General features: G+C 40.1%; 2 protein-coding genes across 7 annotated transcripts; one reads left to right on the top strand and one right to left on the bottom strand.

Moving 5' to 3' along the window:
* Positions 1-2,946: 2,946 nt before the first annotated feature.
* On the top strand, positions 2,947-30,444 carry setx (senataxin). Its single transcript, XM_064308083.1, has 26 exons — positions 2,947-3,100; positions 4,030-4,209; positions 4,692-4,899; positions 5,083-5,189; positions 5,401-5,620; positions 6,690-6,809; positions 7,045-7,216; positions 7,400-7,490; positions 8,280-11,918; positions 12,297-12,405; positions 13,118-13,285; positions 13,586-13,809; positions 14,125-14,277; positions 15,124-15,274; positions 15,476-15,577; positions 16,608-16,723; positions 16,924-16,995; positions 17,329-17,482; positions 17,980-18,083; positions 18,490-18,677; positions 18,979-19,071; positions 21,241-21,408; positions 22,380-22,475; positions 22,657-22,744; positions 22,846-23,468; positions 28,210-30,444. The coding sequence occupies exons 1-26, from the start codon at positions 3,098-3,100 to the stop codon at positions 28,262-28,264; spliced, it is 7,404 nt and encodes a 2,467-aa protein (XP_064164153.1). The 5' UTR covers positions 2,947-3,097; the 3' UTR covers positions 28,265-30,444.
* Positions 26,531-78,534, bottom strand: ntng2b (netrin g2b). 6 transcript variants are annotated; one of them, XM_064308084.1, is made up of 13 exons: positions 78,146-78,526; positions 76,036-76,840; positions 67,411-68,054; positions 49,712-49,884; positions 48,749-48,775; positions 47,474-47,587; positions 42,503-42,610; positions 40,664-40,999; positions 37,515-37,667; positions 36,292-36,366; positions 33,490-33,657; positions 31,008-31,142; positions 26,531-28,609 (listed from the first exon to the last, which is right to left on the bottom strand). In XM_064308084.1, exons 2-13 carry the CDS (start codon positions 76,270-76,272, stop codon positions 28,392-28,394), a joined length of 2,388 nt encoding a protein of 795 aa, XP_064164154.1. In that variant the 5' UTR covers positions 76,273-76,840; positions 78,146-78,526; the 3' UTR covers positions 26,531-28,391. The 6 variants fall into 6 exon arrangements, 5 of the variants coding, with proteins under 5 accessions (XP_064164154.1, XP_064164155.1, XP_064164156.1 ...); XM_064308085.1 differs by lacking the exon at positions 47,474-47,587 and having other exon boundaries at positions 78,146-78,525; XR_010325373.1 differs by lacking the exons at positions 26,531-28,609; positions 31,008-31,142 and having other exon boundaries at positions 33,521-33,657; positions 35,286-36,366; positions 78,146-78,534.
* Between the last annotated feature and the right edge of the window lie 65,645 nt (positions 78,535-144,179).

The raw sequence follows: 144,179 nt of genomic DNA on the forward strand, positions 1-144,179 counted from the left end.
CCACCAGAGGGCCCCCAAGAGTGCTTGAAATGTCCCATAAGAGAGCTTGAAATGTTTTTTTTGTTTGATATATTATGTCAGTGGTAATCATACAAAAATGCTAAATTATGTTAACGGGCTGTCTAGCTAATACTACTAGTTTAATCAATTCCTGCTGCCTCTGTCAAAGCTGGTGTCACGTTCATGTGCACTGTAACGGCCGTTAACTGCATTTTGATGCAAGCACAGACAGTTAGGCTAACGTTAGGTTACAGTCCTCTCCTCTGCATCAATGGAAAAAGCAGCAAAAAAGTAATGTAGCAAAAAAGTAATGTAGCAAAAAAGGACATATCCTTCTGGAGCAGAGAAAAGAAAGAAGAAGAAAACAGAAGATGAGAAAAAACAGCAAGATAAAGGCATGTTTGAATGACTAATTACAGTATTTTACCATAAACATTCCACTGGCTAGATCAGGGGTGCACAACTCCGGTCCTGGTCCACTTAGTTTGGAAAAATGTACTTTTGCATAATTTTGGGGAATTTTTATTGGGGAAATTATTCAATAACTTCAATAACTTATACAGTGTAGTACCATCAAATTCAGTTCAACCACCAGGGGTCTCCTGGTGTTTGACGTGAATTTGTTTCCACTACACTTTATCTTAAAAAACATTAAGACCATTAAAAAGGAAGACATTTTCCAAACTAAATGTTGTAGTATAACCAACATTAAATCTGTGTTTTGATTTATTACTTTAATACATAACATATTAAATTGCCCCAAATACTTTCAGGCTAACCATTTGCTTTCTAGCTATGTTAAATTGTAAAATTATTGTGGTTATATTCAGTTTAATTCATTCAAAATCAAAACACGACTTGCTAGAAAACATTGGTAGGTAGCTACAAGCCAGCCTTACAAGCAAGGTTATTTAATGCTTACAATCCTACTCAAGTTAGCTAGCAAGCACTGAAAAAAACAAGCATGTTCTAATGAAAAACGTTACAGAATCAGCATCTAAATGTTATAATGCATTTATTACTTTCTAGCCAGCTTGACAGGTTAAAACTAACTGTGGCAATTCCTTATGACATTTGAATTATTTTCCATCACGTAAGTAACTCAGTTAATGTAAACCTAACGTTGATACACACCTCTCTTGAGCGTCAAGCAGCGATTATAGCCAAACTATCGAGATTCCTGTGGGCAGGAAAAACCCGCCCCGGCCTGGGCCAGGAACGCCGAGGTCGCTCTCCTCCACACTGTTGAATGCTTCTCCAAAAGATGCACACTTCTCAGAGTCTGATGCAACTGGGTTTATTGTTAGTAAATCAAAGATTACATACAATAACCCGGGCTGATCTGCGCAGTTCAGTACAATTAACAGTCACTCATAACAGTCACCGATTCAAAGCCCTGACCCTTGCCTACACTGCCGCCAACAGGACAGCCCCCATCTACTTGCAGGACATGACTCAATTCTATGTGCCTGCTCGACCACTCCGCTCTGCGGCAGCAGGGCGTCTTGCAACCCCTCCCACCCGCCCAAAGGGATCACAGAGCTTCTCCACCCTAGCTCCCCAGTGGTGGAACGAACTCCCCGTCCCTCTCCGAACCTCCCCCTCACTCTCCATCTTCCGCCGTGGCCTGAAGACTCATCTCTTCAGACTATACCTAGAATAACCACCACCACGCTGTATATGTTAAAAAAAAAATAAATAAATAAAAAAAAAACATTTTCCTATCACTTGTTACATGTTGCCCCTTCCCTGCACTTCTTGGTAAATTGTATTCGTCCTAATACTGTAGCTTATTCTTCTGCCTAGTTTGGCTTTGCAGATGTCAGACCAGGATAGTGTTCTTTGTTCTCGGCTAGAAATAGCTTTACAAAATAAGTAATTGTACCTTACTGAACCCGTGTTCAGCAGTTGTCTACGATCATGAAAATGCACTTTTTGTACGTCGCTTTGGATAAAAGCGTCTGCTAAATGAATGTAATGTAATGTAATGTAAGTAAAGACAATACATCAGATCATTCTCCAAGCATTCCCAAAACACACTCTCCCTCTCTTCTGGCCAACTGCTTCTTATATCCATTTTTCTAACTCCTCCTGTTGTGTAGCTTAAATCTAGTAATTCCTACTTAATTTTTGTTAATTACGTAATGTTGTTGACATCGTTAATTTTATCTGACACCCAATTCTCGGACACCATTATTTATCAGCCCCTTCCTTCCTTATTTTAAAAATGATAGTGCTCGTCTCCCGCTTGAATCTCCCTCCCCCTTCTATCATAAATCACATATTCTGACAACACATTTTCCAGAAAAGGCAGAAGCTTCCGTTAGTTTCACAAATGCGCCTTTATACAGCTTAATTAGCAGGGCAGAAATTATGTGTGTATTATGTGTTTGTTCTTATCGCACCTATTTTAATATGAAGCGCTTCCCTGCTGCCGGTTGTTAATCTTACGGCCAAGGTCGACCTTGGTCCACCTGTATCCTTCCTCCTTTGCTAGCCGGATGATACGTTGGGGAGGAGACAGCTGGTGCTCATTAATACATTCCTTTCCCATATACACTGGGCCTGTGCTCTCTAACTACATATCTTTCCCCATACAATGGGCTTGTGTTTTTTGAGTACATCTATATTTATTTCCCACATTCCAAGTAAGCCTAACTATCGAGATTCTAAGCAAATGGAGATTAAACTTTTTTTGTACTCCACGTAGATCATAAACCCTTCAATACAAAAACGACTCATTTAAATCGTTTGAGAAATGTAAACGTCATAGTGCTTTTCATCCAGAAAAACCGCAGCTCCCCTGTTTACCTGTATTTGTTTTCAGGCCAGTCTTGCCTGGCCCAATATGGCGGCGACGTTGACGTACGATCCAAAGGCCAATGCGGCGTCTATGTATTTTTTTTGTTTTCACAGCGCAGACATGCGCAAAACTTCACAGCTGACGTCACTTCCTCCATGCCCTTACAGCCTGGATGCTGTTTTGCTGTGGAGTTTTGTGTAGTTTTGGAAAGAAAACAACGATCATTGTTGGGTGCGCACTGAAGAACGAATCTTCGATAATGTTAACCAACAGGACCATAATTGCGATTTGAAAATGGTAAGTTGCATTTCAAAGAATATAATGGAGCTTAAAAGTGTAGCATTAGTGGGCGCATAAAGTGATCGGAAGCAATAAAACTACGAGCCAGCTAACGTCAGTTTTCGTTTTTGAAGTTCTACATGAATACCAAGAACAACAAGTTAAAGTTCCAGTATCCAGCTGTATGTAAAGTTAACATTTATTCATTAACGGTATAACAGATATTAGCAACTTTGATGTAGTGGGAAAACAAAACAAAAAATTAGTTGCTGGCCTGCTGGCTTCAAAATGCATCTGAGCGCTGAAAGGTGGCTAGCGAGTTAGGTAGCTGGTTCCTCATTAGTTTTTCTCTGGCGATTGTCATAAAAGTTAGCTAGTCGGCATCCAGCTACAATATGAGCACAGTACATTTACTCAAATAGTGAAATTATTCGTGTCGCGCAAATAATGATTTGGTCAGGAGCAAAATATCTTAACATTCTTGGATACTTTCAGTTTTAGACAATGCAATCTTAGTCTAAATGCCTATCGGAGAACCGATTAATTTTAGGAATTCTAATAAGTATGAGCTAGGCAGGCAAAGTTAAACCTACTTAATTGCCTTTCATATAATGACTGTCTTACCAACAGTGAACTAGCCAGCTTCAGAAGAAAACATTTATTGCGGGGTTCACAGCAGTCATACTACAACTTAGTTGCCAACCTAGCATCAAGTCAGAGGTGTTTAACTATGTATGAAAACTGTTTCATCATGCAACAATTTTAGTGGATGTCATGACCACTCTAATTTGTGCAAAAATATAATTTGTGATTCTGGAATGTTTTGTGTTTCTTAGGATCACAATTAAAGCTGTCTGCTCCTGAGTTTCATGTGGTAGTATTACAACAAAAGTGTTGCATGTGACACAGCTCCAACCACCTTTGTTTGTCTTGTGCATGTCGCAAAGATGAGCACTTGCCGATGGTGTACGTCTGTTGGTCCGGGTGCATCGGACTTGCTTCAGAAGTATTGCTCTGGGTCACTCTCAGCTGAGGATGAGCAAGCTGCCAATGATGACCTTTGCTTCTGCCTGGAGTGTGTGGTGGAGTACCACAGAGCAAGGGACGAGCTACCATCTTTGCATAAGGTACTTTAACATTCCCTATGTGGGGTACTGTAGATAAATGAAATTCAATGGTTTTGTATCTTCATTTGTAGAAACAAATACTCAGAAAATATATTTTTAAGACGACTTGCCACATAATATTCAAAAATAACAAAACTGACCTTGTGGGATTAGATATATACTGTAGCTCACATGGTTTATTTTTAGACCATAGACCAGTTGATAGTCATGGCTAATAAACAGAGCCATTGTGTTTATCCTGTTCCTGTAGACTGTATTAGACTAAACAAGGCATATGGATTAAATAAGGGAAAACTACATTTGCTTCATTTTCTACAAGTAAGTCTTGCCAGATATTACCCTAGGCATTCAGGTATACCAAAGCTTTTTTATAATGGCACAGCATAACGGACTCTACTGGTTTACAGTCTGGCTGCATATTGTATCTAATTAAGGTCAGGGGAAAATAATATTTGTGCTTTGCCTTCTTTTGTCTTCTGAAGCGGCTGTGGGAGTTGGAGACATCCAGACTTTTGGCTCGCTTTACTCAGGCATCTGAAGAGGAGCTGGAGGAAGATGACCTCCTCATAGTTCAAGATGACCAGGAGATCCAGGTCCCCAAGTTTACAGCTGCAGAATACGAAAACTTCTTACGGGTCCCACTTACTGAGATACTGAAGTATCCCTACCTACTGGGGCACTCCACATTATGTAAGTGTGTTTTTATATCAGAAGTCTGAAGGACACCATAAAGCAACTATTACATATTCAGTTGTGTAGTTTTTTGAACACATACAGATTTGGATTATACGTGGTAGTCAAAGACAACGTGAGCCGAGGGGTCCAATTGTTGTTTAACTTGTGCTGTCTAAGTAAACCTTTTTGTTTTCTCAGGTGAAATGTGTGTGGAAGCTCTCTGCAAGATGGAAAATTCAAACTCCTTTCAGGTTTTTGACAAATATCAGGGCATATATCTCCTCCTTGTCCACCCCAATGAAACGGTAAGCAATTGGCTTTATATAAAAAAGGTCATCATGATGCTCATTTAATCAAATTGATTATACGTCATCCCTAATGTTGACTTTTTATTTTCACAATGCAACTTATTTTTTGTATAACCCGAAATTAATATTTCTGATGAGCTAGTTCAGGCTTTTATATGTGTGTGTGTGTATATATATATCCGGTGCTCAAACTTTTTTCTGTTTCTAGGTTAGACGCTGGGCTATTCGCGCAGCCAGATCACTGGGAAAGGTGGACCGGGATGATTTCTATGACCTTCAGGATATATTCACCAGCATGTTTTGCGTAATCCAGTGTGATATCTTCCAGGACTCTGATATAGACACCTCTTATGATCCTGAGAAGGGCGAGATGGCCCTTCTTCCACGTCACCTCTATGATTCGACAAACTACAAGAACTACTGGCTAGGTATACTGATGATCTTAAATGACGGCATCTCATTACATTACATTTATTTGGCAGACGCTTTTATCCAAAGTGACGTACAAAAAGTGCATTTAATGGTCATGGACAACTACTAAACACAGGTTCAATAAGATACAATACTTATTTTGTACAGCTATTTCTAGCCAAGAACACAGTTTAGTTCACACAGTGAACACTATTCAGACCTAACCTCTGCAAAGCCAACTAGGCAGAAGAATAAGCTGCAGTATTAGGACAAATACAAATTGCCAAAAAGTGCTGGGATGGGGCAACATGTAACAAGTGTCATGAAAAAGGGTGGGTGGGGGGGATTTAGAGTGAAATATACAGCGTGGTGGTAGTTAGTCCAGGTATAGTCTGAAGAGATGAGTCTTCAGGCCACGGCGGAAGATGGGTAGTGAGGGGGAGGTTCGGAGAGGGACGGGGAGTTCGTTCCACCACTGGGGAGCTAGGGTGGAGAAGCTCTGTGATCCCTTTGGTCGGGTGGGAGGGGGTACAAGGCGCCCTGCTGCTGCAGAGCGGAGTGGTCGAGCAAGCACATAGGATCGAATCATGTCCTGCAAGTAGATGGGGGCTGTCCTGTTGACTGCAGTGTAGGCAAGGGTCAGGGCTTTGAACTGGATCCTAGCAGCGACTGTAGCCAGTGGAGCGATCACAGCAGAGGAGTAACGTGGGAGAATTTAGGAAGGTTGTAGATGAGTCGGGCAGCAGCATTCTTGCAAGGAGAGAGTTGCAGTAATCGAGGCGAGAGGTCACTGTAGCCTGGATGAGCAGCTGGGTAGAGTGCGTCGTCAGGTATGGTCGAATCCATCTGATGTTGTACAGAAGGAATCTGCAGGACCATGATGTTGCCTTGATGTGCTCCTTGAGGTCCAGTTGGTCATCCAGGACCACCCCCAAGCTCTTGGCAGAGTGAGAGGCAGTCACTGTTGTGCCATCAACCGTCATTGTCCAGAGATGCTTGCTAGACCCAATAAAATGAGGATAAGAACAATGACCATGTGCCTGTATTGTGCTGCTGTTCTTCTCAAGACCCTTTCTTTGCCCTCAGGGATATGCATGCTCCTGACTGTACTTGATGCTCAGGCAATGGATTCTCTATTGCTTGGCCCAGATAAGCAAACTGACATTATACAGTGCATACTTAACACAATGGAGAAAGGAGAGGAAGGTAAGGATATCAATTTTATATACTGAGTTTAACCCTTATATATTGTATTTCAGTGCATGAAAAATATCAAATTACGGGATTAATGGGAGCTTTATGTTATTTTTAGACTTTTGACAGCATGGAAAATTTGAGAAGTTGATGCAGCAATCCATGAAAGTTTCACATGTACATGAATAGGTATGAAATTACAGTGTAATTTTTTCCAAATTAATTTACCATTTTGCATTGTTCCCAGATGAAAGCATGGACCCTTTTTGGCCATCTCTGCAATGTTTCATGGTCATCTTGGATCGTTTGGGCTCTAAGGTTTGGGGTCAACAGATTGAGCCAGCCTCTGCTTTTCAGGCAATAACAGGGAGCCCCAGCTACACCACAGAGATCGAGAACATCCGTTGTAAAACTATGATGTACGTAAGTTATGCTGCTGCATTTGTTTAACATGAATCATCACTATGTTACAGTTATTCCTGCAACTTAATTGTAATTTGCTGTTGGTTTTGGAACTCTCTAATCTTAAAATTTGGGCAAAATAAATACATATTTTCTTTGTTACAGTTATCTTGTATTTATTTTGTGTATTTCTTTGAAAGGTCAAAGGTCAAAGTTGAACGGTCGTGTGATGACGACATGGTGACATGCAGTCAAATTGTATATGAGTCCGACATCAAAGAAAAAAGAAAGGTAGTGTCACGTTTCACTTTCAGAATGGGACTCTAAAGTATTTCATAGTGCACCCTCAGTTTTAAAATATTAGAATTCTTAACACAGTGCATCCTCTGCACTATTTGTCATGTTTATTTATGCTGCTAACCACAGAGTTTGAATATTGATGGAATTCATTGTTTGAATTTTGCAGTCCAGTTTTGCTATTAAGTATCATCTAGTGTACAGCGGAGGTTGTAACAGACGACGTAAATATCAGAGAATTGTTGCTTTTCCTTTAGCCACACTTTGTTAAGAGCTGTGCACAGTTTAGCTGTTTGTCCTGGGTGGAAGCATTTGGAGTACATTGTAGATATGATATAGTTGGCTTTGCCCACCAAAGTGGCCAGGAGAAAACTGATATTCACTCTTGTTGCATGTCTACTACTAGAAAAAGAGATTTTAAGCAACCACACACTACGTGAACACAGGAAAATACAAATGCGGGATTCAACTCTTCACTTAAAGGGACTGTGCAAAGCATCCTGAGTGCACCTTTAACTGATTACCTGCAGTATTTGTGTTGTGTGCTGAATATATTTTCATTATTGAAGCCTGATTCAAATCCACTTTGTCTTATGTAGTGTTATCTGACTGTCTTTGTGTTTTTAAAATTGTTCCTGCAGTGTTACATGTGTTGCGTGTTTGTGATCACAGTTGAAATCACAACAAAAATATTTGCCAAGTAAATCTTGTGTGTAAGCGGTTGACATACAAAACAGTTCATTTTAACAATGAGAAAATAAGTGTTTTTCTTTGGTTTTGTAGGACTCCAGCATTAGGAGCTCAGCAAGTGCAGAAAGCAGCAGTGTGATATATGAAGAAATTCACTCCCTGGTCAATGTGCTACAGTCAGACATAGGCCAGGGCATGCGAGTCCACAACAGTACCTTCCTCTGGTTCTTCCCCTTTGTGGAATCTGTGATGGACCTAGATGACCTCAGCATTGTCTACACTGGGGAAATCATCCACTACCTGTGTGGAGGTATCAAGGACGTCATCAATGGACGGATACAGACTTGTGATAAAGTCACAGAGTTTTTCACTCTGATACTCGTTTTTATCATTGAGTTGCACCTCAGTAAGAGCCGCATGAATGTGCTTTATTACAGTGTATCCAACTGGGTTGAGGTGATAGTGAAGTGTGCCACTTTGCCATGTACGGCTTTCCCTAAGGGTTTGGACAGTGGGTCGAACCGTGTGTCCTCTACTTCTTCCCTGAAGTCATTTTACCGAAAACCGCAAGTGAGCACTGTAGTTCCCCAGGCTTGTATGCTGGTAATTCGGTCCCTTCTCAAAGAAGGTGGAAAATTGACATTACATAGCAAATCTATACAGTTTCTAGACATGCTTAACAAACAAATTCGAGAGGTTTCTTTAAAAGAATGGGGTCTTACAGTTGCAGAGGTTAAAGAACTACAGAATTGCTTAAAGCAGATTGTGAAGCTGATGAAAGACAAGAGTCACAAACAAGCCACTGACAGAAGTTTGGATGCCCTGACACCACCCCCAGCAAGTAACAATGCTGAGCCATCCTACGCAGAAAATTGCTGCCAAACTTTGAAATCTGAACAGAGGCTGATTTCTGGACAGTGTAGTTCAAATACCATCGAAAGCAGAGATTGTGTCGATATGAAAATGGGGGAGAGTCATGTTATCTCTGTAAAGAAAGAACCAAATGTTACAGAAGAAAATTTTGAGTCAGTTTCAGAATTGAGACCTTGCCTTCAGCTGACCAGAATGATACCAGACCCAGGAAAGCTGCAAGAACTAAAAACCAAACTGAGTCCATCTCTTTTCACCAAACTCCAAGACATTGCAAAAAAGCCACCAGACTCTAGAAATATAAAAGTGGAGAAATCATCTAATGGGGAACAGTGCACAGTTGAAACATTCACCAAAGAAGGGCCTCTCAGTTCTATCTCCGGTTGTCAGGAAGGACCAGAGAATTTGAGGCCCTCAACATCAGTTTCAGAGAGAAGGGCTACAGGGACACAAATGGCTCAATGTGTTTCAGAAGGCAGTGAATATGGAGATGATGTGCCACTCTCAACTGTAAAGGGTTTTTTGAAAAAGTCTCAGAAGTTCAAATCCTTAGAAACACCAACCGACAGAGGTCTTAATCACCTATCTATTGCTACCTGTGGTAAAGGACACAATGGTCCTTTTGATTCCAGCCCAGAAGTTTCTGGTGCAACCGAGAGGATGGAACAGAAAGGGAATAATAAAGAGAGAACTGCACAAGGAAATCATGGCTCACACCTCAAGACAGTGGAACCTGCTTTAGATGTCATTGTCATTTCTGATTCAGAATCCGGAAAGGAAGATGATGTCATTTGTGTTAGCAGAAAAAAAATTGATAGATGTGGGAGCGAGAAGTTTAAAATAAAAAGCGAACCTCTCGATGCTGCTGATTTACAAAAGAGCCCCATTCATGGTGATTTAAGCGACATTGACTCTCAGATGTTTGAATTTGAAACACAGGAGGATGTGTTCTCAGCCTGGAATGATCATAACATTAGTAGCAATGTGCCAGCTCAAGAAACCAAACAAGAACTTCTATCATGCAATGAACAGTTAGTGAGACCAGGTCCCAGTGACCCTAACAATACTTTAGGTTATGAAACTGAGCCCATTTCTGACGAGATCATTGAAAATGCCTTGCTAGAGGTAGAAGCACAGCTGAAGAAGCAAAAGCATTCTCCAGAACCTCAAGTAAGTAATGCAGAAAAAACTGAATATTTTGTCATACCCAAACGTTTGCCCAGTAAGGCTTCTGGAAAAGGAAGCCCTTCCAGAAAAAAGAAAGAAAAAGATAGTGTAAAAAATAAAGTTTTTAGAAGCAGCGAACAAAACAAAAAATCATACCAGGAAGCAACTTCAAGCAAATTTGCCTCCAAGCTTCCCACCTCTTCATTTGCCACCCCTGCTATAGTTCCTCCTAAAAAGGTCAGAAAGCCTGTGGAACCAACTTCTGCTGTGGAGAAACTGGGTCTCAAGAAGAAGGAAAGAAAAGCCTTTGATCTGTCCCAGAGATCCTTAGACTGTGTTGATCAACTTAGGAAGCATGGACAGGGCGTCCAAGTAGAGCAAAAGAAGCCGACAAGCAGGAATAGGAAGTCCAGGTTAATCTCACCTCAAAAGCTCATTGTCAAGGGTCATAAAAAGCTATTGGCTTCTCAGGAACTTCAGTTTTTCAGGCAAAGTAGAAAAAAACCACCGTCCTTACTGAGTGTAGCTGCATCTGAGCAAGCAATTGCAAAACAATGCCCTGATCAAATAAGGAAAACAAATTCTAAATGGAATGATATTCTGAACCCTGGTGTCATAGAGGAAGAACAGGACAAGGATGAGTTCGTTTTTTTACCCTCGCTGTTGCCCGACTCTGTAGTTAATTACAGCAAAAGAGAAAAGCAAGCTGATCAAACATTACAAGAGAGTCGAAGTACGATTGAAATAAGCTTGAGTGAGAGCAAACAAAGTTCTACAACTACAACAACAGTACACACTGATCCACTCTACTATGGCGAACAGAAACCCCACAATCATGGTATAGTAGATGATGCAAAAAAGCACAGTGCTAATGAAGTGGATGGGGATTCTGATCTTCGTGAAGATGCTGAGGGGGATGCTGACATGATGAACTTAACACAAATGGAGCCAGTAGATATGGAAATGTGTTCGCAGATGGAGGATGATGATTTCTTCCTCACACAGAGAGATCCAGTGGACATGGAAATAGAATCTGAAAGCCAGATAAACACAGAAAAATCGCCTTGGATGGATCGACTTGGGGAAGGGCAGGACAAGGCAGTCACACCACTGATGGGATCTGTTGTCCAGAAACCATCCACTTCTCAGCAGCAGGATGACAATGTATTCTTGAAACCTGGCATGTCACCATTATCTTGCAGAAAGGCCAAACCATCAACTACTAAGATATATGCACCCAGCTCAAGGAGTGCAACCTTGGTCCAGGAAATGGAGAAGACTGCCAAGCCACCACCACCTGTTGCAAAGAATAAGATGATTCGCCCTGTGTTACCTGTAAGGAAAAGTTTGCCACAGCCTGAGTTTAAACAGCCCCACCCAGTAAATCGTTCTGTTCCTATCCAAATCGGTACCATTGGTTCATCTCCACATGTTCCCTCATACAAGACATATGCAAGGCCAGAGACCCCTGTCAACAAGGTGACGCCAGTGGATTCTGGCTATAAATTTGATCAGTCTGTTTTAATTAACACAATCCTAAAATGGACCTACGACATGTTCTGTAGTTATTCCCAGTTTGGCGTTCCATCAGATTTGTGCAATCTTCCTCTGAAAGAAGTGGGCAACAGCTACAAGTCCTATGAGGAATACTTTGAAACATTCTATCCCTTGTTGCTGATAAACACTTTTGAAGAGGTAAGTAATAATACTAATTACTAATGCATCTATGATGGGTGTGCTAACACACTAGTTTTGTTGGATAATTGTTAGGTATTTCCAGTCTTGGAAATGATCAATACCTGATTAAAGATGTGTGGCAGTTCTGTGTTACTGACATGTATGTTCTTCTTATACAAACAAAAACTAATTTGTTGATGTGTGTAAATGGCATAACTTTGTATTCTGCAGTTCAGTAGATATTATAAAAGAAATAATGTATGTAATAGATGTTCAAAGGGAATCGTTTAGTAAAGCCTTGTTAACTGTTCTCCTGACACAGTATGAGTGCATTTTTCAGCTGTTTTTTTAATGCTCCCTACAGAATATGGTTTAACTCTTTCCTCCTTATCACAGCTTGCGAAAGACTGGGAAAAAAACACACATTCGGGGAAAATTATAACTCACCATTTGAAAGTAAACGGGATTGAATACACCAATCAAATAGCCAATGCCAGTTTCACTGGTAAGTTACATTTTTTTGAGCAAGAATATATCTGTCTTTTTTGTTTGTTTGTCCATGTCTGCGATTTAATGTGTTACTGAAAAAAAACTTTTGATTACTTGTTATACGATTACTGTAGACTCGAAGAAAGGTACTGTTTGTACACATGAACTAGGATTCATTGGAATTTGAATGCACGCTTTTAACATCATGGACCTAACCCAGAAATGACAGTGGATTGTAATTGCTGAACTAAAATTAAAGGAAAGTTTACTCATTGTGTTTCACCATGATCATTTAATCATTGTATTTTTAAGTAGTTTACACGCCACCTTCCACACGGACAAATGTTAATATAGGTGGTGGGGTCGTAAAACTGCTTGAAAAAAATTTGCGAGGAGGTATTCCGTAAATAAAAAATGTGTATGATATTGGGCTACTTTATGGCTCATTCTACCAAAACTCTGGTATTGAATCCTGACCATGCGATTGTTGACTGGCTGGGCTGTTGGATATGGTGCCACATAATTGCATTCTGGGATTTTCCTCATCAAATGGTTGAGACCCTATTGTGTGAACGGGGTATTAAACCACCTGTCCCCTAGAGGCTCCAGTCCATTGTCAGCCTGTTGCACAGCCGTGGCCCTGACCTGCTACTGTAGGGTCCCATATGTATTTTCTCTCAAAGTGGATTATATGCTTCTGTGTTTGTTATGACCTCCTTGTGGTCTAGCCTGCCTCAGTGAGCGAGATGTACAACATCAGCTGTATCCCAAGGAAGATGACTTGGTGATATTGTGGCTGCCTCAAAACAGAAGTATGTATACCTGCAATGAGCCCGAGCTGATGGAACCTCGTGCTTGCTTTGGCTGTGTATCCCGATCCTCTGTCAACCCTGCAGGTGCGAGACGTTACCTCATTTTTTTTCAGACGTAACTGCTGCTTGTAGTATTCCACTTGCATGCCACCTTTTTACCAGAAATTCTTTTTTTTGTTTCCAAATGTGTATTTTTCATGGGAAAAAAATGAATTAAGGTGAGGCATCACCATGGCTGTAATTTACTTTTTTATTTGAGGAGTAAAATAGCTAAATAAATTTGAATTTGAACTTGAAATTTATTATTTTAAGTCCTTCACTGGTTTGTCATGCTTAATATAACTTTCCATCTTTCATTTTGTTTTCTAATCTGTATATGTTCAGATGAGAGGCCAACACTGAACCTCAGCATTCAGACTAGAGGAAATGTCTCCTCGGTGAACAATCAAGCGGTGAAGTGCCAGCTGATGGGGTCTCTGGTCAGCGCAATCCGGGAGTTTAGAGCCCTGTATATGCTAAAGAATAATACCATGTTCCGGCCAATCCTTGCACCCCAAGTCACCTTCTTCCAGCCTAGCCAGGAAAACATTTTAGTCAAGAGTCTCCCTGTAAGTATGGCTCAATTTCAGTATTGATTTTCCATGTGTGAATATGAAGCTGAGAGCTTGTTTGTGTGTAGCTGTTCCTACTGACAGGCAGTTGTGAATATACCTGGGGCAGTCTTTGTAAATCCAAAGAAACCTTTTCTTAAATCCTCCAGGGCATTGTACAATGGGCATGTAATTAATATAGCACCAGGATGATATGGAATTTAGGTTATTTTTGTTGATTTAAAATGTTTATTTTTTTTAAATAAAAAAATAAATTTAAAAAATCATTGCTTACATGTATTATTGTCCATGGACACATCTTTTTCCATGCAGGAGTACAACCAAGAGCAAGTAAAAGCAATTAAATGGGGTGTGTCCATCGTGAAGAGGCAGCAGAGATCGCCAAAGATCTGCCTTATTCACGGCCCTCCAGGAACAGGGAAGAGCAAAACCATTGTGGGTCTACTGCAGAGCCTCTTCTCAGAGGTACATGGTGTCTTCTCGTTTTCCTCTGTGAATGCGGCATATGGTCATTTTTGCTGACCGACAAACATGGACAAATTTTAAACCGATCTCATACCATTCCTTCCAATAGGGTGGATGGTATTGTTGATAAAGGTATGAGGGTATTCTGAACTGACCTTGGTCTACTCGTGAAGGCATATGATTGAAGAGTTTGCTGCTTCTGGCATTTGTGAGCTAGCTAGATAAAAGGGAGCTTTTGGGTTTTCTCAATTGACAGTATAGCTGCTGGTGAGTATGCACAGGTAGCTCTATTACTGACTTAAAATAAGCCAAAAGTAAATTGGTATTTGTCCACCTTCTGCTGTCAGATATTTCTGGTTGAAACTGAGTAAATGTGAGGCATCTGTCTGGTTCTGTGCCGATCATCCTTTAAAGTTGGCTCAACATCCATACCTCTTGTATTAAAATTTTGTATCATTCATTGTATAGATTAATCTGTACAGCAAAGGATTGGCCAGGTATTTCCAAAAAAATCCGTACAATATGGGATACTGGAGTTGTTTATATAACTAGATATATATGCATTTTTTGTTTGTATATAATACATGCCTGTAGATGGCAATGCAGGCATGTTAACTTGATGGTTTTGAAATATAGCCTCCTGTTTATCCATAACCGCTGCTTTTGTTTGCCATGCTGTGGATTTGTTCCAGAAGATTTCGATGCAGTGATTAAGATCCTTTTGTGTCATCAATTAATGATTTAAAAAAATTGTTAAGATAACTAAACAAATAAAACCGCTGCCTTTTTTTCCCCATATCTATGTGGTGACGTTGCTTGTGCTTTGTGGTTCTTGTGTTTCTGCAGGAGAACTCGGCTGCCACAGTGAGCCGGTATTCCAAAGCCTGCAGGCGTCGGGTTCTGCTGTGTGCTCCGTCAAATGCTGCCGTAGACAACCTGATGAAGAAGATCATTCTGGCCTTCAAGGAAAACTGCAGGAACATCCAGAACCCACTTGGTAGGTAGTCATGAAGGATATCAGTTGAAAAATGAGTAATGTCTTTATGTCCTCATTTGTGTAATGTAATGTGGAATGTTTTTTTGTTGGGAAATTGTGAACTGTGTAAAGCTGGATTTCAGGAGATGATTTTTCTTTTGTAATGCTTAATGACGACAGTATGTCATTAAACTATTTTGACTACACTTAATGTCATTACAGGCAACTGTGGTGACATAAATTTAGTACGACTGGGAATGGAGAAGGCTATTTCACAAAACCTCAAACTGTTCAGCCTCGACAGCCAGACACGAATCAGAACACGTGAGTTGTTGGTTACCAGTGGAACCCTGCAGTCTCACATTGTTATAAGGTCACTTTCTCTGAGGGGAAAAAAATGTTGAGAGTGCTTTAAGTTTTTGATGGAAAGAAATGTCAACAGAAAACCCTTCACTGAGCTGTAAACATATTAAAACCGATGCTGATTTCAAAAAGAAGCTCTGGCCAGTAGGTAAAAAATCAGTATCAGAATTTGGATATCTTTTGGGTATTTAAAGCATATACTGTATTTGCAAAGCTGCATTTTTGTAGGGGAGGTCAGAGAGAGAGATTTATCATTGTATCATTATGAATACATGTATAAAATTTGAAAGTGGCGGATGGATTTCTATTTTTATATAGAATATAAAAAAACCTGTATTTAATCCAAGGCAGGTGAGACTCAACATTTTACATTGTGTTACCATTTCTAAAAGCATTAGTATCAAAAGCATAAGATTTGCATTTATATATATATTCTACTTAATCTCATGGTTGTGTGTTTTTGTTTTGCGAATTGGCACAAAATCCAATGATGTGATTATATCTGTATATATTTGTTGTTTTGGCTCTACTCCAACACATTTGAAATAAAATTGTGCGTATGAGGTTAAAGTTTAGACTCGTTTAGATTGTAAGCTTTAATTTGAGAGTATTTACATCCATATCAGGCGATCCATGTAGGAGTTACAGGAATTCTTTTTCCAAATATTCAGTCATATATTTGGAAAAACAGCCCAGGCAATAGTAGTGAACACGATTTGAAATGCAGTGTTTCATGTGAAATGTTTGCATGTTGAAATACGAAACCACAAGCTCAGTGCTTTACTACATGCAGCTGAACCATGCAGAAATCCATTTGTACCAGCAGCAGTCTCCAGAGTTTAAATTGGTTTATCAGCTATTTTTCTGTTTTAAATATTAGCCTAGGATTCTGAATTGTGATTGTGTGTGCAGACCTGATATGAATAAACCAGGATCCCTTTTTCAAGTATTTTCAAAAGGGCCTTATTGAAGTAATCTTCTGTCTTTGCAGAGAAAGCGCAGCAGGGACATGACCTGGACAGCGTCCGCCGCAAACAGCAGCTTGATCAGGACATTGATAACCTCTCAAACATGTGTGCCATGGTGAAGAAAAAAAACAGTGATGAGGTATTATGCAGCATCGAATTGCACTGTATCTACCCTGTTATGAAAAAGGAAGAGCTAACGTGTCTTTTTCTTATAAAACGTATCTGACACTAATTACCTGGACTGCTGTCCTGCTGTAAGTTAACTCCTGAACTGAGCTTTTTGGTGCAGTTCTAATATTCGTCCTTTTGTTCTCGTTCTCTTCACTGGCTTGCGTACAGTTCCGGAAGCTGACTGATCAGAAATGTAAACTGTTGAAAGAAAGAGAGAAACTTTGGCGACAGCTGAGAGAGGTAAGAATCTGTAAAATAAGAAAATGGAAGCCTGACGCAAAGGGATGATGGCCTTGGTGTGAAGATTACGCTATTGTCTGCATGTGTCTAACTGAAATAGTTTAAACTTCTGACATACTAGACCAATATTTACCTTTTAATAAAGTTTATTTGACCCCTTTGTATCATTCAAATGTAATGTTCTCATTTCATTGATGCTGTTCGTGGGCACTGTGTGGCATTGTTATCATAAATATTAGTTATTTCTACTGTAGGTAACTGGAAGAATTGTGTTGAGCTCAGTAAATGTTGTTTCTTGTTTAACTTGGTGGCCTTCGTTGGCCTTTATGGCAGACTCGGAGCAGGAAGCAGGAGACCCAGGCCAGGGTGCTTCAGGACGCCCACGTCATTTGCTGCACCTTGAGCACCAGCGGGAGCATGGTCCTGGAATCTGCCTTTCGGCGCCTGGGCCATGAGCCTTTCAGCTGTGTCATTGTGGATGAGGCAAGTTCCCTCCTGCTCATGTGACCTCGTAGCTGTTTAACTCCTCTGCTATGGTATCCAGTGTGCCTCATTTTTATGCCCCCGGCCTCCATAGGAGGCAGGAGGGGCATTATGTCAAGGCCCCGTCTGTCCGTCCGTCCGTCGTCCATCAACAATTTGGTTTCCGCTCATTTAACAGAAAACGCCTTTGTGGATCAGGCAGATTATTTGGTGGTGAATTGGACTTGACCACACGAAGGCTGGTTTCGATCGGTGACGCCACCACTCATTCAGTATGGCCGCCACGGTTGCCATCTTGAATTTGGTGTCTGTTCATTTAAAAGAAAAAGCCTTTGTCGATCAGGCAGATTTTTTTTTGGTGGTGATTTGGACTTGACCACACGAAGGCTGGTTTTGATCGGTGATGCCACTGCTCATCCAATATGGCTGCCAATATGGACTATATGTTTACTGCGAACATTTGGAGTAAACATTGTCTCTGCTATTTCTGCTTGAAGGCAGGACAGGCCACTGAGCCTGAAACTCTCATCCCCATGCTATTCCGTTGCCCTGCCCTGATCCTGGTGGGAGATCCAGAACAACTACCTCCCACTGTTGTCTCCCAGGTAACACACGCTTATCCAATGAGCAGGTGAAATAATGTCGTGTGCAGGTGTCTGTATATCTGTCCATTTACACTGCATTATGTTTGCATTGCATTGGGGATCAGTACATGGCAGCTTCAGCTTGTCATTGGACCACAGATAGAGGTGTTAAACATTTTTTTTTTTTAAATGGTCACGTGCTAAAGAATGAGTTAAAAATGTTTTAAATTACTATTAAAACTGTATATGTAAGGAGTCAAATTATAACACTCCATGTGTTATTAATCACAATTTAACTGCTTACAGTCTTCCTAGCTAGGTAGCGACATGAATATAGTGCTGGTTAATATAAATATGTAGAAAATGCTATATTGTGCTTTGGTGGTTATCCACTGGTGTGAAGCAGTTTTCCTGCCTCTGTGTTCAGACTGCAAAAGAGAAGAAGTATGACCAGTCCCTCATGGCACGTCTGTGGAAGTGTCTCCACCGCACAGCCAAGGAGAACACTCACATCACTGTCCCGGTTGTTTTACTCAACAAGCAGTACCGAATGCATCCTGACATCTGCCAGTTCCCCTCTGTGCACATCTACAACAGGACACTCGAAACTGACTGGTACGCTGGTGGGTTAAAGAGGGCCACAGAAGTATCACATCATGATACGGCGATTAAATGATAAATTCTATTTAGAAAAATTCATTTTAATCGCTAAGTACGCCAAATTAAAAGATACCCCACTCTGTTAACGCCCATGCTAAGTGTCAGTGCAACCTGCATTAAAGGCCGTCTAACAAAACCTGCGCTTCAGGATTGTTCAAATGAAAAAATCTGCTCCTTGCAGATCTGTGTGCGTGCCTGCGTGCGTTTGTGTGTAAAGTATGCAGTATCGGTCTATACTCTTTCTTTTTTTCTGCAGTGATACAGCGCAGAACAGGTGTGCAATCACCTGGCCCTTTCAGCCCTACAGACTTTTTGATGTGACGGACGGCTATGAGACCAAGGAGAGCGAGTAAGCTATCTGCTGCTCTTTCCTGATATTGATGGTTATTGTTGAAGGATTGTGGTCCAGTACAGGCATCTTACAAAAAAATGTACATTTTCAGTGAAGGTTATCATATCTTTGTGATTATACAAAAGTAGTGTATCTTAAGACTTCTTATGGCCCAGATTTGTATCACTGGGCATTGGTAGCACATTTTCATATTACAGCTGTTACTAATTCTGTAGGGTTATTTAGAATACACATTGGATTGCATCATCTCAATTTTCTACTTTGATGTTATATTTGGGCATAGTGCAAACCATGTATTACACAAATAAATAGACGAAAACAGACTTAAACGAACTAGAATAAAACTGTCCATTTAGGAAATATGTCCTTGGTTTTTGTGTTTCTCATAGGCTGAAACAGTTTTTTAAATCAGGTGTCAAGATAAAAGGCTAAAAAAAAAAAAAAACCTGATGAATTTATTCTGGCTCTATACAATCGTGACAAACACAACATGGATTTCTCCTAGCGCTGGCTGTCGGCTGGATGGACGACTACAGAGCTGTTTGGTTGGCTGCTTTTAGACATATTTTTGGTTTGCTAATTCATTTAGTAAAAAATCTAGCTGCAAGCAACAATGAAGGGGTCAATTCCTACAGCGCCTACATGTGACCAATTCTGTTGGTTGTCTTACTCATAGCTGTTACTGTAATGATCCCCCAAAAATTTGGTTTGAATTTCTGCTTTAGTTAAATTGCCATTTTAACTTTATTTTTGGTATAGCACCCCAAGGTGGCCAAATTGAATAATTTTGGTACTTGCCTCCCAGGCCTCATAGTAAGCATGTGTACGAACTTTGATATTAGTAGACAAAAGTGATTGCAGATATTATGGCCACTCTTTTAATGTACCTTCACCACTAAATTTGGAACAACTTTTAACAACTCTACAAGACAGCCATCCAAAGACATAATATCCAAAATTGCAGACAGATTTGGCAATAGCTCTAGGAGATTTCATGCTCCATTGCAGTTCCATTTTCTATATCGGTCTTTAGCTCTGTATTAGACATTTTAGCTTGTAGTAACAGCTCTCAAGTGATAATGTAGGCATCTGCTTGTGTGTGTGGTGAAAATCAAACTGACATTCCTCAATGCTTTGCAAAGAATAAAAGAGAAAGTGCCATTTGGTCTCTCTTTGAGCAGAAGTAAAGTAAAGTCAAATGTAAACTTTGCAACACTGAGCTAACATACTCCAACAGCTATGGAATGATGCTAAATCATGTAAGATATAAACACTTGACAGTGACTGTGAGTGACAAGCTGTGTAGTAGTTCATGTATCAGCAAACATCATTGAGGGCTTTTATTTTGAAAATCTGTGACAAAACTAGGAATTAAAACGTGACCAGTGGTGTTCTGTTTTAATTAAAGGAAAGCTTTTCTTGACTTTTTATTTGTTGTTACTGAAATAAAGCATATTAATTTAATATTTTACATTTTTTTATCAAATATATATTTTTCCTCTCAACGTATTTGAAGTTCTGTACTGCCCATCATTTGGCGCTTTTCTGTGATTTGCAGTTCACTCTGTGGCTGTTTTTGTATTTAAAAGCACATCTTGGCTATAGTTTAGGTAGCACACTGTTTTAAATTGAAATGCGGCAATTTTAGAACCCCTCCGCCCCCAACCTTGTGTAAACGTGTAAATGCATTTTTTCTCGCAATGTGTAATCCTTTAGCAATTTTCCAATTTTTACCCTTCCCTAATGGCTACTCAAAATTGAGGAAGCCCCTGCCGCGGGGCTACACATTGGACTCATGTTGTGGATATATATGTGTCCTTAGTGCATACAAAAATAGCCAATTGTTTTCCTAGAAAATCTACTGTCAGTTGCATGTATTATAGTGTGGAAACTATAATACGATTGTTTTCATCCTGCATGTTTTATATTCCTGCTACTTCTATTGCATTGTTGCCAATTCAGGAATCTTTACTTTCCAGTCAGCAAGTGAGACTAGCTATCTGATGTGTTTTGTGAGAAGTGAAAGCTATAAGTTTACCTTCTTGGATTTTAACAGTCAAGATGAATGATCACCTGTTTTGAGGCCCTGTTTTTACATGTAAAATCTGTGACTACATGCATTTTCATCTAAATCTAATCAATTTGAATATTTTACCTTTTTCTCAGATCTTTTTGCAACCATAAGGAGGTGAAACTGGTGCTGATTCTCATTAAGATGATCTTGGAAAAACAAAACATTAAAGTTGGTGTCATCACCCCCTACAATGCCCAGAAGTACAGGATCCAGGAGTCCATCAATCGAGAGATGGCCAAGGAGGAATTAAAACGCTCGCAGTAAGATCAGTGCTGCTGGTCCTCTCCTCAGTAACTTGAACAGAGATTAAGCTCATGGATGCCTAGTCTTGCCCAGCATTTATTTTATTTCATCCAAGCTCTAACATTAGTGTATTAGTGATTTATACAGAGGACTGCTTTCCTCTTAGACCAGAAAAAAATAGGCTGTTTTAAATGTGTGCCTGTAGACATTGTCGTCCTTTCTGTGGGAAACCTTTGAAAGTGAAAAAACTCTGTGCTGCATTGGCATACTACACTTGGCAGATGGTATACCTGCCATCCCAAACCATATTCTTCCCTACAGATTTTCTGTATGGAACTACAGTCCCTAGATAAGGTATACTGCCTATAGTTGCATAATTCCGATAAGACTTTCGTCCAGAAATTTGACCATTTAAAAAGGTGGAATGTTAGACTAATTATGCTTTATATATGCTTTTTCAAGTGTTCACCAGTGCAAAATTAGGGCATATTAAAACCCCACACAGCCAGTGCTGAATGCCTGGAGCTGTTGGATAGTTATGCCATTGTAACTTTTAAATGTTACATGGTGTAAAAATAACCACAGTATTTTAGCTAAGTTAGAGCAGCTTGTTCTTGCTGTTTTTTTTAATGCAAAACATTTGCCTTGACAAATGTGGACTGCAGTAACTGACCAGAATACATTTGCTGCAGATGTTATTGAGAGTTTACCTCTCATGGAAATGTCCATAATTAATAATCTCCAGTTTACTTTGCTTTAATATTAGTTCCAGTATTCACTTTCAAAATACAAGTAGAGGCCCATTAGAATGTATGTGTGAAAGCACTCTTAATCACAGTAGACTTGAACAGCTGAAAGTGGCCATTGCTGTCCAAACAGAAGATTGTCCAAATTCATTTCTTTTTAAAATGGTTGTAGTTATGTTTGGAGTGCATGCTCATCGCAGTAGTGTAGCTGATATGGTGTGTTCATCTCATGTGGTTTTTAGGGTTGTGGTGGACACAGTGGACGGGTTTCAGGGCAGAGAGATGGACTGCATCATTGTGTCTTGCGTCAGGGCGAGCAGCGATTCTCGCTCTATCGGGTGAGTATGGGTAAGCAGTGGCCTTGGCTTTCCTGAGGGAGGAGGGTGAATGGTGAAAACACCATTGGTTCTGAGCCAACTTGTGAAAACTTGCATCATTGTTTTGGCCCATCACAGTTAGCTTTGCTTATGTACTGAATAATGCTGAAGTGGCCAGTTCACACTTATTTTTCACCCATAGGTTTCTGGGGAATCGACAAAGGATGAATGTAACAATTACAAGAGCAAAATACAGCCTGTTTATTTTGGGCCATCTGAGGACACTCAGGGTATGTGCTGTTTAGTATTTATTTTATTTTTTTAGCAAGCTTCAATACCGTAGAAAACGTTTGAAGGATTTTAAGTGCCATTTATTTGTCTGTGCATACAGGAGCACAGAGATTGGGGTGCACTAATACAGGATGCAGTCAGGAGGGGAACTATAATAAAGACTCGCGAAAAGGACTTCAAGATGGATTCCAAGCAGATCTTTAAGCCTGAGTCTGGCTTTATGAGGAGCTTGTCCTACCCCCCCAAAGAGCTTGGCTTTCCCACGCTGGCCAAGTCGAATGCTGAAGCCCCTGCCTTTCTGAGCTCAGAAAAATACTGTGCAGGATCCAGCTCTGCCGCGTCTGCAGGAAGGGCTGCTCCCTTCAGGTCTCACCAGGGAATAGACCCTCCCCCAGTGGGAGTGGACACAAAGGGGAGGAGCTTGGCCCAGCTGCCTTCCAGACCCATGACAGCAGAGAGGCCCAGAGACCCTCGGCTGGCTGTCCAGCCGCCCCACCCTAGACAGGACAGTGGAGATCGGAAGGAGCGGCCGCACTCCTCCAGCTCGTCTTTGAGCAGAAGCATGAGCAGGGAGGAATGCCGTGCACCTCAGCACGCTTCTAGGGAATGGGACCGCAGGGACTCCCTTCCGAACCTGTCCTATATGTCCCACAATGCTAGGGGTCCACAGAAACGGCCTTCTGACGGCTGCTCCAGTTCCACATCTGGCAAGAAAGTAAAGAGGTGACTTTTTCAAAGTTTATCTTTCAGGTTTTCATGCAACTGTGCAGAATCTGAGAGATGATTGCAGCCTTTTTCACGTGTAGGTTGCAGCAGCCGTTAGCAGGTTACCTTACTTTGCCAAGGATTGCAGAGTGGTGAATTGGGTATTTATCTCAAATGGAAATGCAGGACATTACTAATTTCTTCGACCCCGCGTCTAACTCAGGTTATATGGCAAAGGTTTCCCTACTTTTGGGTGAGACTTGCACAGCATTGTTCGGTATTCCGTGGCATAATATGAAGGACAGAGTTAGAGTAAGTCTTCCACACTGGTTTGAAAAGGATTCTTGCACGTAGCTTGTAAAAGAACGTACTGACATATGGTTTCATTTTTAGAAGCTAGAATCTTGTAGCTAACTGGGGTATCATTAAATGTATTATTTTGTTACCCACTTTTTTTCTTGTATATTTTACATAAACCCAATACTGACACATGAGTATTTAAGTGGTTTTATTTTTGATAAATACTTCTATGTAGAAATTGGACAAAAACATCTCTCAAACCAAACCAAAAGTCATGCACGCAAAGCTATTAAAAATAACGCCCAGATTTGGTTGTAATTCTTTTTTTCCCCCTCATTCTTTAACCTACATACAAGAAGAGTTTTGTAAGGTTTTTTCCCCAAATGTTTATTTTTTCTACTGTGTATTTGTTTTTTTTACTGAAGGACTTTTTATTTTAGTCTTGTTTGTTTTATTTTAGTGCAGTTGTGGTATCTGCCACTAGTTCTGGAATGGAAATAAGCCTCAAGTGACTGGGATTGCACTGTTCCCAAATACTTCACTTTGTGTGAGAACAATGTCTCACCCATTAACCGTGGGAAAAGTGCATTGCACACCTCCAGAGCTTTGACTTCTTGTTTATGTGTGAATGTCTTCAGAACTTCACCGATAGGAGGGAGAATCATAGCACTGCCTTGGGGATGATGGCATGTCAGCAGGTGGTCATTAAAAGATTAGTATGTACTCTTTCTTGAATGTTTCATGTTGCCATTCAATTGCGTATTGCTTTGGTATTTTCATGTTCTATATAGTTTGATTTCAGAGCACTTTTATGTTGATTTCAAAAGGATACAGCTACGTAGTGATAAGCTGAAAAATATGTAAAGAACAGCGTCAGGAAAGGCATTGTAATCAATGTGTATTTTGTGTAACCCCTGATTTTACTTAGATATGTCCTTCTGTGAAGGAAATCTGCTTGGAATGGTATGTCTGCTTCAAAACATGGTCTATATCAGGGTTAGACAACCCCAGTCCTAGGGTGCCAGAGATGTTCCTGACTTCTGCTCCACTCAAACCCATAAATACATAACTGTATTATCAGGTTTAATGAACCCATGTGATTGTGTGCTGGAGGTACTCAGACTCAGACTATTCAGGCTCAGACTCTTAATAATCCTTAAAACTTCATGAGGCCAATTGAGACGAAACAGAAGCCAGAAATATCACTGGCACTCCAGGACCAGGGTTGCCTATAAATATAGACCAGGCTATTCTATTTCATTTCATACATTTCATTCTGTATAGTTGTACATATTCTCCTACCATTGTTATGATTAATAATTACATTCTTTATGTCCATTGGGATAACAAGAGGCTTTAAAAAAGGTGCTATTAGGAGTTTTACCATTTACTTTTTTAAACTTTCAACTAATAACAACTTTGTTGGTTAAGACAATACATATCTGTGTAAAATATTGTTTTATTTGTCTGCAACATCCATTGTAGATGCAGGCCAAATTACATTTTTCTCCCAGATCTTGGCTCCATATTGAAGTTTTAACCTAATAGCCTTATCAATATCATTTTTGGGGTGAGAGGTTGATTACCTTTTTTGCCTTTGTTTATACAATAACCTAACATGGCAACACTTTACCAACTGATCTCATATTTTTTTTACTGCTGGCAAACAATAAATAATGTTAAATAATATTTCCCACATCTTTTCTCCAATTTCCTGTTTATGGATACAGTGCAACTCTGTTGCGGTTTCAGTGATGTACATTTTGCAGTGCAGAATTACAGTTTTCTCTAAAGTTTAAAGACTTTAAACGCTGGGCTGGGCATGCCAAATTGGGACCAAAATTTAAAGGATAAATTTTTTTTTTTTAATGAAATAAATAAATTTACAAGTCGCATCACTTTATAAATCCATCCTTGGTATGACTATGTCTTATGTTGTGTCATGTAGGTACGTAAATTGGCTGAAATCTCACTTTGCATTCTTTTTCACATTTGAATTAAAATGCTCACTCGCATGGTTTGTGCCCTTGTTACATCCATTGTTCCATTCCTTTATTTCATTTATGATATCAGTAGTAAACATGTCTCTGCCAACAGGTTCATATGTGTTTTAGAATGGTTGTTGTGCTATTTAGTAGCCATAATGCATGGTTTAATTCATCAAGTTTCTTGTGTTGTCACCTAAATGTCTTAGAATTTTGAAATTTGACATTCCTTTAAGCAAATTAATGTATGCTATTCTATATGTTATTGGTTATAATGGCATGTGTGTGCGGGTGCGTGTTATTATGCAGGATATTATGCAGATTTTCATGAAATTCATCAAATGCATGTTGAGCTGTTACTTGCAAAACCCTTAACTTTAGCTGAGACCCATTCATACTTTCTGGACAAATGATGTTACAGCCTTGCTACAGCACATCATTCATAACTGTGTTTCCCTGCAATGGCCTTAAGAGGGTGCTGCATCCATCAAACCCCTCATCCTGGCACCCCCGTCATCACCACTTTCAGTTGTTTTTTTTGTCTGACCAAAAAGTACACAGTCAAAATATTGTTTATAACAATTATAATTATCATTAACCACTTCTCAGAAACTACCTTGGTCATGATATTAAGAGCATGGACCTGGTTTGCCCTGCATATATAGCTTACCTACTGATCCTTGGCGATTGCTTGAGGTCAGATGTTATGCAACAGTGTAGGTCTAATTATAGAATTAGAAGCAAACTTATGGGAGCCTACATTGTATTTATTAATCAAGACGACCGTTTGCCAACTTTAAGCAATTACAAACTTTTATTTGTTCCTGTCACTTTACAATCGCCTTTCCAATTTCTACGTGGATCATATGAGCGAAATGGGTGGAATATTCTATGGGCTAGCTGTGCAGTTTCATTTGGGCCAACAACAATGAGATCTACCCGTCATTTACCGAATTCCAGATGCTTTTGTTTGAAAAAAAATTAAATCATCCATCATTTTGACAGACAAGCAAATGAAATGTTTCTATAACAAGATCATGAATTGTGACCAATAGGCCTAATGCAAACAAAATGCTGCCTGCACGCTCACGCCTGCTTGTAAGGTAGACTAGTTGGTTATGTCATCACTGTAGTAAATGCAGCTAGTGGACCCACTACAGAAATGCCCTACTGTGCATGTTAATTATGTCATTGCAGGTCACCAGATCTCTCTTGCTGTGACTACATGAGCCATTTAAAATATGGTGACATCAATATTTAGAGCACATTCATATTAATGCATTACTTTTACACTATGACAGTTTTAAAAAATATTGATGAATATAGATTATTTCAGAATCTGTTTTGAATAATAAATACATCCTTTCTTTTTCAGCTGGTATAAGTCTTGGATTGAACAGAAGCTTTAAATATTTCTTCTTGTAATTAAGAAGTTTAAGAAACGAACTGAAGAGCACCCCTGAATCAAAATAACAAATGTCAGTGTTGGTTCCCACAGCATTTTAATTGCTATTGTTGCTCAATATAGTCAATATTTCTGATAACCAGATCTTCTGCAACAGAAAAAGTGCATCATTTTAAAAACAGCATGACATTGTTGCAACTACTTTGTGGTTCATTGGCGAAGTTTCAATGAGCAGGACAATATGTTTGAATCATAATATACAGTTTTGAGATCAATGTTAAAATGTCAAATGGTGGTAGTGGACATTATTGCTAGGTTTATTCCCAAGAACACATTTGTGTGGGTGTATGTGAGTCATAGTCTGGAGAAATTGGCAATCTTGACAGAGCATAATTTTTTGTTAACTTGTTTAAGGAAATGACTTAAGCAGAAACAAAGCATGGGCAGGTAACAATCACATTTACTGTAAGGTGTATGGAGTAATAAAATTCTCATCTTTATATATATATTTTTTATTTTCAATTAATGTTAACTTGGAACAAAAATAATTTCTACAAAAAATATTCAAACAATGTAATATATAAGAGTAATATTTCTTTAGATGTTTTTTTTATTTTTTTTTTAGATTTCATTTGGATACGTTATATTCTGTGTCTGCTTCCTGAATACCTTGTGAAATCTGAACCTCTAACAGTGGAGATACTCATTCTTGTTCCTGTTCTTGTTGCACAGGAAAACAGTGATTACATTTCTTTTTCAATTCAGTCAGTGGGCATTCATGAAACTATGGACAGGAGACAGAATTGCAGCAAAGAAAGGAAATGTGAAAAACAAATCCTGTTTCCAGGGAAAGTTAAACCTGGCTTAAAGTTTTAAATAGGCCTCAGCAGCGATTATAACCCATCTCCATTCAGAAATGACATGGTTAAGTGCAGAATTTAAGTGAGCGGTTTGGGGGGGGAGTAAACTCAGAACTACAACAAGAAGAAAGTCTCTTAAATATTCAACAGGTTCCTTCCTAGTCTTTTCTTACATTGTGGTTTTGTTTTTGGTATTTTTACTCCTTCAGCACTGGTGTTCAAGGAGAAGAAAGCGACGTTCCTCCAGCTTCTCGTCACCCCTGAAGCCCCCTGTACCTTGAAACAGGCCTGGGCCATCTGAGATAAAATGGCACCTACAAACCGGAGTTGGGAAGGGGACTCTGCTGCAGTGGCCTCACCCCTCCCTCGCCTGCGCGGGTCCAGGTGTGGCTCAGTTTGCAGTTAATTGGGCCAGTTGATTGGCCAAGAGGCAGAGGAGCAGGGTGGCAAAGCTGAGGTAGGAAGCCGAGGCACCATCGCAGTCCCCACCTTCGCAGCGAATTTGTTCACACAGCACCCCCTTGAACTCTGGTGTACACATGCACTTCTGGCTCTGGTAGCAGGTGCCACCATTCTGGCAGAGCAGCAGCTCATCGTCACAAACGTTGGCTGCAGGAGGGAGAGGAGGGGAAACAGAGCCTGATCACTGAGAGGGTTGGAAAAGTCAAGGCATTTGCTTTCAGATAAACCACTTTTGCAGTTTTTGGTACATTTGGTACTAATCCACAAAAAAACAAAAGAAAATGTAAATTACTGGCAAAATTTCAAATGGTATGCTTCATTAAGACATACTATCACTATTACATAAAAATTAGGTTCATAATTGTAATGACAAGCATTGTGGTGATGCTATAACTCATGCTATGAGGATCAATTCAAGTTTGCATAGTATTTATATTGTGCTTACATATAAACTGTAAGATTTATTTTCTACAGAGTATGTTTTGTCATCCAAGTAGTAACTGATTTCACTGAACTGCAAAATAATATGACAGTGTATAATTTGCAGAAGAATCACGATAACAACATGATCGCAGAAGGACATCATTAACATGACACCTAGTAGCTAGTTTGCATTATGAGTGAGTTAGTTACTCTTCTGACTTTGTGAGCAAGAACACATTTCTACTGCAACATTTTGGGGGATTATGAACATTTGTCTATCTCTTCACAGAGAATGGTGATATGTATTTGGTGACTTTGTGATATACTCACTTGTGAACATGTATATGGGCATGCAGAAGTCATTAAATGAGCTAATTGGGTATTAGAAACTTACGCAGGAAATCTGGTGAGCCAGATGATCCCAAAGTGTCAGTGGGTTTTAAGCAAAAAGTGCATGGTGTGAGCAATACCAATTTGTGGAGTTGCCTGCTATGGGTGAAATATTTTATTGCCCAGAAGGGGGTGAGCTCATGTCTTGTATAGACATTGCAGGTTTTCCTGCTCCCTGCAGACATCGGGATGCCAAAGCAATGTGTCGCTGTCATGCGTGCGGCTTGCTGCTGACAGCAGCTGCTTTGCAGGTCCTGCTTCCAGAGGGGAAGGGAGGGCAGGTTCTGCAGGATCAGGGCCATGGATTTCATCGGTGTCTGCACTGGTATGTTACTTTGTCTACAGTACATTTTTACTGGATACATTTAAAACCCCCCACACACAGCTTGCCAGCTTGGAATCAGAGCACATCAAGCAACCGCCAGTGTGCTGCTAAACAAATACCAGTCATGTGCTGAAGGTTAAAACCTGAATGCATTTGCTTTTACTGCAGCTAAGAGTGTGCCAAGGTGGTGAGGGTTAGTGGTATTACCCTCATCAGAAATCTGGTACATCCGGTCATTTCTTTGATAGTTACTGTTCTTTTGCTGTGCTCTGTTCAGAAATTATTAAATGGAGTTGTTCTTACATTGCTCTGTTCTGTTTTTAATCTACTGTTGTGTTACTTTGCAATGACACCACTGACGTAAATAACTTTGTGATTTATAAAATACATACAAAACTAAAATTCACAAGGTATATGCATTACATTTAAATGATTCTGTAATAGATATTTGGCTTCTTGATTGCTGGGTTTTGTCTTTAATTGTAATGATTTTATTTATTAAATTGTTCAAAGGATTATTATGCACTCTTTGATCTTTGTAAAAACAAAAGCAAGCCAAATACCACAGGAATGGATGTAAGTGAATGCTCTATCATATTTTGGTACATTGTACTCATTATCACTAAATGTCAGAGAAATTCTCGCTTAAACAAATTCCTGGTGATTACAGGAGTAAGTAAATTAATTTCTGCGGATGTAAATTGTACTATACCAAACTTCAATAAAACATCCTGTTGCACAGGATTTCCTTTCAAGTATACAACTAATTGCACTGTGGGGGGTGATTGGTGTATATCAGAGTATATTGCACATCTAATTAAACACTTCCTGGCATTCACCAACACTTAACTGGTTTTTACTTTTTACTTCATACAATTTACACAAATATGAGGCATTTTTTCAGCGTACAAGGAAGTGTGCTTCAGTTGGAAATACTCTTCTATGAAAGGAGTAAAAAAAAGTGTGCTCCATTACATATTTGATACATCTTTTCCCCCTTTAAGTTTACAGCAGCTGGAAAATGTAACCACTGACACACATGCACCACTGACACACGCTCATGCTCTTGACCCCATTTATAAATTCCCTTCAGGTCATTTCACTAATGAGTCATGTGGCCCACGGAGGGTCTAATTTCGGACTGACTGATACTCTTTTATCTCCCATGGTTCACACCCATACCACTCTGCTCACCTGTCTGATATTTCACAAACAGGCTTCACAATATTAATTGCGATGATTTTACAGCTGCAAAGAACAGGATTAAGCATAGACGGAACCTATATGTAGAAACAGCCCAGCACCATTAGCACAGGCTGCTTTTATTCCTCATCAGTCGTGCTGAAGATGCCTCGGCTTGTCTCTGGCCCTTTTCCACCATGGTTCTTGCCCTTCTGTGGTACTTACGGAAACAACCTTGCTTCCAGTAGTATCCAGGGAGGCAGTCTTCACACTTGGGCCCAGCAGAACCCTCCTTACACTGGCAGTAACCCGTCTCATTGCAGCGGTCGTGAATGGAGCCAATCTGGTTACAGTTACACTCTAAGGAGAGATTAAGATAGCCATTGGTCTCTGCATTGGCACAGACACAGCACCAAGTGCAGATACCAGCCACACATCCAGCTGTACTTTCACAAGCAATGAAATCAGCAAATGTGTCTACACATCAATACTGACATGCATTTTAACACACACATGCACGCATCATCAATATAAGACGGTGGATCAGGTTTTTTTGCTCTGCACCTGATGTGCAATTTCAATGACATTAGTAATTATAAAATAGTGTATTGCTCCATCAGTCTGAGGTCCTGGTGCGCAATTGACATGTAATAACTGAAGTGTCAATGAGGAATTGAATGAATAGGAATCCATTTTTAAGCACTCTGGTTTTAGAAGACTTATTAATTAATTGCAGCATCTGGCAGCAGTGTCCTGCACATTGGGTGCTCATCTTCATTTTGACATGATGCCAAGTTAATTTCAATATAGAAAAATGCTGATTTTTTCTACTGGGGAATGTGTTCATGAATCTACCCAGTATATTTTCCCTGGGAGAAGGGGGACCTTCATCTGTACTGGAGGTGACCCTGCTCCTGTGTCAGAAAGAGGTCATTGCTGTCTCCTGAAATGCTGCCATACAACGTTTGTGGAACGCCTGGCAGGTTTGGTGGAGGAAATACAATTTTTTGCTGACTTTACGGCTTGGCTTCTGGCCTTGTGTGTACACCTGCGGTGCTGAGTTTACCCTTCAGACTCCTGGTGTTCAGGAGCAGATGGATTCAAATCAACGTCAACATTTCTCACAGCAGGAACACTCCTATATAGATGCATTCAAATCCCCCACAGTGAACAATTACATTTTAATGCGCTGTAATATTGGTAACAATATCATATACTTGTAAAATAATACTAATTACACAGTAATAGCAATATAAACTTGTAAACTAGCTGCTGTCTGCAGTATATACATTTATATGATTATGTTTTATATCATTGTATATTTATAATTCTCCATGCGAGATGCCTTGGAAACCAGCAATAGGTTAGTAGCGGTTACTGTATGAATTAGATCAGTGAGGATCCTAAAATAAAGTTAGATTTTTTTCAGCAAACAGAAAAACACTGAAAAACTGTTCAGCACTATCAGACCAGAAAAGGGAGCTGCTCTGTGAAATGCTGTCAGTCAGAAAAACCTCAACACATCAGATGCCTAAGCATTAAACGCTTCGCAAAAAGGATGATTTGACAGGCAGAAAGTGAGTCAGAGAAAAGCAAGATTCAACAAGCTACGATGAGAGGGTCCCTCAATCTCCCTCCACTGCACATAGGCTGACAGCAAATCACAAAGACACAAAGCCCTGACCCACATTACCCAGACTGCAGAGGACTCCGTGGTCTCACACAACTGCACACATCTGAATACTCTCCCCCCCCCCTCCCTTCCCAAAGGGGTCACAGGTTTGTTGAAAGCAAGTCAAAGTCAATCTCATTACTGCAGACCTGTCAGCAAGTCAATGGGATTGTGCCCTTGTTTACATATTTTTTAACTACTGGTGTGAATGATTTTATCATTTAAAAAATTATTTTAAAAAACCCCACTGTAATTAATCACTTGTGCTTGTTATGTGACAGCAAAGGCCTTTCCAGGTTTACCATCTATTTACAACTTTCAGCACATTTCATAACATCTGAAATTTATAGTTAAAATATACCTTATTAAAAGCAATCTTTTAACAGCTGTTTTTATTACTGTATTTAAATGGGTGGATAGGGAAAGTCAATTTACCCTAGGTAAAAGCAGGATATATCCTAATTATTCAAACTTGAGGACTATAAATGATCAGAAGATCTAAAACAGACTTCATAAATTTGATGTGGGTAAAAACTTAAAAAAAATATTTTTATAGGCTTCACAAAGCTTTGATTATTGCACACCATTGTACAAGCAGTATCTTTAATGTCCTAGGAGACATCAGGACCTAATTCATCCCAGTTACCAAATTTGTGTCTCTTGGATACACATAATTGGAAGAGCTTATGCTCAGAAACGAAAATGGAACCTGGGTGCCCGAGAGGTCAAATTAGAGAGGACAGACAGGCCTGCAAAAGGTCAATAAAGTCAGGGCTGGCTACAGCATTGAATTTGTCTTGTTTTGTTTTTAGGGCTCAGTAAAATGCACACTGTCTTTGTGTATGGATTCACATCCCTCCCCCTTTCGCACTGCTCAGTTTGACTTGTCCTCAGGAGCACATGCGGGGGTGGAGTTAGGACTGCGACCGACTGCTGCAAGGAGCAATGCGGCCACTTGTTTGGCCTTGCTGCAAGAGAGAGAGATGCGAGGCTGCGAAGGTATGGAAACACAAGCACTGGGAAGTCCTGACTGACCTATGCACACGCTCTCATCGTCCAGCTCAGCTGAGGCGTTCCGGAAGTATCCGAGGCGGCAGTGCTGGCAGTTCTGCCCCCTGGTGTTGTGTTTGCAGCTGACACAGGTCACGATGTTGAGAAAATCGATATAGCTGCAGCGGTTCGAGTGGCCGTAGCACTCACAGTCTGGCGGGGAAGAGAGCAGAGAGGTGTTAGTGCCATTGCTGTAGAGTTGGCATAGCTGGGGAGGCTGTACAGGTGTGGTGTGGGCTGAGGGTGGGTGATAGGGGGTACTTTATCCTGCAGATGTTTTTGGTCTACAATACGAACCAAATTCTGAGAGCTTACATAAAGAGTCCCAATATGTTTACACCACCACTGAACGTATCATGTTTCTTCACCCCAAAAGGGATTGATTCTCCCTTTTTACCCTTCCTGACCCAGGGCTCATTCTAACCATCAAGGGCACTGAACAATTCCCAAGGAAGGAAGGACAAACACAGCCAGCTGCTTGATGGAAAAATAATAAAACTGTTCACCTTAATCTGACTCATAGTATTTTTTTTACTCTGTCTTAAGTGCTCCTCACAGGCTTGATTGAGTTTCTTGATCAAACCAATTCGCCTATTGTCTTTAATGCACTCTTCCACAATCAGTGTTGTGGTTTTTTAAACTGCTCCGTAGCAAGGAGCAGAAGCGCTGAGATTGATGCAGATGAAGCTCAGGGAGCCCAGCCCTCTTGATTGGGGTACTAACCTCTCTTCTTCATGTGCCATTTGGTGTAATTTTAACCAACACAAAAGGGTGAAATCGCCTCAACTACCTATCCTCTTCTGGATCTACACATAGCAATGATAAATTCTAATGATCTTTTTTTGTCAGATTTTGTAGTGTTCTGACAATATGTTATTTGCAGACTTTTAGGCCAGCCTCTTAGTTCATTAGCACTCAGTTTATTTCCTATGCAAGGCAATATCTTTACTGTATGACAGGAATGTTAAATAAAGCCAAGAAAAAAATATGTTATTCTGAATAATGACAGAATATTGAGGATCATAAACCAGTGGTGAAGTAAGCATAAAATGGTACAAATCTCCCATTTGACATAAATTACACCGTCCATCAAGATTCTTGCAGAAATCCTGTGAGCTACAGAGCATGTGTTTTCATTTTAAATCATTAAGTTGGCTGAGGTTTATAAGACCTAATTAAGGTTTTATAAATCTTCTGAAGACTGCTCTGTTATGTGCTGCAAGGCAATGGTGTCCTTTTAAGAGCCATTTATGAAGCATGTTTATGCAAATATGCATTTAAATGTGTATTAAGAAATGAGTTTAGATGTTTAATCAGCCATCACATTATTATTTCATTATTGTTTGGTTGTTGCATGAGATGAAATATTTATGGGATGTTTAAGAGAAGCTGGTATGAAGACCTGCAGTGCTTCTCTCAGCAGAGTAGGAAGGAGGGAAAGGAAGGATAATTAAATATAAATGCCCAATTACATAACAGATTGGTGATGGAATGGGGCATTGTTCCACAAATTACTGCAAATTCCAAACAGAATTTCCAACAGTTTAAACAGTTAAAAAAGGTAGAGGCCGAAAAAATGTGGTTGTTGGGGTTAAGGTATTAGTTCAAGAAAATCACTTCTTTGATCAAGTCATATGAAAAACATTTTTTCCACGGTGGTGCGGTATTTTGCATGCTGCCATGGAATACAAATTCTACAAAAACAGCATAATTCAGTCAGCAATTATTCTAAGAGTTTGATGAGCCAACAAAACAGTTTCAAGAGACAACAAAGTGCTTACCTTACACAACATACAAAACCAAAACATGCAAACAAAGATGGTGATGAGAAAGCGAGAAACATCAAAAATGATGGAAAAAGAAGAAAACATAAAGACAGAGTTTAGACATCAATTTTTCCACAGTTGTTAGTGTAACATGTCCAAGATTCACCCTATTGCTAATTCAATTATGAAATAAATTTATCTCCCCATTTCTCAAGATCTAAAAGTTAGACTTTACTAGAATTCTAAAGGGGTAGTATTCTAACCATAGCTCCTGGTAAAATGTGGTAATTGTGTATCCCCTGCATAAGGTATACGTAGCATCCTAATTTTGACCTGTTTGCGATCAATGCCGAGTTATAACATTGAAGATTATCTAGGAGCAATCTGAGATCAGTTTGATATCTGACATCATTTTTGCACTATGGAAGGACATCATTCATAGAAAAAATAGGCCCCAGTAATGTGTTTGTTATTTTCAGTCATCTAAATAAAATGACTGTCACATTTGCAGTCAACATAAAATGGTAAATATGTTTAGAAGACCACCCTTTGTCAGAGCTTGACTGTAGACATCTAGACACTGCATATGTCTCCAGACAGAACCAAAAACTCAGTTTGCACAAGAGAAGAATCCTTAGTCCTGACCCCACAAATTTCATAAGTTCAAACCAGCAAAAACTACAAAACCCATCATACTGTTTGCTAAGTTGAAGTAAGTTCAACCCAGCCTGTAAGCACTGAGTGCTTCAGCCTAAGGGGAAAAAAGTCTCTTTAATATTCAATTACAGCAATTCATTCCAACATCTGAAAGCTTTACAAATTAATGCATAGATTCTCAAAAAATATCTTTTCAAAATATCAAAGATCGTTAATCATAGATTACAACACATATTTAATGAATGAATTTACAAATTTTAGAAATGCTTTCTTTTCGTTCTACTTTGAACCAGTGTCTTGATGAGTCCGTTCAAGCCCCGTCAATAATTTTTGACTGAAGTGGTGACATTCCCACTTTACTTACCTTCAAATTGGCCGTATGCAATTCCTGCTAACTTACTGGTCTGCCCCTCACCAGAGAACAAGAGCCTTAAAATCCCTTGGGAAATAAAATGATCTCTTTTTATTGGTTGTCCAGTTTCAAACTGAACAGCCTGTCTCAGTCAATACTTAATATCAGACTTTACAAGCCTTCAAAACAAAGCCAGTAAAGGTGTAATGTTTAACCAACATGTCAGCATCAGAAAGAATGAATTGAGTTAATTAAACACTTATTGGCAGTAAAATTTCCACACTACTCAGGAAAACTAGGGACAGGAAAGGCTATAAAATAATTCTGCAGGGTTTTATATATACAGGTAACTGGCAAAAAATACGAAACTTTTGAGTTTTAAGGTGTACTGAAAGCAGGTGCTTCCACAAAGGTGTGGTTCCTGAGTTAATTAAGCAATTAACATCCCAGCATGCTCATGGTTGTGTACAGTCCCAGTGGGCTATTATTTTGGCTACCATAGCTAGAGGAAGAAGTCTCAATGACTTTGAAAGAGGGTGGTTGTTCGGACTTGTTCAGCAAAAGCATCAGTGTCAAAGACTGATGTTTCACAAGAATCAATAGGGAAGGTGATGCTGGCGTGGAACTCTGAGGGAAAGACATCATCAACATGGGGAACTGTGGCTGAAAGTGCATACTCATCGACCATGGTGTCCGTGCATTGCTTCAAAATGCAAGCAAAACCAAAGGAGCAACTTTGAATCAGGTGGCTACAAATATCAATCTAACTTCACAGAGAAGGATTCTATGGTTTGTGTTTCTATTATTTTGACAGTTACCTGTATACTTACACTTAGTCACCAAAGATAACCCTCAGCTATTTTAAAAATGCAATGAGATTGAGTAGAGACCAAGTTCTAGAGACCACCGTCCTAGTTTTGTAACGTGTTTTCATTTCAGAGAAAGGTGGTGTTCATCTGTATCTGATTAATGCGTTGCAATCACAGTGTCTTTAACGGAGTCTTTAGCTCGCCAGAGAAACCAAATTGACTCATAAGGTCGATACCAGGCTGTAATTTTACCAGTTGAGATCAATACGGTGGAGAAGGGATTTACAAGATGTCGTATGTATTAAATCATCCGTACATGTACTTGCACCACACTTATCCATATATTGATTTATTAACAAAGCACACAGTAGCAAATACTGTAACTACTCACATACTGTACCAAGCTAGCTATAGCATTGCCAATACCTTTTCTCTTCATCTTTTTTTCAGAATCTTTATCTTTTTCTTTATCTCTCGTACGTTTTTTTTCCTTCCCTTCCTCTTTCTCTGCCCACTTCCAAAAGGGAAATTTCTTCTTCTCTTTGTTCTGAGTATCCTTGACTTCCGGCTTTGGGGTAACTGTGTTCACCAAAGAGTGAGAATGCAGCAAAAGATATCAGCACAATATCTTATTTGTATATAAAGTTTAAAAGTGAAACCATTTCATGAAATTTTCTTCCATCACTGCACATTTTGTCCATTTCAACATATGTGGCACACCATAATTTGAAGGCTATTTTTACTTGCGTCTACGTTTAATTTATTCCCCTTTTACAAAAGCATTTGTTTAAATAAATACTGGCTGTTTTGTTTCTTTTTAATCAGAAAGAAATTACTATTCAGAATTAATCTAAATAATAATTCATCTCATTAATTTTTTTTTTCAGAAGAAGTGATGTAAGATGATGCAGACCCATTTGAGCAGTGCCACTTCTAACCTCTGATATTCTCACGTCTACACAAAGGCCTCCTTTGTGTAACATCACTCCCTTCCCCAATTCCTCTCCAGAGAAAGGGGCTTTTTCTGCTCTGTGGTGAAGCTCCCCATACCCCCTATCCCCTTCTGAAGGACAGTGTTCATCCTTGCTCTCCTTTATGGTCTCATGTATCTATCTCCCTGCATTAGTTCAATAACCCTCCCGCTTTTCCGGCTGACCATGGCCCGGCTTCCTCCCACTTGTGAAATATTAATCAGATGATCGTTTGGCAGGCATTTAAAAATAGATCAGAAATGTTTGAGCCCTGGTCCTCTGTGCTGGGCTGTGTGCAGTGCCCTGCCATCCCACTGAGCCTCCTTTAAAAAAAAAAAAAAGCCCCAAAAAATGTTTGGGCAGAGGTGCCCGGGCAGTTGTGTCATTTAATGATTTATCAGTGTTGGCTGATAATTCTCCAGATGCAGTCTTTGGGACCAGGGGTTAATGTAGTATGTTTAAGCCTGTTGTCTGTACTGCCCAAAGCTAGCCTAATGGAGGCTCAAATCATCTGTTTGTTCCCACCATGGAGAGACCCAGCACTGGAATCACATGCTACTATTGTGAAGGCTCATAATAGCCAAAGACTCTATCTGTCAACCCCTTTCTACATCCTGCAGATATGCTACTCCCCAGGTGACAGGAGAAGCCAGGACATCCTGAATCTTCCCATCACTACCTTATCCAACCCATCATCCCCCATCAGCCCAGAGATCCAATAACTCCCCTCTCCCTGCCACCCTCCCCACAGAATACCCATACCCTTCACTGGTCCTGCCATTGAAAGACCGGGATTTACTGCTTGAGGAAACCATTTTCTACTTTTTCACTCCTTTCTCTCCCATTCTTTCTTTCTCTCTCCTCCTTTCCCTCACTCACAGCCTGTTTCTTCCTGACTGCCCCTGTCCCTCCCTACCCGCCTCTGTTTTCACAACTGTTAAAGATCAATCTGCAGAGCTCCGCAAAACCCTATGAGCTTTTTTACACCCTGGATACAGCACAACGATGCTGGTCTCGCTTGTTTAATTTCATGCAGTATTCATTGGTCTCCTGTGTGAGAGAATGGGAGGGCATCTACATTAGCAATCCCCACAGAGCCTCTGCAGGAGGAAGTACAAATACAACTGCAGAGCTCTGGAATTCCGTGCGGTGTTTAACTTAAACCTGCGGCATTTAAAATAACTTTGCTGGATATCAGACGGGGAAACATGGCGTTTGAAATGCTTACTGCATGGCACAGCTAACTTGGCATCATGGCCCATATTCCTTAATGACAGATTTAGCACAGCAGTAAATGTAAATGTGTTTAATCTCTGCTACTCGCACTGCCTTGGGAGTGAATGTGGCACAGTACTGCTGCCATTAATCACGCGCAGCGCTGAAGAGCAGGGCTGTGTGGTTCGACTCACTCCGCTTGAAGCGCTATGGCGGGTTGGGCTGACCCGCGGAGTGAGGCGCGGGTATCGGCTGTGATGGAGTGCTCAGATCATCTGGCCTAAGTTTGATCAAGAGCCACGGGTGCCATCCGGTCCCGTCCTCTGGGCCCAATTCTGTCCCAAAGCAGACTGCTGCCAGAGACTCTGCTGAGGGCTGGTGCTAGTCAACCATGGAAGATGAATGAAGACACTTTACATTTCTATTAGCGGTAATGCTAATTCTCACTCCCCTCTCTTTTCTCTTGTCTGCCTCCATCTTTTCTTCCTGGCTTTGACTGTCTTTCCCCTGGCAGCATGGCCAGAAGTGAATTTTATTTCAGCTTCTCTCTATTTCACACCTTTTCCTGGATGTGAGATGGAGAGTGTGCGGAATGCCAGCAGAATTCTAGTGTGCCACTAGCATTCTGTTGGCATTGGGAATTAAGCACTTTGTCCCAACCCCCATGCTAGCTGTTAATAATAGCTCATCAGCATTACTTACATGAGAGAAGGACTATATGTTCTGTACTCTTAGTGATATCTGGCAAGGCTTTTTTTCTCAGGTAAGCGTATTTGTGACAGTGTCTCAGTAAAAAGCGCTACATAAATAAAATTGAATTGAATGGGTTCACTAGTTTTCTTATGCAGTTAGGATATCATGCATGAGTATAATAAAATAGTGAAAATACAGCACAGAAATTCGAAATTAGATTTATATCCCAGAAAGGGGAATAAATGGAAGTTCAGATATCCCTTAAAAATACAACATATATATTAATTTATGAAGTTTGTGTCTAATGTTTGACCATTAAGGATATGAAATACAAAAGTTCAAACTTAACTGCTGATTATCCAGCTAATAAAAGTTGCCCTGTGTACAATCACAAATTACCTTTTGGCATATGTAACCACAATGCATCATGGGAAAAAGTCTTGTTAAGTTACAGTAATCCACAAGGATCAAATTTCTTTCAATAGGCTTTCATTTAAAAATAAAATTATCACAGAATTATGAGTGATTAATTCTGAGAACATACTGCATGGGAACAAACCCAGTTCTCATAAATCCCATTATCTTTGTCTAAAATAACTGGATTTACACCCGTAGAATATAATAATTAATTATAATTAATCCACGCAGGCACAATTGTCTCTCTATAGCTAACACTTCACTGTGGGTATGGCTTACCTTCCTTGTCTTTATCCACTGCAACAATCTCTTCTGTTGGTGGGGAAAGGGTTGTTGAGGGGGGCTGTGTGTCTGTCTGGATGGGTATGGTGTCTGTCGAAGCAGGCAGACTGCTTGTCGGAAAGGTTTCTGTCTGGAGCACCTGGTTGTCTGTCTGAAAGGTTGGAATTTCTGTCTGGAGTTCCAGGCTGTCTGACTGGAATACCAGACTGTCTGTTTGGACGGTTGGACTGTCTGTCTGGGCAGTAGTGCTGTCTGTCTGGGCAGTAGTGCTGTCTGTCTGGATGGGCACAGTGGGAAGTGCCATGGTGGTTTGAGCAGGCACCGCAAGAAGCTCTTTAAAGAACAATTTCAGAGTATTAACTGGGGTGGCAGCAAAGATGGGGGGAAATAATTTGCATGCGAGATGCTGCCTCAGTTTGTTTACCAAGAACAGTAGAGTTCTCTCACCATGGAACTGAAGCTGCAAGCATGCACACACGCACATACACACTCTGCTGAGTTTGACTAAACTCAAATGCTCTGCCTTAACCCCTGCAGTACCAGAGACCTTCCACAACTGTACTTCCACATATCACACAGAGGTGGCATCATTTCTACAAGAGTGCACTGAGAAAGGCTGATATTTCATGGCTTTGGTGGAGCAGGGATTTTAAAGAAAAATTAACTGAACCCCAAATGATGCTCATGTACAAGAGGAACCATTGTGAACCTGTAATAAGCAACCTGATATGTTACAGATGATGACTGACGTAGAACAGTTGTAGGCTGTGCCAAGGTCAAGTTCCCTCATTTAGAGGGCAGAGGACAGGGTCATACTGTGTACTGCTGTGGTACGTTTGTACAGATCTGCAGTATACAATCAGGATACCTGCCAGTGATTTTATCATCAAAACCAACAGTTTGTCAAAATACACAATTCAACTGACACCTTAAAAAACTGGTGATTTGACACCCTCCTAACTGTGAGGACTTATTTTCAGTTTACAGTGACCTAACATTGCTTTAGCCACCCTGTACAGTATGTAGACACATCTGCACATGCATACACACAAGTACATATGCAAGTTCTTTAGACTGGGGGTTAAGGCAAAGAACCACCATTGCTCCACTTTAAACAGACTATAAAGGGGCACTGGATGTTCTGCTACTAAATATATCTCATTAACACAATGCCCCCTCATACAGAGCATAAATGTGAGAAACTGAGAAATTAGTTCTGTTCAGATATCATGAGTTCACCTACACATTCAATACAGTTGCAAAATACTCTGGTTCTTGGTTTTCAATAGTTTTTTCTGACAACTGTAAATTCACACAATTTCCGGAAGACAAACAATATTGTGCTAAATTGGAAAACTAGCAGTCTGCACTATGGAATTATCTCTATCCCAGTTGTATATGATTTGGGTTGTATTGGCCTGCTCTAACAACAATACCTAATTCCAGCAGTTTATGACTGTTCTAAATCACATTGCAGCCCCAAAGGGTATTGTTGCAAATCTCAACGTACTATTCAATTAAATCATATAGTTCAAAGGTGTTCCCTAATTTTAAGCAAATACTTTCAATTCACTGTGCACATTTATCTTTTTTATAGAAGGCATTTTCTGCTATATGCATGCCTACTGGACATTTGTAAAAATGTGTAATCTCAACAAATATCAAATGGAAATCAAAATCAAGGGAAACGTCAATAATCTGGCCCCCGTTAGAATTAAGAAACATTTGCAGTTAATTTGTGATGAAGAGCATTCATAAACTGTTAGAAGGCTAAATCTCTAGTTCTACTTAAGGCTGGATTGGTTCCGAGTAACAGTACGACCTGGCTTGTCCCACCTGGCTGCTCGGTGAGAGAGATGGGACTGTCTCTGAGCGTGTCACTGAGGAGTGAGCTGAGCTCTGGTTCACGTGCTTCAGCCATGGTGCTGCTGAGGGTAGCGAGCTCTATTTGATGAAGATTGGAAGAAGTTTGTGAGTCCTGAGGGAGGATTTGCCCATCCAGCTGCCATTCATATTCTCATGAGTGCACAGGCCTTAGTAACACCTAGTTACCTACAGACACACACACACACACACACACACACACATACTTAAATCCCCGCCCGTCCACACACAAACAAAAGCGAGTATATGAGATTTATTTTTGCTATTTAATTTATGTGCGAACATGCCCGCTGCATTAAATGCAACTGTGCTACCCTTATTTGCAAGGGGTGGTGGTGTCAGCCAAAATCTTCCTGACGTTGATGGGTGTATTATGATTCAACAGAGTGAGACCAGAACAACTAATGGCTTCCTGCTGCCTGGCAAGCCAATATTTTACATTGTCTCTCCCCAGTGTTTCATTATTACTGCACGGTCAAAGGGACAAGACCATGATTTAATCACAACACAACAGGAGCACTCCCGCCGACCCGACCCCCCTTCCTCCCCCTGCCCATCTACCAAAGTAAGCGACCAGTTCACAGTAGATTAGGCTCTGTGAACCCAGGCTTGTTAATCTGGATCAGAGTGCACTCAAGGCGACATGCTGCTGAAACGGCAGCAGGGGATGGGAGGAGAGGTGGAGGAGCCAGGTGAGCAGATTACAGATGACTCTTTCCCATAACATATGCACCGTAAACAGAGGTGCAAGAAAAAAGCGGTCTCGTGAGGAATGGCCAACGACTTCAGCAGCTGTCTGAAACTGCCATTTAGGAGGGCCGCTCACAAGCAGAAACTTGGACCCGCAGGTAGCGGGCCAAAAGTACATGGTAACAGAGCACAGGGATGTATTTCAGGAGTTCTCGGAGAGTCTGAGGACAGCCTCAGACCTTGGACCCCCATCACGAAGTGGCGTGAACAGATTTCTAGGCAGATGATTCATGAGCTTGCATTGGTATGCCATATGTCATCCATAAATCTCCACACAAACTTCACACGTTGATTTAGAGACACTCATTTCACCAGGTTGTGATGAGATTTTATGAGTTAAAAAAAATACAAATAGCTTATTGAATCTGAGCTGGCTTCTCTGTTGCCACTGTTACACAGACGTGCTGGCTATATGATGCAGAGGACACCAATAAATTAGATAAAGAATTAGGGGACTCTGTCCTTGTGGCAGCACTCATTCCTCTCACCTCGAGAATCACAGGGAGACTCATATTCAGACATAAGCGTCTCCTCCTGATTCTACCCCCCCCCCCCCCAACAGTTTAGAGCACGCTCAGTCAGTGAGTGCTCCAATTACACCTTGGAGAAGGGACCTTGCAAAGATGAAGACCTCAGGCGGAGCTGTTAGAGGTGAGCATCCGCTCCTGAAACATTCATCTTCTCATCTCTGCGCCTATGTGAAATGGGTATTATGAGGGCGAGCCTGTCACAGTGTCACCTCTTGCCTTGGAATGCTCCAGCCAGGGGTGTAAAAAAATGGTGCACAAAATTAAAAAGGAATAGAATGATGTAGTGAACTCTTGGTATTAAGGTCCTGTACTCTAGCTTGCTATTGATATTAATTGTGTCTGTCATCCTTGACTTTCCCAAGGGGGAGTAGAAAATCGCCTTGTTCAGAAAATAACTGATTCTACAACAACAATTCTACTTTTAATTCACTATTTGGTTTGTTATCAGAAGTTTGGAGTACTAAGTCATGGAAGCTGTGTATTTTCAAGTGTGAGCCAGGAACATAAATACACTCTTATCTTGTCTAATAATGAAACAGTATAGTATAACCATACAGATAGCTTCACTAATGAAAACTGACCTTGGAGAAGATGGTTGAATGTCAGTTACTTGCACTGAGAGAAGAAAATGGGGTTTGAAAGACCAAGATATTTGCATATTTACTTTTCTGCTTTGAAAGTAATAATCCCAGCTGGTTCTTTTCTACTTGTGTTTAATTTTATTGCAATTAACCTGACCATTATAAAATACCCTTGCCAGCAGCCATGCCACCATGCACCCTGCTCCTGCAAGTGTTGGCTTGGTAAGTTCTTGGATGGGAGACCTCCAGGGAAAACTAAGTTCCTGTTAGAAGTGGTGTTGGTGGGGCAGATGTGTGCAATCGTTCCTCTGGTTGAATAATCCCCAGTGTAGCAATGGGGACACTGTGCTGTAGGAGACTCTGCCCTTCGGGTGAAATATTAAACCAAGGCCCTGACTCACTGTGGACATTGAAACCCCTATGACACTCATCGCAAAGAGTAGGGGGTTCCTCGGTGTAAAGTCCTTTGAGTGTGAGAAAAGTGCTCTATAAATGTATTTAATTATTACATTATTTTGATTATAAAATGGACATTGGGTTACATGAAATTATGCTTAAATGTCAACAATAATCTTAACAGATTAGAGATTAGTTTTAAATAAAAATGGACTTTTCTAGTTATGATATTTAATGTGGAGAGCTCAAGCAAGGCAATTTTGGCATATGCAAAAATATATAAAAACAAATGAGAGGTTGATGGCTTGTCCTTTCTTAACAAATTTGTCAGTTTTGACGGAACAATAATTCATCTTCAAGTAAGTTCTTGTGCCCAATTTATTGCTCATATCCTGTAACTGCTCTTTTATTAACCTCAACATTGTCTCAATGGGGGTAGACTGGATTACAACCTTCATATCTCTTTTGTAGCACAGTTTTATGGAAGGGGTCACTGCAATGCTAAGTCTAATCTTTGGCATTCTGGAAAAGAACACCACACACTATCCCCCTGTAGGTTATTCACAGTACAAAATGGGTTTAGAATATTTCCCTCAGGCCTAAAGTGGTTTGCGAGTGATCGTGAAAGTTTAAGCACCAGGCAGCAGCCCTCCACATTTGCAGTACGGCTGTGGCAGGGAGCTCCTGACACTAGCACGAGGATGGGAATGAAAAAAACAAAAAAAAAACAAAAAAAACAAAAGTGCTGCGCTGTTAACAAAAGCACTTAATGTTTTTCATAAATTTCTGACATCACAGCACTCCCCGCTCTACCTTTTTTCAGATCCTTTAAGTGCTTTCTTAAAGAGCAGGAACTGTTCTAGACTGTACATTAAATTTAGCAGCACACATCAAACAAGACAGTGTTTTCGAAGACCATCTTAAGATTTAGCCCTGTTTCATTAAATTCCAATGTAAAATACAGTGGCTATATTATGCTAATTCTTCTTCATTGTTTAAAGTGTGGTTTTTTGTTTTAGACAAAAGTAAATACAAAAGCAATCATTTCGGCTTTGATAATAATAGGTGCATTAAGTTTTATAACACAACCTCTGTAAAGGGTCAATGAGTATCCAAAACAGAGTTAAACACATCGAAAAGACTGTGATTGGTCTTATTAAAAATAGTGAAGCTAGTGCTGTATGATATAATTTTGTTTAATGTCTTTATGAGTAAAAATGACATAGTGAAGGAGCTATCAAACTGTGTTGTGTTCAGTGGCGGTTTTATGAAACTATAAACGCAGGAAAACGTTTGATTGATCATGTGAAAACGCAAACATTTAAAATACAGTATTTCAAGGGCAATTGACTGGTGTATCCATATGAACAGTCTCCTTAGCTGCTGGTTCATTATCAAATACATACTGATTTCTTCTAGAGCGTAAATGTCATTATTTCTTAGTTAGGCATATTAAACGGTAATTATATGGTCACATACAGACACTGACAATTTTTCAGCGGAGATCCCCAGATGCCCTGTAAGAAGCTCTGTAGATCATCTTGTGAGGTTCTACAGGCTCAATCTAGTAGTGCTCCTTGAGCCCAGAGCAGCAGAAGCTGTGTAATATAGATGGAAAGAGGTGCAGAACTCAATGGAATTTGATTACTGGGTGCTGCACATCCTGAAGTTTACAGTAAGCTTACTTTTCATATTTGTTACTGTTACATAATACCACAGTTGTTACCTATCACTCCCACATGTTGATGAATACATTTGTAGGTCCTATTTTCAAATCAATATTTACTTTGCCATGTAAGTTAGTGTGCACACATACAAACACATGTACATGTGCTAACACACACACATTCACACACCTATGCACTTACATACAGCATTACTCACTCAACTGCTTTTCAGCCAATAACAATTATCTTAAAAATAATAGAGCTAACAGGCCTAACAGTGAAAAAATGTAATTACTGAAGCCACAGGTAAAAACATCAAAAGAAGATATATTAAATGGCCTTAAGTTCTCTTTAGAAACATTATATTACACTTGAAATTCCATTTTTTCCTCAAAACCTTTTTTCAAGACCATAGTCAACACTACTTAATCCTACAAAATAAAGACAGAGTAATATTTACAAATAAAGTCACTTGCTAAGACAAATTAGTTCAAAGAATAGAACAAGTAACTGTACATGTGGGCAAGTCCGTAAATCATCAGAATTACATACCATCACAGAACGGGCATATAAAAATAGGCTTTTACTGTTGACCTGCTTATATCAGAGAAACCTCAATTAATGCATGAATCTTCTTTCTGGCACACAGTATTGCATTAAAAATATACAGTATAACACTAATACTGCAAACACACCCTTGCAAAACTAATGCTTTAAATCAATTATCCACAGATAATCACAGGAAGACGTTCTCATCGGCCCTTTATGATCTAAGTGCACCTGTTAGTCCAACATAAGACCATTACCTTTCTGCACTGCAGAGCAAATCTGCAGTTATTAAATGACTGATGTGTATTTTTCAGACTTACAATACAGATTCTTTGAGAACAGTCATTTTAGTGACATGGGACAAAAAACTGACAGCCCTTTATGTGTCTGCAGTACTACTAGTCCTCCTGACAGATCTATTTAAACAGCATGACTTTCTACAGCTCCCACCTGCTATACTGTTTACCCTGGACTGTCGGGTTGTAGTAGGGGTAGCAGCAGTGGTTGTTCTTGTGGTTTTCACAGTTGTAACCAGCACAAGCTCAGCAGCCATTAACCGTGGTACTGAGAGAAGACAAATGCTATGTTGTGAAAAAGAAAACCAACAGTCCAAATTTAAACACCACAAATACAAACCTCCAGATCTAAAATCATTTTTTTCAAGCTTTTCCCCCAAGTCCCAACTGCAAACCCCAGTTCCACCATTTTACTCCAATGCCATACATTGGACCATATATTGACCAGACATCTGAAAGGTGGTAAACCTCTCATTTTCACCATGGCTTCATACACTGTACAATTTTAATGAAAAGACAGATGTGTAATCAAGAAACACTGTATTGATGGCAAGTGTCTAGCTGGTTATGAAGTCACCAGAAAATCTAAGTTAATTACAAAAATAACATTTTCCCCCTTTCTTCATGAATTTGACAGTTAACAGAAGAGTAGAATCATTTTGAACTCGCTTTAGATGGTCAGGTAGTTCATTTAAAACGTGATTGGGCAACAAGCCATAATAAAAGACACTAAGAAAAAACTGAACTTTACTACTTTGCCTACCTATCATGCACCTGCATGTTGTTAATGCAACATACACCAATGATTTATGCCATTTGTTTTGATTTTTACATTATGCGCCATGGCTAACTTCACTTCAGTGAATGGTGCACAAGGGAAAGCCCTCACCCAGTAGATACATTACTAAGGACAAGCAGTTGACCAAAGGAGTTCTGCAGCAAGAAGACAGCAACGTTGCCTCAATTTTCTAGAGCAGGAGAGCCTGTCCCTGCTCTGGAATTTTCGTTTTACATCTCAGAGCATCTCTGCAGGGAAAGTCTGTGATGTTCACATTTCCCTTCATACAAATCCTCAGGGATCCATTCGCCTGCTACCACACATTGGATTACAACACACTTTTCCTTTCTCTCTCCTTGCCTTCTTTCATCCTCTACCCCTCTCTTACACAAAATCGAAGCAGAAAGGAACTGTGGAAAAAATTTTCATATGCAAGGTTTTTGCCATTAATGAGGTGCACAGTAAGAGAGAGAGAGACAGAGAGAGAGAGAAAGAGAGAGAGAGTAACTCATTGACAATGAAACAGAAAGGACTAACAGAATGACAACAAAGGAAATGGGAGCATGAAAATGACAGACATCCACATGTGACGATGAAGAGAGGAGCAGGAGCAAAACCAGCTTCCTGCTTTCTGATTAGCATGTTACTTACTGCCAAGTGTTGAACCAGCCGCTGCACCTGAGAGAGAGAGAGAGAGAGAGAGAGAGAGAGAGAGAGAGAATATGAGATTGGTTTCTTTATGCATTTATTTAAAATACATCATACATCAAAACTGGAGAATCAAGCCGCAGTCCTATTAGTGCTTTGTGTGCAGGCACCATGAATGAGAGTGACATCCCCATCTTCCTCGGTGGAGTTTGTCTATAGGACGAATGCTCGATGTGTATACTCGTACATCTCTGGGAATTGGCAAGGCACACAAGTCAGCTTGATTTTATCAGGAGCTGACAGATCTGCGCAGTCTAAAAGGCTCTGCACTTCATCTGTGGGCGTAGATGCCCTAGATTATTATTTTATCATCTTTTCAGTTCTTCTGAGAGGATTTCCCCCTTACCTGTTGAGGATAGAAACTTCAGGTGTTTAGTTTGTTTTTGTAGGCTTACTATGAATGGAGATCTGACTACAATAGATATGGATCACGATAGACATCTTACAATGAATATAAGACCAAAAGAATCAATCATTCCTCTAAAGTTACATAACATATATACGTGTAACCAATTATGCTGGGTAACAGCTATGTAAGTGCACAATGCACTTACTGTAACACATCTTGCATAATTAATTACAAAAATAGGTATGGGAATGGCTTGCTTTGGAGTTAGAGGTAGCCTGTGCAATTATATTAACCACAAACATATGTTTCACAGCAGTAACACTGCAACAAGGATACTGACATGTGTAATAACAGTGTAATTAAAAAGTGTTATCAAATTAACACGCATAAAAGTGCTAAATGTCATAAGGCGAGCTTTGTAATCTGTGAATGGGTCCACTGAAGACAAATGTGTAAAACAATGGCACAGAACAGCATGTGTAGTGATACGATGGAGATTTGGAAGCAAGTACGGGTGATAGCTCATTGGAGTGGTAGCTGTAGGAACGTATACGTACAGGTGTTGGGTGATCCATTGGGTGTGGGCAAGTAGGAGCCAGGCCTCCAGGACTTGGCTCGGAAACCCCTCTTGCAGCGACTGCAGTCCTGACCCGTTGTGTTGTGCTCACACTCGCATTGCAGGTTCCCATCCACAAAAGTGCACTGTCCTGCATGGAGGTTACACTTACACCTGTGGGGGACAAATACACAGAGGAGTGACATCTGGCCCAGCTGGATGATGAAAAATAAGTTATCCTATTTTAGCTACACTTCAAAGAGCTTATTCTACTCTTATTCATGGAATACACATAGACTTTTCATTTTCGATGCGCAGTCTGGATAGTAAGACTGCATGCACGTGAAAGCTGACTTATGTCACTCAGATAAGATATAAGCAACATTTGCTGCAATTCCTACTGGTTCAGAGTTTGGGGAATTATCAGCAGATGTACAGAATGGAGAACGTGTGCATTTGAGAGGTGATGTGCTGCAGAAGTTTGGAAGGAGAGCTCGATCTATGGATGAACATCATGCTCCAGGGGATCTGCCAGTCTGGTCCCCATGCACTCTGGCTGCTTCAACACACACACACCGAAGCTGTCACCACAAAGTTTCTATAAGCACACCATGCCACAATCAACAGAAATTCCAGAAGCGATGAGAAAAAAAGTTGTAGAAAAATGTCAGTCTGAAAAAAATGTGTTTTATGCTTACTCAGGTTCCCTCTGTCTAATATTACATTTGTCTAAAGATGTAAAACCATTTAGTGTGAAAAATATGAAATAATAAAGAAAATCGTAAAGGAGGCCAATACTTTTTCATGGCACTGTATGTACATTTTTACAGGAAATGAAAGAGCCGCTCCAATAGCACAGCCTGGCAGAATAAGATGTATCCCCGTCTAGACAGAGACACAGTAAATATACAGTGTAAGGTGAGAAACGGATTAAGCAGAGCCAAGGTGGCCTGGCACGGACGCCTCGGTTGATGCAGAAATGATGATTTCTCTAATGGGTGGCTCCCATGACTTTTAAATTATAACCTTTCCAGATGAGTGAGTGAATTCCAATACAGTTTGTTCCGCTGGAGTGAGCAGCTATCCATCTGCATCAAATATTCAAAGGCTGGACCTGCTTGCCTCCAAAATGGCTCCATCTTTCTCAGCACAGTCAGTCACTCCGGGACTGAGTGCACTGCTTCAGCTGCACTCTTCCTCTTTATATTTTATGCATCTTAATGTTCGAAAATGTAGCGCAGGGGTGGACTGTGGTAAATGCCTTTTGAAAAACAAAAACCTGTCACGGAAATGTCACTTGAAAAATAGCAGGGATGAGTTTTGGAATATGATTTTGGGGCCTTCATTATGTACTCTTTCATGATGGCCGACCGTTCTCCTTAATCGCCCAGAGAACAAGGCTGGGAGCACCAGGGTATAATACATCCAGTTACTTGGCAAGATGCTGAGGATTATTCACAGAGTGTTTGGAAAGACATTTGATGTCCATCTCGCAGTGAATGTTAAACATCAATTTTGGGGGACTTTTGCACTTAAAATACATTTAAAACTGATGAATTTGTCAAATACAGCGGACAGATCAAGGATCTACCAGAAATGTTAATAAGACCCAAAAGTGTAAGACAGCTTAAACAGGAGACTGACAGGTTGGAATTATATAAAGACCGCATGCTATCAAATAGATGGTAAATGCATTACTAACTTTACGTATATGCATGCACACCTAATGTGGGTCATCTAAATGTCAAAAAATAAACATTTTTAAATGATAAATTATGACCTAAAAAAATAGTTAGAAAACAACTGGATCCTGGTATCCATACCTGTGTATATACCATTCCCTCCAAAAGTATGGTAATGGTAGTGTGAAATTTATTATTATTAGGCATTTGGATTTGAGATAAAAAGTTGAAGGGCTCAACGGTATGAGCAATCAGCTTTTGTTTCATAGTATATACAGCTGTTTCAGAAAAATATTCAATATATACACATGTAAATATCATGACATAACCCTGCACTTCTGTCTCATATTTATCTTTTGATCTCAAATCCAAATGCCTTAAGTATATAGCAAAAATGTCAAATTTTCCTCTACAATTAACATACTTTTGGAGAGCCTGGTATGCATTTATAAATCGCTGCATTACTAATTTTAGCAAATTCAGCAACAGTTTTATTTAGAAATGTGAGATAGGACTGGAGTTCAAAAAGTCACTATAAGTACATTACTGAACATGCAGTTTAAAAAATATAACCACGCTATATCTACTTTGTACCTGTATGTATGATGCCTGTATGAAACAAAGGTTACAATTATTATTATTATTATTTTTACAATTTTAAATGTATTTAAATGTGTGTAAATTACTTGCAAATACAAATGAGCATGGCTTGTTTTCGTACTGTCCCATAATCAGTGCTTCTCTCAGTCCTGCATCCACAGAGAAAACCCTAGGCCTTAAGATGGATTTAATCAATATCATATGATCTTTAAAAGCAGTATGCCATTGTGTGGTGAGTATCGCTTACACTCCAGTATATGAGCTCACTTCTGCAGAATCGCTGCAAGCGTACAGTACCTCTCTCAGGATATAAAAACCGGGGTCACCGTGCCTTTCATCACTTCAGGATGTGGTCATGATTGTTACTTTAAGTACTATTAACCCTAAAGTTTGTATTGTTACTGTAGGTTAACCAGCAGTTTTAATATACAGCTTTCTCTGGCAGGGCACCGAGTTCTTTCCAAATACAATGCCTGCATGTTTCTTGTTGTAATTTTCTCTGTGAATCAGATCAGCACTTGTTATTTCACCACCGCTCAATAAAATCACCTTTTGCCGCTCATGTAGAGTGTGTATATTATCCAATTGTTGCTGTTGTCATTTTGTTTCCACATCTTTCTCACCGTCTTTTGTTGTTACGGTTTCACAGGAAATGGATTGCTCAGAATAGCTGCTGGCAGCTGGCACACTGTGTTGTTGAATGGTCATTCTTCATTGGCTCTTGGCAGTGTTCCTCAGGAGGAACACATGAAATTTGACTCAATGCTGTTAATTTGCTAGAAATCACATTACAACTCATACAGCAGGTTCTCAAAAAGCTATTACAGTGGGTTATACACACCCAACACGCTGCAAGATTTATGCTCTTAAGAGTATCATGTCAGTACACCAGAACTGCACCAGAGCTGCGTTTCAACAATTTTTGCAAACTTCTTAAGGTATTACCAGAGCAGGAAATGTGTGTCATATTGACGCAAACCACATTTAACCCATAGTTAGATGACTGTAACTTGGAAAATCCAGTTTAGATAATGTCTTACTAATATGACAATTGTTTACCCATGCAAACTGACCACACCCGTGTTGTACAGATGCCATCTGAGATGTGGCTTCAATTTACTTTCAGATCTGCATAGGTGAAGAAGGCTCCAATTGTGTAGAGCTGGTGGGAGACACAGGGACACTCAGACTGATAGACGGGATCCTTATCATTTCACACTTGAACTCAACAGGCACAGAGGGAGAGCCCTCTCTCAAAGGGCAGCCTTTTCATTTGAATCAATCTTCTGTAATTACCTCTCGCTTCAGAAGCATATAGATATGGCAATTCCTCTTCAATCCTCTTTAGACCTTGAGGGTACAATTAGAACTCCATAGCAATCAGCGCTTTTCATTTTCTGGCTGAAGGAGCAACACATACTGGAGTTCATAGAGCTGAAATCTATTATTTAGTTGGCCATGCCAAAATCTACATTTTCTATCACTGTGTGCATAAATAGCCTACTTAGCCTCATCTGATGGAAATACATAAAAAATAAATGCTGTACACAAGATCTGATGGTTATTTGTTGGGCAACAGAGATTCAAGAAACTTGCTGAGCCTTCTAAATCTAGCATTCACTGCAGATGACAGATGATGACATGGGTTTCTGACGAGCTATTTCTGTCTTTATCTTGGTGGGGACAGTCTTGCTTGGGGAGGTTTGTTTCCTCCTGCTGCCGCCCCCTCCTCCTCCAAAACAACAAAGAAGCCCAATCTATGCTGATGTGGGAAAACAAACAAGCAAAAAAAAAGTTCCTTGACATGTTAATGCATCTCTCGCACGAGTCGCACCACTTTCTTGAGTGAGGGGTGAAGCGTTTCACTTACAAAAGCCCCATGATGAGATGTGATGCTCTGACAGCTGGGGAGCTGTCTGATGGCTGGCTTTAAATCCAGCTGAATACGGGGTGTGAGCTGTCCCAGAACATGAAGCCTGGGAAGAATATGCAACGGTGCCGCCATTAATATTCTAAATTATTGACGCCTCACAGAAACAGGCGAAAATGCAAAGTGGACAATGCAGGCTCTTGATTAAAAAGGGAGAGCAAACCAAGGACAGAATGAATCATTTTGCTGTGCACTGTAAAGGACACTGAAGGCAGAGCAATCCCACCTTTATTAAAAGGTGTGTGTCACAGAGCTGAGGCTTTACCAGCCTGTAGTTATTACAGGGATGCCGTTAGCCGCAGAGAAGCTTCTCTTTTTTTCTCCTTTCGCATTGCAGCTTCCCCCACTTCAGGAGGCCTTCTTCTCCCCACAAAGGGGGAGGGCACATTTACTGAAACCGGGCGAGAGAGTGCGGCCCTCGGCCCTCACTATAAATACCGCCCTGCCACCTGCCAAGGGCAGGTCGTGTCTGGAGGCTGGAGAGGGCAAGGAGCCCAGCTGGGCCGGATAGGCTGAGGCACCGCACTCGTTTGGGTCCGGTGCCAGGCCCCGCTGTTGGACCAGGATCGAACCCTGACCAGCACCATAGGCCATCTGGAAGGAACTAGCCCATACGGCCTACTTCTGCCCCCCTCTCACCACAAGACAAGAGCCTACGTGTGCGAGCGGAATGAATGCCAATGGACCAAGTCTTGTAGGCTTTCACTCACTGCTTTCATAAGGAAAAATAATAATGTGCCGTTGAGTTACTAGCTTGTGGGAGTATTCCCGTCACCCTTTCAAGATATTAAGAGAAAGCATTGTCGCATGGCTGATGAAAAGCAGAGCATTTAGATGACTAAATAAAAATGCAGATAAACAAACAGAGACAGACAGATAAAAGGCTCTCATAGCCTCAGATCCAGGAGCAGCTGGGAGCTGCCGTTAATGGGGGCTTTATTTATTTCTCCCGCTTTTTCTCAGGAGATTCCAACGCTATTTATTTCAATTTGAGAGGCCCCTCCACAGAAAGAGGCACTAACGTGTGAATAAAGATATATGGAGTAGAGATGTGATGGAATGGAGTGGTGAAACCTAAAGAATTGCCCTGCTAAGGAAGCAATGTGTGTGCTTGCACATGATAGCCATCATAATTACCTCTGTAAAAAGTAGCTAATTGTCTCCTTGAGGAACCACCAAAACATGAAAAAAGGGAACTCCTTATAGCAAGAGGAATCACCGCATCAAAGTGCTGCCAATCACTCCTGATCTATCTACAGGCAAACACCAGGGAGGACCATCCACTGTGCTACTATTTAACAAAGGCAGGAGATTTACTTCTCCCATCTGTTCGATTAGCTTTCAAAGAGGACAGTCTAACCTCACAATAACTCTGACCGCTCAATCCTCACTGAGCTCACAGAAACAGGGCAGGAGCTTTGTATGTCAGTGTGCTTTATTTTATTTTCACATATCTTCACAAAGCATGGCTTGCTCCCTTGCGATTATAAATTTGGAAGCAGCAAATTGGACAAGACTGCGCTTAAGTTCAGCCTTCATAAATTTGTTGCTTTAAAGGAGGCTATTGATTTTCTGGAGTGTGGGCGCCTCTGTTGTTCTGCCTGTGAGTGGGAGTGTAAGTCTCTTCAAGTGCTCTTTTCCTCTCCCAACTGGTCTTCTCTCTTTGGGATCAAGCGGGGATCTGCCTGACCCCCTGCTGATCTACCCCATTCAGGTTCTCAGGAATAATATTCCCATAGAAAATACATCCGAGTTCCATCACAAGTTCCATCTCCCATTGCTGCGATTCTTTTTATTTATCTTTTTTTTTACCATGCTACATTTCTCTGCTTTGAAGTGAATCAGTTTAAAGGAAATGCCTTTCTAACAAAAGAGAGATTCTGAGATTCAGTCATCGAAAGTTCATTGCTAGGTGTAGCTTGTTTCTTTACTCGCCTCTCTGCCACCTTTTAGAGATCTTCCAAAGAAAAGGGCACAGGTTCTGACCAGTACCACTGTGGAGGGCAGCAGATGCAATCAGGGGTTTTTGGAGGTGATGGGGGCAGTTTTGGAGAAGCCCTTCCCCTTGTTGGGGGGTGTGGGGCGGATGAAAGTGGGCCGAGGCTGGAGAAAAATGCCCAGGGTAGGGAACAGCTTATGCTGCACTGAGATGCTGACTGCTTTACTCACAGAATTGCCAATGACCTTGAGAGCCTTGGCACAGGCAGCTCCTGTAAATTATTCACACAGGATACAGAAAATGGCTTCTTGTGAGCTCCAAACCAGCAGGGTGGAAACCCTATGTAGAAAACATTCCTGCTCTTCATGTATATATGCAAGGTGGTTTATGTAAAAAAAAAAGATTAATAAAGATACCACATTCCCCATTATGAAAAGGAGGTTTTTTAATATGTCTCAAACCACACACACAAAATAGTTTTTAGTTTAGTTTTCTGATTGTTTAGATGTATTGTGTTAGTACACAAATAATTAAAGATTTCCTCAAATATGCATGTTGCAGTGCATCGTGGGTATTTTCATCAACTCTAACGATGGGGAATATCACTGTTCAGCAAACAGGCACGATGCACTGACATAGTGTGCCGCTGCAGCTGTGTGGAGTTTGTCTTTGCTTTCTGACATGCTGTCATCTCATCCGTACAGGAAGACTAGAGTGACATGAAGGATGTCACATTGATTTACAACATTTTACAAATGGATTATCTTCTAGAGATAACGTTAAACAATGAGGCAAATGCAAAAGAATCAGAGAAGAACATTTATCCAATTATGATGTTCAGAGCATATGATAAAACAAAATATCAAATAAATCACATTTATTTCAGCCAAAGTACACAAAAACTAGTACATTTCCCACATTTTTCATTCCCTAACAAATAGATGAAAATAGGGGTTTGTATGTGTTTAACCAGTACAACACCAGGAGCATATAACAGCACAAATCACAGCTGAGAGTTGTCAATCTATGCTGTGCATGGCAACTTCCAGAAATCACACAAACATACACAGACCTTGGTGATGCCCCATCATTCTTACATGTTCCATCCCCTGATATTTTTTAGGTGGGGTCTACCCCTCTCCCCTCCTCCCGCTCCAGAATGCTGGTGGAGAGCTGACTGGAATGACAGGGGGCATACTCAACGGGACAGAGGCCACATTATAATTGGAAATTTCCAAGCAGCCTCTTTAGCTCGCTCCCTTTCTCTTCTACCCTCCAAACAGCAGCTGGCAGGGCCAACAGACACATTTTTATGCAACTATCTGTCCATCCATTTAATGCGTCTGTGTCGCCACTGAATCTGTGCATTTTTATGTTTCAAAGAAGAATGTCTGAAATTCAGGGTGGGCATGGCTGTGATTTAATGAACAGTGGGGACAGGCTCACTGTCCTCAGAATGGCGGGGGCCTCCTACAGAGATGGAGCGGCTCCAAAAATAAGCCTGGTAGAGGAACGGAAAATGAAAAAATGATGAGGGACAGAGTGTTGATGAAAGATTCTGTTTGGCTTCATGGGAAGCCTCCTTTTGTTTGGGCCCCCTGGGCATGGATCTGGGTTCAGGAGATATTTATGCCTGAGGTGCCAGCATCTGGGGAGAATTTCAAAGATCTCCCCCCTGCGATTGTGTGGAGCAAACCGCAGATATTTGGGCTTTCCCTCTGAGACAATGTGCCCGCCCAATAACCTTTGCATACACTGGAATAACTACAGCCAAATGAATTGCATGTCCACCTGAGCAAGGCCAGTCATTCTACCAATTATCATGTTTTTGTTGTGTGCCTACTTATTATTTGTGCAAAACACTCTTGTTTGTAGATTGAACAATGCCCAATCATACCATTTGGAAAACTCAAAATGTACAATATCCTTTTCAGGATTCCGTATAATAGAACAGTGTTCCAAACAAGCACAAAAAAATCTTACTAAAATTAGAACTCATCTGCCAAGCGTGAACGCAGGAACGGACAACAGATGAATTTGCTTCATGTACTAATTGATACAAGAAAGCCAGCAGCTTGACCATATGCTGCTTTCTCTCTTTTCACAATGAGGAAAATGTGCAGAGCTTTTCGGCATTATATAATCACAAGTGGTACATGTCCAAATATGACACCACTACTTCATTGTCCACGATTCCCCCTCTCAGACTCCTGCTGTCAGCTTCCCTGGGATCATTAGTTGAGCATAGTTAGGAGATAGGGGTCTGGGTGGTTCATTTGCTTTATAAATTAGCAACAAAAAAGGCTTCGCTCAGAATAGCCAGAGAGCACAGGTTAATACAATTAAACTCATAAGCCTTGAGACTGAGGGTACACCATTATTCATTCACTCTTTCAGGCAACTGAGTGGGGAAAAATGGTTCAAAATGCAGCCACGGTCTAAGAAGCAATCAATGCATTTGTAAACACATGCACAAAGAAAAACGATAGCCTTAATTCCAAAGTATATTTACGGATGCTCAAGGGTGAAGTAGCAAAGCAGCTTTCTTGCATTTCAGCATACACGTTAATTGGGGTGTATTAATGGTGAATCTCTGACCAAAGGCACCTTGGATTCTGTGACTTGTCTGATTGACAGGAGAGGGACTAACAAATATAAAATCTCTGAAAGATCTTAGTCATTTCCACACTCTAATGGAATGCAGATGAGGCAAGCTAATCATCAGTCTGCTCTTGCTTCGATGCAAAAGGTCTGACCCAGAGATTAACAATATCTTCAAAAATAAGGTAAGCCAAAACAAGGTGAATTCTGGAAAGAAAAATCAGTGCGACAAATATTTTAGACATGGGAGGATGAGTTTTAGTACACTCCAAAATTTGTGGAGCTATCATGTTTCTATCAGACAAGCAGTGAGCGATTGCAGTACCAGCTGTTTGGAGGGATCCGCACACATTAATGATTGACAGCACATGGCAGTTCCACTCACTATGGGAATCACTGAAGGCCTCACTCCCAAGATCACAAGACCTAAGTGCTGTGTGGCAGCAGTCAACCTGGAACAGCACCCCACTGTCTTCTACAATACCTCCACAAACACCTCATCAGTCAAATAGGAACCACCACTGAGACCCTTGTGTGGGAACAGTGGTAGGGGGTGAAACACCATGTAGGCAGATTATCTGAAACATTTTTTTAATCCAGAAAAAATTGAGCTTGCGAAAAAGCACTGCCATAATGCTGAATGCTGAATCTGTCTCTAGACTTGTACGTAACTGTGAAAGCGTTACTCTCACATTCTGTGTCTCTGGCTCAGTGTTTTCTGGGACGTGATGAAAGTTTCTTCTGTGCACCCGTGGTGCTAGAGCCTTGTAGTAAAGCTATTTGCATGTGAGCTAACTCTGTAATAATATTATGCTAATTAATGTAGCTCAGTGAGAACAAACTGTCTTCTCAAGGACAAATGCCTCCTGTGCAGCTCAGCTTAAATTCCCACAATGTTTCTCAGCTTTCGAACATGCATATCAAGAAATTCCATTCTCAACTGATGCTAGGTGCTGTGAGTAAGCTTCCTTTGCTGTGGGTGAGGATTTAAATAGATATTTATGAACAGGTGTTTGTTTTATTTAAGGGGAACAAAAATCACCAAAAATTATTACTTTGTAACTCATCTAAGGAGGAAAAAATGCTGATAACAGCGGCAACACGAATCAAAAGGAAAACCATGATTGATTTATCATTCCAAACACATTTTACCATTGTGTCCTCTTGCATAGTCAAAGGCGCATGAATAATTAAAGGGACAATCTGTTTATATATGAAACTCTTCATCCAAACTGTGGCCCTGAGGCCATTCTGATGAGGCTCAGGTTCTGCCACCACACTCACGTATGCAGTATATTCAGAGTTAATTGCCATGAGCTTCATGTGACGAGCTTCCAGTTAACACAGTCGCTGCTAAAGTGCAACTGTTTCGAAGGCCATCTCTCAGAAGTGCAGATTTGACAGTATAAGGCTTTTAAAAATGCCCCTGACACAGGTCTCCTGAGAACTGCTCTGAATTGCTCTCTACCCCCACCCCTCCCACTACCTGAATCTTGCAGGGAACACAGCTTTTACTGGAAACTTCCATGCAATGGGCCAGTCACTGACTGGGCAGGAAACTGGTCTTTTTAAATAGATGCACATGAGGTTTTCAGAGGGCGCAAGTCCTCAAAAGGAGGGAACTGTGTCACACCTCTCCAGTGTCTACAAAATATTGTCTAGAAAATAGGGCTGGGGGATATGCTTGTCTGATAATTACCAAATATTTTTTGAGCGCAATAACGATCGTCGCCACCATGTGGTGTATTGCCTTTCGTTCGGTCTTTTCTCTGTAATTATAACTGATATAACAATAAATGTACAAACTTCAGAGGCGAAATGCTTTTGGGAAAAAAAATCACCACTGATGTCAATTGGGTGTTGAAATGATAGCCAATCAGCAGCAAGGTCATACAGCTTCCATGATGTGTTTTTGTCAATAACATGGAATCTGCAAAAAATACTTAATATATAACATATTTTTATTGCACTCAAAAATTCAATAATTATCAAATGAGTATATTGCACATTCCAATTTAGTAGACAATATTCTATTCTATTTTGTAGGCATTGGGAGGAGCTGTTCTGTGTGCCAATACTGTCAGGTGTGGCAATAGTGATTTGGAATGCTCTTTTAACCCCAGCTGGTAAAAATGCAGCTGGCTTGCCTGATAAGAAGTTCTCACCTCTAAACGTATGTCTGAAAAGATGTATCAACATACACAGAGGTGTCATTTGTCTCTCAGGTCCATATATGAATCTGGCCATGGACTAAGCGTGAAGACTTGCAGTGCGGCAAATGTATTCCTAGATCCTTTTGTCCAAGAATAAAAATTACAGAATAAATATTTATCACCGCACTTGTATATATTGTGCAAACGTGTAATCATACAGCAGAGTCAATTTGCCCTGAGCCTCTAATGTGTAAGCCTCCCCCCCCCCACACACACACACACACAAACATGAGATAGTCTGCATGGATTTAATTATGAGTTCATAATAAACGCTTATGTGTTATAATGTGTTATTTCCTCATTTTTATGTCACCTGATATTAACCCATTTCATAGATGCTTTCTGTTGTTGTTTTGTGTCATTTTCCAATGAGCATTTCTGTTAATCATAAATAATATTTTGTTGTTACTTTTGTACATTTACAGTAACTTTCTCGACCAGAATTCTTATCACAAATTTTCAGCATTATTTCAAAGAACAAAATACACAATTGCTTACTCAACTGAGAATATTCTACTCCGTTAGTAGTTAACCACACCATCCTGCACTCAAAGATGGGACTGCAAAATGTATAAGGAATATTGTTATGTTGTAGGTATATATGATATAGGTAGTGTTTGATAACAGTAATTACAGTCTACTGAATAAAATGCAAAACTCTTATGAGTTTTAAATCACTCTAGTGCTGATTTGATTTTGAGGGAGGAATATTGATCATTGTAACGTCACGATCATACCCACAGTTCCGTGTTCTCCACCTGCCTGCCCTTCAGAAGGCCAGGGACAAAAAATGTTCAAAATAATTCAAAACGTGCTGGCAGCTACCAAAGTCACTCTACAAAAACAGTCGAGAGAAGATCCAGGAACAAAAGACACAGCTCTGTAATCCTTCAAACGGCGTGGTGCGTGGAATGGACAGGGCCTTGAGACCGGGGGATAACTCACAGTCAGCCCTTCACTGTCAGCCTCAGGTGTGATGGACTGTGTCAGAGAGTGAGGATGTTCTCTGAGCGAGGGAAAGTGCCCATCCCCCCCACCCCCCACCCCCCGGGCTCCCACTACGCATGATGCACAGCTGAGCTGTGAAAAAAGAAAGCTTTCAACACCTTACTTCACACAGCCCATGTGTACAGCAGAACTATGCGCAAACAAAAAAAAAAAACCTGCAAAAATGCAGCAAGGAGAACACCAAGAAATCGGGCAGCCTTAAGGAGACATTGACCAAAGCACAACCTAATGTCACAGAATTTGTCATAAATATGAATGGCAAATTTTATTTTTTTACTGAAAGAAATTCATGGATGAACAAACAATTTAAAAAGGTGTTACTCACAGTAAAATGGATAACTGTTAAACTGATTTCCCTCCTTAAACTGAGGACCAACATTCAAGCAGAATATTGAACATCGGTAAGACATACTTAAGTACATGCACACCTGCACAACATATATACGTAACATAAATAATAAATATTCTAATGGTTTTCTGGGGACTGTAAATGTTTGGTTTCCATACAATTTTATTAAAACTATTTATATCAAACATCAGTGCTGATTTTGATACAAAATCTAATCTCTTTATCTCTCTAAATTAGTTAAAAAGAGAAAAAAGAGTCAGGAGTGGCCACATCCTAAATGAACAAGATAACACTTCCCATCATTACGGGCACTGTAATAAGCAGTGATCTGAAAACCAATCACTTCACCTCCCATTGCTGCTAACCTTAGCAAACTCTCAGAGATCTAGGAGAAAATTAAATTGGGAAGGGTTAATGCTCTGAAATGACCCTGCACTGCGGATTAAGGGAGACAAATGTGGAACTCTTTCCCATCCACATTTGTCTCAGACAGCTCTCAATCTACAACTAATCCACTTAGTTCTTCAGCCAAGGCTTACGGCCTGCTTTTTATTTCATTACAGAGGCCTATTTTACGATCCGGGGAGCGAGAGACAGATGGGACTGAGGGTAAAGGGAGGAAGGCCAGAATCAACACCGGTCATGGGATCCTCATTGTGAAACATTTCACGGCTATAAATCATGTTAGCACGCGGAGGTATTCCTCAGCACTTACGTAACAAGGCTGTCTGTGTCACAGGAAGACAAAGGAAACCCCTCCTCTAAATCTGGCAATATGGGAAGAGTCCAACTACACTCTGGAGTAATGTATCAATATAATATAATATAGTACAATACAGTATAAGAGAATATATATATTTTATTATGTCATATATCATAATAATATAGGAAATATTAAAAACATTTGAAAACGAGGAATTTAGTGAAACAAACATAAAATAATGAAGACATTCATCAGACACATTTGTAAAAAGTGACAATGCAGACTACTAAACAGAATATAAGATGACCATTTTCTAATGCATTACTAAATGCATTACTAATCCTCTGTTTACACGCTCTAAATTCCTCAGTCTTGAAGGAAAATCTTGATGGAGAGTCAGACCTTCAAGATACCCTTTTAACAAGCGCATGAACCTGGTCATGTAGAGTTAGAGACCAAAGTGAAAAACCGAAGAAGGGTGGTGACAGCCAGTGACAAGGGCCTGTTACCTGCCACTCAAGATGCTCACATGTTCAGACACTTTGACGTGTCCCCCCTGATTGCATCCATAAAGGCGAGGGGGGGTGGATACTCCATTTGTGGATCTGTCATGGGCCAGGATCGACCGTGCTCTATCAAAAGGACTGACAAGTGCTTAGGTCTCTAGGCCCCTGAGCTGACAGAAAAGAAACAGCACCCACCATCCACAACTAAATGGCACTGCTGGGATATTGGAGGCGCGAGAAAACCAGTTAGCCAACGCTAAAACTCTGCCATTTTGAGAAAGCATAACACAGCAGCAGACCCTCTGTGACCACTTCCATTCTCATCAGAGCACATCATTTCCACATCTGGGACTGGCAAGCACAGGCCACGGACACTGCTTCAGTGTCGTTACCGTCCCTGTTACTGTCTTCCACACCCCCAGCAAGCTCCCAGCCCTCCCCTCTGCCCCACCTGACCTCTATTAGCCTGCCCATCTGAAACCAAGTCCGCCCAGCTACTTCAGCACATCGACAGGGCTAAATTTACCCATCGCTTCCGCCCTTGCGCTCCTACAATTGCACTTAATGGGCTATCAGGTTCCAGGCTTATTGATAAAACAGCATTATTTGTTGAGTCCCTGGCCCCTGACTACCTGTGCAAGCTCTTTAGTGGGGGGTTTATTTTGATGATACAGCATCGGGGCCCCTGCACTTTACCTCCTGTCTGAATGCATGTAAATGGGCTGAGCTTAGGTGAGGGGGAAAAAACAATTCTGCAGGGAAGGAGGGGAAAAGTCAGGGGTGGGTTTGTATGAGGGACTTTCCCGGATAAGTGTGGTCCCAGATCCGTTTCATTTCCCAGACTGATGCAACTAACCTTGAAATACGGATGGTTTCACAGTATCACCTGTCAACCGATCATCTTATATAATAATAATAATAATAATAATATTCACAGTCACACCTTTAAATGGGGCATTCTTCTTTTTGTTATCCATTAAAAATACCATGCTGTCCTCTCTTTCTGGCTGTCTTATATTTCAAGCTGGGATTCAGCCCCCCAAAACCCATTTTCATCTCTGGTCTTAACCACAGATGAACATGCTGTTGAACTTAAAGGATGGACTATAAAATGTATTTATTTCATTTAAAGGCATACACTGCAGGATTTTTCCTTGAATATATTCTAAAATAACCATGCCAAGGCATATCTAGGATGCGCTGGAAATCTCGGTCTTTCAGTACTTTTGCCAAATATGGGCACCTTCACCTGCATTTCCTATTCTAAAATGTGTTCAGGATGTTTCTTTTCTGTGTGGGGCGGGGTGAGTGTGGATAACGTTACAGTGCTTGTGGTTTGTGATCAGATTTCAGCAGTGTTTGTTGCTCACTATTTAGATACAGCACAGGTACATCCAAGGAAAAAGACAAGCCGATAGACCTCCTTCGAGTTAACCTTAAAATTGCTTTTCCTCGGTGGCGTCAGCAGAAGTCTACCAAAGTGACACGGAGTTGGTTGCTTTCTGTTGGACCTGTAAGTAACGTTACCTCTAGCTATCCAGCTAGCTATTTTAGATATGTTACTCGAGGTGAGGGGGTGGGGTTGAAGATGGAGGAGACTTCTTTATGGCAAACACGGGACTACAGCAAGGCAAAAAAAATCCTGCATAGTATCCCGTTAACTGAATAGGTCATCTTAGAACTTGCATTTGCACTTGGGGACTCACACTGGATAGGAGCGGTGGCCAAATTTAGAGCCAGTTTCTGTGGGAATTTGGCAAGGACTGCAAGGTTAACACCCCTAATCTTTCGAAAAGTACCACTGAGATCTTTGATGACCACAGTGAGTTGGGACCATGATTTACCATCTAATCCAAAGGACAGCAGCTTCAACAGAGAAGAGTGCAGGGCCATTGGGTTTCTGTGCGGTCCAGACTCCAAGGTAAAGAATTCCCCCTATGGGTTCACCATTGCCTCGTCTAGCAGCAACCTAGTCCTCATCCACATATTAACTAATCCCACACCAGCTTAGCTTAAGCAGTTAGTAATGAGAAGGGTACAGGGTGATACAGCTGCTGGCAACTCCTCTGAACCCTGTAAAGCAATCAAATGACCTTTCCTCTGTCTAGGGTCTCTCAAGCTGTAAATTTTGATTTCTCATAGGCTGGTTGAATGCTACAGTAATGCTTTGTTAGCTTCCCGAAACAAGACACTTAATGTGTTCATTCACTTGTTCACACATTCACCCATTCCTTAATTTAGTTTCTTCATTAATTTTTCCTTTTATCCGTATTCAAATAAGTGGCAACTACCACGTAGCCAGTAACTGAATAACTAAAACAATCTACCAATTATATGAGCAAATCTGAAGCTCTCCAGATTCCCATCAACAGGTTACATTACATCTCTCTCAATTAGGAAGCTTCTGTCTTTGTTTTTATACTTCATTAAGTTCAATTACTGATTATTACAGCTGTTAAAGGCAGGAGGAAATGAGCCATTGAGGAAGTACTGCCGGCCGTCGATTGCGCAGGCAGGTCCTATTACTGTTGTGATGGACCCATTCTGTTCCTGTCAGAGTTCATTGGGCAGATAGGTATCAGAAAGATGGCTCCTATTTTTATGACTCAAACCTGGCAGGGGCATTTCTCACTGTGTTAGGGCAAATTAAAAAAAAAATCCCAGCCCATTCTCTGAAGAACATTCAGCCAAACATTAGCTTTATATCCCTAGGGAATTAATAACAGAAAGCATCAGGCATATATTCTTCTTAGCATGCTGTCCACTGGACCAGGCCCCCCTCCCCAATTTCTTTTTTTTTGCGACATCCCGGAATAACTATTGATTAGGGGATTATATTACCGCTGGATGGGTGATGAGTGGGTGGACTAACCTCATTCATTTTATCACAGTTTATATTTGCCTGGTTGTTACTAAATCGAGGAGAAAGAGAGAATTGCTCTGGATTTAGATGTCAGCAGAAAAGCAGCCCTGCTCCTTCATCTCGGCAGCGATGGTCCGTGTGGCCAGGGGAGCATTTTCTCTGCCGTTCCTTGATCCATCTCTGGTGCACTTTTGATCGATACTTACAGGACACTTATTGAGAAACAAAAGGCAGGGAGGCTTTACTCTGCAGAATGTGCAGAGTCAGCAGGAGCTTAAGGCTTCATCAAATACAGCTCCCCCTGCTTCTCCGATGACATCAACTAACACCTTCTTACCGTAAATACTTGCGTGGCATTTTTTTGTCCCTCCCCTGCCCTTCCACCCCACCCTCTCTGCGGATGTTAAATACCATTCAAATGTCACCGTGCCTTATTGATTGGAATAATAATTCAGAAAAAAAAATGCCTTCTTGATGCTAAATAGGTGTGGAATGGTAGCCCCATTCCTCACTGTCAGAATCATGCCATCTCAGGGCTGCAGCTCTTCGGATATGGTCACATTAGACAGTCACGGCAACACACTTATCTCAGTAATCATAAAGCGTTACACCATTAAAGGAATACGGAGTAAAGATGTGCTGCTTTGTGAATGATCAGGAATACAAGTCCATTCACTTACATACAACTTATTTTACAGGCAGGATACAAGGTTACTTGATACAGTACTGATGTAATTTAGGAGTCTAACACCGACTAACAAAATCTGCAGTAACATGCTGGTGTCTTTTTCAAGAATAATCTTAGCGAAGAGATCAATGATAAAATACCAGCATTTATATAATACTAGTATCATTAGCACTGTAATGTTATGCCAATATATAGCAGTAAAGATTATTATTATTATTATTATTATTATTATTATTATTATTATTATTAATAATAATAAAAACATATTAACTAAAAAAACATGAGAAACATTGAAATCTGAGATTCAAAGATAATGTTTAGAAACACTTTTGGATTAACAGCAAAAATGCCTCATGATGTACAGTTAAGGTAGAGACAAAAAACACAATATTAGCCCTCACTCAACTCTGTGTCATTGAGGAGACCTAAAAATTCACTCTTGGAATATTAAAATAATTTAAATTTATATTTTAAAATTTTGCTTTCTGGTGATGTTTAGAATGATTTTGATGTAATCATGTTTATAATAAAGACGTCACTTTGGATTTGGTTCATACCCACTAACCACCCCTGTCCACCACGGGGATGTTTGATAGCAGTTGCTGAAAGGGCACTTACCTGGCAGGGACATCAATGTTGGAGATGGCGTAGAAGTACTTGTAGAGATTCTCCCTCTGCACGTAGGTGCCTCCCAGTGCCGGTCGGAGAAGGCGCAGCCGCAGGTTGGTGAAGGTGAAGAAGTCCCGTAGGCCCTTCATGCTCTCCATGCGCGTATACAGGTTGTCCATGTTGAGCAGCTTGGGCCCAGCAAAGATGGCGAAGCGTGCCCGTACCTCGAAGCGCACGTTCTTGTCGTTCTTTGAGCCCACCCAGCGTGAGTACTCCTCGGTGCAGATGACTCTGGTTACGTTGGTGGCAGACAGGTCCTGCACCTTCTTGGGGGGCATGCCGAACGCGTCCATGCAGTCGTCAGCGTAGAACTGGTAGGGCTGCCACGTGCGGCCGTAGTCCAGGGACTTGTCCAGCACCATCATGGTGGGCCGGCCGTACTCAAACGTGATCTGGATGTCGTCGGTCAGCTCCAGGCTCTTGTTCCAGGCCAGGGAGATGTTGGCCAGGAGAGGCTCCGGGAAGCGGCTCCATGTCACGGTCTGCCAGTACGTGATCAAGCCGCTGCGCTCGCGGTCCTGCATGAGCTGGGGGGGGTGCGCCAGGTCTGGGTTTGAAGCGTCACACTCATCGCTGCACAGGTACGGGTTCTCCTGAAGAGGGAAAGAGAGAGTGAGGGAGAGAAAGGGGGGAATGTCAGCTATCTTTGTGTATATGGATAGAGGACGTACAATCTCAGTGCTGTCATTCTGCCCAATACTGTGAGAAATCGAGCAATCAGTTAAGTTCATTGCTAGTACCAGAGGTCACCTGCAAATGCAGTGCTCATTACAGCTGATAACATCTGGTAACCTCACTAAGAACACTAGTTTAAACCCCTCAAACTGTCAGCTAAAACAATAGGTTAGTCATATATGATAAGCAGGTAACAGAACCACTTTTTTGAATTAGTGAAGCAGGGGAGAAATTGTTCCAAATGGACACAACACATGAGAATTGACATGTCTGACAAAAATGTATTCTGAGCCCCCATTACAATGGGCATGCTATAATACTATGGGCTGCAAAAACACCTGAATAACTGGATGGTGGTAGGTTGGGCTCCCTCCTCAAACATTTCTAAACAATCTCTTTCACACGGTACTAGACACCACAAAGCATTGTTTTCTGCTGATAACCTAATTATTCATGTCGATATTTTCATTTCAGCAGCAACAGATTCATTTTCTAAGATGTCACACCAGACAAATCTAATACAACCTTAATATTTAAATCTCATAAAATCCATAATAAAGAGTGACTGAGATTTATTTGCCCTGTTAGTATTCAGTTTCTTCCAGCAATTGTTCAAAGACCTCCATATTCCCCTGAACCACCCCCACTTACAATTCACCCCCCACTCCCGCCCCTGGCTGCCCTCCCCCCCTCCTTAACCAACCTACGACCCCATGACACAAATGTTGGAATGGATTAACAGAGGGATTGTCGGGCGTCATCTCCTGACATCTAAATCCCTCTGAAAATAAGTCACTACAGTCATCGTCCCACAGCTGAGGGGGCCGTTTGCATCCCATACGGCGCAGCTTGGCGCCTTCCCAGTGTCAGTGTCAGTGGTGGGAAGGGAAATGCGTGCTGTGCCGTGTGTGTGCGTGTGTGTGTTTGTGCGCACACATTGTCTGAAAGTGTCAGGATGACCTGTTCCCTAAATTCGCTCAAGAGCTGTGGGATGAGCATGCTGTCATTAAACTGAATCAAATGCTGTCATTAACCTAAATCTGTGGGATGAACTCAGGACATGTTGCTCTGTCTGCATCCCCAGGAACATACACTAACGTGCTGTATGCTAAGGGCCTTCAAATCACCACAGGGCTCTGAATTGTCAAAAGAAATATTTCTAAAACATCCTTTTTTTACTTTGTTGATATGAATTATGACCTTATCACATGAGTAGTATCCACAACCAGTATAGAATCAAACAATAAACCCACAAACAAAGAGTTGTTTTTGGACATTCAGTAGGCTACTACAAGGTTGATTCATATGTTGTTCAAGCTGATTATAAATGAGACTACAGGGAGATTCTGCAAAGTCTGCACAAACTGGATGCACCAAGCTCCTGTCCCGCTCAAGTGTCCCTTCACTACCCAATTAGCTTTTTTTTGTTCTGACTGGCTGGATCTTAGTCAGTCTGGCTGTCCAAATGCGCACCCCTGAGCATCTCCTGGGTTTGCCAGTCAGGTGTGTCTGTGGCCGTTTCCCTGAACCCCCGAAAACTAGAGCAGCGTTTGTTTGGGCTGAGGAGCGTGTGGTAGCCCCAGCTTCCTCCCCCTTGTCCCACATACCTCGGCAAAGCTCGCAGAGCTCCCAGCCAACTGCCGTGCCAGGTGGCCTACAACACTAAGCCCCTCCAGCAATTATCTGTGCTGGAATCCTGTCACAGTTAAAGCGCAGCGCGGCGATAAGTAGATTCCCTGTTTGCCCACTGCTCAGCAGCAGGGACGCGTCTCCATAAAGAGGAGTCAGGTAATTTCTGCTCCAGGACCGGGAATCGCCATCCGTTTAGCATCTTCCTTTTTTTTCTAACTCACAGGCTTTATCTGGGACAAAGACTCAAAGGGAAAAATGGCTGTCATTTCTTCAGGTTCATAGAGATGTACAGTATAACGCATATAGAAATTCTCTAATGCAAAATGTACATTGACAAGACAATATTGAGGTTTTATGTAAATATTCCTACAGCAATTATATAATTTCATAAATTAAGGCTGAGATTGTGTTTTACCACAAATGAGCTCCTTGCTGAGAAGCAACGTAAGGGCAATTGCCTGTGGCATGTAAAATTTGACTAACAAAACTTGCATGTGACACCGCAGTCAGCATGATAAATTATTGCAGTTTCAGTTAAATTACTGCCACGATACTGTGGCAATAAGTGCTTCAAAGCAGCACCATGACATTGCACGTTATTGCTCTCTTTCAACAATTTAATAGTCCTTTACAGCACAGAACAATAAACCCTTAGCTAGCCATGCTGTTGTAAAATTGACTTTGAGTCAACAAATCTCTTTTGCTCACCCATTCATCCTGAATATTCATGACTTGTAAGCCAATGAATTCCTATTGTCAACACTTCTGCAAGCTTCCAACTTAAGCATTTCTTTGTCCTCACAATTTAAAACTTGCTGTGTTCACATAGTGATTTGCATCAAGGACTCATTCAACACACACATAACTCACTGACCTAACCTTCCCAGTCTCTTGTGCAAAACAATATCCACCTGTGTTCTGTGTTATTTTTTTTACTTAGCTATATTCATAATATAAATTCAATAGGGTGAGTAGAATGTAAAACCAGTCAGAGTGGCTGAGGTCACCATAATGCACACTGTTATCTCTACTAAGAGTACTGCTGCAAGAAAATACTGCCATTGAAAATCCATCATAAAGCTAATAGACATATTTGCTTTTAGACAAGCGCAAGAAAGATTGTATCTGGAATATTGGTCCAGTCTGGTGGAGAGGGAGAGAAAAGGGGGGAAATGATTTTTTTCTGGTTCATATAGGAAAGAGGGAGAGCCATCATAGACCAGACTGGAAGAGAGGAGAAATGAGGACAGTGCAATGGAGAGAGCAGGTCAGGATAGTGAAAAGCAGTGAAATGGATGAAAGAGGGTACCAGTGTAGTACAAAGAGGATGGACTCAGGAGAGGGTGGAAACAAACTGACCACAGCTAGCGCTTCTATAAAAACAATGTGGAACTTCCCACCTCACAGGCATTATTCAGTGTCTGCACAGAACACTATTACTGCTGGTGCGCTCTTGCCTCTGGCTACTCTAGTCTATCTGCTTTGTCATTCCTCATTTTCAATGCGATTTCCATTTGTGACAGTACACCATTACTGCCTAAGCACTGATGATTGCCATTATCAGACTATTAACAATTCCTACAATAAATATAACATCTATACTGAGAGAAACAACAACACTAATAATAATAAATTATGTAATTTGCAACTAGGTAGTAATGACTGAAAATAATTGTCCATAAATATTCTACACATCTATTTATTGCTTTCTTTTTGTCTTTAAAACAGAATAGGATCACCCCCCAATTGATGCCAACAGGGGTAATTAACACAGATTTTGAAAGAATAACACCCGTAAGCAGATTGGTATACTCTTAAAATACATCGATTTGGGACGTGAGATATTGTTTCTCTTGCTGGTGAGGTTTTTTTTGCATGGTGGTTCCCCTGATGAGGCATCTCTCTCTCTCTCTCTGTTCTCCATGTTCAGTTAATTACACTGAAGGCAGCTCCCCCAGGAGGCCTAGTGACAGAGCAGCTGGCACCGAACACATTCAGGATGAAACAGCAGGCTTATTACACTGGGGGCACAGGGAGACACACAGCGGCCATGAGTTACTATACCGAGGGAAGAAGCGGACTCCCCCCATGGACAGCGTGACCTACTGGACTTCTACATGTAAACACATTATCACGTCTCCACAAAGATCTTCCTTCTTTAAACACCTCATTACCTCTACAACTAGCCACGAGGAATGGCAATTTATCCCATAACAAATGAACAAATAAAAATTCAATAATTACCACACCCAAGAGTATACAGAGGGGAAAGTACCTCACTTGTTTTAGACTGTCATTATATCCAAATAAATTTTACGGCTGTGCTTTGAATATTTGCTGAGAATATCAGTACAGTAAAATTACCACACAGTTTAATCTATTAAAGACTATGATACTGATGTCAAATTCTCCAGGTGGAAGTACTCTGCTATTGTTATAAACATATTCTTCCTATCTGGGATCAGCAACAAATTTCTATGGTACCACCAGCCCTGTCAGCAATTCATGTTTATTTTCATTACTGGCAAAGGAGGTTTAAAAAAGTGATCAGTTTGGTAGTGGTGCACATATACAAACATTAGCTTCCTCCTGTTGGGTAGTTCATGTGATGCCTGTTTTTAAAAAAAAACTAGCTTCTTCCTGTTTTTGGTCATTTATGTGGTGCACATTCAAAAATATTATCTTCTTCCTATTTGGTAGTTTATGTGGTGCATGCTTTAAAACATTACATTCTTCCTGTTTTACAACTGACTCCTATGGGGTAATAATGTTGTGGTGGGATGACAAGAAGATTACAAGAATGGCTTCATATGAAGAATCTCATGAGAATGGTGAGGCGTGAAAAATCAAGCAGATGGAGATTAGTGTGCGTGGGCAGAGCCTAATGGGACCAAGCCTCCTGCAGTGGTTGGGTGGGGGGGGGCTCATTCAAATTTCATCTTACAGGGAAGAGGCTGGATTGGGAACTCTAAAGCTATATGTCCTTCTGATCACATCCTGCTCTAGGACAGTGATCTCGCTGACAAGAAGGCTAACTCAAGGGAAAGCTTATTTGGGCTGTCTGGATCCCGATGTTGCAGTGGGTAGCACTATCGCCTCACAGCAAAATGGTCCTGGGCTCGAATCCCGAACTGGGTGGAGTTTGCATGTTTCCCCTTGTCCGTGTGGAGACTCTAAATTGTACAGGTGAGTGAAATCTTGTGCGTGAATCAATGGTGTGCCCTGCGATAGACTGCCTCTTGCCCAATGCATGCTGGGATAAGCTCCAGCACCCCCTGTGACCCTGACCAGGAGTAGGTTGGTATAGATAATGGATGGATGTATCCCATTGACTGGTTAAACCCACCTCCCTCACATCTTTACACTCCACTGATCTGTGCCACTGCCAAGGACTTAAGGGGCTAAATTCCCCGTGGTCTTGTCTGAGAATGTCTGGAGCATCCATCAGAGCACTCTCTGCATAGGCTCAGTTCAGGTTATCAGCAGCGTATCTACAATCGGTACACACAGACACCGTACCAGCTGCTCTTTTCTCCAGCGTGCCACTCCTCTGCTGTGCTGTTACTCTGCTGGCTATTTTTAGCACAGGCAGCCTTTGCTTTCTAAAACGAGCAACTCCACAGTGGACCGGGAAGACTGCTGAACACAATGGAAGAGAAAGCGCTCTTTATTCACACAGGCTGACTGGATGAGGTGTGAACCGGAGCACATGGAATACGGCAGCTGTCGGCTTGTGTGGAGATGCGTGCGAGGGTGCGCCAGGACTGGCCGGGTTTCATCTTTCTGCTTAGCTAAGCTGTGATCTCCCCCTCCCTTTCTCCATCATTAGCTATCTCTCACTACACTGCCAGCAGCAGCCAACACCACCATCCATGGGAAAAAAAAACAAGAAAGCACTGCACAAAAATGCCACATGATCTCCTGTGCAAGCACGGGAGGGACTCTACACTCCTCTAAATCATTGATGAGATGGAAGCCATTTCCCAGGAGAGTGGAGTTACTAAATCGGGAACAGGGAAGAAGCAGGGCCTATCCCAATCTGTTTGCCATTGAATTAAACTGCAGTCTTTGGGAACAACAAAATCCCTTGCCAAGAGCAGCCACTGAATGTTTTCTTGTTCCTCTTCATGTGAACCCCCAGAAGGTACTGAATGATACAAGTTAAAGCAATATTTTTCATGGTGATTGTTTAATGAAAGGGACCTTTTCTGTGTAAATAAAACTGTTAGGATTGGGCCAGCAAGAGGTCTTGCATCACCCATGAAAGCAGGGGGATTTGTAAGTTTAAAATAGTGCAGTCCAAATATTTGCTTGATTCATTGCTGTCCTGCAGCTTAACTGTTTAACCTCCCCTCCCTGTACACTTCCCTTCCGGATATGGCCGGATCACTGAAGGACCAGTCAGCTTTATTGATCCAACTTTTAAAAGTGCTTACACGGAAGAACACGCCATTGCCCTCTCCTCCAGAGCATCGTTGGTGTCTTCAGAACACTGAAGCAAGCCTTCGTTAGGAAAGCCATTATCCTACCCATTAATATTTCATAGTCTAGAAATACTTTAGGAACTTTCTCGGTCAGGCTGTTAGAGGCCAGTTGTCAATGGCCAAGACTGTATTTTTCAGGAGCTGTCAAAGGACTTTTACAAGCATCAGCATTTTCTTTTTTGCATTAAAAGACAGTAAACTTAATATTTCTGTCACAAATCTCCTATCAAATTTCCAAGCAAGTTAGATATCCCACTATAATTAACAATCTACAGGATATACTGGATTGTTTTATTAAGTGTGAACTCATTTTTGTTTTTGCTTTTTTTATTTTTATGGATATTTCTGCAAAGTTACTTCAAAAATCTACATTTTGATGAACTATCTGCATTCTCTCTCCCCACAAAAAACTTTCTGAATTTTTGAATTAATTAGCCTTTGATTCAAATTGTAGATGGACAGTTCCGACACCCACTTTCTTTAATGAAGGCAGGGCAGAGATCCAAAATCTAGAGCAAAATGAAATTTGAAAAATAGCTCCTAGATCCTCTAGCATATTCAACAAATCTCAAGGCTTTCCTGTTTTATAATAGGATCCATCAGTATGATTATCTAATTCAATTACAAACATTTAGTTAAATTCACATTTATGAAAAGTTATATACTTGCCTCACTATTTGGGATGACATTTACAATCATTGAGATATGCAGACAACAGACGTGTAGTGTGAATGAAAAATAATGACAACCTCAGCAGAATAATTACCACATATTACAAGACTGAACATGTTTCATTGCACGCTACATACTATAAGACTATTATTTTAAGGAAGTATCGCTGTACATGGCTGCTACCATAAGAGTTTTATGATAAATATGGTCACACAGCAAAGCTGACGCACTTGGGGAATGTAGGCCTACAAGGCTTCTTTATACTACTCTATCTGAGGACCTGCTTTTATAGACACGGGTCAGTGGGGTGTGTTCTCACTGCTTTCCGCACAGTTAAATCCACCCACTCACCCTCTCCGGATGGCACAAGGTCTCCAATACACCAGGCCTCCCGCCACTCGTGGCACACAAGACTATGTCATAGTATACTCTGCATCGTTTTATCTCTTGCAAAAAACAATGCTCCGACTCCACCCCACCCCCCACCTCTGTCAGAGAGGGGCTCCCTCTGTCCAGGACATGTGAGAATTCCTTCATCCGATTACTTCACAATCAGCTCCTTGGCCTGCTGCCCACAGCACAGTGACTCGCCAGCCAATTCAGTGAGGGATAACCTTTTCAACACCAGCCCTCTCCCTGGCCAGAAACTGTCCGGTGGCTAAGGAAATGAGTAATGCTTCTCAGCATGCTGTGTTTCTCAACACCATTTTAGGAAACAAAGTGCTCTGTGTCCATCTAGGGTTGCACATACCAAACACAATATTGCACTTATGAGAAAATTATTATTTTAAAAATGGCTTCCCATTTTATTTGGGAAAGTAGAATTTGAAATTGCATTCTAGATTTTCAAAGAAGAGAGAAGCAATACAAGCCTTAACAACACCTGCTGTCCATCAGTAAAGGCTTTCTATTCTTTTGATGAGACCAAAGTTGTCCGTTTATGTTTTTTTAGAGCTAAATTTGACGTGTCAAGCAAAATGTCTGCTATGTCTGAACGTCCTCATCCCTATGTGTGATCCTGAGCTTAAACTACCATTATTTCAATACATCATGTGACTTTTGTCCTCATGAAGACTGAGTCATCCATAAACAATAATTTTAATCCACTTACCAGAGTGCAGAACCTCTCAGGGGGGTCTCCACAGGTTATGCCGGGGGGATCCACCCTTACTCGCATGAAGTCCTTCATGGAAGCTGGCTTGGGTTGGCAGGCGTAGAACTCCCATATCGGGCCATCATCCGTGCTCACTAGGGACTTGCATATGTCGTACTGGCCCAGAGTCAAAGCAATGCACAGGAAGAACAAAGCAACCTGTAATAGCATGGCATTCGCGGGCGCCACGCGCATGGTCCAAGACTGATTGTCCGGAGAAGGGCGAAGGGTGCCACCGCAAGGTCAGCACGCACCAAAGAGATCAGCATGGAACCCGATTTGTAATCATATTGAATCAACCAGTTAATTCATTGCGATCATCCGTCTTAATCCGTCTCCTTCAGATACATACATAAAGTTTCAAACTTGAATTAAGGTTAAACAAAGGTGCAAACAAATAAAAAGAGAGATAAAATGAGATAGAACTGAGACTGCAGTCAATAGATGTGCTGTACACTTTTTCTGTGTTTCTTTATAATATTTGCAACGATATTATCTGTGTGAGATTAAAACCAATTGTCGGGGTCGTGGTTAAAGTTGATAGTGAACTTCATTGTATCTGCGGTGCTCATAGCTCTGCCAAATCTGTGTTTAAGTGAAACTACTGATAATAACACTGGAATGTGAGCACACGTAATGTCCTTTTCAAGAAGTCGGAAAACAAAGGTGCCCGATGAAGGTGTTGGTGAGTCTCATTTCTCCAGACAGATCCATGGGTAAAGTGCGCTTTACACCATATCTTCACCTCCTCCGCTTCGAGAAACTGGCAAAATAAAGAAAAACGATTAATTACACTGAGTCGTTCATTTTTATATAGCAAGGTAACTTAAACAATCTCAGCATACATGTAGTTCGTGCACACAGCACGCGGACAAGCAAAGACAGACAGACAGACACACACACACACACACACACACCCATGTGCACAGTGCTAGTAGTTTGTAATAGGGGAAGGTATAAAAATACCACGGTATTAATAACGAGGAAATGTCAAAATTATTGAACTGAGATTATAGAAATTTAAAATCCGGGTCTCACATTTAATTGAACAATCCAAAACATAATATAAAGTGACATTGTGAGTCTGAATGTTTAAAATGTTCACTAATTTCCCTGCGACCTAACGAAGCTGATTTTAAAGGGTCAGTGAAGAACGTACCCAAAGTTGTGCGGTTTTACGTGTGTACCTTATGTGTGTAGGGGAGGAGAGTAGAAATTGAAAAACTTCATTTAAGTTGATTGCATTTACTTTTGTGTTACTACAACGTATTCCGATATTTTACCATTAAATATATGACTGCAGAAGCATCTGTATAATATTCTGGTAAACCTAAGCAAGTATTGTGAGACGTTAGGCTTATGTACTATAATGAATACTTGCACTGATAATTATTTAAGGCGACAATATCTATACATTTCCTATGTATAGGCAGAAGTCGAAGTGGTACATAAAAAAGCACGTAGTAACTGTCTCACTTTAACTGACGGATTAGACATGGGCACACATTTACATGTAGGCCTCCCTTATTTAATTTTTATCAGATAATCCTGGCAAATGTGGCCAAATCTACCTAAATTATTACACTCATCTCAGTTTCATACAACTAAGAAAGATGATATTAAATGCTAAATGCTTTTCTAAAAAGAACTACGATTAATGCATTTCAATAAAAAAATAGTCTAGCAGAGTTCGTACGTACTTTGTAGACGACCTCCTGGTGTAGGCTATATAACTCCATGGGTGTGTCGAGTTCAGTTAACATAGCTTCGAATTGTAATACTTTGTTTGAGAGACACGTTAGGAGTTCAGCGTGGGTACCATGACACGAGCTTTCCTCTGTCAGTTGATAGACCATATAAATTTGTCAAAAAGTTGAACCCATCTAAACGTAAATATGAAGATAAATAGCAGTGAATTGGTATACTGAATTGCCAAGTATCAGAAGGATACAGTGGGATACAGAGGGATGCACTTCACTTGACCAGGTGTACCCACACGGCGGTTCGTAAATTCAGATATGAGAAAAATCGCCCATTAGACAGATAAACCGAAAGCCGAAGTACTCACCAGTTGGTCGGCCCAATGCGAAACGTGTTGTATTCCTTCATATAGACATCCTTTTGCAACGTCCCAGCCTTTCCGCAACCTCACCGACGCACCCACTTTCGTGTTGGAGCTCACTCTACTCCCTTGCGTTGGATGCGTTTGTTTTCTCTTCTGCTCGGTACTTTTTAATAACACTGAGGATGGCGATACTGCACGATAGGATCTTGCCCTAGATTTTAGTAACAAATGCAAATTCCAGCGTAAAAGAGTATAAGTATAAATATTTTGACTTTAAACGAGGGCTACTGTCCACCCTTCTTCCTCTCCCCTTACTTTATCAGATCGGGTTTGCCCTGTACGCTCAAGGGCAGATAGAAAAAGCTTCATGGAAAATCTCCCTCCCCTCTCCCCCCTTCTCTCTCTCCCTCCTCCTCCCTCGGCTTCTCTCTCTCTCCCTCTCTCCCTCTCTCTCTCTGTCTCTCTCTCTCTCCAACTTAATACTAATGGTAAATCCTTTTTGCCATCACTTTCAATCACTATCTGAGCTTTTATCTCTCTGCCTGATCCGGGCTGCGCAACTTCCTCTCGCTAGCTTGAAACTGAACCATCCCACTAACCGACCGGGATGCACTGCTTAAAGGAGCAGCTCTTGGAGGAAAAAATCTGAAAGAAGGAAGTTAGTTCTATTCCTTGGAGTGCAACTGGGAGTCCGGGAGAGGCGCGAGGAGTTACCGCTTCTCTATATCTGGTGCTGAAATTCTTTTTAAAGAAAGAAAAACTGTTATGAGCAGAAACTCGAGCCGATGTACGATTTTGTGGGTAGCAGTCGCAATTACGAAACTAATCAAATGCCCTACATAAATCGGGATTCCCCCCCCCCCCCCTTTCAGAAAGGAACGTGTTCTCAAAAGCGATATCATATTCGGAGCCCTCTTTTGAACCTTCCTCGGTTACATTAAACAAGTTAAGATTTCAAAATGTATCATAGCGCGCCACCAAATTAACACAACAGCATTGCATCCAAACACACGGCTGCCCCGTGATTGTGTCTGTGTGTGCGTATATATATATATATAGCCGAATAGAAGTCATTATAATTTAGGCTTCATATACATAAACGGACGTTTGAGACAGCAGCAAGTATACAGATGATATCATCTCACCTAAAATGGATAACTAGCTCACACCTGCAGCAAATGTAGGCTACACACACTATAGCCAAAGTTTGTGACAGTAAAAGGAGAGCAAAGACTGCTTTGTAAGCGCGATTTGAGCTTATACAAGGGAAATATCCAGAAGCCTCCATCCCGTGCCACGCGGGACTGTGGAATGGCGCTGTCCGTGGTGCTTTAGTTGTTTTTCTCACTAATACACGAACCTTTATTATTTTGCTTATTCGGGCTGACTTCAGTTCTAGAGTATTGAGTATTAATAAGATTTCGGAACAATGCACCACGGAAAAGTGTGAAGTACCCTAGTGTCGACCTGCAAACTGAGATCGTTTTGTTTCTGTCTCAGTGACTATTAAATCGATCCAAACCAAGCGCTAAGCAAAAGCGATAAGTTAAAATCAATAGCGAATTTAAAAGGTTGTATAACCTACGTTATTACAAAGTACGGGCCCCTATTGCTTATTCATTTCAATATAACACTTCAACCTCAACAAATGGAATATCACTATAATTAAGGAGTTACTTCATCATAGGCATGCGGATAGCAAGTGTTTTAGTTAAGACCCTATTCAGTTCATTTTAGCACATTTAGTGACTTAAGACATCTTGGTGTACAATATTTTCTGGTGTTCAGAACCGTTTTTACCGTTCACAGTTCTCTGAACTTGCTTGGGCGTTTTAGTGAGGTTTAAAATTAAATAAGTCTCTATTAAATAGTCTTTCTTTATCATTTTCTCCCATATACGCAACCAGATTTGTTTTAATACTGCAGCATGAGTTGGACATAGCATTTCTCTTGACCTGCGGGTTCTGGGCTCGCAGCCCAGGTGCAATAGGCTATACCTCTAGTGTATGCTTACAGAAATCACGTAGCTTATACAAATCTGTTATGTCAGATGTTGCCCCCCCGCCCCCGTCGGGCAACATCTGTATAAAATAACTATTTTCATGTACGGATGTTTAAATCGATAGTAGCGAAATAAGTATTTCTAATGTTTATAGTATTAAATTAGAAAAGTTTCATTCCTATAGGCCTATAGCCTGTGCGATACATGTAAACTAAACATGTGGTTTTTGTATATTTTCATGTCGTTAGGTGATTTAGTTTTTCATTTGCTGTGGAAAAGCACGCCTGACATGTAAAATAGTAAGTAAATTATCAATAGGCCAACAACATTCAGACAGTAAAAATACATAAATAAAATAAATAAATAATAAAAACTAGCCTAATTGGTTATATGAAAAAACGAGGAATATAAGCCTCTCCAAGTGTAAATAAACAAACCAAATAAACGTGATCATTCAAGTAAATTCCATTAGATACATATTTTGCCTTATTCCATTTGCTTTGGATAAATGCATTTCAGACACGTTTTTAAATTGTGTAGCCTATGTACATTTTTATAGGCTAATGATAAATTGTATAGCCTATTGCCGAAAATGTGGGTCTTCGCTCAATACGAGTAGGTTATTTTATAGGCTATTTAATATTATAAACATTAAAAGTATATCCAGTTTTGTACATAAAATAACTTTTCGGTTCTGTTTTATAATATCAAATGCACTGCTTCACTTGTTAGAAATCTGCTAAATCAAATGTATTACACAATTTGTTAGAAATATTCACGATCGATGTATTATAAATATATTTCCAATTTAACGCGACTTTCTACTTCTGTAAACTAACACTTGTTTAATGATTTGGAAGAAGCAGTGCGATGCTTGATCTGTATAAATACTGACAGTAGACTATTAATGTGTGTTGTCACTTCTTCGTCTTTCTTTTCCTCTCTTTAACCCTTGCAGCTCAGATGTAAGCATGTTGTCTTTAATCTTCCCGTGTATTATTAATAGGCTATATCTGTAGTCCGTAACTTCAAAATAAACAGCACATCATATTATATTAAAGCAGTAAGCCATACGGACCACGGAACGCTAATTGCAAGCCCTTTACACCTCGATAAGATGAATTAAAGGTGAACTTGGTCTATATACAGCCATGCAAGCAATAAAGCTGGTCCAGACAGTTGCGAACAAAACAGCTAGGTCCTTACTATTGTCATTAATCAATGTTAAATAGCTGTCAAAATCAAGACGTAGATTTCCAACTGAGTATTTCCATTGACGTCTTTCTAAAAGGCCTATTAATGAATCAGCGGCATTAGTTGACATCTGGGAGTTTATTTCAAAACAGCTTGGGCATCCATGTGTTTCTTTTGGCTTCGTTGTAGTCTCCTCCCAAGCCTTTTTGTTCTCAATGAATCAAGACGCCAAAGACGTCACTGTCTCGATGGTAGAAAATATCGAGCTGCGAAGTAAAGGCGCAGCCTCCTCATTGGCATGCGCCTGCTCTTTATCCAAACTGTATGGTTTAACCGGCACCCGAAAAGTGCCGTATTCTCCAGAAAAAAACATTTCTCAAAATAAAGATAATTTCTTGCTCAAAGAGACAATACCCTTAAATATAAACACTACATTGTGATAGATTTTTAAAATGTGTTTTTTATTTTTTTGCACAGCTTTTGATGAGTTGTAGGTCCTAGTAGTGTTCAGACATTGCCGAATCCACCGGTATCCACCGTGCCAATAAACCGTTTAATATAGGTGTAAAATATTGTTTGAATTCGTAAAATGTGAGAGAACAGGTGTATTTAAAAATACTATTCATTACACTATTCATATACGACAGACTGTATTTCAGCATAGGGCAAGTTAAAATCCTTGGGGAGACATGGATGTAAATAATCCGATCACCAACATTGTCTTATCCGAAATCAGTGGGGCACTGCTAGAGATCTATAAATCAATAAACTTCCAACATGTTATTGTCCAACCCTCCCACCTCATTTCAGATCAAATGACAGATCAATATAACTGACATAAGATCAAGAAAGGGTGTTGCAATCAGTTTTACTTCTAGGAGGGTACATGTTAATGTGTGCCCCCAATATTGACTTGGCAGAGCTGCGATGGGCCTGTGGTTAGGCGTTCTAGATCCACGAATCAAGGGAAAATATTAAAAACTAAAAAGAGTTTTAAAGATCAAAAAAATTGAACATAAATTTAAATAACAGAAAACCACAATCGGCGTGATGTCGTAGCCAGACTGGCAGTTACTGTTTAAAATTCATAAAGTGAAAATAAAATGCGACAGTCACTCACGTTGTTCTCAATATTTATTTCAGTAGCTTCAAAAAATGAAGATGAGGACATTAAATGACGTCGATTACACCAGAGAACAGTCAGACACGACAATGGCAGCTGCAGTAGCTTCTCATAATATGGCCCCTCTTAGGTCTCAAGGCAGCCACAAACACAAACATACAAACAAACTGTATATTCCCTTAATCCCACATGCAATCACGCACCTACAGCATACATTTTATGTAGTGTTGTTTCGCTGGTTGGTTAAGTAGAGTAGCCTACATGCAATTTAGAAAACGTTTAGAAACTATTAGGCTAACTAACATACACGTAACTAAATTAATTACTTGACTTTCGGCTGCAATCGAAGACAGACGATTTTTTACAATAGGTGTAAGCCTACGTGTGGGAAACTCCATATTAGGCAGTATCATGAGCACAATTTGTGCAGCTGATAAAATATGTGTTTATGACACAGTAAAGTTCATATACGTCCTTCTGTAAGAAAGTGAAATTGCCAAGCACAATAACAACTAATCTGGCGGAGATTAATGTTAAAAATCAATAGCTATAGGCCTACTGCAGGACAGCACCAGTAATAAATGAAAAACACCAGGCCCGATAAAAAAACGCCAACAGGATAGCACTACTTGCGTTTGATCACTCCCAGCGTGACCCACAATGCGGATGTAATTGCTGAGGTGTTTGCCAAAACCTTAAGTGGCAAGTAAAAAGCACTGTCAGTTTTGGGAGTGCTCCAGACCATTCGCAGGAAAGTATTACATCGTTAAGGTAAGTAAATGCAATTCCAGCGTTCCTCAGGTGCTTCCTACATGAACGTACAGGATAACAACGATGAATTATATAAAACTGTCATTGCATGACCACCGAGGCAATAAGCCTATTTCAGTATCAATGCTTCAAATGTAACATGCAAATACAGTAATGCATGCACGCGTGCTTGCATACATACATACATACATACATACATACATATACTACATACATACCATTTAAACTGTAACACTGAAAGCAATTGGACGTACTTATTCATTCTGTCGACTGCATGATTTTCCGTATTGTTTCCAGGTGACTTGTTTATTTTTAAAAAGAGAGGACGCGGCAGCGGCCTAAACTACTCACTTTGGCATTCATCATGGAGATCTTCTTTACGAGTCGTTACGGGAAAGACTCGTAAAAATCAGATGTGCCGCTCAGATAAGATCAATCATAAGAACCTTTATCCAGCCTGACGTTGCATCGTTTTCGGGAAACGAGGCCCTCGCCTGCTCTAAGGGACCATTGTTTGTGATCTTTCAGAATGAAAGCACAAGGTTTGCTTAAGTGCCTGAAGTAGGAAGCTCTTCTGAGAAGGTTATCATATTGCTGAATCTAAATTGTGTGATAATTTGTAACAAATGTTTGGCAAATGTAACATTCTTTTTTGCCTCAACGTTTATCAATTAAATCAACAAAAAGAGGAAATCTTAAACGTTCTTCCAACATTGCAACAAGTTAAATTTCACTTTATTTTGTCCTTAAAAGTGAAAAAATTCCATGTCAAAATGTTTCAAATATTTAAATAGAACAGTGGCTCACAACACTGTCCTGGGGGACATCTGTGTATGCTGGTTTTTGTTTAGTTTCACTCCCGCTGCATTGTGTTATTACATTTAAGGGAAAAAAATATGAAAGAACTTAAACACATATGTTCAACAACCTTAATTGAGCAAGAGATTGCCGTTTTATCAAAAACCAACGTACACAGGATTCCCCAAGGACCGAGTTTGAGAACCAATGATATAGAAGAAAATAGGCTGAAGGCCTTTAAACTTTTTAGACTGACGATTGAGTGCCTTGGAGTTTTGTAGTGCTGTTGGCCTACTAATTTTCTTCTATATTGATAAGGTGCTTTTCAGTAATGATGAAATGTTTTTTTCCCCCCTCTGGACATTGAATACCTTGAAGTTGTGTAGTGTTGTCGGCCTTCTATTTTCTTCAAATAGTGTCCAAGTGGAGAGGTGCTCATTGTGAAGTGGTGTTTGTATCTATATAGAATAAAATAGTAGACTAACAACACTACAAAACTCTCCAGTGAAAAAACTTTAAAGTCTTGGAATTTTGTAGTATTGTTGGTCTTCTGTTTTCTTCAGTATAGATACAAACTCCACTTCACAATGAACAACTCTCCACTTTGAGTCTATTTGATGCCAAGGCAGCTTTTTACTGCTTTGGTTTAAAAAAAAATCCATAAAGGTATATTTACACCAAAACCAATATTCAAACACACACACACACACACACAAATATGTTTTGTCACTGAAGTGTTTATAATGTTTGATTGATTGAAAAATGCCTGAAGTATTTGAATATCTTGCTAAATATTTCATTTTAAAGTGATTTGTGTTTCATTTGACCTCTTTCTGACCTATTTTAGTGGCAATGCAAATGCACCTGAGTGCAAGTGGAATTGCTGGCTTTGTCTTGTGCAAAAGGAATATTATTATTTTTTTGCCTGTATTAGGTTTGGTAGTGGCATGGCATGGTGGGTGGTGTGGTGGGTTTATCTGTCACCTCACAGCAAGAAGGGCTTGAATCCCAACGCCTTTTTGTGTGAAGTTTGCATGTCCTCCCCGTGTCCGCATGGGTTTCCTCCCGGTACTCCGGTTTCCTCCCACAGCCCAAGATTTTGTAGGTTTGGCTAATTGGAGACCCTAAATTGCCCATAGTTATGAGTGTGTGAGTGAATGGTGTGTGTGCCCTGTAATAGATTGGCGACCAGTCCAGGGTGTATTTCTGCCTCTTGACAAATAAGGAATAAGCAGTTATAGATAATGAATGGTTGGATGGATAGGTTCTGTAGTTTCTAGCTTTTTAGACACCTAGCCATTTTTCCTTCTGTTAAATGTGATGTTAATACATGTGTCACTGTTTGTGTTGATCAGAACAGGCTAGCCTGTAAGTTTATTGCTCCTTAGGTGTCAAAAACAATGGTTTTAATTTGCTAGTTGAGCATCAAGGTACATTACAAAAACTTAAAGCTTTGCGCCAGTGTTGTCAAACATTTTTAGCTGGCAGAGGTTTTGCTGCGCTACTATTTGTAAATTTCCAGGTTGGCTGCTGACCTGTACCCAATCTGACTTAAGGTTACAGAGATTAATAGGCCCAATACCGAGCCTAATCACAGCATACCTAGGGTCAGGTCAGGATTCAGATTTCTAATAGAGGGTGTGAAAATAGAGACACTCAGCATTGTGAATGTTTGGTGTTGAATCATGCATTTGCATCCAACCCAGGCCAGGCGTTAACTCAAAAGCTGGCATAGTGAGCAGTTTTGGCGGTGTTATGAGTGTGCCACACATATGAATGCATGAAAACATGACGCAGATGTGAAAAATATTTTATTTCAATTTGACTATTTGAAATGCTAGTTGTATTCAGTTATGCTGTCCAATGCCTGCTATTTAGGCAATGCATCTGTATGATGTTAATAGTGTAATCTAATTGAATGAGAGACACAAAGAAGGTGGGAGACCGGTTCTATCGCAAGGCTCAGGGTTCGGATCCAGCTACAGAGACAGACCTGGGAGGCAGAGGTAAATGCAAACAAAAGAAAATTTTACTTGAGAACTTGGAACAACAAAACTAAACAGCAGACGCAAGGGAGCAAAAATCGACACAAACTAGACAAAGAGTAACTAGCAGCTGGCCTAACTTGCAAACAGAACACTAAGGCCAAGTGATGATGCAACGGGAACCATGGACCTAAATACAAATAGGAACAGTTGAAACCAATAATAGTATAACAATCAGACAAAGACAAACAGACTAAATGAGATATTAGGGTTGGGGAACTGGCACCAACTGGTGGTCAGGGTCAGGAACTGTGACAGGAACCCTCCTTCCTCACTGAATGGCTCCCCACATTTCCTCCAAGAGGAACAGATGTGCATTCAAGACGACAAGCGTTAGCTAACGTTAGCTAACATATTCAAACTTTTTTCTGTTCACCACGAACGTTAGCTAACGTTACCCAACAGTCTGAAAAGGTGCGCTGCAAACAAAAATGACTGCTGACAGGAAACACACAGAGAGAACAAAGGTTGCCCTTTTCATCCTGAAATATGAGCAAAAAGTAAAATCATACTGAGGGATGACTTCCTTGGCATATCGCTCAATTCTGCAGACCTCTTCATTAGATGCATTACACGACAGTACAGAGTATACTCATATAATATCTGTCATGTCAGGACCACTATCAGTGAAGTCCTCTAATATCACGAAAGCCACTGCGAAAATGACCTTCCATTTAGTCGCATCCATTTTTATTCAAAATGCATTGATGAACTAAATGGAATGTTTATTTAAAATCGTCTTGAATGCATGTCGGGGTGATGTCAATGGAACTCCCAGATAAGTTTAGAGTCCAGGATGCCCCAAACAGAAATCCAGGACTGCTCATCAGGACTGTATCCCTCCCAGTCCACCAGATAAGGAAAGGATATAGTGGATGGTGTATGCCAGCTGCCCCCCAATCACAGCCAAGAGGGGGGACCAGAGGACTGGTGACCACAGACTTTAGTCTGGACACATGGGAAGTGGAATGGACCCACATGGAATGTGGCAGAAGGAGCCGGTAGACCTTGGGATTGACACACCACTCAGTCTTGAATTGAATAATGAATTGGAGGTGCCAGTTTCTAGGACTCCACCTGAAGAGGAAGATTGTGAATGGGCAACTATACCTTCTACCTAGGCCAGAACAGGGGAGCAGAATAACAATGGCGGTTAGCCTGCTACTGGTGACTGTCTGTGGTCTGGAGGAGAGCTGCTCCAACCTTCCTCCAGGTCTGACAGCAGTAAAGGATGAACACCCAGGCTGAAGGTACACCTAACTCACTGTCCAGGTCCAGAAACAGGGGAAGCTGGAACCCATACTGGCATTGAAAGGGGGCTGACACATAGAACCTTAGGATGCTCTCCAGGGCCCTGTTTACATGCTCCATCTAGTCGTTACACTTTATATGGAAATTGCAGGGCAGGCTGATGGAGGCATCTATAAGAGACTAAGAAGCCTTCCAAAACCTAGAAACACAGTGTCCACCGGGAGACTTGAAGCTTGAAAATGTGCTGAATATTGAGCGAAGCAGTCTCACAGGCAGATGGGAGCTTGGGCAAGGGGACAAAATGAATAGCCTTAGAAAACCTGTCCTCAAGTGGCATGAAACCCTCTCAAGGAAGCAGACCAGTGGTGAAACCCTCTCAAGGAGGCAGACCAGTAATGGGTACCATAAAGTGTTGCTGTGCAGTGTGAAGCCAATGCCTCCACTCCTATAAGACAAGCTTGATAGACAGAGTTTTCCATTAATAATTGCCTAATTTCACTTGGCGGGGCTTAGGTGCTGAAAGAAAGTACAGAAGTGCAGTCTCTGCTCCTTTTGAGACTGCTGAGAAATAATTGCTCCTACCCCTACCCATGAGGTGGCCACCTCCATAGTGAAAGGCAAGGAAGGGTCCAGGTGGATCAGGACCCAAGCTTTGGTGAAACGCCACTTGATTTCTGTGAAGGCCACATTTGCTTCAATGGAACAGGAGAACAAGGCACTGGAGCCTCTGGTGAGGGTGCTCAGTGGTGCAGCCGATGAGCTAAAATTCCTAATAAAGCAGTAATAGAAATGAGCTAAACCCAGGAACCATTGTACCTGCTTCACTAAAGTGGGCTGGGGCCAGTCTAAAACTGCTTGCAGCCTTTGGGGATCCATTTGTAAATTATTCAGAAACACGATAAAAACTAGAAATGACATTCCTGTGTGTGTGAAATTCTCATTTCTTGTGTTTCACATACAATTCATGCTCAAGGAGACATTGAAGGACCTGCCAAACATGCTGCATATACTCTGAAAGGGATGTAGAGAAAATAAGAATATTGTCCAAATGAAGACAAAACAGTTGAGCATGTGATGAAGTATGTTATTTATGAGAGCCTTGAAGATTGCAGGAGAGTTAGTTAAATTGAATAGCATGTCCAGGTATGGTGACCAGTAGGCATGCTAAAGGCAGTATACCATTAATCCCCCTCCTGGATGTACACCAGATAGTTAACGTTGTGCAGGTGCAGTTTGGAGAAGATTGTGGTTTCCTGCTGAGATTCAAAGGCTGCAGACATATGAGGCAGATGGTAAAGACATTTAATAGTCATGCTAATAATCAATACAGGGACATAGTCTGCTATTCTTCTTACCCATGAAGAAGCCCAGTCAAGCAAGTGAGGCAGATGGATGAATTTACCCAGTGGCGAGGGTGTCCCTTAGGTAGGTCCCTATGGTCTTAGTATTGGGGACTGAAAGGGAGAACTTGAAGAAGAGTGGTTTCAGCTAGCATGTCAATTACACAGTTGTATGGGCAGTGAGATGGTAGCCTGCTTGAAAGTTGTTTGCTGAAGACTGGGCAGAGATCCCAGTATTGTGGGGCACACAGGAGAGATCAGGATCATTATTGCCCATGGGAAGAGTCAGCAGGGAGGTGTCACAGATGCTGAAGAGTTGAGTGAACTCGAGAGGGGAGTCAGTTATTGGTACCCTTACACTCCCATCCCAGGACCACACTCAGGATCAGTCAATGTGTGGATTGTGTTTAGTGAGCCAGGGGTGACAGAGAACCAGGGTTATCTCTGGTAAATCCACCAGATGGATCTGGATAACCTCACCTGGAAACCACCTATCCAAAATTAGATTTGGGAGGTAATTAGTTTCATTTAATTAAAGTACCCCGCAACTGAGAGCTCTGGACCTGTCTAAAAAATTTCCAGGAGCACCAGAGTGAATAAAAGTTTGCAGGTCTAACTGGGAAAATGACCACTGGTGGCTTGCATGGTACGGGAAAGTGACAGATCAGGAGAAATAAAGTGACTCATCAGGAGTCTCCTGAACCCTGATTAGTCTGTTCATTTTCCAACAGTTCAAGACATGAATTCCCAAAATGACCAGGCTTGCCACAATACAGCACCTCCCCCTCACTTGACACACTCTCTCATGGTAAGAGAGTCTGGTAATTCCCAGCTGTATGGGCTCTTCTAGGGAACCAGTTATGTCTCTGTCCTGGTATGGAAGGAGTCTGGTTGAGGTAAGAGGAGACTCTGCTGAACTCATGAACACCTGGAAGAAGACAATAATCCATGATGTCTAGAGCTGAAATGTGGAAGTCTCCCTCGATCAAGCTCTTGCTTATAAAGATGACCATTAGTCCGGACGCTAGGGCTATGAGTTTCTTCAGGTCACTGCGGAAATCCCTGGATGCCAGTTCATCCTTTAAAAACTCAGACAAACCTTGTTGGCACATGGTAACCAGAGCATTCTCATTCCATCTGCTCTCAACTATGAGCATTGAATAATGGTCAGTGAGCCAACGCAAAGCCTGTCAAAGGGAGACAGGTCAGGTTCAAACATTTCTGACTCTGGCCTAAACTGCAGCTAACAGGACAGCCTGTGTGTGTGAATAGTTCTCGCTCATCCTGACTGTGGAGCTTCTCCATGCTAGCTCCCCATTGGTGGAACAAGCTGCTCGGTCACTGCCTATTTTCTGCCCTTGATCTCCAGACACATCACTTCCGACTCTACCTTGACTAACTAACACTACTCCTCTGCAGGGCTAACCCCAATCAAGTATCACTTTCAAGGAACATTTGTATCTTGTACTTTGATCTTCTAGCACTTTCATGTTGCACTTGTATCTTCCTCTTGATGTTGTAGTTCTTTATCATATCTCTTGTAATCATGCCTCACTTCTAGTTAAGATTTAGCCATAACTTCACTGACATGATAATGCTTTACCATGTGAACTAGGCTTGATGTTCATGGCTATGAATAGCTGCTACTTTTGTCACGGTTTCTGTGCAGGTAGATCATTTTTCTGTGCCTGCACCGGCTCAGTGGTTAGCATTCCGATTAGCCACTCGGCTAATCGTTATTTTGGTGTGTGGGGACGATTAGTTCGAGCTTGCAGATTAGCCACTCGGCTAATCGTTATTTTTGGTTCCTGTGGGAGGATTGTTCCTGCTTGAACATTCCATGCATTCCTGCAGGGTTACCTCTGATCTGTTTCACCTGTGGGTTGCTCACATCTTCCGCTGATTACCAGCCACACCTGTGGCTGGGTATTTAAAGCGTCAGTAGGCAGTGGAACGGTGCTTGAGTGTAACGTGTTTTGCTCTAGCCAGTTCCCTGTTGTATTTCTGAGGAAGGTGTAAGGATTTTAAGTACAAAGAAATTTAAAAGAATTCTGACTTCAGTTTGTTTGTTTTTTTTGGAGAAAGGTATTAGGACGGTATATGTCCAGATTCTGAGGCTGGCGGTTCTTAAGTGGGTTATTGTGTGTCACCGTTGGGGCACAAACCTTTCTGCCTCTTACTAACCAGTTTCCCCCCTGGTTTTAGTTGGCCTCAGAACTTCTTCTGTTTGTTTTTGAAAAGACATTTTCTTTCTCTCTGCTTCGGGTCGAAGTCGTTTTTTCTTTTCTTTTCCCTGTTCCTTTATTTTCTTTATATACTCCTTCTTCCTCAGTTACCCGTTTAGGGGTTTATTCATTTTTTGGGATACGTCCCTTAGGAGTATAGCACCCCCTTCTTATTTCGTCTCTCACGAGACTCAGTGGTTACTGGAGTGCCCCTTTGGTAACATATAGATCCCCTGTTTGGTCGCGTCTGGTCTTCACACTTCCCCTCCCTCACAACTTTATGAGAATTGCACTTTATCTGACCTTTCTTTGTGTTTTGTAGTTGGGAGTTGACCTTTGGCATGCACTTATTGTAAGTCGCATTGGATAACAGTGTCTGCCAAATAAAATGTAATGTAATGAGACAAGTCTTCTTGCTGCTTCTTGCTCACTTCTAGGATGGTCAAAAACCTTACTCACCTCATTCACTAAGATGTGGAGGTTGGAACATGCCAAGTGCACTTATTTCCACACTGCCATTGTCCATGTGAGAGCTTTGATGAAGGCTACCTTTGAGCAGTCGAAATTTTATATTGAACCCATCATAGCGCACAGAAGGAGCAAGGAAGGGCCCCCGCAGGGGCAGGTGTTGTCTGGAAGTAGCTGTACTGAGTTAAGCACTGTAGCCAACAGGGGATCGTACCTGGGAGGTGTGGGTGCTAGTGAGTGCTGAACTGCTGCTGTGAGGGACTGAAGTCCAAGGTGGACTGGATAAGGCATTTGTGATGACAGATGGTGGTCCCTTGGCTGAACAGGGCACTTTGGACTTGACTAAGCTCTGCTGGATCCATTAGATGGCTTGATCTGTCACTTACTATCACAAGGCTCAGGGTTGAGATTCGGGCACAAAGACTTGGTAGGCAAAGGTAAGTGCAAACAAAGAAAGATTTTACTTTGGAACTTGGAACCACAAAACAAAACGACAAACATAAGGGAGCAAAACTAGGCGAGAAAATAGACACAGAGACTAACAGCTAGATTAACTTGCATACAGAACACTAAGACCAAGCAATGATACAATGGGAACCAGGAACTTAAATATACAGGGGAACAGTTGAAACTAATAGAACAATGACGATGAGACGAGGCAATTAGGGATGGGGAGCTGGTGTCCAGGTAGTCAGGGACGAGAACTGTGACTCCATCAAATAGTGTAAGATATATTTGTTAAAATCGTGGCTATATATTTTAGCACTGGCACATAAATGGATAATATCTTTTGTTTGGGGGGAAAATAAGCATAAAAATGAAAACTATTTAATATCACATCTTTGTTAGCAAAAGTAATGGGTCATGGGGGTGCTCAAAAAAGAGCCTCTCTTAATGCGTTTGCTCTTTTGGCCATGACAAAATTATCAGTTGGCTGTGGTGCTAATGCATTATTTTTAAGAAATGGGGTGATCTAATTTACAATAATGAAAGCAAGCCCCCACCACAGTTAATTTATTCTCATCAAAGCAGACTCGTACAACTACACTGCAACTGCAATAATGCCTGGAGTCACACAATTATCAAAATTGAGTTGGATACACCCTAATTTGCCAGTGCCTTGAGTTATTGCCAGCATTTTATAGCTGCACCTTCACTGTAAAAATAGGGCCTTTTGTCTTTAAATTCATATTTTAGGCTACTGTTCACGCTGGGTTTTTGTGATTTTAGGGTTGTTGTGTTAAGTTGCATTTGCTCATTTGCCTGTGGTGCTTTCTGTGTCTCATCCTCACAGTGTTGCTGCATTTGTGCTAACCGCCCCATGTATATATGAAATGTATCCATAGTATATGAATCTGCTGCATAGACATTGTTAGATATATTGAATGTGCTTGAGATGGGGTGGTCTGTAAACAGCTTTGTTTGAAATGATGGAATGTGGGACTCTGGAATTTACAGTGACTTTTGGTGCTTTTTCATGCTTAAAAGATTCAATTATTTTTAAAATGTTATGTCTGCAAAGTGCGCGAAGAACAAAGTACGACTGAGAACAACTCCTGCAAAGACAGATAGGAAGCCATTTGTATTCTGTGGGCATATCAATGTTTTGGGGCTGGCAGACACTATGGTGCGCACCAGTCAAAAAAATCATGTCTGCAGCGAAGTCATGACACATTTAGACAGGTTCAGCTCCTGACTGGCGATGGCCAGAAGGGCCACGCTTCGCCGGCCCTGTGCAAGAGCTGCATATCTGATTGAGACGTCACTGGGATCAACATCGTGCTACTCAAAGTTCAGCAGAGACACCCAAGTGCCCCTTTGAACACTCTGGTTCTCTATGGTACATAGAAAAAGTCCAGCACTTTTAAAAAATTAAAATAGGAACAAAATCCAGTACTTTTAAAATTATTTTATTCCGTGAGAAATGTTAAACATTTGAAAGATGTATTTTAAAATGTACGTGTTTTATGGTGCTTTAAGCACAGGGTAGTGTCCGATGAATGGTTCCATTTGTGTTTTTATTGTGGTTTAGCATAGGATTCTATATATAAACATAAAACTTATTAAAGGGGAACTGCACTTTATAATACTTCTGCTTCTCATGACTGATATTGTCCTTCTAACGAATGTGTCGCACTTCATTTTTCGATTAGTTATTTCATTTAAAATGTCTAACGTTAGAAACAAAGACCTTTTTTTATCGCAAGTCCACATAGTAGTACGGTTTACGGTTTTTTCTTCTTCTTCGATTTCGTTTCACGGCAAAATCGAGAAGAAGCGAAGAAAAACATTCCGTTAACTTAGCGTTGAAATCGAACTAGCTAACGTCTGCTAGCTTTTGTTTGATGCAATATCGGTATAATAATGAGGTGCATTGTACCCGGTTGTTATAATGCCCCCGTTAAACTGGCCTTGAAAGCACATTTTCATAGTTTTCTACGCGATGCAACTTTGTGCCAGACATGGCTGGATGTAATCAGACACCCCAACATAACAGCCAAAGAAGTTCGGAAATGAGGACTAAGGGTATGCAGCGACCACTTGGAAGCCACGACTACCAAAGCGATCGTCTGAAGCCTGGAGCTGTACCCACTATTTTCCTATCATTGGTCGAACCCCTTGAGGTAGGTCTGTCTGTGATACATATGATGTCTACAGTAACAGGTAGACAGCTTGCCGGCTGTTGTTTTAGGGTTGCCACCATCCATCTCTTTCGTCCTCAGACATTTTCGGTTTCGCTAGCTAGTAGTAATACAACACTATTTCTACAACCAACCTAATGTTATTTTCTGCAGGTACGCCCACATCAGAAGTCGCACAATGATATGCATCCTCGAGTTCGACACTAAACTGCCTGGGTGTACTTCCTGCATTTGTAAAGGAAAACAACGAAACAGCGTAAAATATTAACATAATGAAATAACTCATCGAAAAATGAAGGGCGACACATTCATTAGAAGGACAATATCAGTCATGAGAAGCAGAAGTGTTATAAAGTGAAATTCCCCTTTAACACTAAGAATGCATATGTAGTATTATATATAAAATTTAAAAAAAGAAAATTAGTCAGCGAATTAAGTTGTTGACTGTTGTCTGCACTACAGTAAGTTAGTAAGTACCAAAGTTACAATGAACAGAAATACTAGTTAGAACAGAAGATCAATTTCTCATACTTTGAGCCACCTTGCTGGCAGACCTTCAAAAAGCTATCCCCTTCACAAAAGCAGCATGCTGAGCTTGGACCCGATTCAGGACAAGACTCCATCATACAGCCAGCTACTGCACACAAAGTGGTTCAAAAAAAGCAAGCCTACAGCTGTGCTCATGTGTAATCTGTGCGGTCAGAAGCATAGTGCCTCATTAACTGGGTTGGTTTGTATTCTCTGTTGTTCCTTACAGTAACATCCTTCCTTTTCTGCCTACTGTGAAAAAAGCATTTGTGACCATTTCTGATTTTAGGGCATGTTCTTTGGCATCAAGAAGAAAAAGACAAAAGTCTCTTCGCATGCCTCCAGCCCGGAGGCCAAGCAGGCAGAGTCACTGTGTTCAAGGTTGTAATGTACATCTTTGACGATGCCCAAGTGGTACACTGAACAGAACAGCCTGTCCCCTTGCATTCACCTGCTTTCTGTTTCCCTCTGCGCACAGTGGCTACTACCCAGCAAGGATTTTTAGTTTGTTTGATGACAGGGTTCAGAGACACCAATGTGATCAGCCTACTGACTGGTGTATCAAAGTAAACGTTTGAAGAGCAATGTACACAGTACACACAGTAAAATGTTCCGTGTTATATTGACTTTTACAGAATATATATGGTCCATGTTGGACTCATATGGACTCTGCAAGAGTTGAATTAACACTGGGCATTTTACTGTGCAGTACAGAGAGTATACATTCAAAATATGTACTTCAATTACAGTGTTTATGTATTGATTGGAAGTAGTATTATCAAATCAAAATGAAATCACAAATTACTCTGGTTCTCCATTTTTCCCCAAATGTATATTTCTCCACTAACTGTGATAGTCATAGTTGTTAAATTGTCCAAAGTCTAAATGTTTGTTCTATTTCTGACTAGTTGGAATACCCCTTGTTTAAAATGCTGGAAAGAGTGGAAACAAGACATGACTGTTTCTGAATGTAATTTACTCTCAGATTCACATATTGACAAAACATTTTTTTAAAATTATGCTCAATCTGCAATGATCATAAAATAGTCTGCATGGTCAGTGTAGATGGTACATTTTGCATAGCAGTCATCAGCCTCTGACACTAATGTCAATTCCACAATTACTTATTTTAATTCAGCTGCAAATATATGATATGCTAAGATCATGGCCAAAATCATTTCTTTCTACAACCCGGATAGCAAGTGAGTCCAGGCCAGATGTTTGCCAATTCCACCCCAGCAGTGCTGACTTCGGGCCAGAATCAGTGAAGATACACCCCAGAGTTGCTTATTTTGTCTTTTGACCAAAGGTCATTAGAACATTAAACAACAGATTTCTTTTATTACGACTAGAACAATCCCAGTCATGTTTACCGAAATGAGACAGCAATGTTGAAACAGGTAATACCATGAAGTGTACGCCGTGAAATAAATGCACAGTGTTGAAAAATATGATCAGATAGAATCCTTGGAGGTGAAATCTGCCATTTCCCCTAAACCATAACAGACTGACGCATAATTCAATATATACCTTGAACATAATGTGTAGTAAAATGAATCAACAGTCTGTCTGTAAAGTGAAACAGAGTATGAAATACTGCCTTCAGTATCTTTTGCATTTCCTTTTCCTAATCATCATGTTACACCCAGTAAAAATGGACCCAACTGCTCGCACGGATTGGAGCGGTATTCATGCAGATTTCACAGAGCGTTTCAGTCTGTTTTCTGCGTGCTTTTGAAGTGGCTGCTCTCGTCTGGAAACACACATGAAAGACGGCGCAGCGCGGCGCGGTGCGGGTATCTGCAGTGGAAGTTTTGACAGAGAGACGCAGTGAGCCGAGCACCCTGGCGCGCTGGAGGAAGAGGAGGCAGAAGGAGAAGAGGCGCACGTTTGCATAAATCAGCTCCGAGCCGGAGGAGCCCAGAGGAGCCGAGCGTGACCTTAAATGCCTTGTTCCCTCCGTAATTTCATCCTCAGCTTGAGGGACGGCACACACACCACCGCTGCTCTGTTTGCTAAATGATTCTTACATATTCTTAAGCAAGCTTAAATGTCTCCCTGGACTGCGTCCTTCTACCGTAGGTACATTAGAGTGTCATGGGTGTGTGGGGGAGGGGGGATGTGGAGAAGGGGCAGGTTTTGGGCCGCATGTTTAATTGTACACATGCACTCAGTCTGATGGATGCAATGCACAGCGGTTTGATGAGCTTTACATCTACATGAAATCTTAATTCACCAGCCAGCTCTAAGGACTTCCTCTCTCCTCTGGTTGCTGCTTGTATGTGTATGAAAGATCTTGAGACAATGATCACTGCTTTTGCTGTAACAATGACAAACGGTAGAGGAACAGACCAACTGAATCATGAAACACCCATTCAGTTTATCTTATAACACTTCTTTTACACTGGAAATGATAGCTATACTATAAATTTTAAAGTGGTGTTGTACTTAAATGTGAAAAATACAAGGTTGGTGACAGTTCAACATATAATCCCACTACCTTTTGAAACAGTAATAACATTTTTTTTTAAACTATAAAAGTAATGAAAAAAACAACAACAAGAAAACAGCAAAAGATACTTGGATCTATCGGAAATGTTAGAAGTTGAGGATAAACAGATTCTTACAAGCTCACTAAATGTGCATTTAGCAAAATACATTTGTGCCTCATCTTAGGACTATGAAACACTGAAAACTGAAGCTGGATATTATAGGACAGCCACCCAGGATATATTTGACTGGACTCCCTCATTTTGGGCAGTTCTTTGAAAAAGCATTTCGGTTTCAAGGGAAGGAGTTTACTGCAGATTTGGAAGATCAGAAGAGGAAATCAATTTTCATCAGGACTTCTACAACAGGAGGCAGTTAGTAACAGGAGGTTTAAGAAACCCTCTGCCTCTTCCTAGTGCATTGCTATGTAGTATTGATTAGTAAGGAATATAGAGTAAAAGGCACTAAAATGTCATTAAATGTTAAACAGTCACTTTGAAAATGCTACTTAAGTATTTTCTACTTAGCAGTAGTCAATCAGAAATGCATTCAGAAGTACATTGTTGCTATTTCACACATCTTTTTTTTTTCAAAAGGCAAAATTGGTATTTTCAGTGGTTAAAAGGGCCATGAGTTATGTCACTTTTGCAAGCACAAGACTGCGAAATGGATTTGTTGCTGGCCCTATGATAAGATGAATGCCTTTTCTGAAATGGACATGGACTTCTTTTGCACTTCCATGAAAATTGGGTCACAGTGAATCTGGTATATTCCCCCTCCCAAAGTTTTCGAAAATGGAGGGAGATTACAGGTCAAATTTGCGAGTCTCTTTCAAAAGAAGCTGCCTCACTGATACAGAAGCTGCATTTCACTTGTGTAAACAACTTTTATAGGCGTGCTTACCAACTCAGCTGAAGGGTGCTCTTGTGAAACAAAGCACATTGTCCCTTGGATGACAACCATACCGAACCCTGACAACACGTTGCGTGGTGCCTTGGCAACTGCTAGCAAGTGGTGAAACCTTAGGGATGTATTTTTTTTTATAGATGTAACAAGCCCTCTGCCCCTGGAACTGAAAATCAGGATCGACCTTTAGTTTCAGTCATGTTTTAGGAAACCATGTCACGTCAGTTGATTTTGCTGCGTAGTCATTTATCTTTCTTCTTTTTTTCTGTCTGTTCTTTTCTCATTCAGCTGCTGTACATGTTGTCAAGCATAATTTCCCCCAGATTGATTTTTGCTTCCCTTCAGCTTAGTGGCGAATGAAAGGTCATACATCTGACCCCTGTAAACAGAGCGGTAATTAGAAGTGTACAGAGCCAGAGGGGTTACTTGCTGGAAAGCCTGTACCCCAGGCTTTACCTGCAACCATTGCACTGAATTTGGGAAGGGTCCTCTTGGCTTACAAAATAACACTCAGAGAAGCCAAAATCCAATATGTGATTTAAAGAGGGGATCGCAGATGCCATGGAGCACTAGGCTTTCATTTACAGAGTTGAAAGCCTGGACGACCGTTTCTGTAATTCTCTAGGGGAATGTGCTGGATGATTAGCCTTCATTATATATTGCTTTTGAATAAAACAAGCTGTGTGCATACTGAAAGTGTTACTTCCCTGTTTGTTAGTTAAAGGAGTAACATGGTGGTTGAACGTGACACTTCCCAGTTGTCTTTAGGCAACAACAAAACAAATGTGCATAATTTTTTTATTATTCAGTCATTTCAATGTACTTTAAAACGTATTTTTCTAAGCCTAAATTTCCCACTATAAAAGTTCACCCGAACCGTCTGGGCGTGGTAATGAGAACTGTCAGTTAGTTATGATTGACAGACCGTGCCCCGTTACCATAGCTACCCCCATGATAAGCGCTCTTTTTGGGAGACTTTTCACAAGCTAGCTAGCTTAGTAGTATATCAAGTATCGATAGATAGCTAAGATAAGGACGTTGACTTATATCCAATTATAATTTTTGCTATCTAGCTAGCCAAGTTAAGATAAAAGCACAACTATAACGTCCTCATAAAAGCAAACTAGCAAGCTAACGTTATCGATAACATTGCCTTATGAAAGCAAACTACCTAGTTAGCTAACGTTAGCTAGCTAACTAGCTAAATGAATATAACCAGAAATAATCTAATAGTCCTTAAAAGACACTCTAATTTAAGTGAACCTAACGTTAGTCAAATATTTGCATTGTCTTGCCCGTAAGCCAGCGGCGCAAACTATGGGTCTCAAGTTATCCATGGGTTTATGGGGCGTGGAAAGGGGAGTGGTTACTGTGTTCGTGACGCACCAAGTTGACAACTTTCTCAACCGGTTGAAAATAGGACGATAAATTTAAAACGCATATTTCTCCAAAAATACAGAACGGACATATTTAATACTATACTTATTGTGTTTCTTCAATGCCTCTTGTGCAAATAGCACATAAAACCGAGAAAGTGTGAAAATCACCATGGTACTCCTTTAAGAACCTTCAATTCTTAGGTAAAAAGTTTTATTATTGAAACTTAAAAAATAGACCAGAATGAAGTAGACCCCTGGGGATGTTCTACAGCTTCATCCGAGTGGCCACAAATAAATATAATAATATAATGTGACATTGTTAATATCACATATGCTATGCTCTGAATTGCTAAGTGCCAGGCAAAATCTTTAAACTGGATTTGTTTAAATCAGTCTGCTTGGAAACTTGAGAGTTACAACCAAAGGCTGGAGCCTCAAACAGAGATCTGTTGAACTGAACATGAATTATGAAGAGCAATTTTGACCCACTAGAGGTTTATAAACAGAGATTCAGTAAAACATTAATAATCAATATGGCAGTAGCAGAATTGTATATGAGACACAGATGTAATTGCTGTTAATAGTTTCCATATCTGAACTGATGTATTTATACCTTAACTGTGTCTTTAGTGAAAAAAGTTCACAGGGAAATGTGAATCGTCCTTGTGGATAAGGGTATGGATGACTATACTTTTTACAGCAGTTGCCAATAAGATTGCTGTTTCTGAATGCACAACCCAATTTATGGAATGTGTAGTTAATACATAAATAATGAGATTATGGAAACTATTAGTATGAAACATCAATAGTGTACAAAGCAGGGGTGGCAGTGCAGAATGTTATTAGATAGCTGAGCTAGCAACTTCAAGGTTGTAGGTTTGATTGCAGGTGGGGCTCTGCAGGTGTATCCTTGAGCAACATACTTAACCCCAATTTTTTCAGTAAGACTATCCTGCTGTATAAATAGATTGCACATAAATATAATGCAAGCTATCAAAGTCACTATGGATAGGGAGTACTTGCTAAATGCTTAAAATTTTATGTAAATATCAGGGCATGAAAATGACATTTTTTTTTTATCTTTCCATTCTGAGAATTTTAACATTTCTGTTCTTTTATTTCACATGTAATATAATGTTCCTAAACAGGTTATAAATAGGTTAATTTTGTTATGTTTTTCCCACCTTGCAAACACTGAAACCAGCCTAGTAGCCTGTCTCAAAACCTATTGTGCAGCAGCCAGTCTCTGGTTTGGTTTTCTGATTTGGCACATGGTTTTTGACTGTTGTCTTAATCATGACTGAATATTTGAGGCCCCCACCCCATCACCACCTGCCCCCATCATCCAAAAGAAACATTCTATGGATAATAAAAAACACAGTGGACATACAGTATCCCACTGCATTAACACCGGAAATTTGGCATGGTTAACACAGCACCATGACAAAATAACCATGTTGGAATTGCTTTGATAGTGGGAAATCCCATTGGATGAGAAACACTCAAAATGCTCATAGCCACACAAGAAAATAATCTTATAAACTCCGAACATTTACAAGCTGTTGGGTAGCAACAGCTACAGAGGTCAATGAAATTCAGGCTTTATAAATTGGATAAGTCACATACAACAATTGACTTGAACGTGTAAGGATGGTGACAGCCACATTATTCGAGTTGAGATAATCAGCATTGTTTGCAAAAACAAATCCAGTGAGAACTTGCACAGAAAACTAACATTTGAAAATAAATGATCACCCAGCTTTATTGTGACACACAGTATGCGGTTACTGGGGCCGACCAATTGTGTAGAGTTTCCTGACACAACTTGCTTTGCGCATTCCAAAAGTGCCACTCGTTTGCTCAGTAACATTGATTATGTTTCAGTTTTCATTTTTGTTTCAGCAAAAGTGCCTTTCGTTTCTGGTTTTCATTTTCTTTTCCATTTTCATGACCTAATAAATATACAAATAAATGACATGTTTCCTTTTGACTGATTAAAGTTTTTGAGTGACATGTAGCCAGGTAACAGTTACTCTGCATGCATACTGTTAATGGATACATGTACCACATGATCTGTGATGCTTTGAGCATTCAGCTGTGTGAAGTCCCTCTGTTGCCTGTGAACAATGCCAACATCTGTAGATCCTTTTCAGCTTCTACCTACTTGCAGGCATTGTGCAGCATGTGGAAGTGCAGGCATTTTTGCAGGCTTTGTGTTTTCATTGAATGCTACACTTTGAATTCAAAGCATTTCTCAGAAGGCAGATATACAAATATATGTATATATAAACATATATATATATATATATATATATATATATATATATATATTACATTACATTACATTACAGGCATTTACCAGACGCTCTTATCCAGAGCGACTTGCACAACTTTTATATAGTATTTTTACATTGTATCCATTTATACAGCTGGATATATACTGAAGCAATTCAGGTTAAGTACCTTGCTCAAGGGTACAACAGCAGTGTCCTAACCAGGAATCGAAACTCTGACCTTTCGGTTACAAGCCCAGTTCCTTACCCATTGTGCTACACTTCCGTGTGTATATACACACACACCCACAGTACATGGCCAAAAGTGTATATATATATATATGTGAATACAGTATTTCTCAAAATGTCATCACCTATAGGGTATGACTTTTCCACAGAATTGGGAAAAAAAGATATCAGACAAACAACGCACATACTTCTGTGAGCATATTATTATACAAAGTCACTATTGACTTGCACTGAAAGCTTTTCAGTGCCGTTCAATGTCAGCACCCTCATTTGATTGTATAACTTGCTGGACCAATCCTTTTCACACAAATCCATGCTTAGTTTTTTTTTGGCCATTACCAGTCCTCCTGACAGTGTTTAAACAAATGAATGGGAATGGTTATCAACCCTCCTCTTCAAAACTGTAGCTCCTGTTGACGCAGCGGAGATAAAAGCGGGAGATCAATAGCAGTCTTCCTCCTATCGATTGTTTCGCTGGGCCTTGGCCTTGCCTGGCTTCCGCTCGGCTGGCCTTCTTGGTCACCTCTGTGCTCCCCTGTTTTAGACTTCGCAGGAGATTGCTCCTCTTCCTAAATCTCCTCTGCTAGGGTCAGCTGCGAAAGTCTTTTTTTCTTAAAAAAAGAGAAATCAGGGTTGAGCTCCAGGGCTTATTGGTCTATGCAGATTAATTACAGGCAGTTTCTCCTTACACTGCTAAATGTAGGGTAACCTCACAAATCCAAGGAGCAAATGAAGGACAGTATAGATGCTCTATATGATTCAAGGAAAAGAACCTGAAAAGTTTCAAGGTAAATGTGTCTTATGATACAAACAATGCAGTGTACAAGATAAAAAAGAACATCTTGGTAAAAATACGATGCATTCAGTGAAGTAAAAGCAATCCCAGACATGTCAGCTACCTTCAATGACACAGCAAAGCCTACTTTCTTTGCTTTCTTGTATGCAGTCTTCTTTTGACCCTTGTATGTCTTTGAGCTACTGGCCTCTAATATTGGACTTGATGCTGTATTTATTTCCAAGGCATAGCTCTTATATGTCGCCACCGCTGAGCCTCAGCAGTCATTCACAACTATGACAACTTCAAAAGCTTACTTAAAATGGGATGCCCAGCAAAATAATAATATAAAGATAACAAAGGTCCTGCAGGATGCAGAATTAAGAATTAATCTGGAACATATGAAATGATGCACAGACCTCAGGCTAAGGTCCCACAAAATGAAGAGGACTGGTCCATGGTATTACTCTTGTGGGTGATTGTAGGGGAACCTGCAAGGTCCCACTGTTCGATACAGAGGTGTACACCATAAATCATGTCTCAAGTCTTTTGCAAACTGCATTAGTCATTTCAGTGGAGTGAATGAAATGATCATCATCAGAGATGCATGGGAGGAAGAAACAGCACAGTAGAGTCATACATGTCCAATACTGTGCTAATATTTTGTCATTATAATCTACCTTTTATAAGATGGTACTACTGCAACAAGTGCTCTCACACCCCTCTCCCTCTCTATTACAGTCCCCAATAACTACAGAAGGTGACAGTATGCTTAACCAGCGTATGTCCATAATAGCAGTTCACTGAGAATGAAACAGCCTCGCTGTATGCAATTATTTGATATGCAATTATAGTTGGAGTGGCCACCCTTAAATGTTCTCTATGCGGTGGAACAGCTAGTGCTGTGTGCTTATCTGGAATTCCAACAACTGCATTCGAATGAAGGCCACTCCAAACTATTTGCATAAAGCATTGGACCGCAGGTGAAAAAATATAAATACATTCTACCATGATTATCATTATTGGAAAGTGAAAAATTACTGTCAAACATCATACATGTCTCTTAAATGGCTACTAAATGGCTTGCATGTTTATTCATCCAAGTATAATGTAACATATTACAGCAGCCACAGTACTTTTTCCTTTTCTATTTTGGAAAGTATGTATTTTCCCACACTCTGCAGGCTGCTGGCCAGAGGAGATGGAGTCTTAAGGTGGGATTAACTCTGTCTTGGCTCCAAGCGTGAGGGAAAAGGGGCTGGCATTCTGGCTCTGGAATATCGACACTCCTCCTGCAGTCTCTCCTGGACTGCAGCACCAGCAATCCCACTGGAGACACAGAGTTAATGTAAACACAATCAATGCGTTTGTTCCGAGCGCCAAGGACCTTTCGCTGGTGGAAGTCTGAGACATCTATTGCTGCCGCAGATCCACGTTTGTTTTCTGAGTGGATTGGCCTCACCCCTCTGACTTGATGTCCACCAGCACTGGGTACCTGTTCTTTTTATAATGTCAGTTGGGACCTCTCTTGCTGCCAAAATTGAGGCAAATGCTGGTTGGAACCTTGGCCTTCGCTGGAGTGCTGTAGTGTTGGTAATTCAGACGTGAAAAGACTGCTGCAGTCTCCATGGAGGGATCAATTAACAACTTCAGACACTAATTGAGTTTGTTGATAATGTGCCCCAACATGTTTGTTGTTTTCGTGTCTTGGGTGTCACTGGATACCAACGGAACCATGTTGCCTCCTACTGTGTACTGGACAAAACAGTCTGAAAATTCTTCACCATGTGCGCGCGTTTTTTGTTTATTATTTAAAGGCGTAGGGCTGTAGGACTTTTCAGTCCATTATTTATCTACCTTCCATTTTTGGTCATTCTGTGCAGAATCAATTAGCATGGCTTTTACTGCAAAGCGCTGAATTTTTATTCAGTGATTGTATGTTCAATATATTGACCTTACAGTGATGATTTACGAACATTTACCTTGAATTTTGTCTGCGGTATGATTAATTTAAATGTTTGTTGCTTTTTTTTTTTTGCTTGTCCACTGTATTCCTCTTTGTAAAACATTGTGACCTACATACCTATAACTGTGTGTGCAGCCAAAATATTCTATGCCTTGTAATTACTGTAGATGCATCACCATTTTCTTGAATAAAAGATAACACTTCTTTGACGATTTTAGAACACAACAATTTTTACTGCAATTTTGTTGCTGTTAAGATGGAATGAAATGATTCAAAATGAAATACTACTTTTTATTATTTAAGTCTATGTGTTTGGATGCATGTATATCAAATTTGAGAGTGTATAGGTGTAATTCGATACAGAAATCCTGTAGAAGAAAAACAAATTGCCAAGGTCATTCTCATTCTTCAAGGGCGTGAGAGTCAAGAGCACAAGAGGGTCTAGGAAAACTAGATTGAAAGAAGGCTGTGATCAAAACTAGGCTTTGAAACCTGATCTGATTGGCACAAATACTGCAGGTAATCTTTAATTATAGGGAAAAACTTGCCCATTCCATTTCTGCATCTCACACATTAGAATGCAACCTCTCAGTTCTCAAGGTCTGTTCCTTCCCCAGGCTTCCTTCCTAATGAAAAGGAAGAAAAAGACCGACAACCTCCAAGCCCCTCCACTGCAATTTTAAGAATGACTGATCCACAAGCAAAGCTCCTGGAGGTCACCTGCCCCATCGAGCTGTTTCCAGTCCTGAACACAGTGTATTAAACTGAAGTTGATCTTCTCTATGTCCTTCAAGGTGACAGTATGGTGTCACTTACAGCAAGACTCTGCTGTTGCACCAGAGAAGCATTTGTAAAGGTTGTGCCGCCTCTCTCCCTTGTGTCTTGGGGATTTTATTCCAACAATAGAACTTAGCAGACTGATTGAATGCCCGATGTCTGCACTGGGTGACTTTTATCCCCTGAAATTTTTATCCTCTGAAATTTAAATGACAAATACATTTTTCTCTAGAGACCTACACATACAGATGTAACCGGAGTGCAACCGTCCTTTTGTCTCTCCATTAGCATTTACAGTACAACTAGCTATACATGTGCTTCCCTGTGAAGTTCAAATCCAATTTGAGATGAATCTCAAGGTATTTACATTCAGTTGTGTATATATTAAACCTTCCTCCATTTTAGTGGTACAATATACAGTAAATTTGAGATATTCCAATGACAAGACACCCTTGTAACCTGTTACATGATGTTGCACACCATAGAGTTCCTGTGTGGCAGAAAGTTGTTTTCCCTCAGTCCTGTTCCATTCCCCTTTAATTCACATAGCAATGCCATTCCTACTCTTGTCACTTTAACAATGTAACCACTGTCAGCTTGATAGTGGGGACACCATGCAGGTGTCTTGTTTGTGTTTAATGGCAGATAACGTGATTAACGTTCCCCACTTTATGTCCTTGGTGTTAACAAAGATGTCGGGGATCAGTCAGCTGTGTGAGTACCTGCTTACCTCCCCACGAGCCGAGAGTGAAGACATCACGTAGAGCCCGACAGCTATTACTAGGCCAGCAGTCATACGCTCCTGGGACCATGCCAGACAAATGCACGGGACGTTCAGAGGGATATCTCTCAGAGCCATCACAAACTGGTCAGAGAATTCTGTTTATCTGGTCTGGGAGCTGGGACAGTACCATATGAACTCAGTTTGTGAGCAAGCAGAACCAGCCGAGCCGCTCCGTGCACATAAACATTTGGCTCATCACACGGGCTCAGTGCTTGCTTGAGCCAAAGGCAACATCAAATAGTTCAGTTGATAAAGATGCATTTTTCATCACCCAGGATTGCTCTTTTCCTCATGGAGCAACGGCTAATTACATTAAAGACGACCCTTAAAATGTTTATAATGGAAGAAATCTTCATCTGGAAACATCTGCCCCCTGCGTTCTTGCATAATATTCACAGCAGTGACAGAAAACAGATGGCAAAACATTTGGTATCAAAATCATTTGAGGTGCAAATTTTTGGTTTTTTTATGTCCTTCTGGTTTTTACAAAATATTTAATCGGTAATAATTATTCATGAAAGGCAGTGAACATGGCGAAAGTCTCTAAGATATTATGAGGGTGGATTTGAAATGGTTGATAAATGGACTTCTGATCCTTTCATGCATTGCGGTGCAATGCTTAATGATGCCTTTAAAAGGTTAGCATTGCCTGTCACATTGTTTCAGTTCATTACGGTCAGTGTTCAAGACATCCTCAGTGGACCGAATACAGGCGAGTATCAGACAAGCTGTGTAAATCACAACGAAAACAAGTGGAACCGCAATTCTAACGCTGACTAATGGCCCTAGTGCAGTCTGTAGTGATCCAATACATTTTTGGCACTCTGAAGGCTATCATTTGCCACCCACCTTATTCAAATACTCCCCCATAGCCAGCTGGTACAGTGCTAATCAGTGTGATTGTACAGAAACCATTTTGAATCATGCAGTTAATGAAGGGGATATGAACCAGGTACAGAACATCTTGAAGAAACACACAGTGTCATCCTTCAGAGTTTACTGGTTAATGCTAATTGTGCTCCTCTGTGGCAATAATGTTCTTCCACTGAGTCAGTGAGCCAATAACATTCTTTCAAAAATGATCACTTGAAATCAGATGTTTCTCTTTATTGCAATATACTTCACCCTATAACTAGCACACTATGCATTAAAAGTGCATTGCAGTTTATGATCAAGTCAGTCATAAAGTGTGACCTTTCAATAAAACATTACCAGATTATTTCACTGCAATGGTGAAATAGTGTTATTTGACTTTCAGGCAATGGTGTTATAACAGTTCAGATGTATAATATACACACCATGAATCACTACATGTGACGTACATATGAATCGAGTGTATGAATAGAGTACTCTTGCTTATACAATAACAGCAGATGGGAACCCTACACGGGTGCCTTAGTGAGTCCAAATAAGAAAAAATAGTATGCTTAAAGAAGAGCAGAGTTCAAAACCGAGGCAGTGTTTCTAAACATGAGTTGAAAGGCCTTGATTTAAGTGTCATGTTCAAAATAAACTTAATAAAGTTAAAATCATCAGTGCATTTCAGCTACTTATATTTACATTTTGGAAGCATACATTAAGGTAAAGGAATGAAGACTTGCTGAATTTCTGATACAGCGCTCAAATTCATGTCAACAGCAGTCACCACAGGAAATATGTTGTAATAGGTTGTTATTCCATGTGGGTGTAATGACTACCCCCATGGAATAAGAATGCGCTGCCTCAGTGCGTGTGAAATCACAGCGCTTTCCGGTTTACGCTGCTCTTTCACCCAGAGTGCAGTAAAATCTCTCAGCCTATAAAGGGCCATTTTCAAGAAAATGGTGTATCACTCACATAGCTCCATGCAAGTGTCTGCAAAGATCAGTAGCTGTGGCGCATCCTCTGGCCCTTCCTCCTTCGACAAGGTCACATTGCCGACGGCAGTGCCGCAGATCCCACTTAAAAACCCACGCGGTGCAAACGTGGCCAGCTAATGAGTTCAGAGACTAAGGAGCAGCAATTAGTTCAACTCAACTCAAATTTCTCAGGTGCTGCTTTACATATTAAGAAGACCAATTCCCTCAGAAAATAGCAGACCTGCGCTAGACCCGAATTAGCCGAAAGCCAGAAAATTTAGTTTGACATTCCGAAAAGATATTTCATCATCTTTCAACATTCTCTTTTTGGATTGCTAAGACGACGAAGAAAAAAATGAAGCATGCTGGGATATTGCTGTTTTAGTTTTTGAGCTGAAGGCTCTTAACTATTGTACCCAATTCTAAAGGGGTTAAATCTATTTTTACTTTACATTTAAAACAAGTATCCTTTAGGGCAGTGTTTTTTTTCCCCCTGTAAATGATCAAAAGGTACTGATGCGCACAGAGCAAGTAGACCATTGTTTTCTCTTTTCTTGATGGAATCATAGCAGCTGGTCATTGGCTTTAATCATCTGTTGAATGAAGCTGTCAGCAGGACAAATAGCTGGGCCCAGCATCTCGCCCCCGTTTAGATCCATGAGCTGAGAGAGCGCCTTTGAGTTGTGTTACTGCTCAGTTGTTAATGAGAGTACACATATACCAATTGCTGTGCAAGGGAAAGATAATAAGTTGGTCAATCAAATACAAAAACTGGGAATGTTGGAGAAAAAACGGCGTTGAAAAAAAAATCCTGCATCCTTTGAAAATGTGCTGTTCTGCAGTGAGAAATGTTTGATGCTAAAACTTTACAGACTTGGATCCCTTGTTTGTTCTCAGGCAGGGGGCTGTATAGCATAAAGAATGGTAGACCAGAGTTTGTTTTTGGACTGCTAATTCCTCATTTAAAAAGTTCTAGACAGCAGGAGACCTTTGATACCAGAATTGTAATATTTGACTTTCCACACATGCATCTGCTTCCCTTTTTCTTTTTTGTTAAATAATTTCAATGAAAGATTTTTTATTATTAATTTTGATCTCATGCTCCACATGGTTTTTATTCGTTCTGATGTGCTTTGATGATCAGAACCTGGAGATTTTTTAGTGGTCTGAACAAATGCACTTCATATAACAATAAGGTCCCATTTTTTAAAGTTTGTTTATTCTTTTTACATATTGAAAGGTTTAATGCCTCAAGCCTAATTTGTGCATATAATTACGCTCTCATATTGTCAGACCTTAATTGCTCCTTCCCATCATCCTGTTTCACCACAACAAGCCTACTGCTTCCATCAAATTCCACAATGAGTTAGGTCATTTTTCAAACCTGGCTCTCGTGTCCAATTTTTAATAAACAGAGCTTGAAAAAAAAAAAACAAGAAAAAATGCTTTCCACACTAATTCCACAGCCGGTCAGAGCTGGTTTAGGATCTTATTAAAACAGTGCCGTACTGTCACACTCCAGCATCTCCTTGTTCAATCATTGGGAGTAGAAACTTGTTTAAATCCAAATTAGTTTCCTGCAAGGAACATGTCTGATCTCGTTCACATTTCTTGTAACCCTGATTTATGAGAACCAGGCACAGAAAATATCACATACCAGAAGCTCCTCAGCTGATATTTAAAAATTAATTAACCCTCTGTCTGCAGCACAACTGCCCTTCCATCTCAGCTTTTCTTAGTTTCTCCTCTCTTCTTTGTCATTGTTATCATATGCATCTTGTGTATATTCACATATTTTAAATTAGATTTTATTTCTACTTCTCATATTTTGTTACCACAACAAAATAAACCCCTTTTTTTCTAAATTATGGAGAACACTGGAATATTATAACTGTTGGAATAATTCACCAGTATGAATACCAGCAAATGATTATATTTGTTCATGGTGCAAAGATCTTGAGTTTTGATACAGCAGAATTTTACTCGAGTAATTCATTACAGGAACACATTTATGGGTAATGTATGTACTGAACTAAAAACACAATACAAGGGTTGGCATGAAAAATACATTTTTGAGTACCCAGTGCCTTAATGAGGATAAGTAATAATTCTTAATCATACATATTTGATCAAAAGTGAAGTATTGTAACAAATGGAGGTAATCTTGTCAGTTAGCTTAGCTAAATACCTACCACCTCAAGTTTTCTCCAGCCTTGTTTGCAATTAGACGTCAGGGCAAATTGATGCCATCTGAATGTTATGATATCTGACAAGTTCAAATGTTGTGAGGCTGCCTCATTTCTGAGTGGGTAATAATAAGCTAAATGATAAGTGGATGAGTGAATCAGATATCTGATTACACAACACAGGCATATTAAGTGAGCAAGTGGTGGGGTGGGGGCAAGGGGGCTTTATAAGCAAAAGCTTTATTGAAATCAGGGGTCCCCAATCTTATCCAAAAAGGGCTGATGTGCAATTTTTATATTAGTCTAGTTCTAAGGCGCCTAATTCTACTTATTGAGGTCTTAATGGAAGACCATGATTAATGAATTAGTTGAATCAGGTGTAGTAGTGCTGGGCTGAAACAAAAGCCTGCAGCCACACTGGTCCTTTTTGGATAAGATTGGGGACCCCTCTTAAACAAATAAATAAATAATATTAAATATTCAGTGATTTGTATCTTGAAAATACCTCTATCTGAAGTATCAGAATGCAAATTAAATGATTACTTATTTCAAATGAATGTGATTGAAATACTGTTCAATCCTGATTTCACTATAGCCCATTTTATTTTAAAACAAAACAAAACAAAAGATAAAGGTTGCGCTCCAAACTGCTCACACACTCTATTCACCTGTGGTTCTGCGTGTATTCTTCAGCACACTGCCCGGGTGAAGGGTGTATAGCATTCAGAACACACTACAGTGTCATCTCAACTACTATGCCATTTTAATGAGAGTTATGGAATTATGGGAGACATAGTCTGTCTACAACTTATTTTGATAGTCTTTGATTTGTGCGGCTTTTAAAACGTATTTAAAAAATACCTACCCTAAACTCTCTGTTTTGATCTTGTAATTTGTATGTCACCCCATTTCCAGTCTTGCAGACAGTTCTCATTCTCCTTTGCAATAATGTGCTGACTAACTAGATAGCAAGATGAATCATCTAGCACAGAATCTCACTTGACATTGATTGTTTTACATTGTCAGTATGGAAACACTTGTTGCCGCAGTGATATTTGTTCTCATATAGGTTTCTCATATCCTGAGTGAAAGTGACTGCAGTAGCTAAGGGGACAACAATTTGTGAAGTGAAATGGCAAAATAGTACAGCTACCTAAAAATCAATTACATAACATAATGCCATGAACTATATATTGTCTGGGCTTTAATCGCAGTCTGGGCCTTTCTGTGTGGAGTTTGCATGTTAACTTCCCCGTCTCTGTGTCAGTTTCCACCAGGTTTCCTCCCACCATCCAAAGACATGCAGGTAGGCTAATTGGATACTTGTTTTAGTGTGAGTGAATGGTGTGCCCTGCAATAAGCTGGCAATCTGTCCAATTCCTGCCTCTCACGCAATGCATGCTGGGATAGGCTCCAGCATTGCCCAGGTTCCCTGATCAGGGATAAATGGGCAGAGATGATAGATGGATAGATAATGTGGAAACAGGTATAGCATGATACCACAGACAGCTGTTTAAAAATTGACGAGTAGCTGTACAGTAGAAAAATAAATAATTTGGAGCCATGTCAAAAATTAAGGTTGCAAATGTATCTAGTTAACGGTAACTTGTGAGTTACCATTTCATATACTTCACAGTGACATCCAATAACTAATTTCACTCCCATGCAGCCAAGTTTAGCAATGTCTGTCTAGCTTGCTAGTTCTATCATATTTACCCAATGAATGCTGTGTAATTCTGTAGATTACAAATCTCTAGATTGATGTGTCCTTTGCATCTGGCTGTCAGAATGCATAACCTGACATTTACTTGTAAATATTGCTTTGAAAATCACACCTGGTGGGCCCCAACAATTATTCCCATTTGTACTTGCATATTTGCAGTATGACATTCAGTTGCTCATTTTCATTTTCCGTTTTCATCTCATATTTCAGCAATTACCTTAATTAACTTGCTAAATGATATATGTGAAAACAAATATACAGACTTGCATCATTTTTAAGTCAAAGTCAACCATTCATGTAGTTTGCCTAGAATTCATGAATTGCAACTCTTACTTAGCAAAACGTCAGTTGCCTGTTCTGAAAAAACAGAAGGAAAATTCTTCCTTCAACAATTCAGAAAAGAATTGGTTAATTTGTTTATATTGCTGACTGCATAATCAGAATTGAATCAAATGAATTCCTATCTTGCCCCTGTCTTCATCCAGTGGATGGGCTTGTCTCCTCTGTTCTGCTTGATACTGACAGTGATTGTGCTGTCAGTGTCCTGTGTCAGCATTTAGACCCCTCTGATACCTCGTCACCGGATGAGCGGGAGACAGAGGACATGTTCTTCTGTCAGCACTCTTCTGCTCTCTGACTGCCTTCTTCACTCTGGTGCCCGCTTTTTACTTTGGAAGTTTTTTTTTTTTTTGCTCTTACTTTGGAAGTTTTTGATCTGTGTTTGGCTCTTCATCCTTTCTGTTCCCTTCCGTCTCTCTTTCAGCTCAGACAAGAAATAAAAGTTGCTTTTTCCCAGTAGAGTTTCCTGCCCTCCCAGAAACTGTGTGCGCTGTCAGTCTGTGGTAACATCCCATCATATTTGTACCTGTGAGTGGGATGACAGCACAGAAGGACCTTTGCGGGGAGGCGGCTCGCTGCAATTGATTTGAATGGCCAGTGGCTGAATTAAAATGACGACTCCCTGGCTCAGCACTGGAGGAAAACCCCAGTGTTCCAGTTCCTGATTGCATGGAAGATTACACATTTGTTCTGTGAAGGCAATAAATGAACTATTTTCCAAAGAGTTGGCGGTTTCTCTTAAGTTGGAGTTCACTAATGCCTGGGGCCCATAGAACTGTGTGTCTCAGGAGTCACTGCTGCTGTAATCTCAGAAAAATTTCTTAAAACTGCACAGGTGTGACCTATTATCTCATCAAGGATTAATCCAAAAAATAAAAATGGGTCAGAAATGGAATTTCATTAAAGTGAAACATATAGGCACCAAAAACACAGCAGAACAATATGCATCTGGTTTACTACACACTATTGCATAGGTATAATTTGTTTTGCACAATAAGGCTTGAATCATCAATGCACTACTACTAAAGAATATATTTATAATCAATGGGGGAGTTAACTGCATAAAACCTTGGTCAAAAATAGGAATTTGACAAAGGCTTTAGGGCATCCTCTGTAAAAAATGACTGCTTAGAGAAAAGTTATTTACGATTTCTAGTTATTTTAACTTTATTGGATGAATCATGGAGATAATTGCTCAGCCCACTGTTGAATGATTGTTAAACAGGAGACTTGAAAGTCAGGTATTTCTATTGGCCTTACCGATAACACCACATTTGTCATTATTTCACGCCCACAATTCAGTGGGAAACACAAGTTCTGAGTTTCTTCTTTTGATGCAGTCTGGCAATCGTTCATTGCCCAACAAAAATAAACATCCACTGATCCGGTCCTGTCCATCACTGTATGACACAACTCAGAGATATATTTGTTCTGTGATAAACACCCCACCATGACTGTGAGTTTTCCTGTGTTGTTATTTATTTCATTTCTTTGTTTAGCAGTATATCTTGGCCCTTGTGGTTGTTAAAACGCCCAGTTATGGAAGATCCACACTTAGTAACCGACCATCATTAACCACAGAAAGTAGCTGCAGTTAATTAAAATAATTCCCTGCTACCACGGCTGCTTTGGTCAGCCAAATTACACTGGGGGAGTGCTGAGCAGTCTGTGTCTTGCTTGGCGAACGGCACTCCACAGCCGTGGATCTCATCTAATTAGCACAAGAGGAGGAATATTTTAATGGAAATTAACAAGCTATGGGTTTATCTGAGCTCTAATTGAAGGGCTCCATTTATGCGAGAGCATAGAGACGCGCCCTGAGACAGGAGTGGTGAATTAGACAGCAGGAAGATGGCTTAGAATGCTTTACCATTTCATAATTAGCAGGTATCAAACCTGCCTCATGTTTGCAATCCAGCGAGCCTCGAGAATATTAATTCCGTGAGGACTATCTGTTCAGTCTCAAATTCTGTTTTTATTTTCTATTAAAGGTCACATTAAAGGCAATGCTTCCTTTTTCATATTATATATTTGCAGCACAGCATAACCCTCTCACCCTTTTTTAAACTCATTTAAAGTATAGCTCTATATAATGTTGGCAAATTCCTTATGTAATTACATTATTCTGAGATATATAAATACTATGTAACTGTTAGAGTACCTGAAACTGCAAGTATTTACTGTTATAGCTTAACAATAGTTACAGTGGCTGATGATTTGCCTTAGAATTCAGGAGGTTAGGTGCTGGGTTTTTGCTACTGTAAGTGAAGGGGTAAAACCTCATGTTACTCAGATAATCTGCATAATTATGTCAATTGTAAACACATATGTACATCTATAATTATATGTTATTACAGAGGTTACATAATTTCTTAGCATTAAAATGAAATTGCACTAGTGTATAAGTGTATAACTGCATTATTATAAAGACTGACAAAAATGCATCAGTGTTTTTTCATTTTAATTAAGCTGGTCATGATTTGTGTGTCTTGTATGCTTTTTGGATCAATAACATATACGCTTCAACAAACAATGGAACCAAAATTCACTTGCCTTGTAAGTTTTATTTTATTAATAAAGCACAGTTTAAACCTCCACTGTTGAAACAAAGTACTGTACAAATTAAATACACACAAGAGAAAAAAGAATTGGAAATGCTAAGGCAAATTGGTGTGCTTTGAGTCTAGATTTAAAAACAGGCACGGATGGGGCAGACCTAATACTGAATGATAGGCTGTTCTTGAAGCAAAGACTGCAAAAGCACGATCACCCCTGAGTTGGAACAGCCTGAAGCAACCATTTGGATGACCATAGTGACCTAGGAGGGTGTAAGGGCAGAGTAGGTCAGTGATATAGGAGGCAGCCAGCCCATTAAGACCTTTAAAAACAAAAAGGAAAATACATTCTGAAATAGACAGGAAGCCAATGCAATGACACTAAAATACAGGTGATGTGGTTTGTCTTCTTAATGCCACCAAGTAACTTTGATGCCAACAGGGTGACTGTCTTTGACCATTAACATATCATTTTGAACTCTTCAATCTGTTCTTTCATTGTTTCCAGACATGTTAGCACAATAACAGAGTGGAATGGCTACTGGCAGTTTTCACTCTTTGGGTTTTGGGTCTTTGCTGCGTGGCTTTTTAACAGAGAAAATATACATTGGCACTTCGGCAAGAGCACAAGAGGAGAGGAACCAAATAATTAGTGCACTGCCTTTGTCACTCTGCATTTCTCTGGTTATTGTTATTGGACTAAGGTCTCTGAGTGTGACAAGTTGATGCCTAACAGCTTATCAGCTGGAACAACATATAGAAGCTGTTTGATATATTTGCTAAATACATTTGCCTCCTTTATTAAGCGAAACAATTTGAAGGACAAAGAATAAATAAATAAATAAATAAATAAATAAATAAATAAATAAATAAATAAATTTAGGCTTTTCTTTTTTATTTGTGCACGTAGCCAGCATAAGTATGGTAGAAACTGCAAACATGTTCTTTTGCTCTTTATTATTTTTTTCCAGATATAGTTATCCAGATATCAAGCCCCACTTCTCCAGTTCTGTAAAAATATAAATCAAACAAATGTTACACAGTAGAATTTATGTGGAATAATGCATGTTAATAAAACTTTAATCTGAAAGCTTTAATTAGTCAGGCATATCTCATACATTAACCAGTGCTTATTATCACATGTTGTACTTTATGCAGTTAAGGACTAATTGTTAAATAATAATGAGGAAAAGAACATTAAGGGCAGATTTTAAGTTAAAATGCAAAATGCAGTTGCATCAGGTTGAATTCAGAGGGAAAAAAACATTTTAATACTGAAACATGGAATATTAGAAAAGTATTTACAATTAAAACAGCTATAAACTAAATTTACAAGGAATAACTGAAAGAACAGATGAATGTGTGAAGGTCAGAGTACCCAGGGGTTGTGAAATGCTTTTGTCTAGCAGAGTCGTAGAGCTTTTATATTTTAAAAGTACAATAAAGCATCATAGCAAAGTTAACGGAAACCTAGTGTAGCTAATTAGTGAAATATTTTCACCGACTGTTGATGGATATTAAATGTATACAGTGAGCTCCATAGTTTTTGGGCAAAGACATATTTTTTCTTGTTTTGGCTTTGTACTCCACAATTTTCGATTTGTACTCAAACAATTCACAATGGTTAAATTGCAGATTCTCAGCTTTTATTAAAGTATACTTTATTTTAGTTACACCATGTAAAAATTACAGCAATTTTCATACATATTCCCCCATTTCAGGGCACCATAATATTTTGGACCAATGGATTCACAGGTGTGATTAGTCAGATGTTTTCTATTGCTTCCTTAGTGCAGGTATAAGAGAGCTTTCCATATCTAGTCTTGATTCTAGGCTTTTGATTGCCTTCAAAGTCTGTAATTGGCATTTGTCAACATGAGGACCAGTTGTACCAGTGGAAGTCAAGGAAGCCATTATAAGGTTGGGAAATAAAAAGAGGCATAGACCAAACCTTAGGCTTGACAAAATCAACTGTTTGGAACATCATTATGAAGAAAGAGAGCACTAGTGAGCTCAGTAATCACAAAGGGCCTGGTAGGCCAAGGAAGACCGCTACAGTTGATGACCAAAGAATTCTCACCATAATGAAGAAAAACACCCATGTGACATATCAGAAACACTCTTCAGGAGGCAGGCGTGGATGTGTCAGTGACAATTGTCCACAGAAAACTTCAAAAACAGAACTACAGAGGCTATACTGCAAGATGCAAGCCACTAGTTAGCCGCAAAAACAGGATGACCAGGTTACAGTTTTCTAAGAAGTACCTAAAAGAGACTACAGAGTTCTGGAAAAAGGTCTTGTGAACAGAACCAACCAAGATTGACTTGCATGATAGTGATGGCAAGAGCAAAGTGAGGAGGCCAAAAGGAACTGCCAAGGATCCAAAGCAGCCCTCATCTTCTGATCAAGTTCAAGCAAATGCCTCCATACTCATTGGATGGTGCTTCCTCCTACAGCAAGTCAATCATCCCAAACATACTACTGATGCTACAAAGTGTTTCCAAGAGTTTTTCAAAGCCCAATACTGGAAAATTATTTACTGGCAAAGTCATTCACTCGATCCGAATGCATTTGAACTTGTGTTTCATTTGCTGAAGAGAAAACCTAAGGTACCTAGCCCCCAAAGCAAGCAGGAGCTGAAAATAGCTTCAGTAGCCTACAGGCCAGGCAGAGCATCACCAGAGAAGATACTAAGCACCTGGTTATGTCCATGGGTCACAGACTTCAAGCAGTCATTGCATGCCAAGGAGATGCAATGAAGTACTAAACATGACTCCTTTCATTTACATAACATTAATATGCCCAAAAAATTATGTTGCCCTGATACGGAGGGCTATGTATAAAAAGTACTGAAATAAAAAAAAAATATAAAAATACTCTTAAATAAAAGCTGAGAATGTGAATTTTAACCACATATGAATTGTTTGATATAAAATCTAAAATAGTGAACTACAGAGCCGAATCAAGAAAACATTTTGTCATTGTCCAAAACATTATGGAGCTCACTGCATGTCTTTATTTTCTACAATCCATGATGTCAATATATTTAAACATAGACTCAATTCATAGACTCTCAACATAGCAAAAATACAGCACCACAGTATTAGATAGTGACCGATCTTAAAATGTCCATGCCAATAATAAAATAATAATTCATTAATTCATTCGTTCCTTTCCCCTCTTTTCCCCAATTTGGAATGTCCAGTCATGCATACTGCTTGCTCATTGTCGCATCCATCGTTGATTCAGGAAGAAAGCATGGGCATTTCTCCAAAGAAAGTAATGTCACTGCAGCTTCTTTTTTTTGTCATGGTGGCTGGTTGGGCTAGCACAGACATGAATCAGACAAAGGTACTTCATGTACAGTTCAACACGTAAACTGTGAGCGCCTGATCATCCAACAATGAGATGTTGTCATCCCGGTCAGCTGAAACATCCCTCCCTGGGTGGTGCTTGTGCTAACTATGCACTACCCTGCTGGTCTGCTTGCCACAGTCAGCATTTGATGACCTGGATTTGATGCCAGACTGTGGGAGCCACCCATGCACTGGAACAACGCCTTAACAGGATGATCCACCCTCTACTGATGTGAATTTGGATGTTTTTAAACATTCTGAGATAATAAAATTAAGAGTGTCTAAAATATTTTAAATACATTTTTCTTTTTTGTGTCTAACTGTGCGTGCATGTGTGTGTGTGTGTGTGTGTGTGTGTATGTGTGTGAGAGAGAGAAAGAAATAGATAGACTGTGTGTGCATCTGTGAGTGTGTGTGGAGGAAGGATAAGGTATATATATTCTGCTGCAACATGGGGACCATTGAAGCTACAGATATGCCGAAAATATCCTCTGATTCAGCTTTTCCTTGTGTAACAATATGCTTGCAGATAATGTAATGAAGGTACGTCTGCTGTGGTTTTGCATCCAGACATCACTGGGAACATGGTCATAAACATAAATGAGAAGTCACATGCCCACTATAGTCATCTCACAGTCATGCTTTTACATGTGGATTCACATAAGAAGCCCAGGTAATTTAGCATTCAATCAGAATGTCAGGCTCTTTGGGTTCAAGCTTACAGACAATGCTCTACTGAGACCTGAATAGCTGCAATGATGTTAATAATACCAAAATACCATAGTGGACATATAGAGCAGTTGTTTCATTGGTCAGTATACACCACACTTTACTATAGTTCTTTTTGATTATCAATATTTGAAATATCGATCATGTTGTTCAGGGAAAAATGATTTGAAGATAATTTTATCTCATGTATAATATTCAAGCCTCAGTGTATTAGTTCTCCACAAACATCACATTTTATTTGTTGTTGTTGTTATTATTATTATTATTATTATATGGTATTTTTCACTTTGCATGCATCCTTTTTTTTGGTAAAAAATCTTCACCATTTGACTGGTAAGCCAGGATACACAGCTGTAGCTCGATACACAGGAAAATGATTAAAGTAGTGGACCTGCAAGCCCTCTGTTGTGATCATTCTTTTCTCTCACCTTCTGCAATATGATGCCGGCACTGCAAGTGTACAGGCTTCTCAACAAACTGCCCCCCAGGCACTCAACCAATTAGATGGGAACCTTCGCTAAAACTTGTCTGGGTTTGCCTGTGAGCAAAAATAATAATAACTGCCCCAGCCCTCCTTTTGCCCTGTAATTACATTTTTTTTATGTTATAATTGTTTCATTTGCAAGATTCATCAAACACTTGGTATTCAGATTTACTTACACTGTATAAGATTTATGAAGGTTTAAGCAAAGTAGGCTTAGAAAAAAATACAATTAATAATAAAATATAAAATTCAATGGTTGAGGGATTGATATTGTGTGTGTGTACACTATACTATAATATACTTATACAATATATAATCTATGAACATATTTGTATGTATGTGTGTGGGTGTGTGTGTGTGTGTACACATATACATACACTTATATATGCATACAGGCAACCATATATGCACACATACATGCACATATAAAGAGTATTGATAATGTAGGAAGGTTGTCATGTCTCCCACAAGCCAGTGCATGGCTCCTTCCCCATGATGCACTCTGGCCGCCATGGACCTGAGGGATCTCTAATGGTTCTGTACAGTGGGGGAGGAAACGAGGGTGAAGAGCAGAGCAAGGTGAAGGCAACCAGCAGCTCTTCCGTCAAACAACATTGTCCTGATGAATCTGCCGTTTCTAAAAGGAGCAGTACATGAATTATGCAGCACAACCTTCACGTGGCTTGTAAGTTTCTGCATTCCTCGCTACCAGCTGTTTTTCTATTGCAATTCATTCAGCAGTGGTTCTATAGTGCTGAGCAGAGTAAAATGAAAATGTGCTGGTAATATCAGCTTTTTACTAAACTTCAGGCTGGGTGTGAAATGCAGCAATTGGTAGATAAACCTTATAATACAGGTCTGCAACAACAGCATCACTTAATATCGAATTATGTCCTCTAGTTTCCAAACACAGATAAACTGGCTCTCAAGCCTATTTGACTAGCAGTAAGACCAAACTGGCATTATTATAAAGGGTCACTCCAGGGCAGGGCAAACATTAAGAGATACTGGTTTTCCATTTTAAATAGACCAATTTAAATATTTTGCTGTGATGTCTTCTTTATATATATTTCAGCACACGTTCATCTTTTATAGTGTAATGAATTGCAGATACAAATCCTCTGGGTGTCCTGAAGTTTCAACTTTTTAAAGATTTATTTTCATGATTTGTTTTTGAATGCTAATGTTGAGACTCAGCAAATCCAAACCTCTTGGGAGGAGATGCAGAAGCCAAAAGCCACTGCTTTTTAATGAGACAACAGTTTTTAATAGCGAATCAGTCATAAGCTAGTGAGGCTGAAAACAAAGTGGAGTGTCCTGAGAGGAGTGGATGACGATCTGCTTCTGCCTATGGCTAGCAACATGGGACATAAAGGTGGGCCACAACTAAAAAGATGATGGCAAGGCAATGATCATTTTGATACAGTCATGGTAGAAAATGTTTTATCATTCATCACACCTCTCATTCAATTCCATTTTCACACATGTTTGTGAGGAGAAGCAAGCAGGTATCCATGGAGAAAGTGAAAGTGAAAGTGAATCCAGCAAGAGCAATTTGAACTATTCAGCTTTATAACTATTCAGCTTCATAGAATAGTTAACATTATTGTTCCAAGCATGAATGGGCCAAGTATTGTTCCATGCATGATTGGAGATTCTGTACTTGGGATGAGGACAGGAGGGGTATCACACACACACCTTCTGACCGTCACTCAATTATCAACTGTGTGCTCACACTTTCTATATGTCCCTGGCAGCCATTTTTATTTCCCACATTCCTTTAGGGGGAAATGTTTTATAATGCACAGTATCAAGGCTATTTCTGGAGTTAAATGCACAATGAGTGCGAGGTCAAACACAGGTCAAGATATGACATTTGGCACCTCGCTAACAGTTTTAGTGGAAATGGAATTTCCAAACTGGATTACAGAGAGAGAATCTGAAGGTGGGTGGGATAGTTTAAAAGCTTAACATTGCCATCTGCTTACAAATTCTCCTGCACACACACACACGCATACACACACAAACTCACGCATGTATGGCATAGCTGGAAATTCACCAAAAAAAACCATGGTAAACAAGGTCACCTGTCCCTGAGGCATGCTGGGAGTGTCATCAGTTGGCCATTGACAGGGATTGTGTCGCTCAAGGGGACTCCGGCATAACAGGCCACCGTCCTTGTCCTTGTTGGATCGATCCTTAGTCGGCTTGTCAGGTTTGTCCTGCCTATTCCCATCACCGAAGAAGTGAGCCATTGCTAACAGGAGCACGGCCATACACCTTCAGGTCCTATTTCAACGCGCCCTCTGCTATGGTCTGGTTCCATGCACACCACCGAACAAACACACCGCCTCATCGATGCGATGTGACCCCAGTCACCACGTAGTGCATGTTTCAGAGACACCACTGGGAGTCCTCTCACAGAGAGGAATATGATTAGGTCCACCCGCCCGCCTGCTAGCACGCACCTTTCACTGGCAGACACTCTACTTTCGAGGCACCAACAACAGCAATGAAGTTTCTGCTGTTTCAGTCTTTTTCTTCTACTTTCTATTTGCAACACCTGTAGGTTTTTAGACAAAGGACTACTTGTCTGTTTCAAAATCAAATGACTCTACAAAGAAGCTAGGTCATTTTGGGTTCGGCCAACTATGTGGCATTTCTAGAGGTTTCATTGTTAGTGAAAGACATGCTGCTCAATTGCTCACAGCTTCTGATCTCATATCCAGGCTCAGGGTACTTGGGTGCGGGCTCTGAGAGAAAGGATGAAGAGCATTTTATTGGCAATATAGCAAATTGTGGCTTTTTGGTGAAGTGCTCCTTTAATCAGCTGAATGTGTATTTAAGTGGTGCACTCTGAAAGATAAAACCTGCCGCAGATGTTTGTTTTTTTCTGTTTGGGGAAATGGAATGATTGTGGTGATGACATGCTACAGTTTGTTCACCTGTTTCCTTTAGGGTCTGTGCGGTGTGGCTCTCTCATCATCAGATCCCCTTCCCAAGAGCAGCAGCTGATGATGCAGGGCAGTGCTGTCGCGTAATGCTTTAATTTTTCAGGCAGTTATCGGAACATCTTTTTTGTGTTTAATCATAAGAGATTGGAGGATTAAGGCTGTGATTACATGCAGCTGGATTATACTGACCCAGATATTGCTATGTGATAAAAGACCATGTGAATAGCCAGTGAAGGTCTCTGTGATTGACTCACTGGAGACTATGGCAGACAATTGATACAGCAGGACCCATACCTGATAAGGGAATAGATATGCTTTTTGTTAGATTGAAGCTCCTTACTTTGGTGAAAGTGTCAGAAACAAAGGAACAATTTACCCATCTCTGGAACTCAAACAAGAGGCATTTGAGAGCCCATTGCAGAACCCCTGATAAAGAAATTCACATGTAAAATTTGTCTTTTCACGTGTGAAAATCACAATTTTACATATGAATTAAACATTTTTTCATGTTAATTAAAATATTCAGATGTGAAGTAAAATATCACAAGTACACTGGACATTTTCATATGAGAGTGGATTTTTTTTTCACATGTGAATGAAAATTTCCACATGTGAAAAAAAGGTCACATTGAGTCATTTGCATCTTCACATTTTCGCATTTTTAAAATGGGAACTACCATTTTCACATGTGAAAACAAAACATGAAATGTCTTGAAAGTTACCTTTTTCCACTCTCATTTTATAAGTGGGATTATTTTATAGTTCATGTGTATTCTTCACATGTTGGGTGTTCACATGTGGTTTTTGAATATGTGGATTTTGGAAGGGACCTGTCATTTCTATTGACTGGCAGTATGTATAGGTTGTTTTTTTTCCTGGAGCAAAATCAGGAGCTACATTTAAAAAGACACTTCTTAGTTATACATTTCAAATAGTGCTATATTAAATAGCATTTAATTTCTGCCTTCCCCTGACTTTACACCAGAAAGTCAGAGGCATGGAGTCATAATTAACGTATGTGTGGACACTGCACCAGGAGACTGTTAATGCAGCACGACCAGCACCCATAAATGAGAAATCCTCTGAAGTCCCTACATATTCCACAATTTGCATTGCCGATCTTTAAGTCTGTATATTTAAATAGGAAAAACTTGACTCCCCCTTCCTTGCCCCATCTGCCAGCTAAACACACGCCTTCCCTCTTTTATGCTCACAATAACTAAGGTGCAGTGTTTGTACTGCATTGCTTGCCATTTTTTTGTCTTGCTTATGTATGTTTATAATCTTAACGTTGTTTTCACTTAGGGTAACTTTCATTGTCACAAACTCTAATCTGGGCAAGCCTCAGAATCATTATTCAAGGCGCCTTTGCAATGCAGCACTGTGGATGCTGTAATTTGTGCTGTACAAGACCCCCATGCCTAAGCTTCCTTAGAGCATTCATTAACTCTGCATTCAAATGACAAGATTGGTTGGGGGGAAAAAACTGTAATGATTTTTTATGGCAAAGCAATATTTGCATGCAGGAGTATTCATATGTCACATTTACATCCATTTGGTGGGGTTTTCCCTTTAGCTATGATGCCTTTATAGTGTCCAGTATGTCTCTGCATAGACTTCAGATGTATTCCAATGAATTTTTCACATGCTTCCCCAATTGATCCAACTAAATTTCTCATTAAAAGGATTCTCCCAAGAATGCAAACTGAATAATTATGCACAGGGTTGAATACTCAGCACTATGAATCGTCAAGCATATTCCAGTGCATGAGAAGAAAGGGGTTCTGGTACTCATGGATAATTAAAAATGTCTTCTCTCATCCATTAGGCAAGCACTTGCTGCCAGGCCATTTAGCTCTTGTTAAACAACAATACACCGCTATCAGTATATAGACAGACACTGCCAAGGAGAGGTCTATTCTACTGAAGGTTCTCATGCCGATTGATGTGTCGCAATCTCTATTACCACGGCTCCCTCTACACTAGAGCTCAAGGGTGTGGGCACAAGTCTACATTGAGTATGTGCTTGGATTCTCAGGCTTGCTTTTAAGACCATACGTTTTATATGAATACGATGTTGTTCTCGAAATAAGCATCTCTAATAAATGTTTTCATTTTCTGTCAATGTGGCTCTTGAGGTTGAGAAAAAGTTATTCAGACTGAAAAGGAAGATATTGCTTCAATGTTTTTATACCCCTGTCTATTTCAGTCATAGAAATAATTATGAGCATTTTCACCATCTGTACAGCAATACAGTAGAGGTATTTCAGGTTCAAATATAGGTTTATAAATATGGCGTGCAAGAAATTGATATGACAAGCAGCTAACTGACTAAATCTTTATGAAACACTTGTCAAATGGCGAAACACTTGTGACATACAAAATTAAAACATTACAAAAGTCATTCAATGAATAAAGTATATCCTGTGAACTGAAGCTAATATGGTGTCAAATAATCATAATATAGCTAGATTAAATGGCTTTGACAGATCCTGGAACGGAAGGGTTATAATGGAATTGAAATAGTAAAAACATGCATTTCACGCACTTCAACTTCACTATAAAAACCCTGTCTAAACTCTGGACATGAAAAAGGCCTTTCAGTGGAATTGCCTTTTTCAGTTCTTGTACGAGATAATTGGACATAAGAAAATGGTCGCTAGGCTTACAAAAACAACATTTTTTTCATTGTCATTAAGAGCGTTCTGTCGGAAATATCTCTCCTATGCAATTTGCATAGAGAAATGAGAAGACATTTGTTCAGTCCTTGAAGTCTGTGTGCCAGTCAAGAGTCATTTTGGTCAGTTGCCCTAGTCTCTCTTCAAAAACAAATTTCAAAACCAGCTCACCAACTGACTAAGATCCTCTGCTACACAAGATAATTGATTCACAACCAGCAGTAGATGCCCATCACCACCCATAATTCTTAGGTTCTTGTTCCTTAAGGTATAATTATGTGATTTATTTCTTTATATATATATATAATATAATAGAATCTGTCAAGATATGCAATCCCATTTTGAGAGCTGTCTTCATACTTACATCATAACAGTGGTATGTCTCAAAAGGTTTGGTATCTGGAAATTGGGGGGCTATGTACAAACATTTCTACATCGTGAAGCCAAAAAGTACACTTTAATAAAAGCAGGGAATCTACACTGTAACCACATTTAAATTGTTTGATTACAAATCTAAAATTGCGGAGTACAGAGCTGAGTCATGATCCACAATTTTTATTCCAATGTTAATATTACTTTCTTCTTACCATTTCTATTTTATGTGTCGTTTTTATGCTTAAAGTTATTCTTTCTCAATTATTATAATCAAAGTTTATTACGTATGTTGACATATATTATATGACTACTGTAATGGGGCAACACAATTCCTTGGTCATTCACAGCAAACAGAAAAATTATTAGCACCCTTGATTATCAAAGGATTATCAAAAAGGCTGTCTAAAACATACAGCTTGGGTAATGAGCTATATTTTATTCTCAGAAATATGGGAAAATATACTCTTTCAGTGGAATAAAATTGTTCTAAGCCAGTTATTTTTTATAACAAGCAATAACTTTTTTCCCCAAAAAGATAGATATAAAAATCATTGGCATCCCTAATAATTTAATAAATAAAATCAAACAAAATTAAATCTGCATTAACATTCAGCTTTTTAAAGTTCATCTCAGTCCTAAGGAACTCCATGGCTTTCTGTTTCATTGGGGTATAAAAATGTTGCAACCTACATGAAAAATCCATTTGCTATTAGTCACTATGGGGAAAGAACTAACAAATGAAGAGACAAATAGATGTCGACCTACATTATCTAGGTAATGTTAAAATAAATAAAAAATGAGTAATACACTTACTACTATTAGTGCAATAATTATGAGATTCAAAACTTTAAAAAAGGTATTGTTTATTTAACACAGTCTTTTTGTCCATCTTTATAAAGGGTACAAATAATTTGGGAGGTGGCTGTAGGTTTGTAGACCTCCTCTTTCTCTGTTTGTTGGATTATTCATGTTTTGGCAGCAGAAGTAAAGGTGATGCTGGCCTAATTGTATTTGTAGGACCAATAGGCATGTGCATATTTGTGCAAGTTTAATCTTGCCTTTTTTTTGTTTAGATTCTTGAAAATGATCCTGTGATTAATAATTAAAATGATTTTAATTGAGAAACTATGGCATGGCCATGGGAGACACAGTGTACTTCTCCAGCAGATACAGTACAGTACAAACACAGCGGATTTATTTTGTGTGTTCTGTACACATCTGAATCATGACTGGGGACCAGACAAGCTGCTCAGTCATTTAAGTCATGTTTACGCTAACCTGGGCTCCGCTGCTCCTCCTCCGCTCTCTGTGGCTCATTTCCCAGCGTGCGACCAGACCTGCCCAAACGGAAATAAGAGTGTGCAGCTATTTTTTCATACATTGTTGAATAAGATCAGCAGGTTTCCATTCACTTACGCCTCACAGTCCAGTTGCTCAATGTATTCACATTTTGTTTCATTGTGCTTGTGTGAGAAACATTGGCCACTACATGCTGGGAAGGGTCTGGGTAGGAAAACCCATTGAAATGTAATGAAAATGTTAATTAGCTTTAATTTTTCATATATATATAATCAGGAGAGGGGATAGTCCGCTTCCATTCATTCTTTTTTTTTTTTAGTCAGACCGGTAGGAAGCAGTGAGCATAGCAGAAAGAGGAGGGATCACAGTTCAGAGGATGCTATGGCACAGATCCAACTCCCGTCTGCGTGGGGGTACTCATACATAGCTTGAAAGTGGGCCCTACAGACTATGCCACACCTCTCACCATTAATTATCATTTCAAATGGCTTTGAGACAAGAGGATTTGTGATGTGTGCCTGGCTGTGGGCAGTGAGAAAAGGGTGTAGGAATTGGAATGCCTATTCAGTTGAGTTATGTCTCTACTGGTCATGCAACCTTAAGGACCACCTTACCCCCCCCTCCCCCATATCTTTCTCCTATAATTGTCTCTTTTGCATGGAGTACGATACCTTGATGATAGCCATTGATTGTCAGCGGTTAAAGAGATATACATTATGCCCTGATTAGCATACAATTAGAATTGACCTCCAGCCCATGTTGGGCGACAGCCACCTGACACCTGCTTTTCTGCTGACGCTGGCAAAGGCAGGGTCTCGGGGGCACTGGGACCTCGTGCCAAGACTATCGATGTTTGGAAGGTGTTCAGGCCCGGTGATGGACAGGCTTGTCAGTGCTTAATGATGGTCCTGTCTGCATTTCGAGCTGTGCTGATGGCCAGTGAGGGCCTGAGCACATTGCATGTCCCTCGTCATCTCTGACGCACTGACATATGCACCAAATGGGCCTATCAGCATCAGCAGGGACTGGGCAGGAAACTCAAAAAAGATATCCCCTGAGTCACCTGCCCTGCTACATGATAATGGGACAGGCCTTATCGAAGTAAAAGACCTTAATCATTCACAGACATCAATAATATTGAAAACAAAGAAGTATTTGCACCCTAATGTTATGGGCATGTATTCAAGTTCATTGACTCCGTATTGACAACCGTAGCCTTAGTAACAAATTGAAATGTCAACTGTAGCAAAGGAGGATGGTTCTCTTATGCCCTCCGTGAACGTTGACGATGTAATTTTGAGGCTCGCATAAATGCTTACCAATATGTCGAGAGCCTCTTCAGACATTTCAGCACTGCTTCTGTTAAGTGATCTTAACACAAATGTACGGACGTCATGAGTCCATGGTCAAGGACACCATCAGATCTTACATTGGGCCCAACCACTCCAGAAAATCTTATGTTTGAGGGCCCAGGTCAGTCAGCGCCCTTGGAATTATCATAACCTCCACCCGCCCATACCCACCCCACCCCCCACCCCTTACAGTGCCCCTGTTCATGGTCAGTATGCCATCCCAGCCCTGACACCAAAAAATCACTGAAAAGCAGAATCCATCAGAGCTTCACAGGCAAGTCTTTGAAGCTTCCAGGCACTATAATAACTTGCCAATAGGTGATGGCTTGGAGGTCAAGCATTTTGTTTGTTCGTGAGCAAGCTCAAATATTCACTGCTGATGTCTTTGTCCCTTAAAAGGGCACAGAATCAGCCCGCATCTGTGATCCCAACCTTCCATGTGCGTATAATGCTCTCTCTATAAAAAATACACTGAGTACATCATAATGTTGAAATTGTTTCTTCTAGACTATTTTTTTAACCTAAAGCATGAATAAGGCTGCTGCGTTATAAAATACTCGCACCTAAAGCCCTCACACAGAATCACAATATGTCCAAAAGATTAAAAACAATATCTACAGTTCCAAGCATCAATATGGCAAATACTGCATATGCCTGCATTAGCCACTGTAGGGCTTCCTAAACCTGGACCTGGGGTATGGTGTGCATGCTGATTGTCATTACAGCTCATTTGGTTCATTACTTTTAATTAGATTTGACTGAACTGTACATTTAAAATGAATCTTTATTAGAAATTTCCTCATTTAATGTTCTTCCTTGAAAGAGATATATTGTTTTTAATGTGTTTATGTTCATTAAAATGGCAGTACTGTTGTTTAATTCAACATAGTTTTTAATATTGGCACTTTGTATAAATGTATGGCAGCTGTGTCAGTTAAGCTTCAATTTATTTTCCTTAAATTCAGTTAATTGTGTTTGTACTTGTCTGTATACCCCAAATGAACAACAAATTACTGTCAATCAATTAAAAGCGAAAAGCCTGTCTGGAGTACTGAATGGTTTAAGAGACAGAGACAAATTGACACATTTTCGGAATCACATTTACTTGTGTTACAAAAGCCTTACAGGATACAGGAAGTGCGTGAAACCTAACTCCTTGATTCAACCTAAAGCAATTAACAGTAAATAAATACAATTAAATCAAACACTACTGAAATTCAGCTACAGTGAACACCATACTGTTTGGGACAAAGCCATATTTTTTTCTTAGTTTGGCTCTGTAGTCCATAATTTTAGATTTGTAATTGTGGTTCAAATGCAGATTCTCAGCTTTTATTAAATGGCATTTTAATACATTTTGAGTTCACCATGTAGAAGTAACAGCACTTTTTAATACATAGGTCCCCTCATTTCAGGATGCCATCATGTTTGGGACAAATGGCTTTACATGTGTTTCTAATTAGTCAGTGTGTTTATTTGCGCCTTACTGCAACTGTAAGAGAGCTTTCAGTATCTAGTCTTGATTCTAGGCTTTTGATGGTCTTTGAAGTCTGTTATTGGTGTTTGTCAACATAAGTATCAGTGTTGTGCCAATGAAAGTCAAGGAAACCATAAAGCTGAGAAATAAACAGTCAGAGATATAGATAAAACCTTAGGCTTACCAAAATCAACTGTTTGTAACACTGGTGAACTTAGCAATCACAAATGGCCTGGTAGGCCAAGGGAGACCTCTATAGCTGATGACCAAAGAATTCCCCAAAATGTATTAAAATACCCTTTAATTAAAGCTGAGAATCTGCAATCAAATATATCTTTGCTCACTGTATATTCAATAAATATACGTTCGTAAGGACTATAAAAAAACCTTACTGTGTGCAAATAGTTATTGGTTGTTTGTTCATTACACTTCAATTTGGAGCACAACTCATGTATACTTAAAAATTATATTTGCAATACACAAAATGTTTTAGGTTGGCTTGATTTTGTAAGAGAGTACTAACAAATGTTTTACACAAAGATACCAAATCAGAAACAACACACATTTGCATGAAGTGTGTTGTTTCTAAAAATAAAAATAAAAATAAATCAATTCGCAGTGAAACCAAAAGATTCCATATAAATAACATGAATGATACAAATACATTTTTAAAAAAAAATACTTTGGAAGATTATATTTTCCTTCAAATAGTGTTGCTTTTTATTTATTCATTCATTCATTCCTAATCACATTAGTAGGTTGTTTCAAAGTAACAATAATCTTTATTTCAGCAGTGTTATAGCCTCCCATGGCTCTGCTGAACAGGGATTTAACATGTGTAAACACTAAGCTAGATTCAGTGTGCTATAAAGTTGAGACCCAAACAAAGACTTTATCACCATAATGTTGGTTTATTCTTCTTTGACACTATGGATCAAATCTTATCATGCAGAGACACAGACAATTTTACTTTCTTTCTGATTAACTATAAAATCATCTGTATCAGTCAATAGGACAGCATTGCACAATACAGAGCCCTATGAATCTCTGTCTCTCGTTTTCTATCTCTGCGTGTCTTTTCACAAGTCCTGATTCCATTAGCAGTTGGTTCACGCCCCTCAAATCATAAAAACAAGATACTATTTAGTATTCATTTAATACAAAGCCAGGGAGTGTAGAACTGCAGACATGTGGCCTGTTCGTGATGGGACACATGGGCAGAGTATTATCATCTATCACCTCTTATTACTGTTTGTCGGGGGTGACGTCTCCATCGATTTACTGCAAACAAGTAGCATGACAACCTGTGGAGAGGAGCAGTCATCCGATCTTCATTATCACAGTATTTGTGTCTTCCCTCCATCAGGGAATGATTAGCTCTTGTCAGAAATTTTTAACTGCCTCTACTCAGCCCTGATCCTTTCTTTGCCTTCGCTGCAAAGGAAAACAGACACAGCTGTATTCCTATTGTACCGTCTTATTCGCCACCCTCTTTTGCAGAGTTGCTGCATTCATTTTTTATTTGTCCATGATCAGTAAGTTCTAGAATATTTTATCCAAACCTGAAGGGGTGAGATAAGCATTGATCTTATTTTTTTTATTTATTTATTCCACACCATGCTAATCCCCCAGTTGAGGTATTCAGAACTATAGGAGAGCACAGAGTTCACCCTATGGGCTATGGATAAATTGTGCATGGATTCATTTCATTCCATTCCTGATTTATTCCCCTGTTTATGTCTCTGTGAGTACTCCTCTTCAAAATGCTGTTCTGCCATCCTTCCACTGTGAGGACATGAACAATGATTGGCATCACGTGAAAGACAATTAAAACTCATGGCACAGATTGGATTCAATAGACACAATATAGGAAAACTCTTGAGAACTGATTACATTCAAACCATGAACTTCAATATATTTTTCTCTGCTTAATTAATTATGCCACTTCTGTCACCTTTATAACATTGAGGGGGGATTTCTTCTTGATCAGGCTTAAGGGAATGCAATTATAAAATGCATTGTGGAGTCATCAGTGACTGGAATGCTCCTCTACAAAGTTCTACCCTGTCTCTGCTTACTTTCTGGCATGTTGGGCTGTGATGATGGGGCCCTTGGATGTGGCTGAAATCTTGATGCCTGGAATGTTGACAGCTGCCTGTCCTTCAACAGCATTTGCCCTAGAGCACAATCCCCGGAGAGTTCCACGTCAGCTAACCGGGGTTCAAGGACTCGGCTTGACTGACATCTCTTTCTTTTGTATGACTAGATGAAAAAAACTTTGCTCACTTGCTCAGTTACATGGTGAGCTTGACGCTGATTGGATTGTAAAGCTTCATTTTATGTTTTTTAGCAGTTGGTGTGAAATTTTCCATTTTATCTTCCTTGCCGTTAATGAAAAATACCAAGATGTGGGTCACAGTGGCAATGCAGTTGTAATGTGTTGTCAAAAATAATATTGAGTTGCGCAAATGCATTGACTGAGCAGGGGCTTTCATGCCATAGAAAAGCTCACCCCCAGCGCCATGGCAGTGTTTGCTTATGCAGAGTGAGAAAAGGCTCTTTGATGAACAAAGCCAATGATCCCAGGGAAAAAGAAAGTCAGATGGGGAGATTCTCTTTAACCAGGTTAGTCAATACATTTTGGACTCCTTGTTTTAATTTCCGTGGCAACAGGGCAGCATCACCAGAGTCTGTCCGCTTGATGGAAGCCCTCGCTGCCTTTCCCCACACTGTGAATCTGGTCAGTATTTTAACACAGAGAATGACTGGGATTAGCAGCATGTGAATAGAATCTCTTTGCTGGGGCATGGTGGTGTAAATGCATTGAGCAACGACCTCCATTAAAGATCCACACTCAGAATTTTTCAGATATGATAAGGTTAAAGACTAAAATAATGGCAATTTATTACATTTATATAGCACCATTCACTTCATGATCTTAAAGTGCTTACGGTGTTTGGGGGAACTCGCCTTAACAAATGTGTAGGACCATGCACAGCAGCAGTTATACACCAGATCACTCCTCACAGTGCTGTAGCGGAGATGGAGGGAATTATTCAGCCAAATAAACTGTTAAACTAAATGGGTCAGCATATTGCCTTCATTAGGTAAATGATCTGATATGCTGATGCCAATATTTAATACCATAATTCCAAAATTTCACCGCAGGTGTATAAGTTAGAGAGGAATTGCTATTTTAAAGTGGTGGAAAAAAGTGAATACGCAATTCAGTTGTGCTGATAAGAAATAGAAACCTCCCAAATAATCACATTCAACACAAGAATGTTTGTTATATCTGAACTGGAGAACAACAAAAAGAAGCAGCCCAGTGTCACTTATTTCACTTTTTATCATGACTTATTGTGGATACATCTCACCTTTATTATTCAATAACATGTTGGTGTTAGTAAGGACACATGAGAATACATTGTATTGTAGCATTTGTATGAGACTCCTGGAATTCCTTCAGTCAGATCGGCATTGCATTGAATCCCAAATCGAATGAGGTAAAGCTGTAAATATGCTCTCTGCACTCCTCCCCACCCAACTAGTCTGAGTCAGAAATTAAGTTGTGGCCTCGCAACAGGGTGAGGCCTCTGATGTGAAGCCTTACAGCTCCAGCATTGATTTCCCTTTTTCAGGCGCCAAGGTGGAGCGTTTACGGAAGCTCCTGCTCCGTTGGCTGGCTGCTCTCAGAGAAGAGGGGGGGAAAAAGAACAACAAAAAAAAAACTTGGCAGATGTGCAAAGAGGAGCGCTGCACCTCCTGCCCCACCGACGAGAGTTCAGTGGCTCAGACCCATGGGGCACTGGCATCCAGATGGCCCGGTTAGCAGGCTGGCCAGATCCTGCACCAAACAGCTGATCTCCACTCTGGAGTCTCCCCAGTGGAGGCCGGAATCACAGCCCCGGTGAAGAAAGAACATGCTGGACTGATTCTAAAGCAGGACGGAGGGAGGGGAGTGGGGGTGGGGTTTGGGGTCTTGGGGCTGGCTTCAATTTACATTAAAGGTAGCCAAATCTTTTAAATAACATGTTTTAAAATGTTGGTGTAAATTATAAAATATTACAGTAATTGTAGATACTGTTTTTTTATTTATTTATTTTTTTTTTAATGATAACTATGAACTACGAATGTTCATTAATTTGTCACCAATCATCTGAGACCAGCTAAACACATGCACATTTGAACTGAATAAAAAATGTTCAGTTTCAAATAGGGAGATTTGGAGAATCAGTTAAACCAGCTGAAAGTGAAAGATTTTGCAAAACCTTTCAGCACACGAAAAACAAATAATACAACCAATGACTAGTGCAAAACAAATACCATGAACAATCATTGTCATGTTATTGGTTTTGTATGTGCTAAAGGTCTCAATAAATCAGGCCCACAGTGTCGTTAAAGGGGAAATGAAGCACTCTGTAATATGACTGGTTCATTTGCTAGTTTAAATCTGAACATCTGAAAATGACTTGTATTTGCTAGATAAATTAACTAAACTTTGCTTTTTTGTAGCTACTAGCAGTAGAGCACAGCCATCTTGGAACAAGCTAAGTCACAAATACACTAGGTCTGTTTGTCTTAGCTGCTCAGTCCTATTACCAGACTGCAGACTTTCAGTGAGCTCAATGATGAATCAAAAATGAGAAAGAGAACCCAAGAAGGGTCCTATTGTATTGCCTCTGAATGCTCAAATGAGTAGTGCTGTACAAAATGTATTAATTTTCACAAACTGAATCTGATGAGACCACGACTACTGCACTGCTGGCTGGCTGCAGTGAAATGGCGGAGTCCACGTGTGGGATGGGGAAAATGAGTCTGCAGTGACCATTGGACCACAAACTAACTGAAGCGAGATGCTGAAGCGAGATGCTATATTATAGATGCTATGGGATGGCAAAAACAAATACGGTCTATAAGAAGAACAGACAGGCTGGCTAGCTGGTAACTGGCTACCTAGCACGAGAAACTGATGTAGCCAGTTAGGCAGTTTGTGAAAATTAATACGTTTTATTTGGCAATATTCACTCTGATCCCACTAACTTCGGTGAGAATGTCTATGAGACTGAGCTGGAGGCAGCGTGTGACATCATGTGGAAGCACATTTTTCATTCCCTAACGTGGGAGGACGGAACAGGCGCAGAAGCACCAAGGGTTTTACTTAATTGTCATCAAGGAGAAGTGAAACTAATCGCCTGTGTCACATCATTTTTATAGATGGCTGTTTGCAAACAGCAGTGAATGTAAAAGTGGTATGGCCTTAATTGGGGCGGAATATTGGGGTCAGGTGAGAGGACCAGCACATCATTCCCTCCAGTGGCATACTGTGGCTAACGATGCATCTCTCTCATAATTAGCAACTGTTAATTAGTGCTCAGAACACTTGGATTACTTGGGCATGCTTGTCGTCCTGCATCCTCCCTCCCTCAGTACGGTCTGTGTGTCCAAATGCATTGTTTACATGATTCTTAAACACGGGGAGATTTTGATTACCCATCATGTTAAATATCGAGTTTAGGAGAGCATTCAAAATGCATGATTTTTTATATGTGCGTGTGTCTGCGTATATACCATATGTGTGTATGTGCATTTGTTTGTTCATGTGTGTGTGTGTGTGTTGAGAATGAATGGGTAAAGCTCCTGAAACTCAAACCCAATTGTGCCAAGCTCTAGTTGGTCTTACCTCTAGGTAACTTTAAAAATTAAAATTGTGTAGTGGCACAGCATGCATATTTTAATGAAATCCTTACTGAGTGGAAAATAGCACACAGCCTCATCACAGGCACATACGCTACATTGCCCTCACTTTCATAAAGGAATGCAAAATAAAAAAATTTTAATTTAGAATTGATCAATATGGAACAACTTTACACGACCAAAATATTGTTTCTCTCTCTCTCTCTCTCTCTCTCTCTCTTTCACACACACACACACACACACACACACAAATATATTTAATGTCCCCCTCCTCCTCTGTATTTTTAGGAAATAGTTTTGAAAAAATATTCATTTTATAATGACACTGTTGCAAACACACCTTACTCGTTAATAATACAAATATCAATTTATCTTCCCCTTTCCTTTTTTTCGATACGAAGCCTGCAGCTGTTTGTCGTCCACTCTCGTTACACTGCCAAGAGAAGCAGTGCACGGAACGTTGTGCAGTTTCTTATTAATTGAATTTTAAAGTGACCTTGTGGTGTTATTGATCCGAGTTAAAAACATTTTCCCATCTCAAGGTCGCTGTGGCTACACTCGACCCTCAAGCAGAGTGCTGGACCACAGTTTTTCAATGTGCGGAATATTGACAGTGCTCTGTAATAGCTTCAGAACTTCTGGTTGTGCTGAGGAGGATGGATTTTGCAGACATTGAGGTCATAGCAAAGTTGGAAACAAACTGTCAGGGTTCATTGTAGGAAGATGAGTCATGGGGAGACCTGGAGAAGCTTTTTAAGTGATTTAAAAAAAAAAAAAGAAACAGGATCAGAGAGATCCAGACAGAGAACATCCAGGTAGTTAACAGAGCTCTGATGTCTTCCTTATATGTGACCTATTTATCTCCCCTGCAGGACAGGACAGAAGTGGGTTGTGATGGTTTTGCTCATACAGTGCAGTGCCCTCTGGTGTTTCAGACTGACACTGCACCCTGCACCCCCATAGTTCTTGTAGTTTGCTTAGAAGGGACCCAGGATCCACTGTTAGCTTTCTTGTGTCCTCACATTACCTGAATGAATGCTTTTCAGGTTTGAATTTCACTATGTACCTGAGCCCTGCTTATAGTTATATATATATATATATATATATATATATAGAGTTATAGAAATCCAAAGTTTAAAGTTTTTACATCTTTCATATTTGAACAGATACATACAATACACCGCCTATTATAAAGTAAATTATGTCTACTTTGTGATTGTCTTATCTATTTGAAATGCAGTATGATGAGTTGTACAAAATCATCCTGAAAACATGAGCAGCTCTGTACAGATTTAATCACTTTCTGAAGGTTTCTGTAATTTCTTCCTGAAAGTCCAATTCTAATGGCCGCATCCTACAGTTTTATTTTCCCGCAAGCTAATAATAATCAGTGTAGACTAACTGGCTCGACCTGCCTATCTCTCTCTCATACGACCGTCCTCTTCCTCATTCTCCTCCTCCTCGTCCTGGCACCTCAACTCCCGATATTGAAAGCGGAGGGGGGGAGGGGGGGGGGATGACAGACCCTACCAATGCGGTTGCTAAGAAACAGCTTGGTTTCACGCTGACTCCGCTTTCCCTGCGCTTGCCTCCCTCCGCTCAGCCCACAGTTTCTCTAAATAAGAAACGCGCCATCTGTGTGTGTGACGCTTGCGCCGTGGCAGGAAGCGTTCCGCAGCGCTCCTAATTAGTTACATCAGGCCTTTCAGAAGTTTAACGTGCACTCTGTGAAGTTTGTGTACACTTGCCGGGCGGTTTTGGCTTGGAGACAGGTTTTTACTCAGTCACACATTTCATCTTTCTGCCAGCGACACAACCACGGGAAGATTTTTGGTGAAATTGCTGCGATTTTGTGCTTTGTGTGAACAGAAATGGGTCATGCTTGTCATGCTCGTCCATCGAACTTCACAGAAATAATACAGTGCAGTTAAAGTACAATTGGGCACATATTTATAACTTTTTATATCAAGTTAAATCAGTTACATAAACAATGGGCTTTCATCCTCGATGCAGTATTGGATTCTCACCCAGCTGATATTCAGAACCTGGTACACAAAACATAGAGCAGCCGGACAATGCAACAGGCCATTACCCTCATGATCACTGTCATTTGTATAAATGAAAAAAAACCAATAATAAACCACAGTCCTGACATGAGTAAAGTGAATTTGTCACATCAATGTGTCATTTTACTGACAAGGTAAGAACAAATCTTTTATACATTTTGTTTGGGAAGCATTGAATGCTTTTTCAATGCAGGCAGACACTCAAAGAGGAATGCTGTTGCTATATGAAATTTACCAGAATAATTTGTATCTACCACTGGTGGAGCAATTTAAAAAATCTTTTTTTCATACAGAATTTCAGAATTGGTGTGCCATTTATGTATTTCTGTTTATTCCAAATTTTATCCAATAACTAATTAAATGCTTTAGTACCGTATAGGTTGCATTCTTTTTAAGGCCACTACGTCATTGCCTAGCATACGTGATATACCATAAATTAAGTAATTGTACACTAAGGGCTCTGTTTAATCAATGCAAAAAGCTGCTACAATATTCGAGCTTCCTGCTTCAATGATACTGAAAAACACTATCATATCATAGCCTTGGTGGGACTTTCATATGATTTGTATCAATTTACTGTTTTTGGCATTGCAACAATTTCACCATATAACGTTGTTATATCTGATACAGCAGCCATCTCTGTGTGTAGAATGTCAGATGGCATCATGGTTCTGATGTTCATTATGTAATAGATTCAACTGTCAGTCATTCAATGTGAGCTCCCCTCTATGAATTTGAAATGTCTGGCACTAGCTGGCATAAGCTACAGTTTACCGTAACTTTGTGAACTGATGACATCTCCAGGGAGACCGTAGTTGTGAAATGAGATGGAGCCCCAATACAGTGTTGCAAGATAGAAGGTCTGATGGAGCTTCCCAAAGGGAGAATGCTGCATAGTGTACGAAGCAGTCCCAGTGGAACTGGAACTGGAATATCAGCTTTCGTATGTTAAACCTACACCTCTTCAGATGGAAACACAACCAGAAACCAGGAAACAACCAGGAATCCCATCAGTTATTTCAGTAGAGAAGCAAACTCAAAACCTTCATCTCACAATTTGAATAACATGGGAAAAGCAAGGTCTGGGTTCATAGGCCTTTTTAAATAACTGTAAATAATTTTATTCATTATATACTGTAGTAAATAAACTTATGTACACAAGTTTTGTTTCAACAAACAATTTGAAAGAAACAAATCACTTTTTTTGGGATGTAGCAGAAAGTATACTTTTGTTTCATTGATTATGATTTTGTATGTGCCTTACAGCCACAAAAAACTGAAATTCAGGATTTAAAAAATCCTGCCCCCAAAAATGTCTCTGCTGCTTGCTGAATCATCATGTCCACAGAATGCATGGTGCAGGGGTCATAATCACTGGCTGTGGGAGGATAAGAAAGGTTTGCACTTTTTAAACGTTTTTTAAAACAGGTAAATGAGACTGACTGGAAAAAACCTTCCTGGATGTAATAGCTGTGTTTTCATGGTAGAACATGATAGGCATATACATTAAAAATGGGTCAGTAAAAATTACTGCAGGTAAAAAAATTACCTGCAGTAATATCTGTTGAACCACACCCATGTCCTGTGTATCTTAAACTGTTTTTGCTTTTTTAAAATTTAGACTCACTAGTGGGGATGGGTAGAAAGTGACAGTGAGAAACAGCAGGTGAGTAGGGATGAGGTGTCAGAGAACTGGCATTCATGCATGTGTGTCATTTGACGCTGACAGCAACCTTGCAGCCAAGGAGGGATGTTGTCAGAATGGCATGTTTAAAGGGCCAGTCATCACTTTTGATTTGTGCAGTGCTGGAGGCTGGCCAATTCACACCCGTCCCTGAACAAGAAAGGTGGAGAGAGCGTTTCATCTTATGCTTGAATCTTATTGATATTAATGAAGCAATCATTTGCTCCCTTTCTTAGAGAAAATTAGGTAGTTTATATTTTGAAAAAATGTATTTGTCCCATATAGATTGAAAAAATGAATTAATTCAAAAAGATCATCTGGTGTAATTGGCATTCATTTTGAATTTATATGTGGTATTTATGCAGGACTATGAGTCATTTTGATATGAAATTTATAAATTAGACAAATGTAGTCTGGCCACCGTACATAGGATATGCAAACAATTTGCATAAAGTGTTCTCATGCAATTAAATATGTTTTGTGTATTGAAAGTCATGATAATCAATTGATGGTGAAAATGAAAATTGGCCTATTATTTGTGAGTGCCACATCAGGGCATTCAGATGTTCACAAAAATGAACTGTTTGTGTAAAATGTAGTGTCTGTAAGGCAGCCAACTGTGAAATATACAAACGTGTATCATCTTTGACACTCTGCATTCCTTCTTTAAATAAAATGCTAAAATGCATAAGCACACTGTTCATGCTCCTAGCTACATTTACTTTAGGAAACCTAGAATAATCTCTATCTTGTAAATAATATAAAAACCCAGAAAATCGACTGTCCTTTCTACTTTTTGGTTAGCAGGCTAGAAAGGAAGTAGAGTTAGATATAATTATATGGATAGCTAGCTAGCCTCTCTACCAGCCATAGAACTCAAGCATAGGGAACATTTGTTCTGTCAGTCATGTCCCAGGCTGTTCAAGACAATACTGTTAGCTTTATGTCACATGCCAACAATCCGCTCATTGACATGTTTTAAAATGAAAGCAGTTTAATTAATTACAACACAAGGTAGTAAGTATGTTGCAACCCAGCTAGCTAACTGTTTGTTAGTTGAAGTCAAAATCATCAATCAAATACTTTTAAAAATATTTTTTTTAATTAACTGCACACATACTGTCTATACATACATAATGCTGTCTGTAAATACTGAAGTAATTGAAGATGACTGCAGTACAAGCCTGGTAGCGGATCACCAGGGGAGAAACTCAGCATCTGGTGATGTCTATGGGTTGCAGATTTCAGGCAGTTATTGAATGCAAAGGATTTGCAACCAAGTCCAAATTGATTACTTAAAGATTATGTTAATTTGTGCAATTATTTTGGCCCCGTAACATGAGGGGAATATCTATAGAAGGACTGTAATTCCTACCCGGGTCTCTGGATGTACCCTTAAATTTATATGTATATAAAACTGCAATTGTCAAGACGGTTTAAATCTGTCAAGTTCCATTTACTCAGATATCATCCATTTGCTCAAATAACTCAATCTAAGTTCAAGTCAATTAATTTCGCAGGACATTTCACATTTACCAACTCATCTTGCCATCTTAACTGTGCACGCACTATAAGATGAAGCAACAACGTAATGTTGCACACTGCAAGACAACGACAAAGGACAGTCTTGTTGCAACCGAGCAGAAGAGGGTTGCCATGGATGAAGAGCAACTGGGGGCAGAAGAAGAAGAAGAAGAAGAAGAAATCCAGAATTTGGGTGCGTCAGTGGCTGGGTTGACGTGGCCTACATGGCCTCTACATACTACAAAGAGAGTTGGACATGAGAATGAAAATATTTATAATAATCAGGGCATTAGATAGCTTCATTCTTCAAACTGTAATAACAATTCTTATTTTAGCTTTAAAATGTTCTAGCTATATCAATAGTGTATATATATATATAGTGTGTACAGTACATTACCATGTATGTATGGATGTATGATTAGGGGTTTATGAAAAATCTAATCTGTAATCAATATTTCAGTAGCATTGCTCCAATTTTATCCAGATGAGCAACAATCTCATTGGCCAGAGTGACAAATTGCCTCATTGCACCTGTTGGATTACAAGGGCAACAACAAAAATATCAAATGTTTGAAAAGGATCGACATGTCCCAGACAGGATCGAGAGAACGAGACACCAATTAACGGGAGCGTGCTGACCCTCTCAGTCTATGCCAGCAAAAATGCTCCTAATGAGGCTTGTGATGGGCCATTTTCTGTCATATCTTTAAAATTTGTCTGTGATATTATATAGTGTATGCCCGGCCTAAGTGAGCAGGAGGAGAGAGTTGGCATAAATGAAAGGCTGGATAAATGTACATGGGCAATAACTTACTGAACAATGCACCTACCGTAGCCATTTCAGATTTGTACATGTGCAATTCAGTCCTCTACCACCAACAATGTGATCACCTTTGCAGGAATTTTTCCAAAAAACTGTTTTTGAGAAAGTAAAAATCGGTCTGGGAACTAATTTTCAGGTATAAGCTTTTATTTTTATGCAAAATAAATTAAATCATACATCATTTTATAAAGTTAGAAAGATATGGTTTTTGGAATGTGTTCTAGTGAGAATTGGATGCTAGGTGACCAAAAAAAAAACAAAACATGATATCCACGCTTGTATAAATGTAACCGTCACACTTATGCCGCCTGTGAGTTGCTATAACAAAACGCGCTTTTTAAAATGCGCTTTTTGCTGTTATATGTTTACAGAATTCCATCTAAAGAGCAAATGAGAGGGTTGGTGGTCTAATGGTAACCATCGGAAAATGTGCTTCCTTCATTTACATTAGCATGTTCAGAAAAAACAAACAAAAACATTATAGGGCATTTTCTTTCACTGTTCAACTTATTCCGCACCTCTGTTACAATCATACCGACAGCTATGAACGTCTGACTGTGTATGCACTTTGGTTTAAATTGTATTCGATTAAGTTAGGAATGTTATTTAAATGTCTGATGACTACTGACATGTCAAAGGTGTTTGAACTAAAATTTCATAGTGCTAGGCTAAATATTTTCTGAGTAAATGTGCAAAATCCAAAAACAGTTACATTTATGGCAACTCTCCCCGACTCAATCCATTTGTATGGGGCTTGCTTGAATTGTTTGAATAGGTTCAACAACAATAGATAAACTAGGTAAATTTAAACTTGGACAGCTAGCTAGTATAAGTTAAATAATTCAAGTAAATATTACACAAATGTTAATACAACTAAAACTGGTTTGTGTTTAATTACGCAATAATTTATGCAATTTTGAATGAATGAATCAATTAAGGAATTTTAAGTTAATGGAGGTTAAACCAATTAAATGGCATTCACTTTAGAATAATCTCTGCAATCTGATTTGTGGTGGGTTAACTTAAACTCTGTACTATAAGATGAAATATTTAGAGGAGCTTTACTCAGTTTGTTCAAGGCAGCGGCTTTCCTCAATTTATTTATTTATTCATTTATTTATTTATTTATTTTGCATATATCAGTGCATATGTATACAGTATAATCTTCAAGGGGAGGCTACCAGAGAGGACACTAGCCAAAGCATACTTTACATTTTACTTAGCCATAGACTGATAGGGTTTGGCAAATTGGTAAATTTAGAATCTTAATGTACACCATGTTGGTCGTCTCAAACTTATCTTGGTGTCCCTGAATTAGTTTTTGCTTACAGTACCCAGGATGTCAGTGATAAAGGAGGATGTGTGTATCAAATTTAAGTCCTTGGTGCTTGCACACATAGACCCTGGTGTGACCCAGACACTCAGGGTACATGTCAGAGAGATCATCAGACCTTACCCCAGCCAGACTCTCCGTTCTGTCACCTCTGGACGCTTGGCACCTCTACTTCAAGCGCAGCTTGCACTTTTCTGTCTTCTCGTCTGCTGTCCTGTCCTGGCCCCTCTAGGTGGAATGACTCTCCGTGTGGGTCAGAACAGCAGAACCTCACTCACTTTCAGAAATGACTGAAAGACTTCATCTCTTTCAGCTGCAGCTTCTTCTTTACCCCATCCTAGATATTAAGTGTCAGCTTCAATTCATTACCATAGCTAGATAATTTGATATGTTAGTGTATCTGGCAGGATTGTTTTTGTATGATTAGGTGTGATTCCAGTGCTAGTTTGTACTTTGTACTTGGTAGGATTCTTGCTTGCTGAACAAGCTTACTCTACAGGGTTGGAGTCCTGATCGATGTGGTCACTTCTGGCACTACGATCCTTACTTCACTCTAGTGTTTCTTTTGCGCCTCTACATCATGAAACCTATGCACTTGTTGTACGTCGCTCTGGATAAGAGCGTCTGCTAAATGCCTGTAATGTAATGTAATGTAATGTGTTTCTTGCTTTCCTCCCAAAGACAGGTTTGTTTCCCTTTGTTGTCGCTGCCACACATAGAACCCATGTTGTGAACCCAAACTATCTCCCCAGGTGTATTCAGTGGTGCGAACGACTTTATGAAGTATTTTTTTATCAGATTTGTGAACTGGCCCAGGATAGTTTTATGTTTGTTAGTCAGAAAGAGGAATCAGAGTCGATGAAATTAATTACAAAGCAGCAGGAAACTGGGTTGTCGAGTGTTAATTTTTTTCTGTTCTTACTCTGGGATAATTCTGACAAATTAGTTCCAATATGTCACTTGAGTCACCCTTCTAGAGGTTAAGAATGATTGATTTGTTGTGGTTAATCACAAACCTTTTTGATTACCTTGCAGGGATATATTGATTTGAAATTGGTCTGTCATTACTTTCTTTTCTATCTTTCTTAGCTTGCTGTCATTTAGTGCCCCAATGGGTGCCATGTGAAAGTTATTAAACACGGGGGGTCATGTTCTGTCAATGTTCATTAGCCATGAGAGCCCAGAGGTCAATAGGATACACAGAACAGATAGCCAAGTGTACATTCTGTTGAGAAAATGAATCATTGTCTGCACTGAGTCTTTTCCTCTCCTTGTCTAAGATAAAAATGAAACTTCCTTCCAATGTTTTTTTTTTTTTTTACACAGTTTTATCTTCACAAAGTAATCCAGAATATATTTTAATCAATCATTCCAGATTGTATGCCCCACACATAACTTAACCCCTGTTTCTGTCAAGCCTCTACTGGAACTGCCAGTGACTCCACTTATTTATTCCCCCGCTTGTCTGCCCAAAGCTGAAAAACTCCTAGTCTTGTCCTCGCACGTGGCGAGAGTTGGGGGTCTTGCCTCTATTAAAAGCCTGTCTACGGTAATGGATTTTAACTCTGAGCACCTGTC

The sequence above is a fragment of the Anguilla rostrata genome, chromosome 14 (genome assembly GCF_018555375.3).
Source record: "Anguilla rostrata isolate EN2019 chromosome 14, ASM1855537v3, whole genome shotgun sequence".
Lineage (NCBI taxonomy): Eukaryota > Metazoa > Chordata > Actinopteri > Anguilliformes > Anguillidae > Anguilla > Anguilla rostrata.

Excerpts from the sequence above, each read along its gene's own strand:
- ntng2b (XM_064308084.1), bottom strand. The coding sequence starts at position 76,272 with ATGCGCGTGGCGCCCGCGAATGCCATGCTATTACAGGTTGCTTTGTTC. Across the intron at positions 49,885-67,410 it reads AACATTGATGTCCCTGCCAG|GTGTAAGTGTAACCTCCATG; the intron begins GTAAGTGCCCTT and ends TGTCCCCCACAG. Across the intron at positions 37,668-40,663 it reads AGTGGATAAAGACAAGGAAG|TTACCCCAAAGCCGGAAGTC; the intron begins GTAAGCCATACC and ends TGGTGAACACAG.
- setx (XM_064308083.1), top strand. Across the intron at positions 17,483-17,979 it reads TGTCATTGTGGATGAGGCAA|GACAGGCCACTGAGCCTGAA; the intron begins GTTCCCTCCTGC and ends GCTTGAAGGCAG. Across the intron at positions 18,678-18,978 it reads AGGACACTCGAAACTGACTG|TGATACAGCGCAGAACAGGT; the intron begins GTACGCTGGTGG and ends TTTTTTCTGCAG.